The following is a 139,599-nucleotide window of genomic DNA, read 5'->3' as shown; positions in this document are numbered from 1 at the left end:
GCACTCTAATTGTGCAATGCAGAATCTGTGCAAATGCTCCAAAACTTAATTCTACTGTGTCTGTTACCTGCAGTAGGCCACATTTTGCAACATCCCCACTCATTTAAAAAATAACTAAATTTGGAATTTCCTAAAGAATTATAATCTTTAAATCGTTCTCAGAGACTAAATTGTAATCAAGTGTAACTCCCACCTTTTCCAGAGGCGTGGAATAGCGTCTCTGAGCAGGTTGATTAGGAAATTAAGTAAACTTAAAATGACATTGTCATAGGAATGTCAAAGCATTTTGGTGATACATCTATTGTGAATGGTCCGATTGCATACTCAAGTAAATTACAAGGTGCTAAAGGGAGTGATTTTAAGTCAATTATGGAGATCTGATGGTTCAAAATAGAGAGCTTTGCTAACAAAAGGGGGAAGAGTGCAAAATAATTGCAAATACTCCAGGAGGTAACATAAAACTCTTAGTGCTTAGTTACATAACAACTCACAGCCCTAACTGTGCGTTCACAATAATGTGAAATCAGTACAAAGTGACTTCCTACAGCAAAGCCCTACGTGACAGAAAGGAAAAGTACAGCAAGAAGAGATTCTGCTTCTGAGTTACTATGGGGCTTGATAACCCATTTACGTTACACAAGTTTGGCATGAGTAGTATTTTGTTTTAAAATTACTTCCCATTTTATTTGGGGAACTGGGAAATGAGGGAAACTTAATAGAAGGGAAAAACAATACTGAAAATGTTCACATTTGGAGAAATAGCTATTTTAAAGAGGAGTACTAATTTAGAAATCTTAATTTTGCTAAACAGAGTATGTTGCTCTGACTACTCAATACTTCACTGTAAATATTTTATAGTAGATTAACATATATTTAATATTTTGTGTTTTTATGTATCTGATATTTTCTGTTGGTTTCAGTTATGTTTTGAGCCTGGAAGAATAAGAAGACAAATATAACCACTTGTACTTTGTTTGGAGTATATTTAATAAAGTTTTTTATATTTTTGCTACATGTTATAGTTATTTTGTTATAACTTTTTACATCAGAAAAAAAATCTTACGTCTCAGCATCATTTTAGATTGTTATAACCGTTACGTTCAAATATATGTAACTTCCTTTTTAATTTTCAAATGGCTTACTAAAAACTAGTGTTACCAATTATGTTTTATTCATTCAAGGTATATGGGTGTCACAGACCAGGTGAGCATTTACTGCCCGTCTCTAATTGCCCTTGAGATAACTCGTTTACCCATTTCAAAAGGTTAAGTGTCAATAAAATTGCAGTGGATCTCGAGTTGAACATAGGACAGACCAAGTACAAGTTTCCATCCCCTAGTGAGCCAGAGGGGTTTTCTATAATAATCTAATAATTGTGTGGTCCCCATTCCAGATGTGATATTTTAACTGAATTAAAATTTCTTACATGCCATGGTAGGTATTGAACTGAATTCGGGGCCAAATTTTTAAGAGGAGAGAAGAAAGATTTAAAAAGGACATGAGGGGCAAACTTCTTAACACAGTGTGGTTCATGTGTGGAATGAACTGCCAGAAAAGGAGGTAGATGCAGCTACAGTTACAATATTTAAAAAACAAGGTCATGTTCAGAAAAGGTTTGGAGGGATATGGGCCGAGCACAAACAGATGGGACTAGTTTAATTTAGGAACACCTTTGGCGTGGACTAATTGGACCAAAGAGTCTGTTTCTATGCTGTATGTCTCTATGATAGGCTAAATTGGAGGAATGCCTTCAGAGACATGTAGCTATTAAACTACTAGTTGAGGGTACTGTGCACAGTGTTCAAATTCAGCAAAATCTGGACAATATCCCGCTTTGGGCTGAAAATTGGTAAATAACATTCATGCCACACAAATGCCAGGCAAAGAATATCTAAACAACACCCCGTGACATTCAATGGCATAACCGTTGCTCAGCCTCCACTATCAACATCCTGGGGGTTACCATTGGTTGGAGACTAAGCTGGACCAGCATATAAATGCTATGGCTGCAAGAGCAGATCAGGAATCCTACAGTCAGTAATTTACTTCCTGACTGCCCAAAGCATGTCCACCAGCTGCAAGGCACAAGCCTGGAGTATAATGAAACATTCTTCCCACCTGGATGAGTGCACCCCCAACAACACTCAAGGAGCTTGACACCATTTAGGGTGAAGCAGATTGATTCATGTCCACAAACATTCCCTCCCTCCACCACCAATGCTCAATAGCAGCAGTGTGCACCACCTAAAGATGCACTGCAGAAATTCACCAAGGCATCTTCCAAAATTATAACCACCTCCATCCAGAGGACAAGGCAGCAGATGCATGGGAACATCCCTACCTGCAAGTTTCCTTCCAAATGACTCACCATCCTGACTTGGAAATATATCATCTTACTTCACTTGGGAAATCTCCCTCAGTTCAAGAAGGAAGCTCACCACCACCTTCTTAAGGGCAACTAGGAATGGGCAGTAAATGCTGGCCAGCCTGTGAATCTATCTTTCTAACTCTGTATCTACCTGCCTCCAGCCCTTCTTCTCTATAACTTGTTTCTAGTTCCAAGCTGCCCAACTACCCAATGATCAATCATATAGTTGTTCTCAAGTAAAAGATCGCTGTCAATGATAACTGTCACAGGCCAATCAGCTTCTTGTAACCAATAAAAGTTATACCAGTACACACTCTTGACTCCAGATCATTTGCAACCTGAACCTCAATATTGTTTATTCAAACAATTGTTTAAAGTGCCTGCCATGTAAAGAAGGTTATTTGCTTTCAAAACTGCAGCTACTCTTTCAAACATTTGTTTCTAAAGTAATTCTTTTAAATTTCAACCCCGATTTTTAAAATCACACAAATACAAAGGCAAATCCTTACAGCGTGGATCGAAGATTGCCTACGTAATACATAACAGAGAATAGGCATTAGTGAGCCATTTTCTGGATGGCAAGATATGTCCACATAGTCATTTGGGCTCCGCTGACGCCTCAGTTAAATATATAAAGGTACAGACCTGTATATATGAATATTACTCTGTCTCTGTATACCAAAAAATGGAATGTTTACGGATGTATGGCATGACCAATTGTACAGATCATCAAAATATTTTATGAATAAAGTATATTTTTGAAATAAAAGAAAGGAAATGTCAAGTAGTGTAGCATAAAAATTGGGGCCGGGCTCAACTTTTACAATGAATGAATGTAAGTGATTTGAATGAAAGGATTGAAGGTATGATTGCTACTTTTCCTGATGACACAAAAATTAATGGGAATGTAAGTTATGAAGATAACATAAGGAGGCTACAGAGGGATATAGATAGGTTAGAGGGCAAACTGAGTAGAGAGTGGAAAAATGTTAAATTGTCCATTTTGTCAAGAAGATCAAAAAAAGAAGCATATTAGCTGAATGGCGAGAGTTTGCAGAGGTGAGATGTAAAGGGATTTGGATGTCTTAGTGCGTAAAGGTGTTATGCAGGTACAGCTGATAGAAGGTTATTATCTATTGAGAGTGCAATTGAATACAAAAGCATATTTTTGTACAGGACAATTGTGCGACTACATCTGGAATGCTGTGTACAGTTTGGTTTCCCTTTAAAGAAGGTCAAAAATGGGTTAGAACCAGTTCAGAGAATGTTTTACTGGGTAAACCTGGATGGGTTGTCTTAGGGAATATAAGACAGGCCATTCTTATATCAGTTCCATTGAAACATATAACATTCTGCAAGATCTTTACAGGGCACTTGGGGAAAAGATGTTTCCTTTTGTGGGAGAACCTAGAATTACAAATCACTGTGTACAAATAAAGGGTCACCCAATTAAGGCAGAGGTGAGGAAATCTTTTTGTCACAAAGGGCAGTGAGTCCTTGGAAGGCTCTTCCTTAAAAGGAGGTGACAGCAGGGTCTTTCCAGGGACTGCTTTTACTGAACAAGACAGATGGAATTGTAACAGTAAATTGAGAAAACTATGTCTCTCTCTTTATTTACTTCTTAAAGCCATCAAAGGAAAAGCAATATTCATATCTGTGTTGGATTCCAAGGCATTCCTATCTAACCACTGTCTCAAGTCAAAACCTAAAATCGCAAGAACACGACAGGGAGTTGAAACTGCATTTTTAAATTTTCCTTTTTCACTAAAGCCGGAGAGATGATGCTGAAAGATTCTTCTGAAAAGGATATGAGAGAAAACAAGAAATGGATTGTATATTGCAGTCCCAGCTGCAAAATTAACATTATACAAAGACTGATGGCAGGAATGGCTTTTGTTCAATAGACCTATGAGCCAAAAAAAGTTTCCAATTACTTCTACTCCTGTGATCACAGTCTCGATTGCACCCAACTTCTGCTAACTGTCATCATGTCATCTCCTTCCTGAATGCAAGGCCTCCAATTTTCTCTGCCTAATAATTTTATTTCCTACATTTATCACCCTTTTCCATCTTGATCTTATACCATGGGGACTAACCATGATTAGACACAGAAATTCATTATATCAATAATGATTTAGCAGGAAGGCCCAGATGATCTTTCATTTTCTGACTTAAATTCTGCAAAGATGTATTATGATAGATAATCATTAAAATGTTTCATGAAAATATTTTATTCTTTTCATAGAACACTATAAATTGCATTAATACTAATCCAAATTAATTAAGTGTTTTATTAACAGAATGCTGATTATTATGAGTGAAAGGTTCTGATCCCCTGAAATGGTTCATCAATGTATTGATTCTTGTTTTTAAATCCTTCTGTGGTCCTGGCCCCTCTCTATCCTTGTGATATCCTCCGGCTCAACAACCTATAATTATCATCTCTCCACCACTGGTGGTAGTACTTTAGTTGCTCATGTTCCAAACTCTGGAACTCCTTCCCAGTGGTCTGTCTCGCTTTCCTACTTACAGATTATATCTTTAACTGAGCTTTTAGTCAATGACCTAAAAGTTCCTTATGAAGTCAGTGTTACAGTTGATTTTATAGAGCTCCTGTGAAGTGCTCTTCTGACATTTCAACATGTTAAAAGTTACTATGTAAATATAAATTGATCTTGACTTTCACCTGAATTTTTAGATTATATTTTGAAATTTGTTGTGTGTTAGAAATTTTTCAACAAAACAGAGTTCAATAGAGTTATGTGAAACAACCATTGGGAATTCATTCAAATTGAAATGCATCCCCTAAGCTTTACTAACCTCCACCAACTTTTAAAACAGCTTCTACACGTGACCTTTTCAGATCCATCACAACAGCAAGTTGTTTATACCACCTACAGTCAAAATCAAGTAATAAAACAAGAGAAGGTACAAGCTATAGCTCAACACTGGTTCCTTACAGTACACAACAATGGCATTTTTAAAAATCTGTCAGATCATATTTTTGAACATTATGACTCACAAACATATTTGGAACCATTGTACCATTTTTCTTCAGTATCTCGTGTGGTTTTGCCAGAAATTTCAACAAATAATTCCCTGAAACATTTTGACAGGATCACAGAGAAAGATTTTGTGTACAAACTCTGCAAGAAGGTTCTCCTGCTTGTTCTCAAAAGCACAGTCTCAAAGAACCTCTTACCAATTTAGCTCAAAATAGTCAATATAGAAACTAGCTGATTAGGAAGAGCTTTGTGGGTTTTCTATAGAAGCTTAGAAATTTACAGCATGGAAGGAGGCTGTTCAGCCAATCATGTCTCCATGTCTAAGACACTGACACCCAGCCTAACTTCACACAGTTTATGGCCAACAGCCTTGAAACTTACAGCAATTGAAGTGCACATCCAAGTAGTTTTTAAATATTATGAGTGTTTCCATTTTTATCATATTGTCAGGCTGTGAGGCCCTGATCCTCAACACTGTCCAAATGAAAATATTTTCTGTCAAATCCTCTCTAAGTACCCTACCTCTGACCTTAAACCTCAGTTCTGAACTCCAGAACCAAGCAGAAATGGACTTTTTTTTCATCATTCCATCTGGATTCCTCATACTTTCATACACTTCAGTTAGGTCTCCCCTCAGACTCCTCTGTTTGAAAGGTGACAACTCTGGTCTATTCAATCTTTCCTTATAACTTTCACAGAATCATAGAATTTTGAATGCATCTTCCAAACCCGTGACCACTACCATTTAGAAGAATAAGGGCAGCAAATGCGTGGGAACACCACTGCCTGCAAGTTCCTCTCTAAGCCACAAGCCTCCTAACTTGGTCACAGATCCTGTACCAAAAAGACTGCAGCAGTTCAAGAAGGTGGCTGACTACCACCTTTTCAAGGGTAGATAGGAATGGGCAATAAAATTTGAATTTGCCAGTGACACCCAAATCCCATGAAACTTCTCCACACTGGGCAACATTCCGAAAATCTCCTCTGTAAACTCTACATTGCATTGACACCTTTTAATGGTATGTTTTCAAAGTTTTGAATTAATTTTAAATAAAATTACCCCACTCTAACTAGCAAACAATTTTGTTTATTTCCAAAATAAGATTAACACTTTGTTTAAAATGCTTATTAATTAAAACATATGTATTTCCAATAGGATTAATCAATGATCATTCTTAAATATATCAAAAAATATTTTTTGAAGGAAAATTTAAATAAAAACTTTTGGAAATTGCCCAGTTATGTTGGTCAATAGTAGGTTTTGCAAGTGCAAATGTAATTACTCAATGAAATGACTTAGTTGGAAACCTGTGAAACTCAGGTAAAAATCTTTATTGCGATCATTTAGGGTCAGAGATGTACAGCATGGAAATACCCTTCAGTCCACTTGTTCATGCGGATCAGATATCCCAACCCAATCTAGTCCCACCTGCCAGCACCCGGCCCATATCCCTCCAAACCCTTCCTATTCATATACACATCCAGATGTCTTTTAAATGTCATAATTGTACTAGCCTCCACCACTTCCTCTGGCAGCTCATTCCATATAAGTAACACCTTCTGCATGAAAAACTTGCCCCTTAGATCTCTTTTATATCTTTCCCCTCTCACCCTAAACCTCCAGTTCTGGACTCCCCCACTCAGGGAAAAGACCTTGTTTATTTACCCTATCCATGCCCCTCACAATTTTATAAACCTTTATAAGGTCACCCTTCAGCCTCTGACGCTCCAGGGAAAACAGCCCCAGCCTGTTCAGTTAAAAATCACACAACACCAGGTTATAGTTCAACAGCTTTAATTGGAAGCATTAGCTTTCAGAGCGTTGCTCTTTCATCAGGCGGTTGTCACTCTGAAAGCTAGCGCTTCCAATTAAAACTTGTTAAACTATAACCTGGTGTTGTGTGATTTTTAACTATGTACACCCCAGTCCAACACCAGCATCTCCAAATCATGACTACCCAGTTAACCTTTCCCGATAACTCAAATCCTCCAACCTTGGCAACATCTTTGTAAATCCTTTCTGGACCTTTCAAGTTTCTTCGATAAAGTTATTAAGCTGAAATTGTTGTTATGCATTTGCTTAATTGAATCCAGACAAAACTAAAATCCATTCAATTCTGGGAAATAAGTTGCCTCATGTAGTATTGGGATGATATGTGTAGCAGGGTGTCAGCTGTGGCTCAGTTGGTGGTACTCCTATAGGTGACATTGCCCACTGTGCGGTTTGAGTGCATTGGCATAACGCAAGGTTGATACACGAGCAGAGTGGGAAGCACTGCACTGTTGGAGATATGGCCTTTTACATGAAATAATGAACTGAATCCACATCTGCCTGCTCAGGTAGATGTAAAAGATCTAATCAGACTGTTTCAAAGAGGCCAGGGGAGGCCTGGCCAAAATTATCCCTCAACCAACAATGCAAAAATAGATTATTTATTAACAATGTAAATTAAAGAAACAATATAGAAGCTTTGCACAGTTTTCCCCATCTGCAGAATATCAGCCACTTCTTTGGAGTGTGGCCCACATGGTACCTCTCTATGCTATGCATCCTGGGTGGATGCTCTTCTAACTTCACACAGCTGCTATAATGCTGCAATGACACATCTTGTCTGATGTACCTAACCTTGATGAAAAGTTGAAGAAATGTGGAGGCTTTTAGACATGGGTTTGAGGCTGCAGTATTAATATGTATGTTCGGATGAGTGGGAGTATCTTAATGCCAATCATGACTCATACACACCAGGGAGTTGTGCTGGAGTTATGATATATTAAACTGGTATAATGACAGAAAGAAGAAATGTCAAGATATATGTGTTGCCATTAAGTGAGTTCATTCCAACTATTACAACACTGCAATTAGGTTGTCAGGTTCAGGCTGCTACAATTGATATTCCCAGTGACCGTCTCCTTTCCCTTCGAAGGTTAATCATTGAGAGTCTCTTTGCTCTGTCCATGAAACCGTGGTGACTGCTTTCCTACTCCCCTGGGAGAAAGTGAGGACTGCAGGTGCTGGAGATCAGTTAAAAAGTGTAGTGCTGGAAAAGCACAGCTAGTCAGGCAGCATCCGAGGAGCAGGAGAGTTGACGTTTCGAGCATAAGCTCTTCATCAGCACCACACTTTTTGACTTCCTACTCCCCTACTCCATTAATGCCTCCAGTACCATATTTACCACTATGGAAGTCTCTGATGGCCCTGATGTTCACTTTTAATAATCTACATTGCAGGAATATTTTAGTGCAGCTTTACTTTAAGCCTTTAGAAGATTGGGCTGCCTGCACTACATCACTGTGAGAATACAAGTCTAGTTGGGAATGTCAGCTGTGAAGATGACACAAACAGGCTGCAAAGAGATACTGACAGGTTGAGTGAGCGAGCGAAATAGTGCCAGAAAGAGTATAATGTGGTGCAGCGTGATATTACTCATTTTGGTCAGAAGACAGAAAAGCAGACTATCTTTTAAAAAATGTGAATCTTATAAATGTTGATGTTCAGAGAGATTTGAATGTACTATGCAAGGAACACAAAGTTAGTATTCAAACCAGAAAACAATTAGGGAGATAAATGGAATTTTAGATGTTCTTGCAAAGTGGTTGAAGTGTAGGAACTAAAAAAAAAGCTACCAATGTAGAAGACTTTGGTTAGACCACACCTTGCATACCTTGTTCAGCTTTGGTCTGTATATTTAAGGAAGGGTATTCTGACATTGAAGATGGTACAACAAAGGTTCTTTGGATTGATCCCAGAGACGAGAGGTTGAGTAAATAGTGCATTCATTCTCTAGAGTTTAAAAGAATGAGAAGTGATCTAATTGTACTCACATGATTGTGAAGGAACTAGAGAGTTTAAATGCAGAGAGGTAATTTCCACTGGCATGGAAACCTAGGACTTGGGAGGCCAGTCTCGGATGAGGATGATCTTTTAACACTGAAATAAGGAGACAGTTATAGATGTTCCATGTTGAACGTATTTAAGGTGATGCTAGACTATGGTCTCTAATGAAATTGAGGGATATGAGAGATACTTGGGAAAATGAAGGTCAGCCACAACCATAATGAATTGTGCAGTTTCAGTTGATGGAATGGTCTACTCCTGCTTCTGTTTCTGATGTTTTTATCACACTTATTCCCTTGACCCAATCACATCCCCTTCCTCTCCCCCATAACATGCAGAGGCACTGGGCAGCTTGGAGGTGCAGACAATAGCATGAGACTAATTGTATTTTCACCTTTGTAGTAATGCCCTTTTAAAAGTTTGACACGCAAATGAGCCAAATACTCACGTATTATCACATGATCACAGGCCACAGTTTCTGCAGTGAAGCACTCATGGCACAGGTGGTGTTTAGAGATTAGTGTCAGGCATATTGCATAAATATAGGCCCTTTGGTTCACCATATCTATGTTGACTAACAAACACCCACACTATACCAATTCCACCACCTCGCACTTATTGGGATTAAGTTTCAGCTACCATTGCTCGGCCCAATTTACCAACTGATCAGTGCCAGATTTTAGCCTGAGACCATTCTCCTCAGGGAGGAGGAGAAAGTGAGGACTGCAGATGCTGGAGATCAGAGTCAAAAACTGTGGTGCTGGAAAAGCACCATTCTCCTCAGTATCAACACCACTACCAATTTTTGTGTGATTTTCAAACTTACCAATTATATCTTCTACATTAATATCCAAACCATTAACGTAAATAGCAAACAGCAAGGGTCTATACAACACTATAGGCATAGGCTTCCAATTACAAAGCGACCCTTTACCATTACTCTTTGCCTCATATTTGCAAGCCAATTATGGATCTAGTTTGCCACTTGCTTTGAATCGCATGGGCTCTTATCTTTTGGACTAGCTTTCCATGTGGGAATTTCTGAAGATCATGTAAACCCAATCACTGTTCTAATCAATATATTTAGTAACCTTTTCAAAAAAACTCAACTAAGTTAGTCAATTTCACCTTCTAACAAATCTGTGCCAACAATCCTTGACCAATCCCTGCCTTTTCAACTATTGATTAATCCTATCCATCAGAATTGTTTACCTCTAATTTCCCTACCATTGACATCAGACTAACTAGTCTCTAATTACCTGGCCCAGGACAGCTGTCCTTCTTGAAGAAAGGAATCATATTAGCTATCCTGCAGTCATCTGGAACCTGAGTCCTATTACAAATCGAGATCTTCCTAACATTTTCCCAGATGTCCTCCCACAACTCTGAGGAGATTTCCACTCCTAATTCTTGAGTCTAGGTTTTGTATAGCCACTACATGTCCTTCGACACGTTACTACCTAGTAAGTGATAGAGAGTGCTAACCGAGGGGGCACCCACTGACCGGAGCACTCTCCTCTCCATGTCCAATTTGTAAGGATTGACCATCAATGTGGTCTTTTTTTGTGCAAAGTCCCTAACTTGGAAGTATCCAAAGAGATCCTTCCCAGGTAGCTTGAACTTCTGACTCAGCTGTTCAAAGGATATCATGACCTCCCCGTGGAATAAGTCTCCCAAACAGGAGGTTCCTCTGGACTCCTAAAGCTTAAAGCCAGAGTCCATCAAACCCAGCTAGAATCTCAACATTCCCACTATTGGAGTGAAAGGGGAAGTTTTTGTAAATTGCCCTCACCCTGCCGCATCATTCTCCATGCTTTTACTGTGTTTAGGACAATCGGATTTTTACAATGATCCATAACAGTTCTCATCTTGTCCATAAACAATAAGTTAATGAGGGAGCATTTTGCCTGAGAGGCCTCAATGTCCAATCAAATTGATCGTGAATCATGACAGGCCCATTCAGCCACATAGGATACCAAGGAACGCATTGGTACTTCCTAAAGTCCGGAAAGTCTTGACCTTCCCCTTTCTTGGGAAAGATGCAATTTATCCAACTTAATAAGCGACCATCTATGATGCGAAATAAAATATCCAAGCCAGCTATTAAGCCCGTGCAGTGCTTGCCTTAGCAGCATCAAAGGGAGCATTCTCATGGGATATAATAGGCAATGAAGAACATTCATCTTAACCAAAGATATTCTACCCAACCAAGATATCGGAAGACCTTCCCAGCGCCAAAGGTCCTGCTTAATTTTCTGTAACAACTGCACGTAATTGGCTTTATATAACTGATCAAAAACCGGGGTAATAAAAATGCGTAAGTATAGAAAACCTCCCTGTGACCACTGAAAGTGGAAACGGGTTCCACCCCCAAAGTTGGACATACAGGCATGGCCTCTGATTTCATGAAATTAATTTTGTACCCTGAGAACAAACCAAATAGATTAACCACTTGTATTAAGCTGGGCACAGATGTCATTAGATAGGTTAAAAAGAGAAGGACATCATCCACATAAAGAGTAATTTTATGGCTGCCTGATCCTGCCTCCGGGGCAATTACATTGGGATCCGTCCGAATAGTTTTTGCCAGCAGCTTGATCACCAATGTAAATAATAGTGGCAAGAGAGGGCACCCTTGGAGGCAGCCTCTGCTAACACTAAAACTATCTGATCTTATACCATTAGTAAGCACCGCTGCTTTTGGGTCACTATATAGCACAGCCACCCATTTGGTAAAAATCTCCCCAAGAGCAAACCGTTCCATATCATAAAAGAAGTACGGCAACTCTACCCAATCAAACGCTTTCTCTGCATCTAGGGAGATTACCAAGCCCGGTTTGGCTCTTTGCTGTCATATTTGAATCATATTTAATACTTTTCTAATATTATTGGAAGACCTACGACCCTTAATAAAACCCATCTGGTCCTCCTTTACAATAAAGAGCAATACCCTCTCCAGACTTAGTGACAGCATTTTCAACAGGATTTGAAAATCCACATTCAGTAACGATATAGGCCTGTATGAAGTGCAATCTTCTGGGGCTTTCCCTTTCTTAACGATGAGACAGGTATTTGCTTCTCTCAAAGAGGATGGGAAAGCTACCCTGACTAAATGCATAATTGTACATATCCAAGAGTGGCCCAGCCAGTTTGTCTATAAACTCCTTACAGAACTCATTTTGAAATCCATCTGGCCCCAGCTCTTTACCACTCTGCAGCACCTCCGCCTCCTGTACTTCCTGAATTGTCAAGGGGGCACTCAAAGGTTATACCCGAAAGGTCCAAAGTCTTAAAAAAGGACTCCATCTTCCCCATTCTATCCTGACAGCCCTCCGACTGATACAACTCAAAATAGAACTTTCTAAATGCTGCATTAATCTTTTTGGCATCACAAGGCAAAGTACCAGCACTCTATCTAGTGGATGTAATAGACTGGGGAATATTCTCCTTTCTGGCCAAGTACACTTAATACCTACCCAGCTTATAACCGTACTCTGTTTTGCAAAAGAGATCTCCCTCTATGCTGTTAGGGTAAGTGCAGCATTCAAAGTAGTCCTGATGACTGTAATCCTCTGTAATTTAGTTATGGACGGCCTATCAAAGTATGCTAACTTAGTTGCCTTCAGGCGAGCCTTGAGCAGATGTTGCTGTTCTCCTCTCTGTCATTTCTGGGCAGCAGAGTAAGAAATAATCAGACCCCGCACATGGGCCTTGACAGTCTCCCACATCACTAATGGGTTGGTGACCATACCTGAGTTGATATCCCAAAAATTCTTAAGCTCCTGCGAAAAATATTCTACAAACTTATTATCTTTCAGGAGGAAAGGGTCCCTACACCAGTGCCGAGAATCCACCTCACCACCTCCAGCCGTGACCTCCATATACACTGCCGCATGATCAGAAACAGCTATATTCCCTATTTTGCAGGACAGTACCGAGTTCAAAAAGGTCGATGGGACAAAAAAAATGTCAATTCTGGTATGGCACTTACGTGTGTTACAACAAAAGGTAAAATCCCTAACTTCAGAGTGAAGACATCTCCATACATCCACCAACCCCACCTCCCTGTTCAAGTCCACCAACTGCATAGATTGCAGAGACATACCTGCAAGACCCCTAGGCATCCTGTCCACCTTGAGATTAATAATGCAGTTGAAATCTCCCCCTATAGTTGTGTGATGTTCCCCTAGGGCCTGGAGAGCGCATCCATTATGAATTTAAAGGGATGTGTGGAGAGAGAGGGTAGTATACATTCAGAATCTCATACTCCTCCCCATGTATTAAAGCTTTAAGTATTATAAACTGCCTAGACTCATCCTTTATTTGGCCTAGCATTTGAAACGGGAAGTTCTTCCGGATGAGAATAGTCACTCCTCTACTTTTCGAGTTGAAAGATGAGAAAAACACCTGGCCGAATCCTCTCTGTTGCAACTTCAAATGCTCCTTATCAGTTAAGTGTGTTTCTTGTAATAAGGCTACATTGATCTTCTCTTTTCTGAGGCTTCACAGTATCTTGTTTTTTTTTAATTGGTGAGTGACTCTCCTTAACATTCCAGGTGCATCATTTAAACGAGTGGTTAGCCATGATCATCTAAGACAGTCCGAGACTCCCCTGGAAGGAAGACTCCGACTTAAAGCGCGATAAGTAAAAAGCATAAACAGTTCACATAGATTTAGAAATGCAACTTTTAGAACTACTAAATCAAAACTACTAACAACTACTTCTAAAACATAACAACATAAAACATAACTGAAAAGAGACTTTTCCCCTTGTCCACAGGGGGTGGTCATACCACCCGTTAATCCCGCCATGACTCCTAGCTGGAGCCATGCCCCTGCCTCAGACACTACAAAGTAAGAAAAACAAATACCAATATCTTATGACAAGGAAGTTAAAAGTGGGTACCCAACCTGTCCCTTCCATACTGTAACCCTAGGCACTCGTGGCAAAACAACAACATAAGAAATATAGAAAATTGTTATCCCGACATATATTGAAAGGGATACCAAGATCACCCTCCAACAACCAGGTAAACCATGCAAATGACAGACAAAGTCAAAAAGGAGAAGGTTGGGCCAGGGGGAGAAGGGACAGAATAAAATAATTGTCCATATAATTCAGGTCAATCAGTCTATTTTAAAGCATCCAAGACGTCCTTTGCCTTTTCCAACGAACCAAAGTTAACCACAGACTCTCCGTGGCTGAAACGCAGTATTGTCGGGTATCTCATGGAATACTGAATGTTCAGGTTTCTCAGCTGCTTCGTTACCTCATCAAAGGCCTTCCTCATGCGAGTCATGACTGAGAAGTCCTGAAAAAGCATTATTCTTGATCCTTTGTATATCAGAGCCTGTGGATCCTTCCCCAGTGCTTTAGAGGTTTCCAGCATAATTTGTTTGTCTCTATAATGCTGGAGTTGCACTAGGACCGAGTGGGGGCGTTGGTCCGATCTGGGCCTGCACACTGTGACCCGGTGGGCCCGCTCGACCTGCACCCGGCCTACCTCAGCCTCCTCGAAAAAGTGGGAGCCATTGCTCCAGAAAGCTGACAAGCTGGCCTTCTTCCTTCCGTTCGGGAAGCTCCAGCAACCAGATATTCTTCTGGCCATGGGTGCATCGTTGCTGAGGGGGTGTCCCTGCCTGTTGTGAGGTCCATGGTCCTTTTCCTTTAGTCATGTTAAAATGCACCAAGCTGCTCAAATCTGGTGCAAAGTAACTCTAGTAGCCAGGAAAAACTATTTTCACAGTTTAAAAGGTGAAGAGAGGGTAGATGCCCAACTTTGTCTGGGTTCTAGTGCAGAGCTCAGCAAAAGCAGACCTACTGGGTTGCCACCATTTTGAATCCCCCTGCTCATTTACTTTTAAAAGACTCTACTTCCCAACACCTGCAAGTAGCTGTTCCCAGTCTATGATTGCCAAATTCTGTCTAAAAGTATTGAAATTGGCCTTCCTCCAATTAAGTTCTTTCCATAATGGCTCTTAAATTTACAGAATTATGGTCACTATCTCCAAAATGCTCTTCCACTGAAACTTTGACCACTTGACCAGCTTCATCCCTTAGGATTAGGGTTAGTACTCTTCCATCTCTGGTAGGACTACCTTCATACTGGCACAAAAACTCTCCAGGGTGCACTTTAAAAATTCTACACCATCCGATTCTTTTCACACTAAGGCAACCCCACTTAATGTTAACAAAGTTGAAGTCCCCTGTATCAATAACCCTGTTTCTCTTGCACCTATCTGTGATTTGCTTATATGTTTGCTTCTCTATCTTCTTCTGACTGTTGGGAGGCCTGTAGCGTGATTCAATAATTTAATCCCTCCCTTTTTTTCTGAGTTCTACCCAGATGGCCTCATTTGAAGACCTTCTATATATTCCGCCCTCATTACTGCAGTGATGGTTTCCTTGGCACCTTCCCACCTGAAACTTCCATAGCCTGGAATATTGTGCTGTCAGTCCTGTCCTTCCTTCAACCTTGTCTCAAGGATTACAACAATATCATATTCCCATGTGCTGATCAATGCTCAAGTTCATCTGCCTTATCAATCAAGTTCTATATATTAAAATAGATACAATTAGCTTTCCAGATCTCCCATGTGCCTTATCCCGCCCACGTTTTCTCCATCTATTGGACTATCCTGGCATTCCTTCTAAATCTGACTGGGCCTTGGTCCTGACTTTACATTTGTTCTGTTTTCCATCCCACCGGCAAATCCATTTAAAACCTCCACAACAGCATGAGCAAACCTCCCCACAACGGTATTGGGCACGTTTTGATTCAACTTCAACCTATCCAGCTTGTACAGATCCCACCTACCCAGAAACGGTCCGAATGATTAAAAAATCTAAAGCCCTCTTTCCTACAATATCTCTTTTGCCATTTGTTCATCTGGCCTATTGTTTTATTCCTATACTCAGTAGCATGTGGCACTGTAAGTAGTGTGGAGATTACAACCTTAGCAGTTTTCCTCTTATTAGTGCTTAGCTCTCTTAATTTTTGATGCACGACCTCATTTATTTTTTAAATCCATGTCATTGGTACTGACATGCATATGTTAGCTGGCTCTCCACCTTTCCCCTTCAGAATGCCCTGCAGCAGCTCTGTGACGTCCCTGACCCTGCCACTCATAAGACTTGTTTGCTGCCACAGAACCGCCTGTCAGATCCCCTCAAAATTGAATCCCTTATCATTAAATTTCTCCCAATCTTTTTCCACCCCTGCTGCGCAGCAGCGCCAATAGCGGTGCCATAAACTTGGCTGATGCTGCTTTTCTCTGAGAGGCCATGCTCCCCAACAGTATCCAAGACAGTGTATCTGTTTGAGGGGGAGATGGCCACAGGTGTCTCCTGGACTACCTGCCCATGCCTGCTAGGGCGCCTTGTGGCTACCCAATGCTTTTCTGCCTGTGCAGCCATTACTTGTGGTATGTTCAGCTGGCTAAATATAATATCCAAGCCATCCTTAGCATCATGGATGCTCCATAGTGAGTCCAACTGTAGCTCCATGTGGCTAATCAGGACCTCCTTCTGAACACACTTCCTGTGTATGTCGTCACCAGTGGGAGTGTCCCTGATTTCCCACATAGTGCAGGAGGAACATTCCACAGGGTCGAATTCTTCTGCCACTTTCTTTTCAACCACAGACAGTAAACTAGGAACAAATTACTCAACCTTATCAAATAGTCAGCAATGCAGATTTCTCTCTCTCTCTCCATCTGTATTCCTAACAAAGACTAACCACAAAAATAAGGACTTTCCACTTTGTCTCTGTCCCGTAATACTGTACCTGTATTAATTAGGTTACCTGTAAATACAACCATCAAATACCTTCAATTAAATGGAATCTACAAACCTAATTTGTGCTACATTTAGATATCACGAGAGTGTTATTACTGCACTCACTTTGGATTCAGATGAATTGAGTACACCACAAGTTGTGTCGTTTCCCCCTCAATTTGCACAGACTCGTGCAGGCTGTGGAATATGATGCCATATACAATAAACCGGTTTCTAGATCACCGCTTTTAGAGGGTCAGCATTCAATTTTTTTTTGACTTCCCCATTCCTGGCCTTGTTTTTTCTAACTCCCCAAAATATGTTCATGGTGATCCTGCCTCTGCTTCAGTCAACTATATCTGCACAATTTTAGTCTCTCCTTCCATTCCCAACTTGTCTTCTATGTGTCCCTTTTTTCTAAAAGTAGTAACACATTTAACACATGCCCTCCATTGCTCAAATGTAACCACAAACTTATGTTTCTAGTTCATTTCTTAAAACAGCATATATAATTCCCTCAGTTCCGTTTCAAACATGACTACACACTTCCCCCATCTCCAAATGCAACTATGCATTTTATAAATTTAACAGAAAGGCAAATTGCACATCTTTTTAGAACACAAATATAGTTACATAATTTTGGATTTTACGTGACTCTAATTTATTGCTGATGCATAGATCCCTGGAAATTATTGCTGGGATGAGGGGAAAAATTATATGGATGAAGAAGTCTAGGTTCCGTACCAGAAGCAGAGACTGTTGATTTAGCATTGTATTGGCTTTGAACACTTATGAAATTTGTCACTTGTGTTGCATCGGGCATCAGCCTTCTGGTACATTCTGGTGAATCACATACCATGGGTGCTTTTCTACTATGCAAGATCAATTCAAGCACTCTCAGTTATTAGCATAGATCTCACATTGCCAACTGTAAACCAAAGGTAATCTAGGATTCTGCGTGCTGGTGGATGGCAAACATGCTTTGTAAAATACAGTCTCCCTCCATAATATTCTTGATTTTTATTTTTGTTATCATTCTTTTTTTCACTTGCCCTGATTATTTAATATATAGTTGAAGCAGTTGGGCTGGGCATACATCTTTCAGCTAACTGCAGCTGCCTTACATTGCCATGAGAAGGATGCTCGTCCCAATGCTGTTTCCACATATTGGTCTTGTGTATCTGGTAGTACTCTTAATGCAAATCCACCAGATTTCCAAACACCAGTTGACAGGAAAAGCAGCTGTATTTTATTTTGCTGTGTGTTTTAGTTGTGACCAATGAACTTGGCATGTTTACATCAGTCTTGCCAATTTAAAAACAGCTTCCGTATGGATTGAAAATGACAACTTATCAGTTATTACATGGCATGCATGGCATTGAGACAGGTCATTCAGCCCAATTGGTCTGATTTGAGATTTATGCAGCTCATGAACCTCTTCAGAACCCTCTTAATCTAGCCCTATTGGCATACTTTTCTATACAATCACCCTTCAAATGCGACTCTAGTCACCCATTACATGCAACCATCATTTTCACCTTAAACTCTCCTTGTGGGAGTGAGCTCCCAGCCTTTGGTAAAGAAAACAAAGTACAAAAATACATGTACTTGCACTGGAGTCAAACCAATCGTCTGTGAGAAGGTACACATCAATGGTTTCAATATTCTGGTAGGTTTTGCATTCAACCAGAAATAGTGAATGTTGTGCAAGAACAGAATCATTGTAAGACATGTATCAACAAGTTTTACTCTTGCCAAGAACTGCAATAGAGTTTTGTGATAATCTCAGTTTGCATAATGAGCTTCCCTGTTTTGATCGATACCAAGATCACACTATAACAGAAGAGAATCATCCATTGTAGTAATATGAAATTTGAATACCTTTCCAAATAAGACTGTCTAATGAATAATTAATCTTTCAACTTGGGTGCCTAAGGCATTAAAACATGTAAAATAAATGTGTTAATTCCATATGCCAATGTTTGGGATCATAAAACATACAAGTATCTAACTAAATCTGCCTGGGGATCTAAACTTGTCACAATTCTCATTGCATTTTATGGTGTTTTACTAAAATCAAACAAAACATGAATATAATTAATCATCAAAAACAAAGGAAGTCCTGCTTAATCGATTAATAGTACATGGCTGCTAGGGGGCAATTGTAAAATATTAAAATAATATTATCTTGACACACTTTAGTCAAGAACTTGATGCTTTTGATAATTTGATTGATATTATATCATAGCTTGTTTAATATTTTGCAAATGAAATCAACGAGATTTTACAGTAATATAAAACTATTAAGACTCAGGAATACATAAAAAATGCGTAAGTTCCTGGAATTATAAGCCTACCTAGTGAATTTCAAACAAAGATCAATTTTTGGGTCAAATTCTGAACAGTGCAATGTTAAAGAAGGAGAGAGAGAGGTGGGAATTGAAACCTTTTTATAGTCCCCTGTCCTTCAGTTAAGTAGAGGTGATTTTCTTTTTTCTTTCAAAACAGGCTGGGTCAAGTTCTGCCAAACTCTTTGTTTGTGAAGTTAAGTGACCTGCAGTAAACTATTTTTAGGGTTAAATCAAAAGATTATTTCTGCATTCAAACATGAGAATGGGGATTGCAACACATGCCATACACACACAGAGAAGCATACAGAAAAGAGAAGGAAAATACTTTACAACAAAAAATAAAGGAATCAAAGAAATGCAAATTAATTCATGTGATGTATAAAGACCACGAATTTGATCCAGTGACAGTTCTTTCCTGTAAGTACTCAGCTTCAGGTGGGTTCAGTTAGCCAAGACAGAGGTTGCAGAATTACTTTTAAATTTGATGAAGATGCAGGAATAACCTCCGACCAGGCCGAAGGAAAGTCACAATTAATCTCCTTGTGGGATCAGTTGAGTCTGGTAACAGGCGATTGCTAGTACTCATCACCAGAGCCCTTTTTGTGGAGTAGTGTTGAGGCCCTTCTATGGTGCAGTAATAATGTCCTTATTCCTGGACTTGGAAGCCTAGGTTCAAGTCTCACTTGCTTCAAATGTAATAACATTTCTGAACAGGTTGATTAGAAAAAAATAGGTTAAATAAAAAAAATTAAAAACACAACCAGGAATGAATCTATAGAATTGTCTGTTCTGGGCTGGACTAGTCTACATATACCATGTGTCATAGCTCTACTTAGGTGTTCAACAAGAAACGATGTTCCTTTCCAGTCGAGCATCTGAATCATTAGGTTGGCGATGAGAGTGAAGAAAGGTTTTGGACTGCCTTGCCTTTCCATACATCCAGTAAGACCATGATGGGGAAACATCGAAAATGCCACTGTTTGGGAAATTGATGCCTTATGATGTGGCATGGAGGATTGACCACAGTATGCCAAAAGAATTAGATACTTTTTCAAGCAAAAGGGATAGAAGAGAACCACTGACAAAGACTCATTCTAATGAGCCTTTGTGGAGCCCTGACTTACAGCATCATAAAGAGTTTAGCCTAACTGGCAGCCTCAGAGTCAAAACTTTTTGATGAACTGATAGCTATAGTAGCAGACCGCTATGACCCTGAACCATCTGTTATATTGCAGTGTTACGGGTTTAACACAGCAAGTAGACTTCCTGGAGAACCAGTTACTGAATTTTTGATGAGACTGAGGAAATTGGCAGAACACTGAATACAAATCAGCACTTTAGGAAATGTCAAGGGATCTATCTCTTAGTTCATGAAATTAATTATGTTGTGACACAAACCAGACCTGGACCCCAAGAAAGCCATAGAACTGGCCTTTCCTTGCGAATTGCCCATAGTGTTCAGGAATGTGTCAGTTAGGTGCATCAGCAAGGGTAAATGTAGCGTAATAGGGGAATGGGTCTGGGAGGGATACATCTTCGGACGGTCTGTGTGGACTTGTTGGGCCTAATGGCCTGTTTCCACACTATAAGTATTCTATTTTGTAAAATTCTATGAAAACATGAAAAAGGGGCTTGGGAGCTTCAGGGGTCCATAGACAGTACTGTACACAAACTTGGGCATTCCATTTACCACAGAGCCAAGTTTCCAGTGAATAATACTCACAGATCTCATTTGTTAACTAGGAAGGCCATTTGGAGTTGGAGGCCACAAGGTTCCAGAACTGGTCAGGATGTTTCTCTACAGTACAGTGAAGAGCTAGCACATCCATACTGCACTTGTGGTTGTAGAGTTCATCCCAGACAAGACTATCCAAACAGGCAAAATGCATACCGTGCAGGCTGAAGGGCAAAGCCACCTCAAGACTGGGCTTTGCAAATAAATCATCCCGAGAATGAGGAATTAATACAGCTAGGTTGCATCACTGCCCCAAAGTAGCCCAATTAAGATAAAACCCCAGATAAATGGCCATCCCTTGGCATGGAGGAATCTGCAGTGGAAAAGCTCCACCAATATGCCTAAACTTGGCATTTCACCACAGTAACTGATCACAACCCTTTCCTGGATCTCTTCAAGGAAGACAAGGCAATGCCTCCAATTGTATCAACTTCGATTCAATGCTGGGGACTGCTAATGAGGTGCCTGTGAATATACCTTGAAACATCATCCAGAGAGACATATAGCCAATGCAGATACCTTGAGGCACCTGCCGCTACTCACCAGCCCATTGTTACTCCCAAAGATGGATGAAGTCATCATGATTTTGGACTTCTACCAGTATCTGCCAAGCAATTCTGGGCTTGGACTCAAAAGGAACCTACATCAGTGAGGCTGTCATATCATTCAAAATGGTGGATCGCAAGGATGTGCTGTGAAAGAGTTGAAACCCTAACTCTCAAAAATATATGGAGTTGAGACCAAAAGCTGGGTGGTGGCGATGTATCCAGGCCAGAAACAAATACTCCAAGGATTGCACAATGGCCACCCAGGAACATTTAAAATTAAGATTAAAATGAGCTATGTTCAATAGCCTGGGATAAATACAGGCATTGAAAACCTGTTCAAGCAGTAGAAAATTTGCCAGGAAATTTTGAAGACTCCATCAGCAGCCTCACTGCATCCAGGGTAATGGCCAGGGAACCCTAGGTGGAAGGACATGCAGATTTTGCATTGCAATTTATGGGCTCTACATTCTTAATCTTTATCAACACCCATTCAAAATGGATCGATATGCACTGAATGGCCTCTACTACCTCTTACAACACCTTGGAAAAACTCTGCCAATCTTTTAGAACACATTGTATACCCAAGATCCTAGTAATACAATGGGTAGTTTCAGATCTTTACGAAGACAAATGGGGAAAGGCACATTTGCACAGTACCCTATCACCCAACCTCAAACAGTCTGGCTGAGTGGGCCATCCAGGATTCAAAAATAGGATGAGAAAGCAAACTACAGCTTCTTTGGAAACAAAGCTTGCACATTTCCTCTTCAATTATAGGACAACACTATATATAACAATGGGAGTAGGCCCGGCAGAACTATTGATGGCCTGGAGGAAGAACGCCTCATCTTTCGCCTCGGAACATTCAACCCCAGAGCATCAATGTGGACTTCAACAGTTTCCTCATTTCCCCTTCCCCCACCTCACCCAAGTTCCAAACTTCCAGCTCAGCACTGTCCCCATGATTTGTCCGGACTTGTCCTACCTGCCTACCACTCCACCCTCTCCTCCCTGACCTATCACCTTCATCCCCTCCCCCACTCACCTATTGTACTCTATGCTACTTTCTCCCCATCCCCACCCTCCCCTAGCTTATCTCTCCACGCTTCAGGCTCATTGCCTTTATTCCTGATGAAGGGCTTTTGCCCGAAACGTTGATTTCGCTGCACTTTGGATGCTGCCTGAACTGCTGTGCTCTTCCAGCACAACCAATCCAGAATCTGGTTTCCAGCATCTGCAGTCATTGTTTTTACCTTATTGATGGCCTTCAGCCTAGGCTTAGCCTGACTTTCCAAAACTTGGGGACAAGATTGAATTAAAATTAGAAGCCTAAAAGTAAAAGGGCCATGATTGGCATAGGCCAGAGAGAGATGCTAAACTGAGAGATACAGTCCAAGTAAGTAATAGCTTCAGTGTCAGTTCTCCATGGATTCTCTGAGTTATCCTTAAATTAATGGTACCAGTATCATATGTGGTTAAGGGCTTCCTGGGCAAAGGCAAGGGTGGAGGGGCTTACCTCCTGATCAACACCTCCTGGTGCTCAGACATGACGACCCTGATGAGTTACTGCTCCCTGGATCTAGAATATCTGACGGTGAAGTGTCATCCCTACTACCTGCAGGGGGAATTTACTTCTGCTATCCTGACAGCAGTTTATATCCCATCCCATGCACAAGTGAAGAGAATAACTAATGAAATATACAGTGATACAAGTAACCTTGAAATGGAATACTCTGCAGGCTTGTTCATCGTAAGTGACTTCAACATGTCAATCTCAAAACTGTGTTATAAAATAATGCCAATATGTTTCCCCTCCCACCAGAAGGCATAATTATTCTGGACCATTTCTACACAACCATCAAAGAGGCCTACCATTCCATTCTCCACCTACATTTTGATAAATTGGACCACAAGGCCATGCTCCTTCTCCCAGCTTACTAGTAGAAACCTGAAGTATGAGAATTCTGTACAGAAAGTCGTAAAATGCTAATCTGTGCTCTCAGACAAACTCCTATTTCACTGCTTGCAGTCAGCAGACTGGTCCATATTCAAGAACACAGTGACCAACCTTAATGAGTATTTCACTACCATCACAGACATCATTATCTCAGGTACAGACAGCAAAGATCAAGTAAGTCGCTATAAGAGTATAGAGAAGGAAATCAAGAGGGCAAAAAGGGGACATGAGTTAGTTTTGGCAAATGGGTGAGGAGAATCCAAAGTAATTCTACAAATACATGAAGGACAAAAAGGTAACTAGGGAGAGAATGGAGCCGCTTAAAGATCAACAAGGCCATCTATGTGTGGAACCGCAGAAGATGGGGGAGATACTGAATGAGTATTTTGCATCAGTATTCATTTTGGAGAAGGATATGGAAGAACGAGAATGTGGAGAAATAAATGGCAACAATTTGAAAAATGTCCATATTACAGAGGAGGATGTGCTGAACATCTTAAAACACATAAAGGTGGATAAATCCCCGAGACGCCATGATCAGGTGTGTTCTAGAACTCTGTGGGAAGCTAGGGAAGTGATTGCTGGATTTCTTTATGAGATATTTCTATCATCGATAGACACAGGTAAAGTGCTGGAAGACTTCAGGTTGGCTAACGTGATGCCACTATTTAAGAAAGGTGGTAAGGAAATGCCAGGGAACTAGAGACTAGTGAGCCTGACATCAGTGGTGAGCAAGTTGTTGGAGGAAATCCTGAAGGACAGGATTTACATGTATTCAAAAAGGCAAGGACTGATTAGGGAGAATCAACATGGCTTTGTATGTCACTAACTTGATTGAGTTTTTTGAAGTAAATAAAAGGATTGATGAGGGCAGAGCAGTGGACATGTTCTATATGGACTTCAGTAAGGCATTTGACAAGGTTGCTTATGGTCGACTGGTTAGCAAGGTTAGACCACACAGAATAGAGGGAGAATTAAGTATTTGGATACAGAAGTGTCTTGAAGGCAGATGCTTGTGACCACTGGTGTGCTACAAAGATTGGTGCTGGGTCCACTGCTGTTCATCATTTATACAAATGATCTGGATGTGAACATGGGAGGTGATTAGATTAGATTACTTACAGTGTGGAAACAGGCCCTTCGGGCCAACAAGTCCACACCGACCCGCCACCCACCCATACCCCTACATTTACCCCTTACCAAACACTACGGGCAATTTAGCATGGCCAATTCACCTGACCCTTTGGACTGTGGGAGGAAACCGGAGCACCCGGAGGAAACCCACGCAGATACGGGGAGAACGTGCAAACTCCACACAGTCAGTCGCCTGAGTCGGGAATTGAACCCGGGTCTCAGGCGCTGTGAGACAGCAGTGCTAACCACTGTGCCACCGTGCCGCCCACTAACTTGATTGAGTTTTTTTGAAGAAGTAACTAAGAAGATTGATACAAGGTATGACTCGTAAGTTTGCAGATGATGCCAAAGTTGGAGGCGGAGTGGCAGTGAAGAAGGTTATCTTAGACTACATTGGGATCTTGATCAGATGGGCCAATGGGCCAAGGAGTGGCAGATGGAGTTTAATTTAGATAAATGTGAGGTGCTGCATTTTGGAAAGACAAATCAGGGCAGGGCTTATACACTTAATGGTAAGGTCCTGGGGAGTTTTGCTGAACAAAGAGACCTTGGATGCAGGATCATAGTTCCTTGAAAGTGGCATCACAAGTAGATAGGATAGTGAGGAAGGCGTTTGGTATGCTTGCCTTTATTGGTTCGTGCATTGAGTATAGGAGGTGGGAAGTCACATTGCAGCTGTACAGGACATTAGTTCAGCCACAATTGAAATACTGTGAGCAGTTCTGGTGTCCCTTCAAGGATGTTGTGAAACTTAAAAGGACTCAAAAAGATTTACAAGGATGTTGCCAGGATTGGAGGGTTTGAGCTATAGGGACTGCCTGAATAGGCTAGTGATATTTTCCCTGGAGCATCGGAGCCTGAGGGGCGATCTTATATAAGTTTATAACATCTAAGAGGGGTATGGATAGGGTAAAAAGATAAGGTATTTTACCCCGAGGTGGGGAAATCCAAAACTAGAGGGCATTGGTTTAAGGTGAGAGGCGAATGATTTAAAAGGAAGCAAAGGGGCAACTTTTTCATACAAAAAGTGGTGAACGTATGGAATGAGCTGCCAGAAGAAGTGGTGGAGGCTTGTACAATTACAATATTTAAAAGGCATCTGGATTGGTATATTAGAAAAGATTTAGAGGGATATAGGCCAAATGTTAGCAAATGGGACAAGATACTTAGGACATTTGGTCAGCATGGACAATATGGACTAAAGGATCTATTTCTGTGCTGTATATCTCTGTATTAGCAAATATACAGAGTGCTCTGTGCCACATAAATTAATCTGAATGTCCCCCAATTGGAAACCATGGAGGGAGTGGAAGATCCACTCCCTACTGAAGTCTAGGTCTGAAGCGTTCAGGTCAGGCGACCTTGACCTATACTGGAATTTTAGGTATGATCTTCACAAAGCCGTCAGGGATGCCAAGAGACAATACCAGACAAGAGTCCTAGATTAATAACATGAACACTGTTCATAACTGTGGCAAGTCTTATACCGCCCAAATGTAATAGTTGGGTGGGCTTCTGTAATTGTTTTGACGGTTTGGTCATGAGCAACGTATGAAGTTGAGGATTATCAAATCAACCATGATCCTGCTGAACGGCCGAGCAGACTCGATGGCCAAATGGTCTAGTCTGCTCCTCTTCTAAGGTTCAAATGAATTCTGATAAAAGGTCAACGACCTAAAATGTTAGCTCTGTTTTTTACCTCTGGATAACTGCTGTGGGGGTATTACTAGCAGAGAGACAGTATTTTGACAACCACCTGATGAAGGAGCAGCGCTCCGGTAGCTACTGCTTCCAACTCAACCTGTTGGACTATAACCTGGTGTTGCGTGACTTTTAACTTTGTACACCCCAGTCCAACACCAGCATCTCCAAATCAGATTTTGAAATTGGCTTTGAAAACACAAGGGTGCCCTTTGGCAGCACGCAGGGACAAATAACATGAATAATAATATCTGAATAATAAGGTGTGAAGCAGCACACTAGCCGGAGTTCCCTCAGTGTCAGTTTCCCGGCCGAGGGATACTTCATGTACCTGGTCTGCAACAATGAGCCACCAACTGATGCTGAGCCCTGGTACCGGAGGTGACGTCACAAAGGGGCAGGCGGGACCCTCGCGGTGATTGACAGCCGGATCGGTTTCCAAGGAAGTGGCGTCAGGCGGCGGAGGAGAGGGAGCGGACGGTCGGGAGCCGCTGCTTCAATCTCGCTAGTCGCCGGGAGAGGAACTGGGGGAAGGGCCGAACTACCGGTCAGCCGCAGGTTTGTGTTTCGATAGTGGACCGTTCGAACGCGGGAAGCAGCCAGCCAGCGAAATAAGGGAAGAGAGGGGGAGAAGAGCCCTCCCCAGAGGCTGGAGGTCCTGACTGCCGGAAATTATCCGCTGTGCCCTGTCGGTCTGTCCCTCTTCCTCAACCTGACAGGCTGAAGACCGCAAGAGCAATCAAGGGAGGCTCTCTCAGCCGCCCATCCCACTCCCCTAGGACTTGTTTTGTTGGATTTTGTCTAACTGACAGTTACCCCGACGAAATGCATTTTTACTAATCACATTGACAACCCTGATTTGTCACCCTGCTTCAGGATTATTGACTGTGCTTAAAACAAATCTGTTCATCTTTAATGTGTCACGATTTAATGGAGGGAGGGGAGCAGACGTGACCCGTTTCAAAATCAGTTTTCTTTTTGCCTAAAACAAAAATCAAAAGCTCAGAACGGCAGTTAGGTTTCATGGCTGCTTAAACCGATGAAGACTTGGCCGTAGCTGAGATGTGGGGTGGCAGTGTGCGTGTGTCACTGTCAGTCAGATCCCGTAAATGAGCTGTGTCTTATCTCCTTCGACAGGGCATTAAAGAAGATGGCATTCAGCAAAGGATATCGTATCTATCACAAACTGGATCCACCACCCAGTCCTTACAGTGTGATAGTAGAAACCCGAAACCGGGAGGATTGTCTGCTGTTTGAGTCTAGGGCTGTGGCTGTTCTCTGTGAGTAATAGATGCGGCTTTCTTCAAGTTCAAGTGATGTCAAATTTCAGTGGAATGATTGTCACCCAGGAACTAGGTTTCACCAATATCTTGATTACTGGTCACGTCCTAGTAACTGCTATTGTGATTAACAACAATTAAGTCGTCGTCTAGAATTTCGTGAGCCTGACTTTATAATTAAAGAAGCCTTTGTCCTTCTCAGACATCAGTAGGTGGATTAGTAATTGTTCAATTCCTTCAGATCATGCAGTTTGTCTGTCTTATGTATACTTTCTCGCTGTTGATTAAATACATTGTTGAAACTCTTAAAATAAATTATACTTCAGGCATAACTATTTTAATGCAAATCAGTCCTCATGAAGGAATAATCTTGTCTGTAGTAAGAACTTGAAAAGCACAGAAGTTTTTCACCTTGTCATCTTTGGAGGATTAGTGTGGATTTGATGGGCCAAATGGCCTGCATCCACACTATAGGGATTCTAGATTCTAATAGTGTAAACGACTTGTTTCACAGAACAAATATCTGACTGTCTCTGTCTGTCTGTCTGTCATTTCACTCTTGATTTGGATGGAGGTGCAGAGAAATGGATGACTGATGATGGCAATGGAATGGATTCAGGTGAAATTTAAACCATCTGATCCCACAGTCAGCATATCTTGAACAGCACTGCAGCAGCAAAGAGCAATTAATTCATCCCTCCTTCAACCTGGATGTGACAGGAATAGAAATGAGATTTGTACTTGGGTAGTCTGAGGTGTAAGAATGATGTTTTATTTGTGCAACATGGTCCTCCAGTCAATGTGTCTGTTCATATTGTAACTTGAGGTAAAGCAAGGTTAGGAATATCTTAAGAACAGAGCTTCTGAGAATAGCGTAGTCATTGCTAAATGAAGCTTTTGTCCAAAGATTGCACTGTTGTCAGCATTATGTAGAGTATTTCTTCTTACACGCAAAATTTAAACTTTTTTAAAAGTTTAAAGTGATTTGTTTTGGTACAAATAATGAGGAAATGCAATTTCCTAAATATTAAAAGGTACAGGTTTAAAAGGGTTTTAGGAATTATAGACCGCAGTCTATAGATGGTCATGATTTGGAGATGTCGGTGTTGGACTGGAGTGGACAGAGTTTAAAAATCTCAACACCAGGTTATAGTCCAACAGGTTTATTTGGAAGCACTAGCTTTCGGAGTGCTGCTCCTTCATCAGGAACTGGTGCTTCCAAATAAACCTGTTGGACTAAACCTGGTGTTGTGATTTTTAACTCAGTGTATAGGTACTCATATCCATTAAATGTGCAGGATAAGTTAAGAAGTCATTTTAAAAAGGCACACAGGGTCCTCAGCTTTTTATCAGGTGCCTGGAGCACTGAAGAAAGGTAGTGATGCTAATCGTTTTTGTGAAATACTGAGTTGGCAGTAGCTGAAGTATTAATGCTCACCTGAGGCACCAAAATTTTTAAGAAGGATATTAAAGGTGTGTGGACGAAGTTTACTAAAATGGTACTAAATGAAAATCTTCAGTTGAATAGTGATACTGGAGAAATGGCCACTTTCCTGATATTAGATGCAGTTAAGCAGAGATTTGATCGAAGTGCAAGATATCTTGATAAACTAAGTAAAGAGAAATAGTTGTTTGTGACAGAAGGGTCAATAATCAAAAAACAGTTATAAAGAGATAGGTTACATGCAGTGATCACTATTTGAAAATATATTGGAAATAATTAATAACTTTCACATTGGAATTAGATAAGTTTTTGGGAAGGAAACATTTACTGGACAATGAGGGACATAGTAGTTTTTGTAAAAAAAAAACAAACTCAGTAATTCTTTCAAGGGCTGTCCTACACATGGTGGGCCAAATACCTTGCATTAGTATCATTGAATATTTTTGAAGTATATGTTGGCTTGAATTGAAACTGTGGGGAACCAGATGGTGTTCTCCAGAATGATTGTCCTCTTTCTCAGGTTACTGCTGATGCTCACTGTGTAGAAATTGCCATTATTTCTACCGGAAGCGAAATGCAGCTTTGTCTGGGCATAGTCAATCTGGGAGCTTGTATGGTTAGATTAGATTACTTAGTGTGGAAACAGGCCCTTCGGCCCAACAAGTCCACACCGACCCGCCGAAGCGCAACCCACCCATACCCCACATTTACCCCTTACCTAACACTACGGGCAATTTAGCATAGCCAAATCACCTGACCCGCACATCTTTGGACTGTGGGAGGAAACCGGAGCACCCGGAGGAAACCCACGCAGACACGGGGAGAACGTGCAAACTCCACACAGTCAGTCGCCTGAGTCGGGAATTGAACCCAGGTCTCAGGCGCTGTGAGACAGCAGTGCTAACCACTGTGCCACCGTGCCGCCCAAAATTTTGAATTTTGAATTCCTGCTGTTGATATTCACACTAATTTGCAAATGTTTTTGACTTGGAAACATTTTTACTCTGCAACATGTTCTTGCTATCCTCCTCCATTTGAGTCATGAAAGTGGTGGTTTGGCCATTCTTACCTGTTCGGCTTTTTTGAGGTCTTACTCCCCTCCAGAGTCAGGTGTTTCAATCGCTTTTCTACAGAAGATTTGTTGTAATGCAGCTGGGTTACTAGAGTGAGGAGAACAAATGCCAAATTCATTTTATACTTCATACCTCATACCTCTTTACTGGACTATGAGAATTTGGAAAGATTTATCATTTCTGGAGCTAGTTAGTAACAAAAAGAGACATTTCTGATAGCGTTGAATGTTTTAGGGAGGCCTTTGTTTGCCTTATCAAGGATTGAATGTACATAATGCTGACACTGGTACAAAGTTAACTTATTACTGTTGTTTTTGTACAGACCTGCTATGCGCTGAAGTTTAACATACAAAAACCTCAATGATTTTAAAATCTATACAATATTTGAAAAGAATGTAGACACGAATATAGTTGGCTGAACCATTTATGCATATAAAAGCTGTATTTTTCACCTCTAGCAAATTCACTGTTCTGCTTTTAATTTAGTTATGTCATTTGCCAAAGTAAATGCTGTGACCTTGTATTTACATTGACTTTCAAGATCACTTTAAAAAAATGATGTAGCCATTCATAGTGGGCCTGGGCTTTTATTTAACAGCAATGTACTAACATGGACAATTTTACTCTGGCAAAGTTAGATCTCATGGAATACAGGGAGAACTAGTCATTTGGATACAGAACTGGTTCAAAGGTAAAAGACAGAGGGTGATGGTGGAGGGTTGTTTTTCAGACTGGAGACCTGTGATCAGTGGAGTGCTACAAGGATCGGTGCTGGGCCTTTTTACATAAATGACTTGGATGCAAGCATAAGAGGTACAGTTAGTAAGTTTGCAGAAAATTGGAGGTGTAGTGGACAGCGAAGAGGGTTACCTCAGATTACAACAGGATCTTGACCAGATGGGCCAATGGGCAAGTGGCAGGTGGAGTTTAATTCAGATAAATGCGAGGTGCTGCATTTTGGGAAAGCAAATCTTAGCAGGACCTATACACTTAATGGTAAGGTCCTAGGAAGTGTTGCTGAACGAAGAGACCTTGGAGTGCAGGTTCATAGCTCCTTGAAAGTGGAATCGCAGGTAGATGGGATATTGAAGAAGGCGTTTGGTATGCTTTCCTTTATTGGTCAGAATATTGAGTACAGGAGTTGGGAGGTCATGTTGCAGCTGGACAGGACACTGGTTAGGCCACTGTTGGAATATTGCATGCAATTCTGGTCTCCTTCCTATCGAAAAGATGTTGTGAAACTTGACAGGGTTCAGAAAAGATTAACAAGGATGTTGCCGGGGTTGGAGGATCTGAGCTATAGGGAGAGGCTGAACAGGCTGGGCTGTTATCCCTGGAGCGTCAGAGGCTGAGGGGTGACCTTATAGAGGTTTACAAAATTTTGCCCGAAATGTCGATTTACCTGCTCCTTGGATGCTGCCTGGCCTGCTGTGCTTTTCCAGCACCACTCTGATCTGAACTCTGGTTTCCAGCATCTGCAGTCCTCTCTTTTTTGCCCTATGGGTTTGATAAGTTGAGGCGCATCTCCTAGATGGCATACATTGCTGTTATGTGTGTCATTGTTTGATGGACTAAATGTAGAAAATGGTTGATGGAGTGCTGATCGAGCAGACTGCTTTGACCTGGATACTGTCTAACATGAGTGCAATTAGGGTTGCAGTCTTTGGCCTGATTTGAGTATTCTGTCACCCGAATGATTTGAGTCTTGCTAATAGTAGGTAGGGTAGTAGTAGACTGGAAGCAGTGCCTAGCAGGGAAGACAGTAGAACAAAAATGGCAAGAGTTTGTGGGTATAATTGAGGACACTGTACAGAGGTTCATCCCCAAGAAAAGAGAGATTATCCGGGGAGGGATTAGACAGCCATGGCTGACAAAGGAAGTCAGGAGATGTATTAAAGAAAAAGAGAGATCCTATAAAGTGGCCAAGAGCAATGGGAAATCAGAAGATTGGGAAGGCTACAAAAACAAACAGAGGATAACAGAGAAAGAAATAAGGAAGGAGAGGATCAAATATGAAGGTAGGCTAGCCAGTAATATTATAAATGATAGTAAAAGTTTCTTTCAATACGTAAGAAACAAATGACAGGCAAAAGTAGACATTGGGCCACTTCAAACTGATGCTGGAAGCCTAGTGATGGGAGATAAGGAAATAGCAGGAGAACTTAATAAGTCTTTTGTGTCAATCTTCACAGTGGAAGACATGAGTAATATCCCAACAATTAAAGGGAGTCAGGGGGCTGAGTTGAGTATGGTTGCCATTACAAAAGAGAAAGTGCTAGAAAAGCTAAGAGGCCTTAAAATTGATAAATCTCCTGGCCCCAATGGGATACATCCTAGAGTTCTGAGAGAGGTACCTGAGGAAATAGCAAAGGCGTTGGTTGAGATCTTTCAAAAGTCACTGAAGTGAGGGAAAGTCCTGGATGATTGGAAGATCGCTGTTGTAACCCCCTTGTTCAAGAAAGGATGAAAACAAAAGATGGAAAATTATAGGCCAATTAGCCTAACCTCAGTTGTTGGTAAAATTCTAGAATCCATCATTAAGGATGAGGTTTCTAAATTCTTGGAAGGATGCTGAGCAAGGTGAGGGCCCATGGTGTTCGAGGTGAGCTACTGGTATGGATTGAGGATTGGCTGTCTGACAGAAGGCAGAGAGTTGGGATAAAAGGTTTTTTTTGGAATGGCAGCTGGTGACAAACGGTGTCCCGCAGGGTTCAGTGTTGGGGCCGCATCATTTCACATTATATATTTAATGATCTGGATGAAGGGACTGGGGGCATTCTAGCGAAGTTTGCCGATGATACGAAGTTAGGTGGACAGGCAGGTAGTACTGAAGAAGTGGGAAGGCTGCTGAAGGATCTCGACAGTTTGGGAGAGTGGTCCAGGAAATGGCTGATGGAATTCAACGTGAGCAAATGCAAGGTCTTGCACTTTGGAAAAAAGAATACAAGCAGAGACTACTTTCTAAACGGTGAGAAAATTCGTAAAGCCAAAGTACAAAGGGATCTTGGAGTGCTAGTTGAGGATTCTCTAAAGGTAAACATGCAGGTTGAGTCCGTGATTAAGAAAGCGAATGCAATGTTGTCATTTATCTCAAGAGGGTTGGAATATAAAAGCACCGTTGTGCTACTGAGACTTTATAAAGCTCTGGTTAGGCTCCAATTTGAGTACTGTGTCCAGTTTTGGTCCCCACACCTCAGGAAGGACATACTAGCACTGGAGCGTGTCCAGCAGAGATTCACACGGATGATCCCCGGAATGGTAGGTCTAACATACGAGGAACGGCTGAGGATCCTGGGATTGTATTCATTGGAGTTTAGAAGATTATGGTGGATTTAATAGAAACTTACAAGATAATACATGGCTTGGAAAGGGTAGACGCTAGGAAATTGATTTTGTTAGGCGAGGAGACTAGGACCCGTGGACACAGCCTTAGAATTAGAGGGGGTCAATCCAGAACAGAAATGCGGAGACATTTCTTCAGCCAGAGAGTGGTGGGCCTGTGGAATTCATTGCCGCAGAGTGCAATGGAGGCCGGGACGCTAAATGTTATCAAGGCAGAGATTGATAAATTCTTGATGTCACAAGGAATTAAGGGCTACGGGGAGAATGCTGGTAAGTGGAGTTGAAATGCCCATCAGCCATGATTGAATGGTGGAGTGAACTCGATGGGCTGAATGGCCTTACTTCCACTCCTATGTCTTATGGTCTTATATATTATACAATTTTCTTCCCAGATACAAAACAGATTTGTCATGTTTACTTAAATATGGCAGTATTATCATTGAAAACCCCACCTCTCTTCTCTCCTACCCCAATATATTAATATTCTGAGGGATACCATTGATGAAGGATTAAACTACTTTGGCACATAAATAGACTACAAAAGCAGGTCAGAGGCTTGGAGTTCTGTGGAAAGTTACTCTCAACTTCAGTCCTTAAATCTTGCTTAACATCTACAGGGCACATCATGAGCGAGACAGTATTCTTCACTTGCCTGGAAAAATATAGTTCCAACACCACTTGAAGCTTGATACCATCCGCTGCAATGTTGTTTGGTTGACACCTTATCCAGCACTTTTAACATTCCCTGAACGTACTGCTGATGCACAGTAGCAGCAGTATGTACAATGTACCAAGATGCGCTACAGCAACTGAGGTTCTTTTAAAAGTTTGACTTGGCAATATTTTGTTGTTGGGTTGAACACCTGGAATTACTTTCCTAAAGGATTGTGGGTGTGTCCACACTAAATGTGCTGCAGCAGTTCAGGTAGTCTACTTCCCACCACCTTCTCAAAGGTAATTAAGGATGAACAGCAAATTCCGGTCTGATAAATGCTAGTACTGCCCATACCTTATGAAAGAATAAAAATAACTCCAATATAATAATACCTTAAAGTTTCCACAATTAATGTCAAAACTATGACATTCAACACGTCACTCTGTTTGTCATTTACCTTGCATTTATCTCTCTTGAAATGACTTTCTAATGCATGCGCTTTGTCTCAAATATACCTGCTATTTGGTGGATTTTTGGCGTTGCTGTCAGAAATTTAAATATGATCAGGCATTCTGGGCTAGTTCAATTTGTGGAACTGAAATAATTGCAACTTGACTGTCTCCACTCTGATTGACAGAGTGCATTGTTATGATTGAAGCAGCAGCATCAAATGCAAAAGCGCAAGCTGCTGTTGCAATCCCAGAATCTGTGTCACGTGCTGCTCTGGGTCTCCTGATCATAGGATCTCAACTTCCTGCTCTTTTCCCCCTATGATTGGAGCTGAGTTTGAGCAGTTATCCTGGTTGCTGATGCTGCTACAGAAAACTTTTTTGACTGCAATATACCAATAGTTTTCTAGTTGAACTAATGGACAACATATCTGAGCTGAGGTTATAGAGCTGTGATGTCATACCCCCACCTGCCTATGACTGAGACTTGGCTGAAAGATGGCAGGATTGGCAGTTCTGTATTTAGTGGTTTTGTATTCTGGTGTGGATGAGAGAGAGAGAGAGATAGAAGAGGAGATGGGTGTCACAATATTGATCAAGGAATCCATTATATCAATGAGGAGGGCAGTTATTTTGAAAAGATCATAAAATGAGACCAAATGGGTAGAAGTAAAACACACACCAAGGCCAAACTTGCTGTAGACCTCCAAACCATCAATGTGAGCAAGACAGGTGGCCAAATTCTCTTAAATTTTGGGCAAGTTAAGGATAATAAGGCAATAAGGATTCTGGCTACCCAAATATTAACTGGGATCATTCTACTATGCAAGATGGAGATTCAACAATTCTTAAATTGCATCCAGGAGAACTTTTCTCACCAGTACAGAGGAACTTCAATTATCTGAATGCCTCAGACAGGGAGTATTTTGTACAGATGATCGACTGTTTGGATAATCGAATGATGGATAACAGTTTAGCCAAGCATCAAACCTTGCGATCTTGTTCAGATAAACAGAAATTCAGATAATTGAATGCTGGATAATTGAGGTTCCTCTGTACATAACCCAGCCATCAATAGGGCAGCTCAAAACCCAGTATTTAAAAATGAGCCCAGTCTGATGGCGTGTTTTGGAATTAGGGAGCATTTTGCTAATAGTAATCATTACCAGGGGTGACACAATGGCTCAGCAGTTAGCATAACTGCCTCACCACTCCAAATACCTGGGTTTGATTCCAGCCATGGGCGATGGTCTATGTGGAGTTTGCACATTCTTCCTGTGTCTGCATGGGTTTCCTCCCACAGTCCAAAGATGTGTAGGTTAGGTGAATTGGCAGTGCTAAATTGCCCACAGTGTTCTGGGATGTGTAGGTTGGGTGCATTAGTCAGGGGTAAATGCAGAGTGATAGGTTAGGGGAATAGGTCCCAGTGGGTTACTCTTCAGACGGTTGGTATGGACTTGTTGGGCCAAATGGCCTGTTTCTACACTAGGGATTCTATGATTCTACCCTAAACTTCTGGCAGCAGCTATAAAGAGAAATCAGTTAACATTTCGGATCTGGTGACCCTTCCTCAGAACTAATGGTAGCTAGGAAAATGTTATGTCCTACGACCAAGCCCCACACCAGGCCTTGTTATCACATAGTCTGCCATTACACACTACCTTTTGTTAGCCACTAATGGTCTCCATTAACAGCTATTTACTCTCCTAGCCAGATCATTATCCAATCCTTTGTCTTTCCTATTGTTCTTCTCCCTGGGCTCTATCCCCACCTATCATTTGCTCCTTACCCCCACCTCCACTATAAACTATAAACTGACATTTTCCTATTTACCTGAAACATTAACCCTGATTTCTCTTAGCATGTCTGGCAGCATCTGTGCTTTATGAGCAACTGCTGTTTTTCTGATTTACAGCATCTTCAGTTTTTTTTTGGTTTTTACTATGTTAAACCTGAGTCTTGGAAAAAGGATAATGATTGACCACGGGTAAAGGTTCTAAGCTGTGGAAAGACTAACTTTATGAAGACAAATTTGATTAGCTAAACTGGGAGCAGCTGCTTGGAGATAAACTGTCAGAGCTGAGTGAGGTATTCAACGAGGAAATGGAGGGAGTACAGGGAAAATTTCTTGTAAAGACAAAGGATAGATCATGCCTGGAGAGACCTGGATGTCCAAGGACATAACGGTTAGGATTGCAAAATAATTTCAGACAGGGTTCAATCTGGCAAGGTCCCTGCAGCAGTAGAAAATGAGTAAAGAGGGAGAGGAGAAATCTTAAAAAGGAAATTTTAGAGAGAGAGAGAGAGTGAAGGGAGTGCATGAGAAAGCATTAGTGGGTAGGATAGAGGAGCTCCAAAGGTCTTTAAATATATAAAAAGCAAGAAAACAATTAGAGAAGGGGTGCCCATTAAGAACTATTGAGGTAATGAGTGTGTGGACCCAGAGGTGTGGAAACAGTTCTCCGTTATTACTTTGCAATGGTCTTTACAATAGGAAAGGATGTGGGCATCGAGGTAAAGAAATGTAACGTGTTGAGAGAGGGGAGGTATGACAGCTTTAAAAGTGAATAAATTTGCAGTCCAAGATAAAATGTATCCCAGCTGTTGAAAGAGGAAAGGGAGAAGATTTTGGATGCACTGGCAGTAATGTTTAGCATCTCACTTGTGTCAGAAGTGTTCTAATGTCCTTATAAAAGGAAGGAAGTGATAGACCAGACCTGTAAGTTTTTAATTTTTATGGTGGAGAAGTCATTTTAAATTTTGTGGGACAGAGTTTGTCTGCTCTTGAAGAAATGCTGATTAATGAGGGATAAATCAAAGATCAGTACAGCACTCAACAGGCCATTTGACCCACCAAGATTGCACTGACATATGAAGCCTTTCTAATCTAAAAATCTTTTGCCTCAACACTGTTCATATTCCTCTATTCACTGCCTAATCATAAGTCTGTCAAGATGGCTCTTAAATTTTGCTGTTGCATCCACCTCCACTGCCTTCTCTTGCAGAGCATTCTAAGTAGTTAACACCCTGTGTTTTTAAAACAAAAACTTTGCCTCTCATCTCTCTCAAACCTTTCCCCTCTCTCCTTAACCTACGTCCCCAAGTATTTGACATTTCTAATCCTGGGGGAAAGAGGCACTTACTATCCATTCTATCCATGCTTCTCATAATTTTGTAGACTTCTATCAGGTTGCCCCATATCCTTCAACGTTCAAGTGAAAACAAACCAAGTTTGTCTAGTCTCTCCTCATAACTAATACCATTCAAACCAGGCAACATGCTGATAAAATCAGGGATAATAAACAAGGATTTTTTAAGGGGAGGTAATGTTCAATTAAATTTGTTCAGTCTCTTTTGAGGATTCATCCAGGCATGTTGAAGGCAGTGCATTTGATGTGATCTACGTGGACTGTAGCAAAACATTTAATAATGTCCCTCAAGGCAGATTGGTCAAGAGAGTCCATGGGATCCAAAGTAAAGTGAACATTGGATCCTAAACTTTGTGATGGGCAGTAAGCAGAGGTTGATGGTAGAAGCTTGTTTCCAATGGTGTTCCACAGGGGTCAATGCTAGGGCCCTTGCTGTTTGTGGTGCAAGTCAAACCTAGACAGTATGATCAAGAAATTTGTGGATGAAATAAAATTGCTTTGGTAAATAGTGAACAGAATATCAATGGTCTGAACAGCAGGGCAGAGCAGTAGCAAATGGAATTTTAACCCTGGAAAAGTCCGAAGTAATCCACTTTTTTTTGGGGGGGGAGGGGGCGGCACGGTGAGGAGGGACAGGTGTTCATAGAGCAAGAGGTTGCACTGTTAACAGTAGGACTCTGGAAAGTACTAAAGATCAGAGGGATATATCCACAGATCCCTGAAGCTAAGGAGATAAAGTGGTTAAGAAGGGATGTTGGGATATTTTGGTTCAGTAGCTAAGACACAGTACAAGATGTTTCTTGGCTGAAGATGGTGAACATCTAAACTTCACTGCCTGAAAAGGTGCTCAAGCCTGATACTCTTGTATCATTTAAACAGTATTTGGATATTATACTAACATCATCATATTCCAGATTTTGGCCCAAAGCCATGGAGACTATGAGATCAGGTCTTTGGCTGGCCTAGGCGTGATTAACCCAATTACCTCAAATGCTGTAAATGTGTATGCAAATCTTTTAAATTTAGATTTTAATTCCTCTTATTCCTTAGTTGTATGTCTTTGAATCGGTGAAGTTGAAGGTTCAAGATAGCAAAGATACTTTGAAGACAATTGGTATTCACATTGTATTGATTGATCACTTAATATTCAAGAGTCTTTGTATCATTGAGGACAGTTCTGCCCTTTGTAAATTTATCGGAATTCATTCTTAACACTGATATCAGACTATGGGTAATTTTGCTGCCTATATAATTTTAAGTGGGAGGAAATGTCACTAACAGTTGAAGTTTGTTGTGGTTACTTGCAAACTACACTGAAGTTGAGATCTGACCATACAATATTGGCTGATATAAGATTGTAGTACTGAGGAAATGTTAGCCTAAGGGGCCAGCTACTAATTGAAACATCTAATTGTCCTATTTGAAAAAGAACATAGAGTTCTCCTTGTGTGCAGGCCATGTTATCCCCTTTAATGTAAAAAGTAACTGGTAGTTCATCTCAATGCATTTTTTAAAAAAAATGTTATTTATATATGATTCCAATTGAATTTACAAGAAATTAATTTTTCCAAGTATCAGATAACACCCCCCCCCCCCCCCCCCCCCCCCCCCCCCCCCCCCAAGTAGTACTCAAAACAAAATGCATCTCAGGAAAGCTAATCAAAAGTTATTCCTTATCAGTTGAAGTGATGAGAATTCGGTGAGAAACAGAGTCAGTTGTGGATAACTTTTTTTTATTAGTTCATGGGATGTGTATGGCATGGCTAGCTGCAAATGTGTTGCTGGTCAAAGCACAGCAGGCCAGGCAGCATCTCAGCATGGCTAGCCCAGCATTTAAGCTCCCCTGGAGGGGTAATTGAGTCAGCCACATTGTTTAGGTCTGGAGTTACATGTAGGCCAAGTCAGGTAAGGGCAATTGTGAGTGAACGAAATGGGTTTTTGCTATTTGACAAACTGTCTATTCCACATTTTATTGAATTCTAAATCAAGCATTTCACATGATGGAGTTTGGACCACTGTCACGAGAACATTGGTCAGGGCTCCTGATGAAGGGCTTATGCTCGAAACGTCGAATTCTCTATTCCTGAGATGCTGCCTAACCTGCTGTGCTTTGACCAGCAACACATTTGCAGCTGTGATCTCCAGCATCTGCAGACCTCATTTTTTACTCAGGGCTCAAGTTTGCCAATCTAGTACAATTGCCACTACGCCACCACCTCGCCATAATGTCAACATTGGAACCCAACCTTCCAGTAAGTGGGAGTCACAAATGAACCTGATATTATTGATACAACAAGGTGCTTAATAATTGAAATAATTATGGTTATGATGTATTAGCATGTTGGTAATTGGAGCGATTTGATTGGTGAAGCAATTGGCCTCTATTTCCTAAAACACTGGAACAGTGTAGAAAAAGTAATTTGATCCTCAACATTCATGTAATTGAATGGTGATTTAAGAAATGAGATGCTGGTTGTAGATACAATTTTGCCAGTAGTCCAATTCCTATTGTATCTTCATTCCTAGTGTAGCAATAGGACTCATACTGTATTAAAATTCTGACTGTAATAGGAACTTCATAATTAGTGTAATAGGACTCTACTGTAATCCTTTATTGGTCTAATAGGATTAGGGTTACACATTTTTTTTCCCCACCACAGCAGCAATCTAACCTGCGCAGTCCATTAGGTCACATTCATCATCATCAAAAAAATGAGGATTTAAAGGAGCTTTGCAGCTGTCAGAAACCAATTTGAGGGGATCCACAGTAGCCATTGCTGTCTTAATGCTCTGAATACTAAAATCTCAGTCATAAAGTCATACAGCATGGAAACAGAACCTTCAGCCCAATCAGTCCATGCTGACCATGTTGCAAAACTAAACGCGTCCTGTCTGCCTGTGCTTGGCAATCCTTTGCTATTCATGAACTTATCTTTATGACTGTACAAAACAAAATGTAAAACTAATGGAATATTCAGCTTTATAGCTAGAGGGTTTTTTTTGTTATGGCTGCACAAAATTGTGGTTAGATCACATCTGAGTACTATGTGTATTCCTGTGTTCTGTAGCTTGGAGGGACACATTGACCCTGGAAAGAGTGCAACACAAATACTAGAATTTCACCAAACTCCAAAGGCTGTTTTTTTTTTGAGAAGTGGTTATACAAATTAGGCTTGTATTTCTGTATTATAGAAGATTAAAAGATGACTTGATTAGCTTTTAGGATTTTGCAAGGAATTAGTATAGATGGTGAGAAAAGTTCTTTCACTGATGGGAGAACCTAAAATAAGGAGGCATAAACTGAAAATGAGAACTAGCCTATTCGGAGGGACATTAGGAAATACCTATTCCTCACCCTTGCTCCATTTGAGTATATTTCTCTGTCTGTCTGTCGTAATTTGTGTTTAGTTCTCTCCCTGGGATGTTTATTTTGCTTAGGGTCTGGGCCCCATCAGGGTTGTAGGAGCTGGGTATTGTACATCTGCCTCTCCTGTTGCAGCTTTTTTTCCTCATTTTGTGACCCCACTGTGGGGTTGCAGCTCATAATTTGGGAAATGAAAGCAGAAACTGCTGGAGAAAGTCAACAGGTCCGATGGGCAGATCAGTGGTATATAGAATTTATAGATTCATATAGCATGGAAACAGGCCCTTTGGTCCAACTCGTCCAGGTTTCCTGACGGAAGAGCTTCCGTATGCCTGACTTTGATCTATATCCCTCCTAAACCTTCCCTTTTCATGTACCTGTCTAAATGTTTTTTAAATGTTGCAATTATACCCACCTCTAGCAGCTCTTTTTATATGTGTGCCACCTTCTGTACGAAAACGTTGTCTCTTAGCTCCCTTCTAAGTCTTTCCCCCCTCACCTTAAGTCTTTGCCCTCTTGTTTTGGATTCCCCCGCCCTTGGGAAAAGAACTTGACTATTCTCCTTATCCATGCTTCTCATGATTGTTATAAACTTCTACAAGGTCATCCCCTAGCCTTTTACACTCCAGGGGGAAATAAATACCAGCCTATCTCCCTCTTCTTATAACTCAAATCCTCCAGTTTCTAACATCCTTGTAAATCTTTAAATGTGTGCTGATGCACATTTGGAAGAAGAAACAAGGCAAGGGAGTACTCCATGAATATGAGGATGCGAGGAATTTCAGAGGAACATAAGAATCCCAAGATGCTTGTCCACAAATCCTTGAGGGTGGGAGGGCTCAGATTAATAGGGTAATTAAGGCATATGGGACACTTGCCTTTATTAGTCATTGCAAAGATAAGAACAAGGAGGTTAAATTAGAGCTATAAAAGACTTTGTTTAGGCTGCAGCTAGAGTACAATGTGCAGTTCTGGTCTCTGCACTGTAGAAAAGACGTGATTGTACTGGAGAAGGTGCAGAGGTAGTTGACCAGATCGTTGCGTGGGATGGCGCACTTCAGCTGTGAAAAGACATGAGGGACACTTTTTTTAAACACAATGGTTCGTGTGGAATGAATTTCCAGAGGAAGTGGATGGTTATGGATACAATTAGAACGTTTAAAAGGTAGTTAGAGAAGTATGAGTAAGAAATGTTTGGAAGGATATGGGTTGAGTGCAGGCAGGTGGGACTAGTTTAGTTTGGGATTATGGTCAGCTTGGACTGGTTGGACTAAAGGGCCTGTTTCCATGCTGTATGACAATGACTATGATTCTGAAAGGCTGGATGTTTTCTTTGGAGTACAGGAGGTTGAAAGGGGGACTTGAATGACTTGAATAAGATTGAAGGGCATTGACAGGTGGAATAGAAAGTAGCTATTCTCCTTAGTTGAATGCTCAATAACCGGGGATATGGAATTTTTGTGGTACAGTGATCGTGCCTCTACCTCCAATCTAGGAAATCTGCTACTAGATGAGGTTGATTAGAAAATATCTAACATGGTGGCATAATTTTAAGGTGAAAGACAGGAAACATGGAGGGGATTCAAGGAAAAGGTTTTTCTCCCAAAGGATGGTGGTGATCTGGAATACACAATTAGTGGTGCTGGAAAAGCACAGCAGGTCAGGCAGCATCTGAGGAGCAAGAAAATCAACGCTTCGGGCAAAAGCCTTTCCTGATGAAGGGCTTTTGCCCGAAGCGTCGAATTTCCTGCTCCTCGGATGCTGCCTGACCTGCTGTGCTTTTCCAGCACCACTCTAATCTTTGACTCTAATCTCTAGCATCTGCAATACCCACTTTTGCCATCGGGAATACACTCCCCAGCAAGGTCATAGAAGTGGGTATGGGCCTAGTGCTGGAACATGAGTACTGTGGCTTTACCGGCAAAGCCTTGTAAAGACACAGTGGGCTGACCAGCCTCATCTATACTGTATGATCCTTTGTGGATGGTTAGACTTGGCCTCATCGCAGACATTCTAGTTAATGAAGTGAGTGATGTAATATTAGATATAATCATGATATGCGGAAAAGTATTGGAGGGACTGTCCCCCTTACAGGTGGATAGATCATCAGGGCTGGATTGCTTCCCAGGCTGTTAATGCAGTCGAGGAGGAAATAACTTCTCCTATACCTAATGAGGATCAATTTCCAATCCTCATTAGATATAGGTGCACTACCAAAGTATTGAAGATCTCAAAATGTTGACCGTTATTTAAAAAGGATGAGAGGTTATAGAATAAATAATTATTGGGCTGTTGGTCTGGGCAAATAATTAGAATGAATTCTAAGACAGGATAAGCTGTCACTTAGGTGTGGATTAATCGGTTAGTCAATGTGGTTTTGTCAATGTGTCTTACCAAGTTTAAAGAAGAAAAAACCCCAGCTTGTCCAGCTTCTCCCTATAACACATCTTCATAAATTTCTGCTGCACTCTTCCCAGTTTAATAACATCCTTTCCATAATAAGGTGACCAAAACTGAATGCCATAGTCCAAGTGTGACCTCACCAACGTCCTGTACAACTGCACCATAACTTTGCAACTTCTGTTTTCGATTCCCTGACTGAAGGTCATTATGTCAAAAATGTCCTTCACTGCCCTATCTACCTGTGACTCCACTGTCAAAGAATTGTGCATCTGAAATCCAAGGTCTGTCTGTTCCACTATGCTCCTTAAGACCCTACCATGAAACCTGTACTTTGATTTTCCAAAATGGAAGACCTCACCGGGTCAGTTTCATTTTTCTGTTGGGCTGTCTCTTTTTTTTAGAGAAAAACAAACTTTTCTTATGGATTCCAAAGCATAAGGTTGGTATTCTTTTAAACCTAAAATAAAACAAAGACCTTCAGATGCTGGAAATCTGAAATGTAAATGAATTGCTGGAGAAACCTAGGCCAGGCAGCAACTTTGGAGAGAAAGCAGAGTTAATGTTTTCAGAGTTTTCTCTCTGCAGATGCTGCCAGACTTGCTAAGTTTCTCCAACAGCTTCTGTTTGCGTTTCACTCTTTAAACTTATTTGTTTGATCAAACTTTTGTTTTTCCTGATCTTTTGGTGACCTGTTTTGTTTTATAATACATCTGTGAAACAAATTGATGTTTCATTGCATTCTAGGTTTTAGAGATTCGCGTAATTAATTTCTGTTCTGCTTAATTGCTGGGTTTATGTGTAATTTGATTTCTTTGCTCATTCTACGCATTTATTGAAAAGTGCCACCTTCATCAGAAACTGTTTTGTCAATCTATAAACATGACCATGACTTTCCAGTTGCTGGGCAATTTCATTCAGCACCATACTCTCATACCTTTATGCTGCAGCTGTTCCAGTCCAGTATATACAAGCTCAAGGAACACCTTTTTTTCCAGTTAGGCATTTTACAATTCCCCCCTCTCCTTCCCACTCCCCTGAGCAGATTTTCATTCTTGGCCGCCTCCACCTACACAAGGCCACCTGCAAACTGGAGGAACACCTCATCTTCCACCTCTGGAATCTACAACATGGCATGAACATTGAATTTGCCAGTTTCCAAATCGCCACTCCTACCACCCCATCCCAGATCCATCCTCTTGACCTGACCTACCTGTCCTTCCCACAAACCTAACACTCACCACCTACCTTCGCTCACCAATTGCCTATCTTTCCCATAGCCCCGCCCTCACCCTGCCTTCCCCCATTTATCTCTCAACCCCCTTCCCCACCCCAGTCCTGAAACATCAATTCTTTTGCTCCTCTGATCCTACTTTTCCAGTGCCACACTTCATCAAATTTACAGCATGCTGGACTTTACATTCACTGAACAACTTCAGACAACGAATCACTTTTTGTATGTATTTTTTGCCAGTGTCAGACTGTTTTGTTTTCATAAACCTGCTTAATAAAGGCAGACCTATCTCTTATTCTGCCATTAACACTTACTCTGGACCAATGCTTTGTTTCTTTGCTACAACCATTACCATTCTTTCTCTCTTGTTCAATAACCATAATTTCATTTAATCTCTTCTTCCTTCCAAACTAATCCTGACGTTGGTTTTTGGTGAAACAGAAAGTGGTGGAGAAACTCCGCAGATTTGGCAGCATTTATGGAGAGCGAACCATGGTTTGAGTCAGTTATGGTTTTTTTGGTATCACATTTTGTGCTACCTGACTAAACCCACACCCCTCTGCTGTTCAGAAGATTGATACATTAACTCTGCGTTCTCTCCATAGATGCTGCTGGACCTGCTGAGTTTCTTCAGCAATCTGAAGAATTATCTAACTGGGCTCAAAAGATTAACTGCCTCCAAAGATGCTTTCAGGAGAATGGAGTTATTTAAATGGTAGAGCACTTCATGATCCGAATGGTCTAATTTTGCTTCTACATGCTGTGGTCTTGTGGACTTGCATTCTTCTACCCTTGCCGTTTCTACTTCAGTTTCTAGTATCTGCAGTAATTTGTTCTTGTATTTTTGTTAAAACAGAAGGTTGACACTTCTCAGTCAGTTATGATTGTTCGAAAGCTGAAAGACTTTGGACTTGTAGTATCTTTTCAAGGGACTGGTGACCATTTGATCTACATTTGACCATTTGAATTTGTTTTGATGCAATAGACCCTTGGCTGACTGTATCACTTTGTCCTGAAAACATAGCACCAAAGGATTGCATCAAATGGATTGGGTGGCTGACCAAGGAAGAAGAAAATTTCACTTAGCAAGTAGTAAATCACTTAAATATTAAAACTGAAAGTGAATTCAAATTCTAATTGAATAAATCTCATACAGAATGGTATAAAGTCAGTGAGTAGTTTGCGGGCATTGTAAGTGTAATACATTCAGGAAGGGCAGGTGTTTTTTGTTTTTGGATCAATGATGGGCTCTCAAAGCTGTCTGCCATAAAGGAGTTTCCTGGCCTCCTGCCTGAGCCTGTGAAAAATTAATTGATGGAATTGCTGACGCATTAAGGCATTAACAGTCCTCTGTCATGCGACTGCAGGTATGTTAGAAGACAAACAACAAGATCCATCTTGTTTTTTTGTCACTGCAGCAATTTCTATATGGGGAAAGATGATTTAAGAATACATTTTCAGGCATTCCTTTCATCCAGTATGGCCTATGAACAAAAAGCAAGGTGGTATATAATAGGGAACAGGAGTACATCATTCAGCCTCTTGAGCTGTTGATTTTCTCACTTGTACTGAAGTACAGTGAAAAGCATTGTTTACAGGTAGATCAGGATAAGCAAGGATGTACAGATCAAAAAGACTTGGGCAGAGGCATACAGATTACGTTACACAGGGTGTGTGCTAGGTGAGATCAGCTTTAGCAAGATCAGCGTTACTTGAGACTTACAAGTCTATTCATCAGTCTTAAAAACAGCCAGGAAGAAGCTGTTCCTGAACCTTCTGGTGTGTGTTCAGGCTTCTGTATCTTCTGCCTGCTGGAAGAGGTTATAGGCAATCATTACTGGAGTGTGGTGGGTCTTTGATGTTGGCTGCCTGTCCATGGCATTAAGCTATGTAAATGGAGTTGGTGGATGGAAGATTTACTTCCCCGATGGTCTGTGCTGTCCACAACATCTGTAGTTTAAGGTCCTGGACAGAACAGTTGCCATACCAGGCCATTATGGTATGCTTTCAGTGGTCCATCTGTAAAAGTTGGTGGGGATCTTGATGAGCCACCTGAGGAAGAAGGGGCATTGTTGTGCCTTTTTGACTGTCGCATTTGCGTGGAAAGTCCAGCACAGGTTGTCAGTTATCGTCACTCCGAGGAACCTGACGCTATCCACCCCCGCAACCTCAGCTCCATTGATGGAGATGGGGCCGTGTTCTCCTTCTTTCTTTCTTTCGTTCTGAAGTCAACGATCAGTTTTTTAGTTTTGTTGACATTCAGAAAGAGGTTGTTTTCATTGCACCATGTGCCAAGCCCTCTATTTCTCTTGTGTTTTGACTTGTTATTGTTAGATATGTCTCCCACTACAGTGGTGTCATCCGGGAACTTGTCGATGTTGCCAAATTCCAAATGAATGCCAGAGTTGTATGTGTAAAGGGAGAACAATAGGGGGCTGAGGACACATCCTTGGGGTCTCCAGTGTTGAGTGTTATTGTGAACAAGGTGCAGTTGTATATCTTCACTGATTAGTATCAGAAATCTGAGGATCCTGTTGCTGAGGGCAGAGCAAAGACCAAGGTCACGGAGTTTTGAGGTTAGTCTGGAGGGAATAATAATGGTGGTGTTTCACCATACAGTGAGATCACAGCCGATTTGTGGTCTAACTCCAGATACCTGCCTATGGTCCGTATACCCTACAACCTTTACTAAACAAAAATTAATCCGAGATTTAAAATAAACAACTGATCCAGCATCATTTAATGGTGAGACAATGGCCTAGTGGTATTATCATTAGACTATTAATTCAGATGCTCTGGTAATGTTCTGGGGATCTGGATTCAAATCCCACCTGGCATGTGGTGGAACTTGAATTCGATAAAAATCTGGAATTAAGAAACTATTGATGACCATGACTGTTGTTGATTGTCAGGAAAACCCATTTGATTCACTGTGTTCTCTAGGTAAGGAAACTGCCATCCTTGCCTGGTCTGGCCTACATATGATTCCAGACCTACAGCAATATGAATCTCAACTGCCCTGTAGGCAATTGGGCATGGACAATAATTGCTGGCATTCTGTGAATGAATTAAAAAGAAAAAAATCCACTCCTGTTTGTAGAAGAGAGTTCCAAGCATCTGCCACCTTTCATGTGAAGAAGTGTTTCCCAGCGTCTCCCCTGAGCAATCTGACCCTAATTCTCAGCCTATGCCCCGTGAGTTCTAGAATTCCTAATTGGTGAAATAGATTATCTTTCATTATCCTGTCTTTTCCTGTTAATATCTTTACTTCAATCAGTTTACCCCTTAACCTTCTAAATTTTAGAGAAAATGTGCCTAATTTTCATAATGTCTTATCAAACTGAACTGCAGTAGAGGTATCATTGTTATAAATCATTGCACTCCTAAGTGTGGTGCTCAGATCTGCTCCATATATTCTAAGTGGGTTCAAACCAGGGTTTTGTACTAGTTGTAGTATAAATTCTGCATCCTTGTATTCCACTCCTATGGATATAAAGGCCTTTAGCTTTCTGCATTATTTTCTATTGTGACATTTTAAAAACATTTCTGTGCACCTAATCCTGAGTTTCGTTGGACACCCACTGAATTTAACTTAATGCCATCTAGAAAGTGCCTTACTGATCCTTCTTTGGTCCAAAATGCCCCTCTTGCCTATATTGAAGCAAAAACAAAGTGCTGGAAAGGTTCAGCAGGTGTGGTAACATCTGTGAAGAGAAATCAGTTAACATTTCAGGTCAAATGACCCTTCCTCAGAACTGATTTTTATTGCCTATATTGGACTTCATTTGCCCATTTAGTCTGTATCTTTGTAATTTTCTGCTCTCATTTACACTGTCTACAATGCAACCCAACTTTGTGTTATCAAATTTTGATATAGTTTCCTATGCTATCACCCACGTCATTAATACATAACATAAATAAATCAGTGAGTTCCTAACTGGTCCTTGTGAAACATCACTGGTCACATCTTGCCGATTTGAGCACCTACCCATTATCTCTACTTTGTTATCTGCGACTCAACCAATTTCCCAGCCATGTCAGTAATTTGCACTCATTTCTGTGGGCTTCTTAGATTAGATGATTAAATTAGATTAGATTCCCTACAGTGTGGAAACAGGCCCTTCGGCCCAACAAGCCCATACCGACCCTCCGAAGAGTAACCCACCCAGACCCAGTTCCTTCTGACTAATGCACCTAACACTGAGCAATTTAGCATGGCCAGTTCACCTAACTTGCACATCTTTGGACTGTGGGAGGAAACCCACGCAGACATGGGGAGAATATGCAAACTCAACACAGTTGTTCGAGGATGGAATCGAGCCTGGGACCCTGGTGCTGTGAGGTAGCAGTGCTAACCACTGAGCCACCATGCCTTCCTACCTTGATTCAGAGGCTCCGATGAGGAATTTTTTTGGGTGCCTTCTGGAAGTTCACACAAACAACATTCACAGATATCCCCTTGTCTGTTACCTTATGTCTCTTTAAAAACAAAATTCAACGAGATTTGTCAGATATGACTTACCTGTCATGAATCTATGCTGGCTTTCTCTAATTAATGGCAAATTTTAAAGGTTTTTGGTTACTCCATCTTTGATTACAGAATCCAATATTTACCATGTCACAGATGTTAGGCTAACTGGTCTGTAATTCCTTGATTTCCCCTTACCCCTTTTTTAAAAAAAACTGAGTGATGTGCAATTTTCCAATCCAGAGACTGTTTCCTGTCCCTAGAAAACTCTGAAAGATTATATAGTTATGGTATCTACAATGTGCTCCTCTATATTCTTTAACACCCGGATGGAAACTGCCACATCCCAGAGATTTGCACTCTTTACTGCCATTGATTTCCTCAGAACTGATGTTTTATTTTAATTTCTTTTAGTCCCTGACTTTGATCCACTGTTAGTTTCTTCAGGATTTTCAGCATGCTGCCCTCCTTTCCTCATGAAAACACTGAGGCAAAGTAATTATTAAACATGTTTGCCATTTCTCCATGCTACTGATAATATCCCACATTTCTTCTGAGTACCTGCTTTTCCTTTGTGATGGTGAAATTTCATCTCGTTGATTTTGTTGTCCCTAGCAAGTTTCCTTTCAGAATCCCTTTTAGCAACTCTTTAAGCATCTTTGGAGCTCTTTCCTGGTCTTTGAACCTTTTGATACTTTTGAGAGGAGGAGGTGGGGGGGCTAAATTAGTGGGATCCAAAATCTCCCTTTACTAACGTCAGGTTGAGTTACTGAGATAAAGCAGTGAGTCGTAGGCCAGCAGTGGAGCGGTCAACACAGTCAGCAGGAACTATTAATCATTCATTTGTATTCTATGAAGGTATCATTTGAAAGCGTCTGATTTAAGTTAAATGCCTCAGATCAGATGCCTGATGTTAATTGATGTGCTTATAATGCTGAATTTGCTGACCAACAAAAAAAGTAGTTTGAGTTCAGTTCAGAATCGTGGGGGTTAGTTCTGAAGCGCAATTTCATGTTAGCAGAGGGTCTGTTCATTTGTGAAGCATTAAAGTTGCAGTCCAAGTTGTGAGGGTTTGTCTAGAAGATTTCAAGCACTCAGAACTGAAAGGAGTCTCTCAGTCACCAAAACTGGAGAGAAAAAGTTAAGTCAGAAATTGAAGAGTTAGGATGGGAGTGATACTGCATTAGGATTGAGAATCTGTAAAGAATATTGTGGGGAACATGAATGAATCTCTTTTGCTTATTGAAAAAAATCTTTCTAACCCTGTGTCCTGTTGCTCCTTTTTATGGAATTAAATTGCATTATTCTGCCTTGCTTACTGTTGTCGGGATCTTTTAAATTATAGATTATTATTTTCTGTTATTCCTGAAATACATGTGAAATAACCATACATTTTTGCATATGCTGGAGAGTGCCTAACCATTCATTCTTAATCTTTTCAAACTGAACCAGTTCTGAAAAAATGTTTAGAATTGAAAAGTTAATTCTTGTTTCCCTTTCCACAGATGCTCTTAGACCTACTGAGTTTCTCCGTACTTTGTTTTATTTCAGATCTCTAGCATTTTGCTTTTATGCAATTGTTACATGTTCATCCACCAATAAGTAATTATTTACACACCACATTTGATAAACCGAGATACTGGAATGTATGCAGTTTGAACAGTCTGAAAATAAAATGCTTGTTAGTTTTTATTTGATACAATGTTGAGTAATGCAGATGCTTAGAATGATACTTCTTCATGAAAATTTATAAGTAACTTGCAGGTTCCAGCAAGATTTGCAGCCGACTAAAGACTTTTGACATGGAATAACTAGTGTAGTGTAAGAAATATGTCGGTCAACTTGCATTCGTTAAGGTCCCGCATACAATAATTAAACAAATGATTGAATAATCTGTTTTGTTCAAATTTATTTTGGGTGTGAACATAATGGAAATGAGATGCTATCACTGAGCTAAGGCTGATTCCAGAAATTCAAGGAAGGAACCTTCAGGAATAAGATTCCCTCCCAAAACTTGGATGTTGCCTTTGCTTGATGGTCTTTTTGTTGTGATAGATGAGAAGTTGTGCATATTAAAATTTAACTTAGTGGCATTTCTTACCCAATATTAAGACTTTTATTTTGTTTCATACAGCATCAGCAGAGAAAGAAGCCATCAAAAGCATGTACACAAAGCTACTAGATGCATATGGTCTTCTTGGAGTTTTGAGGTTGAACCTTGGTAAGTGAAGGAATGTTGATTAAATGTACAAATATAATTATGAATAATTTCAATATCAGTAATTTTTAGTAGATATAAAAACCATGTTCCACAGAGACCATTCCATCTGTGACTCCTTTGTCAGATCCACACTCCCCACCAACCCCATTTCTGCACCAGACACCTTCCCCTACCACAGGATGTGCAAAACCTGCAACCATACCTCCCCCCTCACCTCCATCCAAGGCCCCAAAGGATCATTCCAAATCTGGCTGAGATTTACTTATATATCCTCGAACATAGTTTACATTGCTGTCCGTGGTCTCCTCTATGTTGGACAGACTGAGTGCAAACTTGTGGAATGGTTCAGGGGACGTCTCTGGTCTATATGCACCAACCAACTCCACTTTCCAGTGGCCATCCATTTCAGCTCCCCTGATGACACATCCAGTCTGGGTCTCCTTCACGGCAAACTGGATGAAGAATACCTCATCTTCCACTGCAGGAGCCTACAGCCACACAGCCTCATCATTGAACACTGGTTTCCAAATCTTCACTAGCAATCCCCCACCTGCCCCAAGCAAAACCCTGTCTTGACTTGATTTACCTGTCCATCTTCCTTCCCACCTATCCGGTCCACACTTCCCACTGACCTATCACAATCACCTCCTACCTTTTGCCCACCTATCGTCTCCCACCTACCTTTGCCCTAGCCCCATTCCCTTCCCAGGATTATACCTGAAATGTTGACTCTTGTTCCTCAGGCGCTGCCTGACCTGCTGTGCCTTTTCCAGTGACACACTTTATTGACTTTGACTCTGACTCAGGCCTTCAGCTAAATTCCCTATTGATATAATGCTCTTGCAAATGTTTGAATTTAAATTGAATGATTCAAAGCACATTTTTTTTTTGGAAAAGACTATCCTTAAAACTTTTCATTTCCTTTTTCGTTATTTTTCTCCTCTGCTGAAGGGATTAACCTCTTGCTGTGAGGCAGTATGCTTCCATTGGCACCAAGCCAAGTATCTTGTTAAAGTGGCTGCTATTTGCACAGAACTTGGATACTGGCAGAATACGTGGCATTGTTGCAAGAATCATTCCATCCTCACTGAATTTTTCCTTGTATATTTATAACATGGGGGCACAAAAGAGAAATCAGGAACATGTGTTACTTTTCCTTTTTATTATTATGTGGCCTATCCATAATTGCCCTTAAAGAGCTTCTGCCTTGAACTGCTGCAGTGCAACTGATATAAGTGATTTGCTAGGCCCCTTGAAAGGACAATTTATAGTTAGCCATATTTCTGTGCATCTGGAGTGTGATGTAGGCCATGCATCTAAAAATACAAATTAGGAGTAGAAGCAAGCCATTCAGTCTTAAGCCTGCTCTGTCATTCAGTACATTTGTGCCTGAACTGTTAGTGATTTGAACTCCATGTACTATCTGCCCTCGAATAAAGGTAGATTCTTGTTAGGTAAGGAAATCAATCTCTCTCTGTCTTAAATGTATTAAATAATCCTCCCGTTGAGGCAGTGTTCTGAATTCTCTCAACCCTGAGAAATAACTTTTCCTAATCTCTGTTCTAAAGGGCAGCTCCTGTGATAGGGTTAGGGAAGTTACACATGGAACCACCTTTCCAAGTCTACCTTGTTATGACCATTAAAGATCTTGTAAGTGTCAATTAACTCACTCCTTTTTCTTAATTTCCGTGGAAAGAAGCCCAGACCATGCAAGGCTGGGAGGTTTCCTTGTCTAAAGAGTACTTGTGTACCAGATGGAGTGTTATAGTAACTGATAACTTCATTACACTATTATAGAAACTTGACTTCAATTCCATATTTCATTAATTGAATTTGAATTCCCTCAGCTGACATGGTTGTCTGCTGACGTTCCCCTGGGCTTCTCTGCAATTTGTCTAGTGACAATACCACTATGCTGCAATCTCACTCTTTAATGTAGAGGAGCCACAGTTAACAACAGCATCTCAAACAAAGACAAATCAAGCCATCACCCATGATATTCAATCACATTCCTATCGATGAATTCCCCCTATCAACGTTCCGCTGGGTACCATTGAGCAGAATCTGAACTGGACCAGTCACACAGTGGCTACAAGAGCGAGTCAGAGGCTAGGAATCCTGCTGTGAGTAACTTGATGCCTGATTCCCCAAAGCCTGTGCACCATTGTCAGATCAAATCTAAGGGCTGTGATGGAATTCTCTCTCTACTTGCTGAATGAGAGCAGCATCAATATTGAAGAAACTTGACGCTATTCAGGATAAAAGAGTCTGTTTAATTGGCACTATGCCCTCAAACATTTTTCTCCATCACCACTGATACACTTTGCTACAATGCATCATCTAGAGGACGCACTGCATAAATTCACCAAGGCTGCTTAGACAGCACCCTCTAAACCCACAACCATTGCCATCTGGAAGGACAAAGCCAGTTGATGCACCACTATTTGTGGTGTTCTCTCCAAGTCATCATGACTTTGAACTGTGTTGGTGCACTTTCACTATTGTTGAGTCAAGGTGCTGAAACTTCCTTCCTAACAGCACTGTAACTGCCCCAAATAGACTGCAGTGGTCAAGAAGACAGCTCACTACCACCTTTTCAAGGGCTAGTAAGGATGAGTAATAAATGGATGAAGGGCTTATGCCCGAAATGTCGAATTTCCTATTCCTTGGATGCTGCCTAACCTGCTGTGCTTTAACCAGCAACACTTTTCCAGCCAGTGAAACCCACATCCTCCAAATGATTTTTTTAAAACATGGACTTAATAGTATCTCAGCCTCCAGTTATGACTTTTATTCCATTTAACGTAATGTCATACCTAAATAAAATAGTTAATGTTGAATTTCAGTCCCCTTTTTTCTAATTATTTCATCTCAACTGCTGCAGTAATATTTTCAGAATAGACTTAAAATAGTACTCTTTCAACAACAGACAAGCAAACCTTCAAAATAAATTTTAACCTAATTAATGTGCACCTAAGACAGTGTTCCTAACAGTTGAACGAAGTTTGGAATCACATATTACAACTGAAATACAAATGTCTAATTGCACCACTTTACAACCTCAACAAAACTTTTAGTGCAGTTTTTTTTTTGCAGGTGACAACATGTTGCATTACCTTGTGCTGGTGACTGGCTGTATGTCAGTGGGAAAGATACAAGATTCTGAAGTCTTCAGAGTCACCTCTACTGAATTTATTTCTCTTCAAAATGAGCCTTCAGATGAGGAACGTATCTCTGAAGTAAGGAAGGTGTTGAATTCTGGAAGCTTCTATTTTGCTTGGTCTTCCAGTGGTGTCAGTCTAGACTTGAGCCTGAATGCCCATCGTAGACTGCAAGAGCATACAACAGATAACCGTTTTTTTTGGTGAGTTGAAGGTTGCTTTAATGCTTGCGTTGGAAACAATGCATCATTAGAGATTGGTTATAATATTTTTGATGCAATGTTCTTTTATTTTAAAATGTAGGAATCATAAGATACATTGTTTACTAAATTCGCATTGGAGTCCTAGAGATGTACAGCATGGAAACAGACCCTTCTCTCTAACCCGTCCATGCCGACCAGATATCTCAACCCAATCTAGTCCCACCTGCCAGCACCCGGCCCATATCCCTCCAAACCCTTTCTCTTCATATACCCATCCAAATACCTCTTAAATGTTGCAATTGTGCCAGCCTCCACCACATCCTCTGGCAGCTCATTCCATACACGTACCATGAATAACTTGGACAAATTCAGGTCCCAGCTTTTTTGAAGCCTAAACTTTTAAAGACTTGTATATCCAGGGCATGCAAGTCAAATTTTTTAGTGGTGTGAATCTTAAGTCTGCCAAATGACCAGAAGGCTGTATAAATTACTTTGCCATAAGTAAAATGCAGTTATGTTTTAAAATAGCTTCTTAGACTTTAGTTATCTGAAGTTTTGATTTAGAAATGTGAATGCTGACCAAAGTTTCCTACTCTTACATTATACAGGAACCAGTCATTACACTTGCACCTGAAGCATTATGATGTGAATTGTGATGAATGGGCGTTGAGACTCATGTGTGGTGGAGTGGAGATCAGGACTATCTATGCTGCTCACAAACAAGCAAAAGCTTGCTTGATTTCACGGCTCAGCTGTGAAAGAGCAGGGACCAGGTTCAATGTGCGAGGAACAAATGATGATGGACAAGTAGCTAATTTTGTTGAAACCGAGCAGGTACAATATTTTTGAGTCAGTCTATTGTTTAAACCATTCTCATTTGATTCATATTACTAGTAATTGGTTAATGAGAGTTACACAGCAACAAAGAAATTAAAGTTTTAACCCAAATGTTTTGTTTTGATTTTGGAGAGCTAATCCTCAAAACAACCTGCGTAAGAACCCTATAACGAATGAATTCAGTAACTGACAGGCCCTTTTGTATACCTTGAAGATCAAATCAGCCACCCACTCATACTAACAAAGGCTCCAACAGGAATCCATCCTCATGCTACCCTTCTTCAACATAAAAACTAGTGACCTTCCTCTCTGAGTTGCAGCTCTGTGCTTGCTGATGACTTAGCTGTGACATTCCAGGCTAAAGACATTAAGGGCATTGAGAGAAAACTCACTGAGAATCTGTGTTCTGGATACCTACTTCAGAAAGTAGACTAAGCATTGTCGAGACTTGTTTCAGCATTCCATCTGAACAGTTTGAAGGTCAGTGAAAAACGTCTTGTTCAGTTTTGTAACTGACCACTTGTGCAAGACCTAAAGTCAGCATATTTTGACACAAATTTTGATCATGTATTTACTTGTTGGCAATACCTCCAGGACACTGAAGCCAAGATGAAGATGCACATTAATTTTATGTACACTGGTAGGTAACATTTTGGAACAGTAGAGCCAACACACTACTTCAGTAGCGCTGGGTCTACCAAAAGCACAGTAGCAGTATTTAACCTAGCCCAGGAACTACCACAAAAACGTGGTAGATGTTCACTTCAGGAAGGTGAAGTGGATTATTTCAGGGATGTTGAGACCAGTGTGGCTGTATTAGCTTCCTGTGCTAACGCATTCAACTTCCTGATGTCTATTCCTCTTCCTATTGGTGCAGTATCTTAAAAGCATGCCAAACACTGATTTGAAATCTTGCAATTTCCTACTGGAATCACTTCACACCCTGTAGTATAATAGTGAGGACTGCAGATGCTGGAAAGTCAGTCAAAAGATGTGCTGGAATAGCAAAGTGGGTCAGGCAGCATCCGAGGAGCAGGAGAGTTGATGTTTTTGGCATAAGCCCTTCAGGAATTCTCAGACTAATGACAGCCTATCTGTTGATAGTGATTGGGATCTGATCTGATTGGGAGCAGATATAATAAACCACAAGTTGGTAACTGACTCAAGTGGTGAAGTTGCAGATTTCGATTTTCCACAGAAAATCTGAACTACCTGCAACAACTTGAGGATGTACCAAGGAAGATGTGGCCTGTCAGTTCACAAGTGAAATATAAAGAACAATTAAATTGGACCATCATCTAAAAGGTGACCGTCTGCCCTGAGAGATCCATTCTTGATGGCATTGCAACCGTTCACTGTGTGTCAGCTGAAGCAATTGAGTGAATTATTGAACTCCAGTATAATTAGGGATAAAGAAACCAAAATCTGTTTTGGGAAAATGGTTGGATATCTAAAGCTGGGATCTGAAGAAATAAATGGTACTGATGTATTGTTTATCATCACCACTGGATGTCTGTGTTTTACAGACAATGAAGTACTTTGACAATACTTCAGAATGTTTCAGTGTAGGAACTTAAAAGGCAGAAATAAAATTAAAAATTACTATGTCCCTCCTATGATTTTAGTGCTGTTTGTGTTGTGACCATTTACCTACTTTAATATTATGAGCTATTTTCTTCCTAATGCTAATACTATATGAATGAAACTAATGAGCTTGTTAACACCCCCTGCCCCACTACCATCATCAGTATTCATCCCTTCTCCCTTTTCCTTGCATGGCAAAAATGCTAAATCTATTTTCAATGAAATCATTACAAGTAGTAATATTATAGGAGGAATATGATTGTACTGGAGAGGGGGCAGAGGAGATTTGTCAGAATGTTACCTAGGGTAGTGTTTAGTTCTGAAGAGATTGGATAGACCGAGGTTGTTTTCCTGAGAGTAGAGGAGACTGAGCAGGGACATAATTAACATTGGAGTGCAGACGGTAAGAAACTTTTCTTCGTAATAGAGGGATCAATGACCGGGGTATATGTTTAAGCTAGGGATCAGAAAGTTTAGTGGAGATGTGAAAAATACTTTTTTTCACCCAGAAGCTGGTGAGAATCTGAAACTTACTGCGTATAGGATAAATGAAGTAGAAACCTTCATTGTATTTAAGAAATATTAATATATGCACTTGTATGCAAGGCTATGGACCAAGTGCTGGAAAATCGGCTTAGAATTGTTAGGTGCTTGTTTTTAATGTAACCTTGATGAGCCAAACAGTTGTTCTGTGTTGTCGACCTTGATGACTGACCCTATTCCCTTCTGCAATCACGTACATTGTCATAACGGTAAAAATACAATTTCCTTGTTTGGTATGCAATTTACAGCACAAACAGGCTGTTGTGACCAAATGATTTATGTCATGTCCCACGCAAGCATATTTTATTTGCAGTCCAGTGCAAATAAAATATGGCGTTTGGCGTTAGTGTGGTCATGAAAGACATAGTGTAAATGCAAGTCTCTTTCTTTATTCAACCTTTCACTGTGTTGATTCTTTGGAGGAAATTGAGCAGAGTGGGCTCTAGGGTTTTGGAGAATGAGAATATCGAAATGAATAATAAAGTTCTGAGGGGGATGAAGATGAAAAATATTTGAAGGTTGTGTATCTTTGACAATCTTCTGAGAAGATATCAACATCAGCTGCTGAATGTACATTAAATCGGAGGCTGATAGCATTGAAAAATAAAGGAAGTTGGTGATATGGGAAATAGGCAGACAAATTAAATTATCTGTAAGTTATGATGTGTCATGAACTGAAGGAGCAGGTGTGAAATGCCAGGCAGCCCACTCCTATTTCTCATGTCTTACTGTTCTAATCAGCATAACATTCTGTCATGATTTGGAGATGCCGGTGTTGGACTGGGGTGTTAAAAGTTTAAAAATCACACAACACCAGATTATAGTCCAACTGGTTTAATTGGAAGCACTATAACCTGGTGTTGTGTGATTTTAAATTTTCTTCTGTTTTGTTTAGATTCCCCTTTAAAATGTTTTAATGCTGTTACGCTCAAAGGTTCCTTATGGTAACAATTACCATATTTTGAGCATGCTGTATATTGATATTGAGGATTCCAATGTCTTCAGGAAGAAAAATGTGTCTTCTGGCATTAGCAGGATGGACTAATGAGGATATTATTATGGATTTTTCCCTATTTAGTTCACATTCCGTTTCCAAATTTTTCACTCTTCGTGGCAATGCAGAGAATAACATACCCCTGATATCAAGATAGAAGTGGATATGTCTATCTAATGGCATCAAGAACCTGTTTAATTAAATTTGTTTCTGCATTTATTTTCTTTATTGTGCTTGAGGATAAGACTAAAAGCATTTGAACAATAGTCTGGAATTGTATTTAAATTATTATTCATCTTGGTTAGTAACAGAGTACTTATTTTCCCACAGGTAATATTCCTAGATGATTGTGTGTCCTCCTTTATCCAGATTCGAGGTTCTGTCCCATTGTTCTGGGAACAACCAGGTCTTCAGGTCAGTCTTTTAAAATTATGCAATTTCTTGTTTTATTTACAGTGTATAATTTTATCAATTCAGATCTTGCATTAAGCTATTGAGTCATTTTTTTCAACTCTAAGATTTTAATTTTCAATATCTGTTTTGATTTCGATGATAAGTGATGTATTTCATATGAAAAAAGACATGGGATTGAACCTCTGAAACTTTGGCACTGATTGCTGGAGTGAATAATGATAAACAATTTCATTATGGGAAGCACATTCAGCAGTTCAATATTACTGCTTATGTTAAGGTATGGTTTGCCCTGAAGAAACCCTTAGCAAACCAGAGACATTTCTAACTGCCCCATCTGTATGTAAGTCGGCAATACCCTAGAAGGGGTTAACAGAGATGCTTTTTAAGAAAACAATGAAGACTAAGTTTTGAAGTATTCATTTGTAAACAATTGCTGTCATACTTGATGAAAGACTGTTAAAACTTAGCACATTTTGAGGTTAGAGTACTGAGAAAACTTGGACAGTTGATAACTGGTTTTCAAAGCAAGGGAACTAGTGATTTTGTGGTCAGCCTTCCCTATATTCAGGAATAAGAGAGAGAGAGCCAAGCAGGCTAAGATAAAAGGTAGGGAGGAGGGACTAGGGGGAGGGGCGATGGAGGTGGGATAGGTGGAAGGAGGTCAAGGTGAGGGTGATAGGCCGGAGTGGGGTGGGGGCGGAGAGGTCAGGAAGAGGATTGCAGGTTAGGAGGGCGGTGCTGAGTTGAGGGAACCGACTGAGACAAGGTGGAGGGAGGGGAAATGAGGAAACTGGAGAAATCTGAATTCATACCTTGTGGTTGGAGGGTTCCCAGGCGGAAGATGAGGCGCTCCTCCTCCAGCCGTCGTGGTCGGTTCCCTCAACTCAGCACCGCCCTCCTAACCTGCAATCCTCTTCCTGACCTCTCCGCCCCCACCCCACTCCGGCCTATCACCCTCACCTTGACCTCCTTCCAACTATCCCACCTCCATCGCCCCTCCCCCTAGTCCCTCCTCCCTACCTTTTATCTTAGCCTGCTTGGCTCTCTCTCTCTTATTCCTGATGAAGGGCTTATGCTCGAAACGTCGAATTGTCTATTCCTGAGATGCTGCCTGGCCTGCTGTGCTTTGACCAGCAACACATTTGCAGCTGTGATCTCCAGCATCTGCAGACCTCATTTTTTACTTCCCTATATTCAGTCAATAATCTGTTGAAGAAAGTGCTTAACTACTTAGTTGAAGTTGAGTCCAGAAATACATGTATTTATTTCTCTTTTTGAGTTTTCTTCAATTTTTCCATGTGATTTAGTTGTTATCTTTGCATTATTTCAATTTAATAATTGTTCAAATTCTTTTGTGTAACTTGTGTACAGGTTGGGTCCCATCGTGTGCGAATGTCCAGAGGCTTTGAAGCCAATGCACCTGCTTTTGATAGGTATGGAATTTGCTTTCAGCAGCGATTGCTATCATGATTGAGTTGCAGTAACTTTGTCTTTGTGCAAAGAGTTCCTGATGTTCAAGGTTTATGTTGAAAACTAATCTTACTGGTCTCCATTTCCTGAATATAATTTGTTTTGAATTTTTACAGACATTTTAGAACACTGAAAAAGCTATACGGAAAGCAAACTATGATCAATTTGCTAGGAGTAAAAGAAGGAGAGCACATGCTCAGTAAAGCATTTCAAGTAAGTGATTGTACTTGACTGTTCCTTTATATTTGTTCCTGGGATATGAAAGTCACTAATAAGGCGAGACTTTGTTGTCCGTCCCTCAGTGCCCTTGAAGGTAGTGATTCACAGGGAGGGAGTAACAGACCTGAGTTTGGTGACTGGTGAGTAAGGTTAGTCTGTAGTCTCACTTAGTGCCAGGGTGTTTTGTATATGAGGGAATTTATTAGATATGTCCAGTGTGTTTTTTTTTCTTTTGAAACAATATATAAATAGTCCAACTATGGAAGGGGCCATTCCATTCCAGATTGGGGAATGAACCCGTCCAGTTGATAAAAGTTTTGATGGGAGAGCATTTCAGGAACAGTGATCAAGTTTTAAATTACTTATGAATAAGGCTAAAAATAGTCCTTGGGTGAAAAACTGGGGGAAGGTTAACTATCAGAATATTAAGCAGGACCTGGGGAATATAGATTGGGGGAGGTTGTTTAAAGGTAAATCCACATCTACCATATGGGAATCTTTTGAAGACCCCTTTGATTTAGAGTGCAGGACCAGCATGTGAATGATAAGGATAATGGTAAGATACAATGATAAGGACATTGGATGAGAAATTAAGAACTTTGTCCAAAAGAAAAAGAAGGTATGCAGAAGATCTAGGAAACTGAAGACAGAACCCTCAAACAATACGAAGACAGCAGGGAATAACTCAAACACAGTTAGGAGGGTTAAAAGGTATAAATAAAATGTCTTTAGCAAACAGGATTAAGGAAAGTCCCAAAGCATTTTGTCTGTTGAGGAGCAAGAAGTTAGATGGGAAAGAGTAGGTGCACTTTCAGACAAAGGGAATTTCTTCCTGGAGCTGGAAGAACTAGGTGAGATCCTTAATGAATACTTTGCATCGGTATTCATAAAGGGGAGGTTGGTGAGTCTATTGAGGGATATGTTGATATTCTAGGACATGTCAATATAAGAAAAGATGGTGTTGGGTCTTTGAAAAGCATTAAGTTAGGCAAGTCAGGACGTGATTGAATACTTACCACTTGCCTGGATGAGTGTAGTCCCAAAACACTCAAGAAGATTAACAACATCCAGAATAAAGCAGCCCACTTGATTTGGCACAGCATCCATTCCCTCCATCACCCATGCTCAGTAGCAGTGGTGTGTACTACCTACAAGATGCACTGTAGAAATTCACCAACGAACTTCAGACAGCACCTTCCAAACCTATGACCATTCCATCTAGAAGAACAAGAGCAGCAGAACACCACCATCAAATACTCAACACGCCCAGAGATTCTCGCCACCCTACCATACATCAAATAATGACGACCAGACTACTCCACATCATAGTAACCCACAAACCTAACACCACACTGAAATAGCTCCTGAGGAATTTAAAGAACCCTGTACCAACAACCGGTGGAACAACTGCAAAATATCCTGCAAGGACTGCAACAAAGATTACATTGAACAAACAGCCACCTGGATGCATAAGCACCAACTATCCACCAAAGGACATTGCCAACTATCACTAGTATTCATGCACACAGATGCATCTGTTTGTTGTGGTAGGTGATATGACTTCTGGTTCTGTTTCTGAGGGGTTGGTAAATTGGGTCCAAATCTATATGTTTGTTAATGAAGTTCCAGTTTGAATGCTAGGCCCCTTGGAATTCCTGTGCGTATCTTTGTCGAGCCTGTCCCAGGACAGATGTATTGTCCCAGTCAAACTTCATTAACAAACATATAGATTTGGACCCCATTTACCAACCCCTCAAAACAGAGACCGATAAATAGCAAGCAGGACAGAGTGTCAACATGTCACCGGATGCTGACTGATGATATTATCTAGTATGGTGACAAAATGTCTGAGAACAAATCTACCAGTTAAGCAAGCAAGCTTACAACCTGAGCTACAAATCTCCTCCAAAATTGCAACCACCACCTTAGAGTTCCCCTCCAAGCCACTCACCATCCTGACTTGGAAATGTATCATTGTTCCTTGAGTGTCTTTGGGTCAAAACCCTGGAATTTCCTCCTTTTTAATGGCATTGTGGGTCAACCCACAGCAAATGGACTGCAGCGGTTCAAGAAGGCTGTTCACCCTCACCTTCTCAAGCGCAAATAGAGGCAGGCAATAAATGCTAATCAGCCAGCAAAGGAGTTTAAAAAAACAAAAAAGTCCCCAGGACCTGATTGGGATCTATTCCAGAATGCTGAGGCAGGCAGATTAGGAAATTGCTGATGTTTTCTATGAAATCTTTATATCCCCTCCGCAGGAGAGGTCCCAAAAGACTGGAGAATAGCCAATGTTGTTCCTTTGCTTAAGGGCAGCAGGGATAATCTGGGAAATTACAGCTGGTGAACTTTAAGTCAAAGTTAGAGAAATTATTGGAGAAGATTCATAGCACTAGGAGTCACTCACATTTTGAAAAATGGGGACTTATTCCTGATATGTAGCATGTCTTTGTGCAAGGAAGATCACGTCTCTCAAACTTGAATGAATTTTTTGAGGAAGTCCAAGGATTGAGGTCAGAATGGTAGATATTGTCTGTGATCTTTAGGAAGACTTTAGACAAGGTCCCTCGTGACAGGCTAATGCAATAGATAAAGTCAAATGGGATTCGTGGTGAGCTGGTAAGATGGATACAGAACTGACTCTGTCAAAGAGACAGCAGTGGTGGAAGTGTTTTTTTTCTAACTGGAGATCTGTGATCATTGTTTTGCAAGGTCAGTGCTGGGACCCCAATTGTTTGTTTTATATATAAATGATTTGGAAGAGAATGTTGGTGACCTGATTAATAAGTTTGCAGATGACCCAAAGATTGCGGCTGTGGATTGTGAGGATTGCCAGAGGATACAGCAGGATATAGGTAGGCTGGAGACTTGGACTGAGAAATGCAGATGGAGTTTTTTTTTAAGATTCCCTACAGTGCGGAAACAGGCCCTTTGGCCCAGTTAGTCCACACTGACCTTCCGAAGAGTAACCCACCCAGACCCATTCCCCCTAGCTAATGTACCTAACTCTACGGGCAATTTAGCATAACCAGTTCACTTAACCTGCACATCTTTGGGCCATGGGAGGAAACCGGAGCACCCGGAGGAAACCCACGCAGACATGGGGGAATATGCAACACTGTGTGGAAAAGTATCCTCAATGACAGAACTTCGACTCCACAAGCACTGTGTGGTGGTCACTCCACTTAATACTGTCATGGACAAATATGTCTGTAACAGATTGAGTGAGTGCAAGTTTCAGTGGGTTTTTTGCCTCTGTTCATTCTCTCACCACCTGTTGCAAGCCAATTTGGCGGATGCATCCTTCAAGTCTGGGTTGTAGTGGTATTACTAAGCCACTGTTGACAATGGACACTGGAATCTTATACTGAGCATACATTTTGTACCAATGCTATCTTCCGTGCTTCTTCCTTGGGTGTTTAGCATGAGCGCTAATTCATCTACTGAGATTCTTTGCAGATTATAATAGGTAGGCGCTTTCCTTGTGTACCTGAGGTAGGACCTGGAAGCAATGGTAAGTACTCAGAGGGCTACACCCTTATGACTGCATATCCTGTGTAAATGCATCTAGTCAGTTTGTATTTTCACTGGTGTAGGACATAACCAGGTTAGTGTGGTTGACTTCTAGATTTAAAAATGTCTGGCTGAAAAAGCTGATTTTTTTTTCAACTTGGGGTTTAAACCAGTTTAGATGAAAATGCAGAATAGGTGGTAACAAATTTGTTTTTTTTCCACACTTCTCAATTTTACATTGACGTCAATGGAGAATGAAATTGGGTGATGTGCTAAACTAAACTGGTTGCTGGTATGCTGTTTTTCGGTTTGGTACTGCTACCCAAGTAAGTTTATAGACTCGAATCAGGAAGTTGGATGAGGATACAATGGTGGTCAGTCACGGTTCCTATACAATGCCTACTGTCAGGGCTCAGATAGGGGAGATGGGCATTTGGTAATGGTATTGAAATGAGTGCTTTGAGGCAGAAAGAGGCAGGAAGACTGAAAAAGAAGAAAATCTTCTCTGTTTTGGCTGGTTCTTGATAAAAATAAATTCCAAGGATAAGCATATTTGGCTAAACACCTTGAATTCTTTCGTGATTGATTTTTCAGTGTTAACCAAACTCAACCACAAAAATAGAATGCATGATGCCAACTTAGCCTGAGATTTATTTCTTTATGCTAGAGTCACTTGAAGGCCAGCGAACATGCTGCAGACGTTCCTATGGTGAATTTTGACTACCACCAGCAGGTGAAAGGTGGGAAGACAGACAGGCTTGTAACTGTGCTGAAACCCAAGGTGGAAAAGTTTCTGGATGAGTGTGGCTTCTTTAGCTGTGACTCCAGTGGAGTTCAGAGGTAAGCTACTCTTTTGCTATTTCTATTCAATTTGGGTAAAGTCTGAGTGAGAAAATAATACAGCAATCTTATTTGAGCATGAATATTTTTTCCATAGGTGCCAGACTGGTACCATCAGAACCAACTGTCTTGATTGCCTTGACAGAACGAATAGTGTGCAAGCCTTCTTTGGGTTGGAGGTATGGTTTGAGTTGAAATTATTTGTTCCGATATAAAATATCAAAAAAGCTGGAGTTGCCCTGGGCATGAAAGCTCTTTTTCAAACTAGTGTTGACACAACAGAAACAGTTTACAGTTGTTACACAGCACATATACATGTCAGTGTTTTGATGGTCTTGGGTTCTTTCACTGCTACATAAAGCATGCTGTTATTTACTAGTCACTGATGGTATGGACATGTACATAAAATGTCATTATTAATCCTTACACAGATTATATATAATTTGAAACTTGTTGCAGGTGTCAGTCTGCAGATGCAAATCTCTTAACAATTATAGTTTGTAAAAATTTAATTCTGCAGTAGGTTAGTTTTATAAGTCTGTCATAAAATGTATTTATTTTAATATGCTGCAAATATGAGTGAGGAGCAAAATCATTTTTATATTCTTGAACTGATTTTTACATACAATCCCAACCAACTTGTACCTTTTATATTGGCTGCTTAGAATAATGAATCATTCTTATGTTCAGTGCTTAATTATAGAGTAGTAATTTGTAGTTCAACCTTTAACTGAATTTTGGTTACTTCCTCCACTTCTTTCCCACCCATACAGATGCTTTACAAGCAACTCGATGTTCTGGGACTAGCTGAGAAGCAACAAATGGTCACAAGATTCCAAGAGGTCTTCCGTTCCATGTGGTCAATGTGTGGTGATTCAATCAGTAAAATCTACGCTGGAACTGGAGCACTGGAAGGAAAAGCTAAGGTACAGCACAGTTACATTGTGAGGGAGTTTAATAAAATAAAGAATTGCTTGTACAACCAAGATTGCAGGTATGACAGGAGGAATACTGTCCGTCATGATGAAATATTGTAGTTTAAGGAATAATGTATATTGATTTTACAAAGAGCCAGTGCAGAAATCTGAAATATGATTTGCATTGATGTTAACATTCTCTACTCAATATATATTCTGTTCCAAAAATGGGGTTGAGGGAATTTGCGAAGCATTTCTTTTTCATCCAGTGAAAGATGGGAATTTGGAACTCTTGGCTGAGGGGTTGAGGCAGAAACCCTCGGACATTTACATATTTCTTGGAAATGCAGTGAAATCTGTAATCTTCCTGGTTATGTATCAATGCTTGGCTCAGGCATAATGGCTAATTTGCCTGCCTGTGTGCTGTAAATTTTTATATACTGTCTTTTTCTAATATTGAAAATTATTGCGCAATATTATACATTTAAAAGATTTCCCTTAAAACAGAATCTTGAGTTTTGTCTGAAATAGATGCTGGGAGAATGTCCTGATGAGTCTAGAACTAGGGAGCACAGTTTCAGGATGATATGGACATTATGGACTGAGTTAAGAAATTTTATTTACTCAGGTGTTACTTTTTGAAATTAACTATCTCGAGGACATTGAATGCTTTGTTAATTGTTTTCAATGTTGAAATTGATAATCTATGGCATTCAAAGAATATGGGCATTTGGTGGGAAAATGGAATTAAGGTTTCATCAGATATGATCTTAAAACCTGCTTGGCAATTTAGTTAGGGACTATTTGGCCTACCCCTTTTGCTATTTCTTGTATTCTTTTGTCTTCATTTAGATGCAAGATACTATCCTCGTCCTTGACCGTTTTTAACTGCACTGAGTAACAAAAGCGATAACTATGTAGGTTATTCAGTAATATTGATCTACTTTTCTTTCCCTGCTTTCTCTGGGTGTTTTCCTAATGGTGAGTTACATATGTTAATAGCCTAATAGAAAATTGATCTATGTTAACATGCACTTATATAATGAATTTTTACATCTAAGTGCTTCATGCTCTGAAGTACAGACAATGTTTTGATAACATCAATGCTGGGTATATTAGTGAAGCTGTGAAGTTAATTAATTTTAATTGTTCACAGTAATGTAATTGCCTTTCTTCTATAGGGTGGAAAGTTGAAGGATGGAGCACGCTCAGTTACCAGAACCATTCAGAATAATTTCTTTGACAGCTCCAAGCAAGAGGCTATTGACATCTTGCTACTTGGTAATACTTTGAACAGTGACTTGGCAGATAAAGCCCGAGCTCTCTTAACAACCAGCACGTTGCATGGTAAGAATATGTTTGGTTCTATAAAAGGGTAGAGTGAATCTCGAATCACTTCAATTAGTTTGCCTTGCATGACAGTTAACTTGTAACCTTATGAGTAATGAAAGGTGCTGTCAATCTTGAAAGTTGGTTTAAACCTTCAAAGCAGATTTTAAGTTGTCATTTGTTAGGAAAATTATGGAAAATTTATAATTAACGTTTAAGAAATATAAGAAGTGAAATTTAACATGCACATTGTGATGATGTACGCCAAATACTTGTTTCTGAAAAGAAATTGTGATTGCAAATATGTTTGTTTGGCTGAGATTCTAGAAGCATAGATCATGTGGATCTTTAGAAGTGAGTTGGCAATTAAATACATCTTTAACTGTCAGACAGTACGACTATATGGAAAAGATCATCCTGTTGTTCTGGTGGGAAGCTCTTTATTGATCAAAGGCATAGCTATCTGATGAAAGCAAATTCCTGGGTTTGTCTTCATTTTAAATGTTATTATCAATATAACATTGGATTGCAAGATATCCGTAGAAGAGAAGTTATGCTGTTCCTGGTTATTTCATAAGCTGTTGTTTTATTACTTTTGTGCATATTTCAAATTATGAGAATAATCCTCCAGTTAAACCTTTAAGATCTTACACAAAAGGACTTAAAGGGCTTATGAGGAGGGGTTGGCCTTGTGATGTTATCGATAGACTATTAATCCAGATACCCAGGTAATGTTCTAGGGATTCTGTTTTGAATCCCACCATGGCAGATGAAGTTTGAATTTTTTAAAAAAGTCTGGAATTAAGAATCTGACCATGAAACCTTTGTCGATTGTCAGGAAAAACCCATTTGGTTCACTAATGTCCTTTTTAGGGACGGAACTGCTGGCTTTACTTGGTCTGGTTTACATGTGACTCCAGATCCACAGCAATGTGGTTGACTCATAACTGACCTCTAGACAATTAAAGTTGGGCAATAAATGCCTATCTAGTCAGTGATGCCCACATCTTGTGAACGAATTTTGAAAAAGGTGACTTCTGCTCAAAGTATTTTTTTTTCCATTTTCAAATTGCAATTGCCAAGTCCCTGATCTAAGTTTGAACTAGCATAGCAAGGCACGCCTCTTTTTTCATTTTAGGATTTTAAGTGGTTGCTCTTTTAAGCATGAGTAAGAAAATAGAGCTTAACTCTGGACTCCATGAAGTCACAGGGCATCAGGTCAAACATTGGCAAAGGAACATGGTGATTAATACCTATCACCAGCTCTCCTCAGATGATGAATGTGTACTGCTCCATGTTGAACACTAGGAGTAAACACTGAGTGGCAAGGGCATATCTTGGGTGGGGATTTCACCTTGTATATTGAGAATATTCTCCACCTTATGTAGATTACCACTGAGTTAATGGGGCAGACTTTGAACAACTCCAAAGCTGGGCATCTATGAGGTGCCAAGGGCTGTCAGCAGAATTATGTTTTGATAACAATCTGTGAACTGCTAGCCTGTCATATCAGGCATTTTACCATGCCCACTCAGCCAGGATGTCAACCCTGGTTAAATGTGGAGAGCAGGAAGGCTCGCAAGAGCAGTAGCAGGGATAACAAAAAATAAAGTGTCAAACAGCAGGGAAAACAACAAGCAACCAGCAATAGACAGGGCCAGGCCGTCCGACATCCAACTGATCAGACCTAAGCTCTGTCGTCTTTCCACCTCTCATTGTGAATGGCAGTGAACGGTTAAACAAACTAATATGGGATGGAGACTGCAAAGCATCCCCATTCTCAATTATGATATGAAAGTGCTGGTGTTGGACTGAGGTGGACAAAATCAGAAGTCACACAACACCAGGTTATAGTCCAGCAGGTTTATTTGAAAATACAAGCTTTCGGAGTGCTGCTGTTGTCAGGTAGTTAGTGGGGCAGAATACATACGGCAGAGAAATTATGAGAAAAAGATCAAAGTGTCAAGCAACTGATGTGACGTATTAGACAAACTTAGATGGCTGTTAAGTCTGTAATCCCCTAGGATGAGGATGCAGGTCTTGATTGATTGGTATGTAAATCCCAAAATGTACTGCCCCAAGACAACATGAGATTTTATCAGTATATAATTAAAAAAAGTGACATCTCAGCTCAGACTATGCATTAAAGGTGTGATGTTAGAGTCTATCTTGTCTCAACCTAGATTCAGACTGTTACTTCCAAAGTAGGAATTTTAAAATGTCACATGGACCTACTGCCTATGATTGTGCTTTTTGAGCAAAATAGAATGTATCTGCAAATACAAATCCTGCCCCATTAGATAACTGATTAAGGAGCAGCCCTCCAAAAGCTTGTATTTTCAAATAAACCTGCTGGACTGTAACTTGATGTTGAGACTTCTGACATTTTCAACTATGGGAGAGCCCAACTTATATATGTAAAACATGAGGCTAAAGCATTTCTATCCATTTTAAGCCAGATATGCTAAGTGGATGATCCATTAACCATTTCCTGAGGTTCTTGGTATCATGGATGCCAGTGTACAACCAATTCAGTTCACTGCAAGTGATGTCCAGTGTCTTAAGTGGATAATGCAAAGGCTATGCGCTCTGATTTCATTCTGGTAGTACTTTGAAGACGTGCCTCCAAATTGGCTGTGCACCTAACCAAGTTGTTCAGTACAACTGCAACACTGGTTTCTCCCTGACTGAAAATTGCACAGGTGTGTCCTATACACAAAGTGCCAAATTGGTTTTTGTCTCATTAGCCTACACTGCATTGTCAGCAGGGATAGTCAACAGTGCTATCAGGCAGAACTTGCAAAGAAATAACCTGCTCACTGCTTAGTTTTGGGTTTGGGCTCTGCTAGGGCCATCTGGCTCCATATCTCACCACAATCTTGATTTAGACAAGGCCAAAAGAACTGAATTCCAGAAGTGAGGTGACTGTGACTGCCTTTGAAATTTGACAGATTATGGCATCAGTGCATCCCAGCAAATCTGGAATCACTGGAAAATCATGGAAAACTTTCCACTAGTTGCAATCATTACAATGGGAAATGATTGTGGCTGTTGGAGGTCAATCATTTCAGGCCACTCAGAGTTTCTTGGAAAATGTCCTTGTAGCCATCTGTAACCGCTTCATTGAACTTCCATTATAATTACTTCTCAATGTTCAGCTCCATTTGCCAAAAACCTCAGATACTGAACGAGGTAGTATCCATATGGAGCAAGACCTGGGCACACCCAAGCTTGGCCTGGCATGTGGCAAGAAATATTTGTCAAATGTGCTCTTACTGTGGGGTAGGCTTCTTTCAGGTCTGTTGGCTTGCCACTGAATCAGTTATATTTTTGTAATTCACCAAGAATTTTATTCCATTTGAGTTGTTTTGAGTTTTGATAATTTTGGAACACCAAACCTTTGTAACATAGTTTGAATTTGCTATCACTTTCAAGTAGTGCAGAATTAACAAGAGAATGTCAAGAGCTATTTTACTTACTCCACAAATTGTCATTAATAAACATTCTCATGAATTTGCAAAAAGAACTCTCTCTCTTCATTACAGTTTGAGCAGGCGCTTGTTTTTCCTAAGACATTTTTAACCTTGAGTCATGACATTAAAGATAACTGTTTTGGCATATACTTAAAGCCAGATGAAGATTTCTGATCCCTGGATTCCCATTGTCACTTTTGACATACTTTTATAGTATACTCATTGAGATGTGGAAATGTTCCAAATTGAGCCGAAAAAAAGCAAACCAGTGCAAATTATACTGTAGGTATGATTTTTCCTAAAATGGAGTTTAATTACACATCAGGATATCTGTTCAGAAAATTTGAGGCCTTTGTGAAATTACTGAATTTTGTTTTGAGAGACTGAGTCTGTTTATTGGAGCAGGCAAGGTTGAGATCTGTTGGGTGTTCAAAATTGAAAATTTGAGCAAAACTGAGAAATATTTGAGTCCAGGCATGAAGTATTAGGTTTTGTACACGTTGATGATTAGGATATGGTCTACTTCATGTAGCGATAGAGTGTAACTTTTAAGACATCATGTATAACTATTTGAAAAAGGAAAACTTAGTGAGGAAGCCAAGACAGGTTATGATGACATTGCTGACATTCATTCTTTGAAAGACCAAATAGTTTCCTTGTCCTAACATTTAGTACATGCAAAAGTGAGAATACTTCCATTTATATAACACGTTTTCACATCTTCAGGATGTCCCAGTGTGCTTCATTTGAAAAGTACGTACTTGGCTTTTCAGTCACTTCAGTAGTGTAGGAAGTATAGCAAGCAATTCACAAATGGTGAGGTTCAACAAACAGTTGTTTGATGTTGATCAGATTATCTGTTCTTATGTTCGTTGAAGGGTAAATATTAGCCACGATACCAGATAACACTCCTCTTCCTTGAATAGTGCTATGAGGTGTTTTACTTCTGCCAGATGTGACAGAAGAGGCCTTGATTTAAAGCCTCTTAAGGGAAGTCTTCTGCTCTTGTAGAAACATCATAAACTAGGAGCAGGCTGTTTTGCCCTTTTGAGTCTGCTCTGTCATTCTTGTATGATCATTGTTGATCCTCTATCTCAATGCCCTATTCTCACATTGAGTACAATGCTCCTCAGCGTTCTACACTGAGCTCAGCATTTTATTTAGGTCTCAGAAATGGGATTTGAGCTCATGATTTTCTGACTCCGATGAATGTGTTGCCCACTAAATCATAACTGGCTATGGGTTAAGTCCCTTTCAGGGAATATTTTAAAAAACCTTGCAGTGAGTGACTGGGGATTTGCGTTGTGTGCAATTTCCAAGAGGAAACAATCCAACTGTCTCTTCCAAGGATTGAATATGTATTTGTATTTTTTTAAAAAAAAAGTCAGATTTCGGAAATTCAAAGTACAATTGTAGAACTGGATTTCCATGAACTCTGTTTTAACCTCCTCCATTTTGATTTGGCAAATTGTTGCTGAATCTTTAAATTCTTCCACAATGAAAACCTGATGTTGGAAATTAGCTACATTGTATTCCTTTATTAAAAGGAGGACTGCCAAGAACTGCCATTTAATAACAAAGAAGGTTAAAAATTTTGAGTTACTTTTTATGATTTGGTACCAGATTGGCTAACTTGACAGCTGTATGATTTGAGTCAAGGTTGTTGGCTCAAGCCCCACTGTGTGCACAATCCAAGTTGGCTAACCTTTTGTATGGTTTTGAGAGTCAGAGCTGTTGATCCAGGGCACCGCCAGACTGTCCCCAATAGATTTAAAAGTCAACACAATACGATTTATTCACTTCTTATTTGTTGAGACTTGAGTGCAATTTGGTTAACATTTTCTGAGGTAGCAACAGCGACTGCATTTCACAAAAAAGTAATCATTTCCTGTTTTTTAAAAAAAAATTGGGATGCCTAAAGACAGATGAGACAATATATAGACTATATACATGTGTATGTTGTCGTGCAGTAAGGACAGAAGTGTGAAATTGCTGATACTTTATACTGCAAATAGAATTATTAATTCTGGGGTGTGAATTTATTTTACCTGTGCTGGTAACAGATTTTCATTTGTCTGGACTTTAGTTTTAATTTGGATGATTCATTGTCCACTGTTTGTTTTGAAGGAACAGTTCAGATTGCAACAAAAAAAACATGTTGACATTTTACAACAAAAACATGTTCAACTTATTCAATGTTTTTCTAAAAAAAAAGTTATTTTGACGTGATTATGAAGCAGTAGCAAATATCTAACTGTTAAATCATCCTGTTCAGGGCCACACATATTTGGAAATTTCAAAAAGCACAAATTGTAACAAGAAAATTTTGTTTGGTTTGCATCAGAGTTGTGAAGGAGAAGTCAGCAAGTACTTCAATTCTTAATTGCTATATGGGAATTCCTGCTGAATCTTTGATCAAGACGTGTGGAATTTATGTGCTCAGCTGTGACTACTTTCCCCCTTCAATTAATCTGCTCCAACTCACATAGAAATCAATCTGATCTAGGCACTTCCATGGTGCTGTTAGCGAGGGATTTGATCCAGACTAAATGAAAGCATGGTGATCAAAGTCACGAATGAACCAAAGTCACGAAGATAACCAAAGCGGACCAGCAAAGAATGAAACCTGAAAGCAACAACACCCCCAGATTCTATGGGCTACCCAAGGTACACAAACCAGACATCCCACTCAGACCCATAGTATCACTACCAGGGACACCAGCATACAAACTGGCCAAAGAACTACAACAAAAACTGAAACACCTAGTCAGCGGATCCAAACACTCCATACAATCAACACAGGAATTCTTGGACGTCATCAGGAATACACACATAGACAAAGAAGAAACCATGGTATCATTCGACGTGACAGCACTGTTCACTTCAATTGACAAAACCCTAGCCAGAGAAACAATAGCCAACCTACTGGACATACATAACAGAACACAGGAGGCCGAACCTATCAACAAGGACGGCATACTTAAACTACTGGACCTGTGTCTCACCACACACTTTACATTCAACAATCAGATATACGAACAAATCAACGGAACACCCATGGGATCACCAATCTCGGGACTCATAGCAGAGGCAGTTATGCAAAGGTTAGAACATACAGCCATACCACAAATCCAACCCAAACTCTGGATCAGATATGTGGATGACACCTTTGTAATCATCAAAAACACAGATACAGAAAAAACACCGAATCATCAACGCCACACTCACAGGAATCCGATTCACACGAGAAGAGGAAAAGGATAGCCAACTCCCATTCCTAGACGTGTTAGTAGAGAGAACACCCAACGGAGAATTCACCACAAGGGTACACAGGAAACCAACACACACAAACGAAGCTGCATCAGGACACTATTCAAAAGGGCCACAACACACTGCAGTACACCAGAACTGCGAAAAGAGGAAGAGGAACATCTATACAAGGTATTCGCCAAAAACGGATACCCACGCAACTTTATCACCAGATGCCTAAGAGATAGACCGAGGAACGAGGACATGCCACAACCAAAAGGACTAGCCACTCTACCATGCGTCAGGAGCGTCTCAGAACTGACAGCCAGACTACTGCGACCCTTAGGACTCATAACAGCACACAAGCCAACATCCACGCTCAGACAACAACTCACTAGAACAAAGGACCCAATACCCAGCATGAGCCAAACTAACGTAGTTTACAAAATACCATGCAAGGACTGCACAAAACACTATATAGGACAAACAGGAAGACAGCTAACAATCCGCATCCATGAACATCAGCTAGCCACAAAATGACACGACCAGCTATCTCTAGTAGCCATACACTCAGACAACCAGCAACATGAATTTGACTGGGAAAACACCACTATCATAGGACGAGCCAGACAGAGAACAGCCAGAGAATTCCTAGAAGCATGGCATTCATCCCCAAACTCCATCAACAGACACATTGACCTGGACACCATATACAAACCACTACAGCTGAAACTGACACCTGGAAACGGCAAGAACATCCATCAACAGACACATCGACCTGGACCCCACATACAAATCACTGCAGCTGAAACTGACACCCGGAAGCGGCAAGAACAAACCAATATAAATACCAGAAGAAACATCAAAGCAGCGCTTCACACGAGGCTCCAACAGCACTGATGATGTTCCCTAGCCAGGGAACGAAACGTTTGCAGCAAAAACTTCCAGCTCGGCGATCAGAACCACAACAACGGATACCCGAGCTACAAATGTGGGCGGCACGGTGGCACAGTGGTCAGCACTGCTGCCTCACAGCGCCTGAGACCCGGGTTCAATTCCCGACTCAGGCGACAGACTGTGTGGAGTTTGCACGTTCTCCCCGTGTCTGCGTGGGTTTCCTCCGGGTGCTCCGGTTTCCTCCCACATTCCAAAGATGTGCGCGTCAGGTGAATTGGCCATGCTGAATTGCCCCTAGTGTTAGGTGAGGGGTAGGTGTAGGGGTGTGGGTGGGTTGCGCTTCGGCGGGTCGGTGTGGACTTGTTGGGCCGAAGGGCCTGTTTCCACACTGTAAGTAATCTAATCTAGTAATCTAAAATCTTCAATCAGATTTTAATCACGAATGAACATTTGAATTAGGAGAAAAGTTACCCATTTGGCCCCTCAAATTTGCTCAGCTATTTAATAAATTGATGGTTGAATTGATGTTTCACATTTCACCTCGCCCCAAAATTTTGCTTCCCAATAATCTGGACCCTTCACTTGACCTGCAATGTTAACTCTGCTTTCTCTCCACATATGTTGCCAGACCTGCTGAATTTTGGCAGCAATTTGTTTTAATATTCATTTGCAGTCTCCTTTGTCCTTTACACAATTTCCTTTTCTATCCATCTTTTGTGTCAACAAATTTAACAACTGTCTTTTCATCCAGTCTCTGTGGCACACCATTGACTACATATTGGCAACCCAGCATATTGGCATATGTAATTATGATTGCAGAAGTAACACTGCTTTACCTATATCCCACACACAGTTCCATAATTTCCATCTCCAAGGTAGTTTTTGACTCAAAAGGTAACTAGTAGGTTTTGTGTACTAATGCATCTGCTGCTGTTGTCCTAGGTAGTGAAGGCCATGGGTTTGATAAGGCAACATCTGAGGAGCAGAAAAATCGACGTTTCGGGCAAAAGCCCTTCATCAGGAATAGAGGCAGGAAGCCTCCAGAGTGAAGAGATCTCTCCACCCTGGAGGCTTCCTGCCTCTGTTCCTGAAGGGCTTTTGCCCGAAACGTCGATTTTTCTGCTCTTCGGATGCTGCCTGACCTGTGCTTTTCCAGCACCACTCTGATCTGAACTCTGGTTTCCAGCATCTGCAGTCCTCTCTTTTTTGCCCTATGGGTTTGATAAGTTGAGGCGCATCTCCTAGATGGCATACATTGCTGTTATGTGTGTCATTGTTCGATGGGCTAAATGTGGAAAATGGTTGATGGAGTGCTGATCGAGCAGACTGCTTTGCCCTGGATACTGTCTAACTTGAGTGTAATTAGGGTTGCAGTCTTTGGCCTGATTTGAGTATTCTGTCACCCGAATGATTTGAGTCTTGCTAATAGTAGGTAGGGTAGTAGTAGACTGGAAGCGGAGCCTAGCGGGGAAGACAGTAGAATAAAAATGGCAAGAGTTTGTGGGTATAATTGAGGACACTGTACAGAGTTTCATCCCCAAGAAAAGAGAGATTATCCAGGGAGGGATTAGACAGCCATGGCTGACAAAGGAAGTCAGGAGATGTATTAAAGAAAAAGAGAGATCCTATAAAGTGGCCAAGAGCAATGGGAAATCAGAAGATTGGGAAGGCTACAAAAACAAACAGATAACAGAGAAAGAAAAAAGGAAGGAGAGGTGGGCGGCACGGTGGCACAGTGGTTAGCACTGCTGCCTTACAGCGCCAGAGACCCGGGTTCAATTCCCGACTCAGGCGACTGACTGTGTGGAGTTTGCACATTCTCCCCGTGTCTGCGTGGGTTTCCTCCGGGTGCTCCGGTTTCCTCCCACAGTCCAAAGATGTGCAGGTCAGGTGAATTGGCCATGCTAAATTGCCTGTAGTGTTAGATAAGGGGTAAATGTAGGGGTATGGGTGGGTTGCGCTTCGGCGGGTCGGTGTGGACTTGTTGGGCCGAAGGGCCTGTTTCCACACTGTAAGTAATCTAATCTAATCCAATCTAATCTAATCTAAAATATGAAGATAGGCTAGCCAGTAATATTAGAAATTATAGTAAAAGTTTCTTTCAATGACAGACAAAAGTAGACATTGGGCCACTTCAAACTGATGCTGGAAGCCTAGTGATGGGAGATAAGGAAATAGCTGGAGAACTTAATAAGTACTTTGTGTCAGTCTTCACAGTGGAAGACATGAGTAGTATCCCAACAATTAAAGGGAGTCAGGGGGCTGAGTTGAGTATGGTTGCCATTACAAAAGAGAAAGTGCTAGAAAAGCTAAAAGGTCTTAAAATTGATAAGTCTGCTGGCCACGATGGGCTACATCCTAGAGTTCTGAGGGAGGTGGCTGAGGAAATAGCGGAGGCGTTGGTTGAGATCTTTCAAAAGTCACTGGAGTCAGGGAAAGTCCCGGATGATTGGAAGATCGCTGTTGTAGCCCCTTTGTTCAAGAAAGGATGAAAACAAAAGATGGAAAATTATAGGCCAATTAGCCTAACCTCGGTTGTTGGTAAAATTCTAGAATCCATCATTAAGGATGAGGTTTCTAAATTCTTGGAAGAGCAGGGTCTGATTAGAACAAGTCAGCGTGGATTTAGTAAGGGGAGGTCGTGCCTGACAAACCTGTTGGAATTCTTTTGAAGAGGTGACAAGTAGGTTAGACCAGGGAAACCGTGGATGTGGTCTATCTGGACTTCCAAAAGGCCTTTGATAAGGTGCCACACGGGAGACTGCTGAGTAAGGTGAGGGCCCATGGTGTTTGAGGTGAGCTACTGGTATGGATTGAGAATTGGCTGTCTGACAGAAGGCAGAGAGTTGGGATAAAAGGTTCATTTTCGGAATGGCAGCCGGTGACAAGCGGTATCCCGCAGGGTTCAGTGTTGGGGCCGCAGCTGTTCACGTTATATATTAATGATCTGGATGAAGGGACTGGGGGCATTCTAGTGAAGTTTGCCGATGATACGAAGTTAGGTGGACAGGCAGGTAGTACTGAGGAAGTGGGGAGGCTGCAGAAGGATCGAGACAGTTTGGGAGAGTGGTCCAGGAAATGGCTGATGGAATTCCATGTGAGCAAATGCGAGGTCTTGCACTTTGGTAAAAAGAATACAAGCATGGACTACTTTCTAAATGGTGAGAAAATTCGTAAAACCAAAATACAAAGGGATCTGGGAGTTCTAGTCGAGGATTCTCTAAAGGTAAACATGCAGGTTGAGTCTGTGATTAAGAAAGCAAATGCAATGTTGTCATTTATCTCAAGAGGGTTGGAATATAAAAGCACCGTTGTGCTGCTGAGACTTCATAAAGCTCTGGTTAGGCCCCGTTTGGAGTACTGTGTCCAGTTTTGGTCCCCACACCTCAGGAAGGATATACTGGCACTGGCGCGTGTCCAGCGGAGATTCACACAGATGATCCCTGGAATGGTAACTCTAACATATGAGGAATGGCTGAGGATCCTGGGATTGTGTTCATTGGAGTTTAGAAGATTAAGGGGAGATCTAATAGAAACTTACAAGATAATACATGGCTTGGAAAGTGTAGACGCTAGGAAATTGTTTTTGTTAGGTGAGGAGACTAGGACCCGTGGACACAGCCTTAGAATTAGAGGGGGTAAATTCAGAACAGAAATGCGGTGACATTTCTTCAGCCAGAGAGTGGTGGGTCTGTGGAATTCATTGCCGCGGAGTGCAGTGGAGGCCGGGACGCTAAATGTCTTCAAGGCAGAGATTGATAAATTCTTGATGTCACAAGAAATTAAGGGCTACAGGGAGAATGCAGGTAAGTGGAGTTGAAATGCCCATCAGCCATGATTGAATGGCGGAGTGGACTCGATGGGCCAAATGTCCTTAATTCCACTCCTATGTCTTATGGTCTTATGGTTTTGGTTGTCAGGATGAGAGTTACTTCCCAAGAATTCCAATGTCAGACTTTCTCTTGTAGCTACCAGATTTCGATGTTTGGCTCCATTATGTTTTTGCTCAGTAGTAACCCTCTGATATTAATATAGTAGTTTCATCTTTAGCAATGCTGTTGAATGTCAACGTGCGAAAGTGGTTAGATGTTGAAGAATAATGGTTAGTTGGGTGAGTTAGTGGAGGTTACCCAGAATTTAGTGGACTACTTAGAAAAATGCTGAAGTCTTCAGGAATCTAGGGAGCAGAGAACGCTGGTGAGCAGTATGAGAAGGAAAACCCCACTGACCTTTTGGAACTTATAAGAATTTTGACTATAAAGGGATTTAATTGATCCTCCAGCCTTTGGTCAGACCATTTCATCACTTCAGTTTGTGCCAGATGAATATTTGGGCTTGTAGTACATAGGTACTGGAGTTTTATGAAAAGGATTTAGCAAATAAATTGCATTCATTTTTTATTGTGCAACTCAAAAATTTAAAATTATTTTAACTTTCATTTCTAGCTCTACCTGAAATCTATATGTTAGGCTGAACTGTTTTTTGAATAATCTTAAGTTGTATTCCTGTTGTCTTGGTCTTATACTTTTATTTGAATCAGAATATATCTCGGTGCAAATTATTTGTGAAAATTCTGCAAGGTATTCACTGAATATATAGATGCTCAATGTCTGCCTAATTCCGAGCAACCATAATAGCCAAGGAATATAATTGATATTCAAAAACTAGCCAAAATTTCCTAATATTAGGACTGTGCAAATAAATCCATTTCTGATGTGTGAAGACTGAAGAATTTTCTCTGAATACAGTTACAGTTAACTCAGTTTACACTAACATTATAAAATAAATTCCTGCAGATTAGTGAGATGGAAATAAGTTGCACCATGTTATCAAATGGCATTTTTCTGTATAATTTTTTTTGTGTTGCATGATGAGATTTCTTTTTACTTATGAAAGACCTTCCTATGCTTAATTGTGTTTAATGCCTTTTCTTCTTCTCCTCTTGCTGTGGTTGCAGTTCCAGAATTGACACTTCAATCAGGTACAGTGCTTTGCCTAAAACCTTCTGAAATAACAGCAAATCTGTCACGCTTTTTGTCTTTTATCGATTGCTTAGCAGTTATCAAATCATTAATTAAGAACTTATAGATCTGTATAGGTGAGTCATTAGTTTTAAATATAACATGTTTGTTTTTCAAAATGATTAGAAAAAATTGTTAACTTTGGTCATTACCTAATGATATAGCATAGCAGTAGACATTGTATTGAGTTGAAATAATTGTTCTCATTTAGACTAAACTTAAGTCATTTAAATGTGAATGGATTGCATTTACCATATAATATAGGTGTCCGGGTACTGCTGAAAATTGGTATCCAGTAAGCTTATACCTCCAGATACAAACCTCAACAGTTCCTTTAGAAATGAGCATCTTCACCACCACATTTCTATATTTATTGTCCATAAATTCCTGCAATAATTTATTACAGTATTTCTCCTGAGACAGGTTCATGTCCATCCTTCAAAAGTAACTTCCATGTAGATGTATATTAGTGTAGAATCGTGTTTTTTTTTTCCCCATCCCCACCCTGTAAATCTTGTGCTATGATCTGACTCAATAGATAATTATGCAAACTGCAAAAGTTATCCCTACCAGCAAAAATCATAGGGATGATCTATCTATTGCTGTTGTATGGGATGAAACTGTAGGAATTCTTGATCTTGCAATTCAGAAGTATTTATGGGGCATGAGGGAGGAAAGGGCTACTGTGTGAACTGGGAAAGAGATGTGAAAAGAGGGAGGAGAAAGTGACAATGCATATAGAGCAAAGAGCAGGCGAAGAATGCCAGTGAGAACCGGAAGGATGACGTGGTGACTCACTGGTTAGCATGCTACCTCTTAGCACAAGGGCATCCAGGTTTGATTCCATCCTTGGAAAACTCATGCTTGCATGCGTTTCCTCCCACAGTCCAAAGATGTGAAGGCTGGGTGAATGTGGGGACAATGTAGAGCTATAGGGATCGGGTGGAGGGTTGGGGTGGGTCTGGGGGGATGATCTTAAGAGCGTCAGTTTGGACTCGATGGGTCGACTGGCCTGCTTCCACAGTGGAGATTCTAAGTAAAGATTTGCTGCCATGAAGTGGTACTAAGAGGTGCAGAAAATTGGCAGCATACGTTTAGGGAAAGGGTGTAAAAGAATACAACTGTGAACTGACAGATAAAACGAACAGGCTTTGTGAACTGTGGTTGGATGTAGGAATTCTAAATGTAATCATTGAAGGCACCAGTACTGTTCAAATATCTTACAATTTATCTGAAGTAAGAGTGGATGCTTATTAATTCTTCTTCAGATGACAGGAGTGTGACTTTAAAGGGGACAGTGAACTAGAACTTGAGGTTACAATTTGTAATGTTTCTGGTATGGAATTTAACTGCAGATCAGGGCCCAGGCATAGTATGAGACTGTAACTGCTAAGCCTCACCTAGGCCCTGAACACTCCCTTGGGGTTTGAGGTAGCAGGGACTGCTGGAGGAAAGGATTAGGAGAGTACTATGGTTAGTGGCAATGCTGGGCAAGTCTCTGAACTCAAAGGTTTCATGTACATTGGACTGCAGACGGACATCATCTTTCACATAGGTGTACAGGTTAGGTGGATTGCCCATGCTAAATTGCCCCTAGTGTCCAGAGATTGTCAGCTAGGTGGGTTAGTCATGGGAAATGCAGAGTTACAGAGATCGGTTAGGGGATGGGTCTGGGTGGGATGCTCTTCAGCGGGTTGATGTGGACTCAATGGGCCAAATGGCTTGCTTCCACAATAGGATTTTATGATTCTTTGATTGGTTAACAGTAAAAATGGGGCACGTTAGGTTCTTTTGGAAGTCAGATCTTCAGATCTAATGGAGAACCATACTGCCTTTCTCCCAGTGTCCACCAATTTGATTAAATTCCACCCAAGTAAAGGCATACTAAGTGGCTACCTCCTGTTCCATTTTTGAAATCCCATTGGCTGCTTTTAGAGGTTATTTTATTTTGGCCTGAGTTTTGCAGTTATCAGGATTTTGAAACTATCAGTATTCACTTTCATTATTCCTTTGAAACTGCAGTATCTGATTCCCAGACATATAGTTATGAGAATTAGAGTCAGAGAGAAGTAAAGCATGGAAACAGACCCTTTGGTCTAACTCATTCCTGCTGGCCAGATATCCTAACCTAATCTAGTCCTATTTGCCAGCACTTGGCCCATATCCCTTTAAACCCTTCCTATTTATATATTCATCCAGATGCCTTTTAAATGCTGCAATTGTACCAGCCTCCTCTACTTCCTTTAGCAGCTCATTCAATACATGCACCATCCTCTGTGTGAAAAAGTTGCCCTATCGGTCCCTTTTATATCTTCCCCCTCTCCCTAAACCTATGCTATTTATCTTGTCTATTTATCCTATCCATGGCCCTCATGATTTTGTAAACCTCTATAAGGTTACCCCTCAGCCTCTGATTCTCCAGGGAAAACAGCCCCAGCCTATTCAGCCTCTCCCTTCAGCTCAAATCCTCCAACCCTGGCAACATCCTTGTAAATCTTTTCTGAACCCTGTCAAGTTTCACAACATCCTTCTGATAGGATGGCAACCAGAATTGCACACAATATTCCAAAAGTGGCCTCACCCACATCCTGTGCAGCCGCAACATGACCTCCCAACTCTGATACTCAGTGCTCTGACCAACAAGTGAAAACATACCAAATGCCTTCTTTAATTCTAAACGTTGCTGTTGGGGAGGCCATATTCCTCCACAGAACCACTAATTTGCTGTGCACAAATCAACCTCTGAACAACTTCTGTGCCCCTGATAAACGTATTTTAAAAGTCTGGAGTGTTATTACCTCCATTCTATGATTTTTTAAAAATATCCATACGTATTTTAAGTAATTCAATTTTTTTTTTGGTATTGCAGTTGCATCTCATGTGCCTGTCCCCATCTTTATTTCGCTATTTATACTCAATGACTAAGAAGTGAAGAGTAATCCATGATTTGTACTTTGTCTGAAAATTCTTCTGTTGCCTACTTGGCCTCCTTGGTGGTGTTGTGCCAGAGATATCTCACAGCTGGAGCCAAATTAAATTGGCATCATAATACAGGACATTGATACCGCTGAGCCGAGTAGATCTTTGTTCAATGTCGTGTTGATCTCTATCCCTTTGCCATTAGCTACAAACCTGAGCTATATTCTCAACTTTCACCCTCATTCTGTTACCAGAGAATATCTTCCTTATTCTTAAAAAGTAAGTTTAGATATGTTCTGCATTACATGGCCAGAAGCTAGACTATATACACTAAAACTTGTGCTTGAAGGCAAACTGTACATTATTATTTTACAGCTTCGCCTCGAGTCTTACATGGGATGTGTGAAAACTACCATAAATATACAAAACCAAAACGTATCCGAGTCTGTGTTGGAACCTGGAATGTAAATGGCGGAAAGCAATTTCGTAGCATTGCTTTCAAGAATCAAACTCTTAATGACTGGCTGTTGGATGCATCAAAAAAGGCAAACATTCAAGAGTTTCAAGGTAAAATCTTGTCTTGCATGGCTTGGAATTTGTGGTAGTCTGGATAATGAAGCAATTTGATGATCTTCATTACTGGATGATAGCATGTTCTGGTGTCCTTACGCAGTTAAATGCCGAAAACTGCAGTCGGTGATGTCTGGTTATTCATCAGTGGTCCTGTTAGTCTTTCTGGATGGAAGAATTTAGAAATTGATTCATTGTGAACATCAACTATTCTCACCAGAATAAGCCATGATGAAAGCAAGCTGTTAATATTTAAATCTTGAATCTATGCAGAGATGTTCTATATAACAGAAATTCAATTACAGTATTTTAAATTGACTATTCAACTTTAGCTTAGTTTTTTTTCCCCCTCCAGCTTTTGGTTACTTATTGATTTTAAACACAGAGGCTTAACTAATCAATCATAATAAGCATAGATCAGCCAACAGAGACATGTAATGGAACACAAAATAATTACTGTTGGAATATTGCATGGAATTTTGGCCTCCTTCCTATCTGAAAGATGTTGTGAAACGCGAAAGGGTTCAGAAAAGATTTACAAGGATGTTGACAGGGTTGGAGGAGTTGAGCTATAGGGAGAGGCTGAACAGGCTGGGGCTGTTTTCCTTGGAGCGTCGGAGGCTGAGGGGTGACCTTTATACAGGTTTACAAAATCATGAGGGGCATGGATAGGATAAATAGTCTTTTCCCTTGGGTGGGGGAGTCCATAACTAGAGGGCATAGGTTTAGGGTGAGAGGGGAAAGATATAAAAGAGACCAAAGGGGCAACCTTTTCACACGGAGGGTGGTACGTGTATGGAATGAGCTGCCAGAGGAAGTGGTGGAGGCTGGTACAATTGCAACATTTAAAAGGCACCTGGATGGGTATATGAATAGGAAGGGTTTGGAGGGATCTGGGCCGGGTGCTGGCAGGTGGGACTAGATTGGGTTGGGATATCTGGTCGGCATGGACGGGTTAGACCGATGGGGCTGTTTCCATGCTGTACATGTCTATGACTCTAACTATTGAGCACTGCACAAGTTTTGTTCATGCAGGAGTAACCTGAATTTGTAAAGGTGTATCGATACAAATGTACTGCTTTGTAAAATTCCTTCATAGCCTCCTGTCCTATCTTTGTAATGTCCTTCATCTGCATAATGTTCTGAGCTAGCTGTGATCCTCTAATTCTGATTATCTGACCATCTCAGACTTGACATGTTCCAAAAAAATGATACTGCATCCTTTACTTTCTGGTCCAAAAGTCTGGAATTTCCACCCTAATCCCGTTGTCTTTCAATCTTGTTTTCATACTTTGAGACAATTAAAACCTACTTCTGAACAAACTTTTGGTAATCTGCCCTAATAACTCTTTTGTGGCTTAGTATTATATTTTCGTAGAATAGCTCGGAATGGAAGTAGGCCACTCAATCCCTCATACCCCTTCCAATATTCAATAAGATATTTGCAAATCTGTTTGCTTCACATTCCTTCTTACCCTCATTACCTTTTAGTCCTTTACTTGTCAATGGTTTCTCTACCTCTTACCTTTTAACAAAAACTTACTTTTGCCACTTTTGAGGAAGAGTATTCTAAAGACTCTGTGAGAAAAATGTTTATCCTCCTCCCTTTCTTAAATGGGGAAACCTTTATTTCTACATAGTGACTGCGAATTCTTTTCTTCCACAAAGGGGATATCCATCCTGCTAAGACCTTTCTAGATCTTGTATGATTCAGTTAAGTTGCCTCTTACTTTTTTAAACTACCAGTTGATAGAAGTCTAGGCTGTTTAATCTTTAAGGTAACCACTTCCAGGAATTAGTCTAGTAAACTTTCTCTGACCTGGCTCCAATGCATTTACATCCATCCTTAAATAAGGAAGCTAATATTGTACTATTGGGCGGGGTATCAGCAGTGTCTTGTATAAAGAAATGTTCAAAGTTTGTGAGAAGATTTGTAGCTCGGGTGCTCGTTGTTGTGGTTCTGTTCGCCGAGCTGGGAGTTTTTGTTGCAAATGTTTCGTCCCCTTTCTAGGTGACATCTTCAGTGCTTGGGAGCCTCCTGTGAAGCGCTTCTGTGCTGATTCCTCCGGCATTTATACTGGTTTGAATCTGCTGCTCCCAGTTGTCAGTTGCTGTCCGCTGCAGTGGCCGGTATATAGGGTCTAGGTCGATGTGTCTGTTGATAGAATTTGTGGATGAGTGCCATGCTTCTATCAACAGACACATCGACCTAGACCCTATATACTGGCCACTGCAGCGGACAGCAACTGACAACCAGAAGCGGCAGATTCAAACCAGTATAAATGCCGGAGGAATCAGCACAGAAGCGCTTCACAGGAGGCTCCCAAGCACTAAAGATGTCACCTAGAAAGGGGACAAAATGTTTGCAACAAAAACTCTCAGCTCGGCGAACAGAACCACAACATAAAGAAATGTAGCCACCCTACTTTTGTATTCAATTCCCTTCATGACAAATAATAGCATGCACTTAGCTTTTCTAATTACTTGTTGTACCTGCTAACTAAATTTTTGTGATTCATGCATGAAGATATCTAGGTGTCTCTGCATTTCCAGAGCCCTGCAATTTCTCACTATTTAAAACATCATTGTTTATTCTTTCTGCCAATGCAGTTGATTCTGATGTAATGTGTAGTTCAGTTCCAATGCGAATCCCCGTTTTAAGAAAATCACGTAATAGCAATGCCATTTCAAGTAATGGGGTTGGAATTGTGTTATAACCAATACAAGCTAAGAAAGTTCGCATTCTACAAATAACTGTCTAAATTCTTCAATCTCGTTAACGTCAGTTCGTTGAAGACGTGTTCTAGCAGAACCGGCTGTATGGACACTTTCTTATTTTCCCACATCATGCTCCGTTTGACAGATCTTTGCCCATTCACTTAACTGATAATATCTTTTTGCAGTCTCCATATATCCTTTTCACAACTTCCTTTCCTAACTGTCTTTGTTATCAGCACATTTGGCAACCATACCTTCCATTCCTTTGTCCAATTTACTTAGATAAATTGTAAACAATTGTGATTCCAGTACCAATTGCTGTATATGGCATTGGTTACATCTTACGGATTTGAAAATGACCTATTTATGCCTTCTCTCTGCTTCGTAATAGCCAACCAATCTTCTGCCCGTAATGAACTTTAATTTTCCACAATAATCTTTGTTTCCTTTTGGAAATTTAAGTCCAGTACATCCACTGATTCCTTTTTAGCATGTGTTACCTTCACAAAGAACTCCATTAGACTGATCAATCGTGATTCCCTTTCACAAAACCATGTCCTCTGCCTGATTACCCAAAATTATCCAAGTGCCCTGCTATAATGTCTATAATAACAGCTTCTAATCTTCGTTTTAATGTGTGTTAATCTAAATGGCCTGTAGTTGCTGCTTTCTATCTCCCTTTTTGAATAAAGGAATTACATTCACTAATTTCCAATCCAGTGGTACCACCTTCAAATCAAGAGTTTTAGGAACAAAGAAACCAATATGCTGATGGTGTCTGTCCAGCCATTTCTTTTTTTAAGACAAAAGACAAAGTTAATCAGATCTGGGAACTTGTCAGCCTGCGATCACTCAGTACCATTTCTGTGGTGACTTGTAATTTTCTCGTGTTCCTCCCTCCCTCCCATTTTGCTTAAATCCTATTTCTGAAATGCAACTTCTATCCTGTATAATGAAAAATGATGTATGTTACAACACAAGAAGGTAATTTGGCTCTTCAAATCCATGCAGGATCTCTGAGTTATTTACCTGCTCTCACTTGCATGCCTTTTCCCTGTAGCCCTACAGGATTTTTTTTCTCTTCAGCTTTTATCCAGTTCCCTTTTAAAAACCATAATTTAATATGCCTCACCTACTTCCTCAGACAATTGCTTTCAGGATTCTAATTATTCATTGTAAGTGTGCTACTTTCATTCTTCTGCCACTGACCCTAGATCTATCTTCCATACTTTCAAAGTCACCAGCAAGTACAGTTCCTTTGCAGCTGACTACAAAATTTGAGCCAGTATTTATTTTATTAGCTTCATCTGTGCAAAGCATGATAAATTGTCTAATGTTCATGTCATGTATTGTTGCTATTATGGCAAAAGTATTGAGAAGCCCATTAGTGTTTTTTTTTTACTCGCCATAGTATCGTGATCATCCCCTCATCCTTTTTGGAGCAATAGGGATAAGCAAACAAATGCACCTTTGCCAGCATTGTCCACATCTCAAGGGACGTTCATTTTTAAATCTCTCTATAACCCTATGCCTCCTCATCTCTTTAGCCTCCTCTAGCACCAGGCCCCGAAGCCCAAACTCTCTTGTTGACTCAGCCTATTTTGCAGTCATTCCCAGATCCTGCTCACTCTCTCGGCGGAGCAGGTAACGGCTGTCTGGTGGTGTTTTTTTTAAGTCGCGGGTATAGTCCAGTTTTTGTTTTTTAACGGCTAAAATTTAAAGTTGTTTTTAAGCGCCTAGCGGACCCGGAAGCTGGTGTCGCACTAGGTTACCTGGGAAGGTTTTTTTTCTTATAAAAGCGCGCAGGCGAGGAACCCGAGGCACTACAGGGGTAGAGCCTCCCACCCGCCCTCCTCCTCTAACCTAATAATAAGACCCGTTGTGGTAAGCAGGTAAGTGCTGCATTTTGCTTGTTTGATTCTTTAGATCTAGTTTTTTTAAAAGTTTACCTTTTAGAGGGATGGCAGCGAAGGCAGTGCAATGTTCCTCTTGCAACATGTATGAGGTGAGGGAAGCCATTAGCGTCCCTGCTGATTACACTTGCAAGAAGTGCACCCATCTCCAGCTCCTCCAAGACCGTGTTAGGGAACTGGAGCTGGAGTTGGATGAACTGCGGATCATTCGGGAGGCAGAGGTGGTCATAGATCAGAGCTTTAGGGAAGTAGTTACTCCGAAAGTTACAGAGAGATGGGTGACAGTGAGGGGGAGTGGGAGGAAGCAGCCAGTGCAGGGACCCCCTGCGGTCATTCCCCTCAAGAACAAGTATACCGTTTTGGATACTTGTGGGGGGGATGACTTACCAGGGGTAAGCAACGAGGTTCAGGCCTTTGGCACGGAGCCTGTCCCTGTTGCTCAGAAGGGAAGAGTGGAGAAAGGTAGAGCGATAGTTCTTGGGGACTCAATAGTGAGGGGCACAGGTAGGCGGTTTTGCGGGGGCGACAGAGACTCACGATTGGTATGTTGCCTCCCAGGTGCAAGGGTACGTGATGTATCTGATCGTGTTTTCCGGGTCCTTAAGGGGGAGGTGGAGCAGCCCCAGGTCGTGGTCCACGTTAGCACCAACGACAGAGGTAGGAAGAGGGGTGAGGATGTTAGGCAGACTTTCAGGGAGCTAGGTTGGAAGCTCAGAGCTAGAACGAACAGAGTTGTTGTCTCTGGTTTGTTACCCGTGCCACGTGATAGAGAGTCGAGGAATAGGGAGAGAGAACAGTTAAATGCGTGGCTACAGGGATGGTGCAGGAGGGAGGGATTCCGGTTTCTGGACAACTGGGGTTCTTTCTGGGGAAGGTGGGACCTCTATAAACAGGATGGTCTACACCTGAACCTGAGGGGCACCAGTATCCTTGGAGGGAGGTTTGCTAGTGCTCTTTGGGAGGGTTTAAACTAAGTCTGCAGGGGCATGGGAACCTGGACTGTTGCTTTAGGGTTCAGGACCTTGAGTGTAGGGAGATTAGGAACAAGGCATCGATCTCGAAGGAGGGTGCCTGTAAACAGGAAGGTGGCTTGAAGTGTGTATACTTCAATGCCAGAAGTATAAGAAATAAGGTAGGTGAACTTGCAGCGTGGGTTGTACCTGGGACTTCGATGTTGTGGCCATTACAGAGACGTGGGTAGAACAGGGACAGGAATGGCTGTTGCAGGTTCCAGGGTTTAAATGTTTTAGCAGGGTCAGAGATGGGGGTAAAAGAGGGGGAGGTGTGGCATTGCTTGTCAAGGATAGTATTACAGCGGTGGAAAGGACGATGGAGGAAGACTTGCCATCTGAGATAGTTTGGGCTGAGGTTAGAAATAAGAAAGGTGAGGTCACCCTGTTAGGAGTTTTCTACAGGCCTCCTAATAGTCCGAGAGAAGTAGAGGAAAGTATTGCGAGGATGATTCAGGAGAAGAGTGAAAGTAACAGGGTGGTTGTTATGGGGGACTTTAACTTCCCAGATATTGACTGGGAAAGCTATAGCTCGAGTTCATTAGATGGGTCGGTGTTTGTCCAATGTGTGCAGGAGGGTTTCCTGACACAATATGTAGACAGGCCAACAAGAGGTGAGGCTATACTGGATTTGGTTCTAGGTAATGAACCAGGCCAGGTGTTAGACTTGGAGGTAGGTGAGCACTTCGGGGACAGTGACCACAACTCGGTGACTTTTACTCTAGTGATGGAGAGGGATGTGTGCACTGCAGGGCAAGAGTTATAGCTGGGGGCATGGAAATTATGATGCAGTGAGGCATGACTTAGGATACGTGGATTGGAAAAATAGGCTTCAAGGGAAGAACACAAATGATATGTGGAGATTGTTCAAGGAACAGCTATTGGGTGTCCTTGATAAGTATTTACCAGTCAGGCAGGGAGTAAAGGGTCTTGCGAGGGAGCCGTGGGTTTAATAAGGAATTGGAATCCCTTGTGAAAGGGAAGAGGGCAGCCTATGTAAAGATGAGGCGTGAAGGTTCAGTTGGGGCGATTGAGAGTTATAAGGTAGCCAGGAAGGATCTAAAGAGAGAGCTAAGAGCAGCGAGAAGGGGACATGAAAAGTCCTTAGTTGGTAGGATTAGGGAAAACCCCAAGGCTTTCTATAGGTATGTCAGGAATAAAAGGATGACTAGGGTAGGTATCGGTCCAGTCAAGGATAGTAGTGGGAAGTTGTGCGTGGAGGCGGAGGAGATTGGAGAGACACTAAATCAATACTTTTCGTCAGTATTCACTCAGGAACAGGACACTGTTGCTGATGTGAATATTGAATCACAAGTGATTAGAATGGATGACCTTGAGGTATGTAGGGAAGAGATCTGGGGAATACTGGAAAGGATGAAAATAGATAAGTCCCCTGGGCCTGATGGCATTTATCCTAGGATCCTCTGGGAAGCTAGGGAGGAGATAGCGGAGCCATTGGCCTTGATTTTTATGTCGTCATTGTCTACGGGAATAGTGACAGAAGACTGGAGGATAGCGAATGTGGTCCCCTTGTTCAAGAAGGGGAGTAGGGATAGCCCGAGTAACTATAGGCCAGTGAGTCTCACTTCTGTTGTGGGCAAAGTCTTAGAGAGAATTGTAAGGGATAGGATTTATGAACATCGGGATAGGAATAATGTGATCAAGGATAGTAGGCATGGTTTTGTGAAGGGCAGGTTGTGCCTCACAAACCTTATTGAGTTCTTTGAGAAGGTGACCAAGGAAGTGGACGAAGGTAAAGCAGTAGATGTGGTGTATATGGATTTTAGTAAGGCGTTCAATAAGGTACCCCACGGTAGGCTAATGCAAAAACTACGGAGGTATGGCATTGAGGGTGCATTAGAGGTTTGGATTAGGAATCGGCTGGCTGGAAGGAGACAGAGGGTAGTAGTTGATGGTATAGGTTCATCTTGGAGTGCAGTTACTAGCGGTGTTTCACAAGGATCTGTTTTGGGACCATTGCTGTTGGTCATTTTTATAAGTGACCTAGAGGAGGGGCTTGAAAGCTGGGTGAGCAAGTTTGCGGATGACACAAAAGTCGGTGGAGTTGTGGACAGCGAAGAAGGATGTGGCAGGTTACAGTGGGATATAGATAAGTTGCAGAGCTGGGCAGAAAGGTGGCAAATGGAGTTCAATGTAGCTAAGTGTGAAGTCATTCACTTTGGTAGGAGTAACAAGAAGATGGATTACTGGGCTAATGGTAGGCTACTTGGTAGTGTGGATGAGCAGGGGGATCTTGGTGTCCATGTACACAGATCTCTGAAAGTTGCCACCCAGATAAATAGTGCTGTGAAGAAGGCATATAGCGTACTGGGCTTTATTGGTAGAGGAATTGAGTTCCGGAGTCCTGAGGTCATGTTGCAGTTGTATAAGACTCTGGTGCGGCCTCATCTGGAGTATTGTGTGCAGTTTTGGTCGCCATACTATAGGAAGGACGTGGAGGCATTGGAATGAGTGCAGAGGAGGTTTACCAGGATGTTGCCTGGCATGGTAGGAAGATCGTATGAGGAAAGGCTGAGGCACTTGGCGCTGTTCTCATTGGAGAAAAGAAGGTTTAGGGGAGATTTGATAGAGGTGTACAAGATGATTAGGGGTTTAGATAGGGTTGACAGTGAGAACCTTTTTCCGCTAATGGAGTCAGCTGGTACTAGGGCACACAGCTTTAAATTAAGGGGTGGTAGGTATAGGACAGATGTTAGGGTAGATTCTTTACTCAGCGGGTTGTGAGTTCATGGAATGCCCTGCCAGTAGCAGTGGTGGACTCTCCCTCTTTATGGTCATTTAAGCGGGCATTGGATAAGCATATGGAGGTTATTGGGCTAGTGTAGGTTAGGTAGGCTTTGGTCAGCGCAACATCGAGGGCCGAAGGGCCTGTACTGCGCTGTATTTTTTTTCTATGTTCTATGGTGGCTGTGCTGTTAGCTACCAGGTCCCCATTTTGGAACTCCCCTTGAATTTCTCCACCTCTTCTAAGGCTCCTTAAAACCTGCCTCTTTCCCAAGGCCATTGTTCACCTTTCCTAATCAAATCTCTAGATTTAGCATATTTTTTTCCAATACCTATGTTATATATTGAGACATTTTATTTGTTGAAAGCTCTCTGTAGCTAAATTACTGCAGTATCCTCCTCTATGCTGTACTATTTTGGTTTCTGAGACCAAGTCATGCAGTTTGTTCTTTCCTCTAGTTTGGTTTCGTATCCTCATTGTGTATTTTTATTTGTCTCCTAATGCGAGCCCCTTTTATTTTTGTTTTTCCAAAAGTCTTTTTCACATTTTTTTTTGCTTTGAACATTTTTGGCGCTCTTTTCGTGTTCTGATACCTTGTTTATTTAACTTTTGTTGCCTTTTGAGTTTCCTAGATTAGAGTCATAGTCATAGAGATCTGCAACATAGAGTCTGCACCGATCAAAAATAAGCTCCAAATTATTCTGATTAAATTTCCCAGCACTCAGCCAATAGCCTTGTTTACCTTGGCATCTCAAATATACATTTAAATACTCTTTAAATGTTAGGAGGGCTTCTGCCTTTATCGCCATTAAGGCAGTGAGTTCCAGATCCTGCCACCCTTTGAGTTGGGGAAAGAAATTTCCCTCTAAACCTCCTGACCCTTACCTTAAATTTGTGTTCCCAGTCATTAATCCCTCCACCAAGGTGAAAGGTTACTCTCTGTATCCACTACTTATGCCCCTCATAATTTTATATATCTCAGTCTCCTCTGCTCCAAGAAAAGCAGTCCCAATGTATTCAACCTCTTTTCATAACTAAAACTGGACAGCAAGGTCACAATTTTTTTCTCGTGAAACTTTAATCCATTCACCCAGAACCTAAGTTTTCTACTCTGGATTTATGATGATTTACTATGTGCAATCTTTAAAATAGGTACTTCCTTAACTTCCTCAACAACTTAATTGTCTGCTGTCTTCATCTGAAATTGAAACTACATAAACTAATGGTTTCCTAAGCTTATGTCTTGATTTATAGCTGCTGTTTTATAAAACCTATCTGCCAAGTGTCAATTACCAAACCCGTGGAGGTTTTCACTAGCCTGGATTATTTGTATGTGCCACTTCCCTCTTTCCTGAGTATTAACCAATTTTCTGTCTTATTTCTTATTCCAGACAAGAGTGGCAAATCTGTGGACATTTTTGCTATTGGATTTGAGGAAATGGTTGAGCTCAATGCAGGAAATATTGTAAGTGCAAGGTACGTAGTAATGTATGTTTCTATTATTGGTAATTCTAATGAAGAAATAAAGTGAATGACAATCTATGCATTACCATTTAGGATCAATTTTGTATATTGTGGTTGCAAACATAAGCCAAGTGATTGTACTTTGAAATTTGGGTTTCTTTAAATATGAAGTGTACTTCATGGGAGAAGAATGATTTATTGTGTTAATTTACATTTAATGGTGTTAACAATAGTATTAACATATGGGTTTCCTTTTTGACCCTCATCATAACGCAATAATCTGAGCTGAAGTCTTTATTATATTCCAATATTGATTCTTTTGCATAACTGCTGGTTTATTTCACTTCAAATATGTCAATTTAAATCTAAGGAGGTGTTCAGGTCTAATCTTATTGATCAAGGAAATAAATTCTGCAATCTTAAAAAAAAATTGAAATATGTTGTTATTCTGCATTGAATTTACTTTGCTAGTGTGAAACACTTAGCTGGAGCTTAAATTCCCTGCCAGTGGGTTTGAAGGCAAGCAAAGTGGGCACCACATCTACTGCCTCCCCACTTGACCATGCCTCCCCTACATTTATACACAGGAAGGTGAAGTTGTCGGGCAGCCAATCCACCCTTCGATCAATTAAGCCATGTGTACATAAGGCCAATATCATATATTGAGTTTTAAATAGAGCGTTAGGGCCACAGTCCATGGTGAATAATTATTTGCAAAAGCAGATACTGCAAATGCTAGAGATCTGAAACAAGGCTGAAAACACTAGGTTAGTCAGGCTTGCATGTAGATTGGAAAATCTAAATTTTTGTTTCAGATCCATGGCCTTCATCAGATTTGCATGTAATTGAAATTGGAACTCTGTTAAATATCATTTATCATAGGTTTTATCTTTACTCCTATTTTCAAACATTTCTCTAATGTTCTTGCTTTTCAATGTGGCTCATCAGATATTACCTAGTAATGTCTAAAACATTCCATTTCTTAGACTGGAGCAAAATGAGATCTCGCATTTTGCAGCAACTGTAATTTGTTCCCCAATCTAACAGATATAAGCATTATACATGTACTAGTATACTCTGATTCTTATTATGTATAACTGTTTGATAGCACTACTAATCAGAAGCTGTGGGCAGCTGAGATACAGAAGAGTATCTCCAGGGATTGCAAGTATGTTCTTTTAGCTTCTGAGCAGCTCGTGGGTGTCTGCTTGTTCGTTTTTATCCGACCACAGCACGCACCATACATCAGGTTAGTCTGTTTTGTAATATTTGATAAGTCAAAATTTGTTTTTAGCTGTATTTCCACTACAAGAGAAAAAAAACAACATTGCAATATTATTTTAACAATTCAGTAACTTGTGCAAATGTATTGTTTGAATCAAAACGTTTCACTCTGAGGCATTCAACCATCCTTTCAGGATGACAGTGATTCAATTGTACATAAGCTAGAGAGATACTGCCCTGTGGGCAATTAAGTTTTATAATCTTGTTTTTAAAAAAAAAATCATTGAGTTGAACTGCTATTTACATTTGGCAAAACAACTGGTACATATCTATCACTTTAATGCTGCTCTTTGAACCTTCTAACTCTGGGTATTTTCAATAGTTGCTATTTTTAATTGGCATCGGAGTTTGGGTTTTGTCCAAATACTATGTGGTACCTACTTTTCCTCTCTAGTTTTAATTAAAAGTAAATTTGTTCTACAAAAGAATGGCAATTCAGTTGGCTAGACATTAATTGAGATGTTTTTTATCTGTGAACTTGTTTTCAAATTCAGCTCATATCTTAATGGGAGTCATAATCTAGTTCTATAATTTGGCTTGAAAGCGATAGTTATTTAGTGAGGTTGCTGTGCTAAATGGAAAATTGTACATGAGCAGTGATCCATGATTGAGGCTGAGAAAACAAATGGAACTTTATCCTCTAGTAAACTTCTGTCCCTTGAGGTAATCCCTGTTTATTAACTTAATTTTCATTTGAAAAACATCTTATTCTTTAGTAATGATGTTTATCCCTTTAAGCACAAAATTGACTAAAAATAGTAATGAAGGATATATATTTTGCTATTAACAGCAAGCTGTTGAGTAAGTTTGCTTTAAAGATAATTATTGACTTATTAAAACACTTTGTTAAATGTTCTCTTTTGCTAATTACACATATGGAATTTGATTTCAGAGATGTAGCAGTTGACACTGTTAAAACTGGAATGGGAGGAGCCACTGGTAACAAAGGGGCAGTTGCTGTTCGTATGGTGTTCCATAGTACCAGCCTCTGCTTTGTTTGTGCACATTTTGCTGCTGGCCAATCGCAAGTCAAAGAAAGGAATGAAGATTACATTGAAATAGCTCGCAAACTGAGTTTTCCAATGGTATGATCAACATCAATGGATGAATATTTTAATTCTCATTTTGTGTTGAAATACAAGAATTGAGGAGGCCTTAATAGTCCCTAAGTAACTTTTATTTTGTTGGCACAAAGCACAAGTATTTATGTTTAAAGATAAAGATATGGATTAGTAGCATGTTTGTGGAATAAATTTAATTTTAAAATAAACTTGCAATGATAACTCCTTTCAGAGCCTCAGCATGTCTTAAAGCTCTAACCATTGAAGTGCTTTTGACCTCTTGTAGGAAACATTTTTTTTCTGTTTCGTTCATGGGATATAGGTGTTGCTGGCTTTCCCAGCATTGTTGACAATTTGAGAACAGCAAGCTCTCAAACAGCAATATAATTTTAACCAGAATTTTATTTTATGTTGAATGAGATTTCACATTATAGGAAGGATGTGGAAGCTTTGGAAAGGGTTCAGTGGAGATTTACTAGGATGTTGCCTGATTTGAAGGGAAGGTCTTATGAGGCAAGACTGAGGGACTTGAGGCTATTTTTCTTCAAAAGAAGAAGGTTGAGAAGTGACTTGATTGAGACATAAGATAATCAGAGGGTGAGATAGGGTGGACAGTGGGAGCCTTTTTTCTCAGATGGTGATGACTAGCACAAAGGGACGTAGCTTTAAATTGAGCGGTGATAGATATAGATAGATGTCAGTGGTAGTTTCTTTCCTCAGAGTAGTAAGGGCATGGAATGCACTGCCTGCAACAGTAGTAGACTCGCGAGTTTTAAGGGCAATTAAATGGTCATTGGATAAACATATGGGTGAAAATGGAATAATGTAGGATAGATTGGTTTCACAGGTTAGCGCAACATTGAGGGCTGAAGGGCCTGTACTGTGGTGTAATGTTCTATTAATGGAATTCCAGCATTCATTCTTTTTCAAGAGAGCTGGACTGAGGAGATTCAAGTAACTTATCTATGAATGGGATTGGCTTCACTTTATCTTTTTTGAGGGAAAGTTTATCACTTATTGCCTAATGAAGTTATGCACTGTGCATTAAAATGCTTATATCAAATCTTGTTTCTAAATTATTGGAAGTGCACTCTTCTCTGACTCATAGTGTTCTGGGTTCAAGTGTCATTTTAACACTTTACAGAAATCAAGCCTGCAATTGCTGCACTGTTGATAAGTATCGTATTTTGGTTGAGACATAAACTGGCCCCATCGGTCTACTCTGAAGAATGTAAAAGAACACAAGGCGCTATTTTGAAGAAAAACAAAAGAAGATTGATCCCTGGTATTCTGGCCAAAGTTTATTACTCAGTGAATATTATAAAGTCAAATTATCCAGTCATTATGCTGCTGTTTGAGAGTTTCCAATGCACAAATTAAGTGCCATGTTTGCTAAATTACAACCATGACTGCATTTCAAAAATAAGCACAGTAAAATACTTTGAAACATCTGGTGACATAATCTGTACAAATGTAATTTTTTGAAGATATATTTCATTACTTTGTGATCTTTATTTTACTCGATTACATTGCCACATTTCAGCCAAAATGACTCCTATAAAACAAGTTTAAAATTAATTGCAAAAATATTATAATGTGTACTACATTATTGTGGCAAAATCATGGTGTCCCTCCTTCTGGGTCAGAAAGACCAGGTTCAAAGCCCAACAGCCCCAGGTGTTTCTCATAACATACTTGAATAAGTTGATTAAATATATCAGCAATAATGTGTTGATGTAATCTTTTAAACTGAAACATGTGCCAAAGTTTTCCAGTTGTGAAATCACATGAAGGCAAGTTAATTAAATAGAATGGGAGTGGCCCAGAGCTCCACTGCCATCCTCCCTCTGTCTGAATTAAATTCTGTACATAAAGGTGCAAGCTCGATGAAAGTGGGCAGTCAGAGGTCACTTAAGGACCTATTCCCACCTGAGCTAAATTATCTCCTCAAAGCAGAACGAGAGTTTGCCCATCTGACTGGAAACCAGTGCAAGTTGGCCGCAGTTGTGGAGGGTGACCTTTTGATCTGCACTGATTTGTGGAGGGTGCATATTGGTCAGTGACAGTCATCATCTGCCTCCCTTGCATTCTCCCAAACCCATAAACACACTCCTCACAAAGCACCTCGCTGAGATTTTGCCCTTGAGATGGTTAGTGTCCTCCCGGTAGTGGCTACAGGTTTCAGTGGAATTGCTGAATATGAAAACTGTTGACCCTAGCAGGTGGGACTCACTTGATCTGGGTCCTAATTCCAATTGAAAATCTATTGTGGACTAATTAGGTGCCTGATTGCTAGAGGTTTTGAGCTTTTGGAGCCTAACCACACAAGGCCTTCTTTACACAAATTTTGCTTTTGAACTTAGTCCAAAGATTCTAGTCAATGTTTTAGGTTGTGACACAAATTCGTCGACAGAGGTTTGCTGTATCAACTATTAAGCCAACCAGTGTCCCAATTGTCAGTTAGATGCAGAATTACGTGGCATCTCCTTCATAGTTTGTTCACATTAAAATTAAAAGCTGGAAAATTACAGGGGGTCATCTATCTAAAGTACATTCCTGCTCTCAATAGCTCGGAGTGATGATTGCTGACTATGTCGAATCAGTGTGTTACATTGTACCTCAAGATCAGGAGTCCAATGGGGAGATTTAACAAAACCTGCCTTGTAGTAAAGACAAAAAATTGGTTAAAGATTATAGCCAGTGAAACAAACAAATGGACTTAAAGCAAAAGCTTAAATAATTAAAGAAAACCAGGGCAGGTTTTTCCAACAATGCCAAAGTGGGAGAACTATAAACTATTAAAAACACAGATTATTTTGACGGAAAATAACTTTTTAACTTAACAATTTAATTCTGAGCTATGTGTTTCTGCTTTTACTAGGGGAGGTTACTATTTTCTCATGACTATATATTTTGGTGTGGAGATTTTAATTATCGCATTGATCTGCCAAATGAAGAAGTAAAAGAGCTGATCAGACAACAGAACTGGGACTCTCTCCTTTCAGGAGATCAACTTATTAATCAGAAAAATGCTGGACATGTAAGATAAAAGTTTATTTTTAAAGTGTTAAGTTTAATGTTTATCAATATTATAATTGAAAAGTACGTTTGTAGAAGACTCTTAAATAACATTATTTTTGTCAAATAAATTTTTTTTAACGATTGGACAGAAGGGAGGCAGAGAATATAGCACGTCTTACTCCATCTTATAATTGAACTTTAATTACCAAGAAATAGATCTAATGTAGTATTTGAATTCTCTAAATTGAAGAACGTGTTCAGACAATGCATTTATGCCCTTTTTACAACCTGCTAGTGTTGTGTTGTGAATGGTTTCAAAACTGTTGAGCACAAAGTATAAAACTAAATTGATAAATATTACAAGATGACACATTCCTTATGAAACAAATTTTTTAAATCGCTACAGAAATGGTTACCTTGACATCTGGAGCTGAAGAATGTTCATAACAGCAAAACTGGACTATTCAGCACGTCTGGCAGCATTTCTTTCCATTCCTGATGAAAGGTCTTTGACCTGAGATGTCAGCACATCTGCCAGACCTGTGAAATCTTTCCAGTTCTGATTAAAAGGACATCAACCTGAAAAGTTAACTCTTGTTTCTCTCCATAGATGCTGTCTAACCTGCTGAGTTTTTCTACTATTCTCTCTTATTTAGATTTCCAACATTTGCAATATTTTACTATTGTACATGCAAGATGATCTCAAAAGGTTATGTTAGGAGGCCAATTTTACTTACTTATTGCCACTTACTTAAAATCCACTGAACGTTGTACTCTTGCTTCATACTTAAATGACAAGCAAGTCAGTTGAACTTCCTAGAAAATGTAACTTTCGCACAGTACAAGAAAATGTTAATTTAATGTTCGGTATTTCATACCAGAAGTACCAAATATATCTTTCCCAAACCCACCTGCACACAATTCGCAGTTGTGCAATTTGCAGTGTAATTCACATCTGTAAGGTCATGAGACCATATCTGTCCAGCGAGGAACAGTTGTTCCAGTTTTCAATCTAATAATTCCATCAATTGGTTAAATCATTTTCTGCTTGCTTTTGCAGATTTTCCGAGAATTCTTAGAAGGTAGAATAAATTTTGCACCAACATACAAATATGACCTGTTCTCAGATGATTATGACACAAGTGAGAAATGTCGAACACCAGCCTGGACGGATCGAATTCTTTGGAAAAGAAGAAAATGGCCTGTTGACAAATCAGGTGTGATAAATTAATTTACTGATGTGCATTGTTACTTTACTTGTCTACTTATACCTCACGCTTACCTATTTTTCTTGTGCTGTCTTGGACCGCTGCATTGTACAAATAACTCCATGCTATTCTTGTTCTCCCTGATTCCCATCCACCTGTACCCATCACCCTCTTTTATTTTTGCAGGGTGCAAAATGTCAGATAACTTGCAACTCCAGTCTGCTGACCCATGCTTCCTATAAGTGTAGATGTTTTGTAATGTGCATTTAACCCTAAACATTTTCAGCTTCCTGCATGTGACTGGTTGTTTTGTAACTTAGAACTCCAGCTGTGTTTAAAGGATGTATACTGTATGCAGAGTACAAAAATACCTGCCATTCCTGATTTATCTTTTAATCAGCTAAAACAGGAAGTCAGCTGCTGCTCCAATATTCTAATTTTGTGCATGACCTGTCTTCATTTTTGAGTCCGGAGATGCAACAGGATTTTGAATAGAAGGTTCTGAGTACAACCACTGCTGGGACGTTTGCTTCAACTTGAACTACCAACTCATCGTGAAAATAACACATTGCACAATAAAGTTTAGATGTCAAGTTCTCAATGCACATCTATCATGCAAATTTACAAAACTATCCACTGGCTTCCACTGTCCTTAGATTTTTATTTATTTTGTGGCAGCAGGTGATTGAGGAAAGAAATTCATGCTGTATCCATTACTTTCTGTCTTTTGCAGCTGAAGACCTGGATTTGTTGAATTCCAGTATTAAGGATGAACATAAGCTAACTAATTCTTGGAGTCCTGGAACACTCACATATTATGGACGAGCAGAACTGAAAACATCTGATCATAGGTCCAGTAAACATATTTGTTATTGAAGCAATGTGAAATCTAGGGTTATAGAAGCCAAATATCTGAAATAATATTCAAAGTAAAATTACTAACACTTTACTTTTGAGTTTATCAGTTGGTTTCATAGGTTGGTCACCTATATATGTGAATGCACTGAATGACTTCATGTTGAAACAGAAGTTAAAAACTGGCCATTTAGTCCATTGAATTCACTCATGATGGCATTCCAAATGATCATGGCTGATTCTTTAGCTCTTGGCCATACTTTCACCATATCCCTTGACACTTTAGTTGCTGAAAAGCTATTTCTTCAATGTTTCTAGTTCTCACTGAATATAATGTAGAATTCAGCCATTGAGGACCGAGAGGTTGATTAAATGGGGAGAAAAAAAATGGAGTATGTGTGTAAAATTGCAAGGAACACACAAGAAGTGGAACACAGATTCTTCCCTATATATAAATAGAGAAAAAGAAAATGAAAACAAATTTGGGCGATTACAGTCTCAAAGGGGGAGAACTGAAAATGGCAAACAAGGAAATTCCAGAGTAATTAAACTGCTACTTTCATTCTGCCTTCACAAAAGGTGGCATAAATAATTCTACAAAAATGCTTGGGTCAATTGGCAGGTGGAAATTGAAAGAAATTAGTTTTTTAAAAAAAGTGCAGGAGAAATTAATGGGACTGAAAGCTTAGTAGTCCTCAAAGCCCAAGAATCTATTTGCCAGAGTGTGCAGTACTCTGTAGTTTGGCCTCCTTATCCATGAAAATATACATTAGAAGGAGATGGCCATGGGAAAAAGTGGATGCATTGGTCACAATCTTCCAAAATTATATAGATTCCAGAACAGGCCTGGCAAATAGAGGATAGCAAATGTAATGCCTTCATTTAAAAAGCAGTGAGAAAACCTGAAAATGCAGCTGGTTAGCTTAGTTGAGTTGTAGAGAAGATGTGGGAGTCACTTAGTAAGGATGTGATAATTGTACATTTGGAAGATATCAATTAGATTACGTAAAGTCAACATAGTTTAATGAAAGAAAAATCATGTTTAACAAACCCAATAGAATTTTTTTGAGAATGTAATAGTAGAATTGGGGGTGGAGGAGAACTAGTGGATGCAATGTGTTTGCATTTCAAAGTTTTTGATAATGTTCCACATAAAAGGTCAGCAGGCAAAATCAGAGTACATAAAATTAGTGGTACTACACAAGTATAGATTGAGAATTTATTAGCAGACAAAGTAAAGAAGGAATAAGTACACTAAATATCATCTGATGTACATCCCTGCTTTTATATTCCAGTCCCCTCAAGATGAATGATGTGTTTGCCTTCCTAACTGCCTACTGAACCTGAACGTTTACCTTAAGAGTTTATCTCAGGCGGCACAGTGGCTCAGTGTTTAACACTGCTGCCTCAAATGCCAGGGATCCAGGTTCAATTCCATCTTTGGGCAATTGTCTGTGTGGGGTTTGCACATTCTCCCGTGTCTGCGTGGGTTTCCTCTGGGTGCACCGGTTTCCTCCCACAATCCAAAGATGTGCAGGTCAGGTGAATTGGCCATGCTAAATTGCCCATAGTGTTGGGTGCATTAGTCAGAGGGAAATAGGTCTGGGTGGGTTACTCTTCGGAGGGTTGGTGTGGACGTTTTGGGCTGAAGGGCCTGTTTCCACACTGTAGGGAACCTAATCTAATCTAATACATAGACTTGGACTCCCAAGTCCTTTTGCAGTTCAGATTTCTGAATTTTCTTCCCATTTAGAAAATAGTCCATGCCTGTTTTCTTCCGACCTAAGTGCACGACCTCTTGCTTTCCCATGTTATATTTCATCTACCACTTCTTTGGCTACTCTCCTAACCCTGTCTAAGTCTTTCTGTAGCCTCCCCGTCTCCTCAATACTACCTGTTCCGCCACTACCCTTGTATCATCTGTAAACAGCCAGAATGCCATTGTTCCTGCATCCAGATCATTAATATAGAAAGTGAAAAGTCATGGTCCCAACACCGACCCTTGTGGAACATCACTTATCACTGGCTTCCATCCTGAGAAAAACTCCTTTATCCCCACTCTCTGCCTATGTTGCAGTTTGCCTTTCCAGAAATAGATTTGTTTTCCTAAATGTATTGCTTCCTTGCTAATACAACGTTCCACTGACTCCAGTCACCAGCCAGTTCCTTGCCAATATTTATCTTTAGATTCAGTGATCTTCAGTGTCTGCTTAACTTTTAAAAGACTTGTCCAATCCAAGTTATGTACTTGGGGAATAGCTACACAAAAAAAAATTGCATGCAACACAACTCAGCATAGTGTGCCTGTGTGGATTGGGGGATGGATCAAGAGAATTGACATTTGCATTAATTGAATATATTAATTGCAGTTGCACGAACTGCTATTTACTGCAATCAGTCGCACAATGCTGTCTTTCTTTGATTATAAATTTATAAAGTTTTGTACACAAATTACAGTTCAGTTTTTGTTTTATTAGGCCTGTGGTTGCTACAATAGACATAGACATATTTGAGGTGGATCCTGAAGCTCGACAAAGAGTGTACAAGGAAGTTATTGCTCTCCAGGGGCCACCTGATGGAACAGTGGTCACTTCCCTGACCAGCTCCTCCCCAAACCAGGATCATTTTGATGATAACTTAATTGATCAACTGCTTCAGAAATTTGCTGCATATGGTGATGTTATTTTGATCAGGTAACAATGAATATTTTTGTCTATATCTTTGGCTTTTTGTTTCAATAACAAAAATAGAGTAATTATGCTGCATCATGAAATATTATCCAGTTTGCACGTTTCTCCTTGTGAAGCAACCATTTATGTTCTTGATTAGTATTTAACAGTTATAGTTTATGCTATTGGAAGGATACCAATTCACATAAGAAGAACATTGTGATATAATACACATGGCTATATCAAAGTATTGGCTGTTGCCACCCAAGACCAATGTAATGGATAAGTTCTTTCCTCTGCCAATTATCTAATCCCTCTTCTAAGTATACTGTTTCCTTGCTAGTTCAATGTTCCGCTGACACCAGTCACCATCCAGTCTCTTGTCAACGTGACTATGATAATTACTCGCTAAAAATGTGCAAACGTTGGGCTGGATTTTACCAGCCCTTTGGGAACAAGCTGGAATGTGGGAAGGATGATGATATGGCAAACTGAGTGGTGTGCCTGTTGTCTTTTTGCCACTATACCTTTATTTTCGCGACAGGGCAGATGGTGTATGGTCCTTCAACCCAGAATTCAATTGAGCCACTTAAATTTGTGTTTTTTATACCTCTCCTACCATTTGTTTGGCAATAGGTGTTGGCTTTTCCAGGCACGGTTTAGCTCACTGAGGGACCTCTGCCTGCACCACGGCACCAATTGTCAGCAGTGCCCTGCCTCATTACTTGCTGGGATCTGTCTCATTGGTCCCAAGATCTCTCAAACTCATCTGGTTGAGAGCAAATGTTCATTGATGTGCTCTCCTCCAAGGTGAATTTCTGATGGTGCTACTGAACTGCTGGCCTTTTGATTGTTTGCCAGCTCTTACAGGTAGTCAACCATCCATAAGATTAATTAATTAATCAGCTGCCATTGGCAAAATGTAGTCTTGGATCCTGCTGATTGTTGAAGCTGGTTCACTGCACAACTTTGCCACCAGCACTCTATTTAGCCCATAAATTTCTGAAAGGAGTTGCTGGAAAGTAATCTACAATGGATGAGGGAATCTTTATGAAACTAAAGAAAGCTTAAGAGCTAGTGCAGCAGTTGGACACAAGTGGGCATAAGCTGTCAGGAGAATTGTAGGAATGATTTTATGCATAGACAATGGTTAGAAACGTGGAATTTTCAAGGTCCAGGGAAGAAGCTAAAGTGTTGGCGTAGACCCGGTAGTTTAAGTAAAAGGAATTTGCCAACATGTGCTTCAAGTTGAATGGTTTATTTCTGAACTGTATCAGTCTCAGGTTATGTAAGTGGTCATAAGAAGTTTTCCTTTCAAATCTGAAGCAAGATACTTTCTTTGGAAAAATACAGATATATTATGATTTCCAGATGTAATATTTTCTGGTAATCTGTTAACTTCTCTATTTCAGAAATTATGGTCTAATCTTGCAATGGGTCAAACAATTTTAAGATATAAGTCAGCATCGTACAGAACATTTGGCACAGAGCTGCTTTAAAAAGATATAAGTAGTGCACACAAATAAAATGTCAATGATTTCAAGACTAGATTTATATTTTGGGCTATAATGTTTCTACTGAAATGTCAGTGTTATGGTTCCAAACCAAGCTCTTGATCTCTTATTAAACCTGAATTCTCTTTATCTCCTGATTTCCTGCAGAGTGCATTAATTGTTGTACCTTTTGCACTGGTATTTGGTATGTAACATCATAAAACTCTGCTGTCCTTTGTTTCAGGTTTGTAGAAGATAAAATGTGGGTCACATTCTTGGAAGGTAGTTCTGCTTTATCAGTGCAAAGGTTAAACGGCACTGAAGTAAGTAAAAGTCCTGATCAGTATTGTAAATAGCATTTGTTGAATATTGCTTATTTGAAGTGCTGGAAATATATTTATCAGGCAAAGTACATGCTTCTGTCGACTAGCTGCCCAATCCCTCTAAACAATCTAATCTTGACCATAAGGCATAGGAGCAGAATTAGACCATTTGGCCCATTGAGACTGCTCTGCCATTCAATCGTGGCTGATAAGTGTCTCAACACCCTTCTCCCCATAACCTTTGGTCCCCTTATCAATCAAGAACTTAGCTATCTCTGTATAAAATGCCCTCAATAACTTGACCTCCACAGTCTTCTGTGCAATGATTCACCACCCTCTGGCTGAAGAAATTCCTCTTCAGTTAAGTTCTAAAGGGTTGTCCCTTCATTGTGAGGCTGTGTCCCTGGGTCCTAGTATTTCCTATTAGTGGAAACATATTCTCTATATCTACTCTATCCGGACCCCTAAGTATTCCAAAAGTTTCAATGAGATCCCTATTCAATCTTCTAAACTCCATTGAATACAGGCCCAAAGTCCTCAACCACTCTTTACCCATGGGATCATTCTTAAAGCACCCATGAACCCTCTCAAAGGCTTCTTGATATGGGGCCCAAAATTACTCTCCATATTCCAAATACAGTCTGACCAGAGCTCTTGTATTCTGACCCTTTTGAAATGAATGCTTTGTTGCATTTGTTTTCCAAACTGTCACTGAATCTGCATGTTAACCTGAACTAGGACTCTCTGTGCTTCAGATTTCTGGAACCTTACCACATTTAGAAAATAGTCTATGCCTCTGGTACAGCAAAGAACTATACAGCTTAGGAACAAACCTTTAGCCCACAATGCCTGTGCTGACTGAGAGTTAATATGCTAATCGTCTTCTACCAAAGTGCATAACCTCATATTTTCTCACTTTTGTATTCCATCTGCCACATCTTTGCCCACTTGCCTAACCTGTTCAAGTCTTTCTGCAACCTCTTTTGCTTTCTCAACACTATCTGTCCCTTCAACTATTTTTGTCATCTGAAAACTTAGCAACAATGACCTCAGTACCTTTTCCAGATTGTTAATGCATAACATGAATAGTTGTGATGCCAACATTGTCCCCGTGAAGCCTTACATCTCACTGCTGTCGAGGAAAAGACCCTTTTATTTCTGCACTCTGCCAGTCAGCCAATCTTCTATCCATACTAATACTTTGTCCTTAACTCCTTGGTCTGTTATCTATCTTCGCCTTCTGTATAGCATCTTGTTACGCCCACTGGTTACTGGCTCTCCTTTGCCTAATTTGGTCAAGATCTCCTCAAAGACTTCTAACTGATGTGATGCATGACCCCCCCCCCCCCAACTCCCGCCTTGATGAAACCATACTGACTCATGTCTATATTACCACTGGAAGTGAATTGTAGAACTTAGGACCCAGCAAGATGAATGATTCCCACCAACAGTAAATTAATCATGGTTAGGGATTGCAAGAAGTCAAAGCTTGAGGAATGTCGAGATTTCAGAGGAATACAGAGCTAGAAGCATTACCGAGATAGAAAAGTTGAATATTTGGAGTTTTGAAATCAAAATATTGACCGATGAAAGGATCTAACACAGGTCAGCGAGAATGGGGTGATTGGTAAATAGGGTCAAGTGTGTGGTGCTGGAAAAGTACCTGAGTCATTCCTGATGAAGGGCTTATGCCTGAAATGTCAATTCTCCTGCTCCTCAGATGCTGCCTGACTGGCTGTGCTTTTCCAACACCACACTCTCGATTCTGATCTCCGCATCTGCAGTCCTCACTTTCTCCTGATTGGTAAATAGGACTTGGATTGCAGTAAAAACCCAACTAGGTCATCAATGTGCCTTTAGGAAAAGAAACCTGTTCTTCCTACTCAGTTTGGTCCAAACTTGACACTATTCCCACACCAAGTTTGATCTTTAACAACTCTTGGCAAAACACGAGACAGGGTCTTTATAGGGATCTAAGTGATTTGGGCTGTGCAGGATTTATGGCAGAATCATAAAAGTTCAGCAAAGCCTACCTCAACATCAGGAACAGCTCACTGCATTTTTTATGCATTTGCTGAGCAGGGAGGCAAGTTTCTTGTTAAGCTGTAGTGAGTTGCCGTGTTAAAGGTGCTAATGGCTTGTCAAATGCTTTAATAATACTCATCTCATTAAGATTTAGTTTCCCGGACCATCAAACACGTTGAATAAATTAGACATTAAGAATTTTTGATATGGAAGTCACGGTGAATATGTGGCAACTCCAGCTCAGTACTGGCTGCATGGAGCTCAATATCAAACACGTTTCAGGGTTGCCCGATTGTAATCTTATCACCCACTCACTTGTCGCCTACCTGCATGCTTGCAGCATCCACACCTTGGTTTTCTTTGGCATGCCATGCCTGTTAGCACATTAGTACTTCACATGGTGTGTGGAGTCAGTGCCATTTTGGTGAAAGTGCAAGATCTAAGTCATCTAGATGCTAGGATATTGCAGGGACAAAAACATAATGCTTATATTTGCAGACTCCGGCGATATTTCATTTGTCATAATTTATTGACCCATCTGCAATTAACCCGAAGTAATTTGGGAGTCAAAAGTAGTTTGCGCTTCGCCACGTGCAAATCTAATACTCTGAAGTTACCTGCCATGACTTGAAAGGAGGAGAATACTAACTATAAAACTGTCCCACCACTTGTGGAACTTATGAGAGTACTGTGGGAAAAGGAATATATAGTTCATCATGAGTATGAAGATGGACTTTTCTGTTCTTCAGTGACAAGTTTCATGGTTGATGAGAGTCTGGGATAGGAAATGATTCAGAGCACACCAAGTGTTCCCTTTCTGGTGTCATTTGGTCAGTCAGCTGGCGCAATACTTTTACCAAGTTGGTGTACATGCTCTGACCAGGACTGTGATGGAGCAGATGATAGGGTTGACAGTGCAATTCTACTTCTCAAATCAGACTTAGGTGGTGCATCTTGAATAATCAAGATGGTGTGCTGTACCATTCTTTTGTGCTGTGCACTGCACATCTGCAGTGGGCAACAATGCAATGTGTTGTACATGGAGGAGTCAGGAGCAGCCTTCTCAGGAGCAGGACGAGGACATTGAGCTGGAGAAAGCTTCTTATGGATGATGAAGCTCTGTTGCTTGGGTGCTACAAGACAGACAGGACATGTTGGACACTATGTTCCAGTAGATGCAAACTGGGCACAGAAGATGGCTCGATGGATCGAATGACTTACTCCTGTTACTATTCCTTATGGTCTTAAGACCATCTAGGAATTATAGGCAGTAGTTATACATCATATCAGCATTTGGTTTGCACTGTGAACACATTGCAGCCTCTACTCATTCCTTCCATGTTCATTTTTACTGGCTGTTAATGGGAGGTCATGTTTGGGTTCGTCTGATTGGTATATGATGTTCCTGTACAGGACACTGATAAGATTTGGGTGTTCATTGGGCTTTGAGAGTAGAGTAGCTCTGACTTCGAGATGGTGTTTAGATGGAATGTAACTAAGGACAGGTAAATTGTGCTATGGTGAGAGAATGGGTTCGTGTGCGTGAGTAAAGTGTCAGCCATAGTGGCTGCATTTTGTGAGCAGTGTGTTTTTGTGACTGTTATACAATTATGTCGCTGATGAGGAATGATGCCAGTTTACTAATGTTTGTTCTGATGTAACATGGCTTTTGAAAGATGGTACAGGTACAAGTACAAGAGTCTTTTGGCAGATATCCACTGAGTGGTGCATTGTTCTGGGGGCAACACATGCTTAAATGGGACTAGAAATTGAACATGCTGGATGCCATGGGTGGGGTAGGTAGTTAAGATATGCTGGATAAGAGACAGTGAGAAGGTGAGAAAGTTCACAGTGAATATCCCTCCAAAAATTGACACAACATGCACTTATCTGAAAAAGCACAAGATTCAGCCCAGTCACTCCTTACTAGTCTGCTTACCAAGACTTTCACTGGATCTGTTAGTCATGCGATCACTTTTTTCTATTTTGTTACATGCTGCATTTGTTGTTTTGCATGTCTGTAGCCCCAGTTGCAACTTTATCTCATGCATGATAAGCATGCTGAGAGCTGTATTTACATTCTTTACTGAACTAGTTTTACAATGTGGTACAGGCAGTGTGGTCCTAGAGGTCTCAGTCTGTGGTGGTTTCTGTAAGCTTTCCGGTCCAGACCTTACTGCTACATCAACATTCTTGAAGGTCTTTAGAGTGTTCGCCTTGGCTGAATGACTCCTGTCCTTAGGTTGGAAAGTCTTTGCTTCAAATCCCATTGGGGGAGCGCAGGTGTCATTGGTAAGACAGCTAGGACTCTCAGTTATCTTTTTATTCATAAAATATTTGCAGGATTGTGGTGACTGTTGAAACATTTTGCTGTATTTTACTGTATGATTTGCTGTAAAATGCAAGTGACAGTAAGTAAATCATTCATCATTCATTCAAGTTGGCACTAATGAGTATGAACATTTTATGGAAACTGATAGAAAAAATAAGAGAAATCTGAATCTACTTGCACTTTGATGCAAATATTTTATGGAATTTGACTACTCTGCCATTTCTGCATATTATCTGTAAAATTCTAGACTTCAGTTTGAAGTTTCAAATGTCCTCTTGCACTTGAATGTTTTGCTGTCTTTTGTCTGACGTAATTAACCTGCTCTATTTTATTTCAGAGCATTACAGCTCATGTTAACCAGTTAAAAAGTGTTACAGTCAGCCGAGACATTTATTTAGACTTTAAAATTTTAAAAATTCAATATTAGTGATGAAGTTTAAACATTTGGTCCATTTCCAGACTGCAAGGCCTTCTCTTTTTGAACACGCTGTCAGGTACAATGATTGGAGCCCACTGATTACCTGTGCAGGTTTTGGGGGAGCCTCTTAGTGCTTCTAAATAAGTTTCTTTCTAAAGCTTTGTTGATGGAGGATTGGCAAGCAAATAAATGAATTTGTGCAGTAACTGGAAAGCAGTGGGAGAAATAACAAAGTTCAATGGGAGAGATGTAGCCATGGAGAGAAGGCAACAGAGGAATGCAGAACTTGGTGTAGGTAGAGAGAAGCAGAAATAAAAATATGGAATCATTTATCAAGTGAAAGTAGAAAGCAACAAGGAAAGAGGACTAGAGACTTGGGGAAAAGCCCCTATAAGCAGATTTCTATACAAGTACAATACTTTCATGTAGTCTCAGAAGAATAGTGAATTCAATTATCAACTGAATATTGCCTGAGTACCAACAGATTAAAGTGACTTAGTTGATGATCCTTTGCAGAATTGCTGAAACATCTCCTGATTGAATGATTTTGTGTGGGGGGGATAATAAATGTCATTGCAGGTTTTGGGCAGGACACTCCACATTTGCCTGAAGAATCCAGATTGGACCAGTAAATTAGAGGAAGAGATGAGTCTGGAAAGAAGTGGTCTTGGTTTACCAGTCTCGACTAGCTCCATGCTGCTTGGAGAGGATACAGAAGTTACTGCTGACTATGATATGGAAGGTATGTTATTGAGCATAGGGTTGGTTTGCATATAATGCACGATTTGCAATTTTAATATACAATAGCTTATAGCAAAATGATATGAAAATCCATCCATAAGCAAAGATCTGTCAAATGATTGAATTGGGCACAAAAATAAATTGCTGACAGTATTTGCAGCTAATTCTTCTAATGTCATTTATAAGTGAAACTGTTTGAAAATGAAGGAGCAAATTACTGCAGATGCTGGACTCTACTGAAAATAACGATTGCAGATCGCAGTAGATCAGGCAGTATCCATCAGAAGAAAGTAGGCTGATGAAAAATCATCTGGACTCCAATGTTGGCTTGCTTTCTCTTCATGGATGCTGCTTGCCGGTTGTGATCTCCAGAATTTTGTTTTCAAATGATATTTGATGAATAAATGTAGTTTGGCTATTCCATGCAACTTAGAAATAGAGGTCTACAATTACTTAACATTCAGCGAAATATTCACTATGCAATTTTGTCAAGTAATTCTGCCTTGAATGATAAACTCATTAGACAAAGTAAAGGTAAAGATTGGTATAAACTTAAAGCATTCGTCACGAATTTGTGTTTCTCATCATGTATCTCATACTGTTTTTATACAGGGGATGTGGATGATTATAGTGCTGACGTAGATGAAATTCCTCAGCATTTGCAGCCTATCTCTGGTTCAGGTTCAGGTACCTCTCCTGCTTCAACTCCGAGGACAAGTCCATGTCCATCTCCCACAATACCAGAGATGCCTCTACCAACACTGCCGAGTAGACCAAGTAGAGCAGCCTCCAGAACTGTTGCAGTTCAACAAGAGCAGCCTCAACAAGGTAATGGTTTTCAATGAATATAAATAGTAAATTCAGAAATATAGAACATTCACTGAATCCAGGCAAGTCCACCTCTGACAAATCATGCTGCAATCTCTGCATTTCTAAAGTGACTAAACTTTTAAGACTGCCTTTGTATATCTAATAATTTCATGGCTGTTTGAATTGGTATGAATTGTATTTTAAACGCAAATACCTTTTATAGGTCACTCACTAGAAAGAGTGATAAATTAAGTACAAAGAAAATGAATTGGGAAAAAAGGTGTCTTTGTCCAATAGCTTGTTTAAAATAATGAAGTGTAATGAGGAAAAATTGGTCAGTTTGGATGACTTCAACAGATGTAAAAATCATATTTTTAATGGTGTATTCAACTTGCTAAATTTTAGGCATCACAAGCCCTAGTGTTTTATTGCTAGACTGAATTCAGAGAAGAAAGTAATGTTTGAGAAACCTGGATTTGAATTCTGCCATGGCAGGTGGTGGAATTTGAACTTAATTTTAAAAATCAACGATGACCATGAAACTGTCGACTGTCAGAGAAAACCCATCTGATTCATTGTTTTGCTTTAGGGAAGAAAATCTGTCCTTGAACAGTCTGGCCTATGTGTGACTCCAGACCCACAACAATGTGATGCACTGTTCATTGCCTGCTAGAAAATTAGGGACAGACAATAAATGTGACCTAGCCAGTGATACTCAACTTGTGAATGAATTAAAATACAAACCAAAAAATGTCAATATGAGAAAGTTGTCATATTTAATTGTTGTCTGCTGTGATTGGCTTAATTATTTATAGTGTGCTATTTGACCCATTGCTCTACCTGTTAAGTCATTCTTTTCTACAAGTTTGGTCATGTTATCTTAATTTCTTTTTGAAAACAGACACTTCAGAGTTCCAGCAAGTATCAGCGCACAAGGAAGGTAGTCAAACCCTAGAACCAAAGCGGCCACCTCCTCCACGTCCTGCAGTCCCTCCTTCAAGACCTGCTCCTCCACAAAGGCCACCACCTCCGTCAGGTAGATGACAGCTTCGCCCCTTAGTCTTTGAAAGTTTCAACAAAGTAAAATTGATGTAAGGCGACTTGGTGGAATATTTGAATTGACTATTGTAGGAAAGAAAATTACTAATCCAACAAAGTGTTATGGGCATGTAACTAGTCGTGGATTTTGTATGCAAGGTTCTCTGTAGCACATGGGTCTTTAAACGATACTGGTGTAATGATCTTTGAATGAAATGCATTCCACAGTTAGCTTTATAGGTTCTAAATTGTCAAAACTGCATTGGAGTATTTATTATTTTGCATCACCTGTTCTGTGTGTAATAAGTATTGAAAAGTAATCAATAATCTCCAAACTTTCCCTTTGCATGGAAATGAGAAGTAAAAGGCAATAACAAAAAATGCTTTTTATTTGGAAAAAATGAAGATTAAATATTATTTTTAGATTCTCCACACAGCTTTGCCTTACATTCTGGATAAGTACTGATCTTAAAGGCTTCTTTTGGAAGGAATTTTTAAAAACTATTCACTGGTTGGAAATTGATTTGAGTTAACTCTTTTTCGGAATTAGAGTAGCCCTCCTGTGCCAAATAGCCAAATTTTGCTTCGGCATCCTTAACGTATCATAATTTTCTACTTTTATGGTTGAGAAACATAGTTCAAAAATTGAATAAGTTCAGATAATTTTAATTTACTATTATGCGTAATGAAAATTCAGATTTATGTAGGACGTTTCACGTCTCCAGGCTTTAAAATCATAATGATGCAAACTAAATAGTTTGAACAGGTTATAATTGTTTTAATGCAGGCAGTAGAATTCATGTTATTTAATTAGTTGGATATGATCTTTTACTTGTACCTGAAAGATCAAACAGAGTCAACGTGAGATCTCATCTGAAAAATAGTACCGCCAACAGTGCAACACTTCAGTATTCTGCTGGGATGTCGGCCTGGCTTATGTGTGAATGCCTCTGAAGTACAGCTTGATGTACAATCTTCTTACTCTGAGGCATGAGTGCTATTACACAATTAAAGTGCTTGAATCTTAAGATATATTTCCAATTATTTGTGGGGATGGGGCATGGTGGTGAACAACAATCCTATTGCAGATATAAATGGGAGCAGCTGCTTTTGCACATGGAAGTAAAACCAAAGTAATGGGGAAATATAATAATACATTTTATTTGTAAAGCCTGCACCTTCTAACATCAAAGTTTTAAAATCAATCACGTACTACTTCAGGTAAGTAGTCAACTCCTGATTGTCCGATTCAAGTGACAACAGGAATCTGAGCTGTGGACTTGTATTTACTATGACACAAAAGATCAGTTCTTGATTTTAAAAAAAATTAGATTCAAGCAAATGTAACGCTCAGTTAATGTGCTAAAATACAGAAGCATTTGCTGCTGTTGTGACAACTGCAACAAAGGAGATAACCAGTACACATCTGCTAAGCAAAAAATCTTTCTACATGTTAGGAATATAGAAGGATCAGACAACAGAGATCACAGTAACTAAAAACATGAGCAATCCAGTAATATTTTGTCTTTCGAAAACCCAAAGATGATCCTTCTATTTACTCAGGGCTGACTTACTTTCAGGTGATATAATGTGCCATGCAACTTTGAAAACAAATTGATAAGAATTATCTTTTTAATTTTTATTAACAAAATATTGTTTCCAACGTCGGCATGTGTCTGACTTAGTAGTGAAATTAAAATGATCCTGTGCAATGGTTTACCTCTTGTTGTTGAAATTATTTCCTTATTGAGTGTTGCAGGCATTCTGTGACTCAGAATGGGTGGGGGTGCAATGCAAGCCTATCTTGCCATTGAGATTTGTTGATGGGATGCTGCCTTCTTCCATTTGAGGAGAAAATGTCAGTCACTTGTTTTAAAAGTAGAATGAGGAATAAGAGTTCATTTAGATCACCCATTCCCTCTGCAATTTATATGTACTATACATAGTCTAAAATGTGTGCAGTTTGGTAATGGTTGAAAACAGGATCACTGACAAAAAGTCAAAAGGTAATATCATCATTTGCATACAAATACAACATAGTGTTGTTTTCCTGGAACTTCTAGATGTTATGATACTACAGTAAATATTGCTGTAAATTATATTCTTGACAGATTAATACATAATCAATGTGGATCAATGATTAAAGTATGGTCCCTTATCCTATTATTCACCTCGTTGACATGCTACATTAATTTGAGTAATTTTCTGTGAAAATCTTTGAAGACTACTCTAACAGAGCACCAAACATTATCTATATGGCACCTGTAATGTAAATTTCTTGAGGCATTCCCCAGTTGCATTATAAGGCAATAAATCATTTATTGAGTGGTATGAGATGTTGACATAGATGACCAAAAGAGATAAAACAGGGGGAGCTTATTTCAGAGCTTTCAGACTTTGGTAGTTATAAAGCACAGCTGTCTGCCAATAGTGGAGAGATTTAAATCTGATTTTGAAGAGCCAGAGTTGAAGTTTACAGCTGTCTGGAAGAATCATGACCTGGAGGATATTATACGTAGGGACACAAGGTCATAAAGGGATTTGATAACTGGATGAGAATTTAAAAAAAACTGCAGATGCTGCAAATGATCTCAAACTGTCCTCCATGACCTGACATTCAACCTTAATGACGTCCTCCTTACTCCTCTATGCTCCTCTACAGATGCCATGCTGGTGGTCAATGCCAATAACCATCTCTCCCATAGCTTTCCTTGGCTTTCAGTGCTGTTCCACATTTCTCCCCAAATATACCCAGAGGTTCTCCTCTCTCCATCCTTGTTCCGAATATCACAAATGCTTCTACTCTAGCCACCCCCTAATCTGATCCTTGACTGTCCAATTACTTTTGTCAGTGATCCTCCTGCTATGCATACAGACTCATTTTGTATTCTCAATGGTCAACAGACGGACGACACCCCTCACTCCAAGCCACTGACCGACTTCAAGAAACAGTCCATAGATACGAGTGACCAGAAACAAAGTCAGAAATTGCTGGAAAAGCTGAGCAGGTCTGGCAGCATCTGTGCAGAGAGAAGGAGTTACTATTGGATCAGATGATGACTTCAGGAGTGGAAGAAGAGTCATTGGATTCAATATTAACTCTGCTGTTTTCACAGATGCTGCCAGATCTGATAAGCTTCTTTAGCACTTGTCTGGAAATCTGTAATAGAACATTCACACTATCTTCCAGTTTGAACAATTTAAGGGTACAAATTTAAGGGGTAAAAAGGTGGGAGTCAGCTCAGTGTTGGAATACTCAAGGCTCTGTGTGACAAAGATGGAGTGTTTAAGCAGCAGATCACTAATCTTAGTTTTGACACAGTGAATGTAAAAAGAACCAAGATGTCTTGACCAGCTAAGGTGGATGCTACAAATATTTAAATGACTTATCAAAATTTTGCACCTGTCAGAATTTCGGGGGAAGAAAGCTATCTTTATAGATTTAAAGTAAATAATTTTATCTAGTTTGTTACTTCACCTTCAGAATTCATGTGGTCAATAAGTTGATGCTTTTCAGATATAGTATTTAATTACGTGGTCTTTAGACAAGAGTGTGACCCTCAGTATTTAAAACTGTCTATTAACACTAAGCTTGTGCATGCTTCACCATGGCTAATGTTCTTCTCTTCACTATCATCCTCTTGCTTCACTAAGGAGCTAGAAGTCCTGCACCAGCTAGAAAGGAGTTCAGAGGTAAAAAAGAATAAATGATTTCCTAGCGATGATGGATTTCACTAAATGCTGGCTTATGATTAGAATGTTTATGCCTTTAAGTTATTCCGCATGCTATACATGGAATTGGAACTGTTTCTTCTGTCCTTTTTAATAAAGTAGGTCGCTTTATTTAAATGTCTTAGAATTGTTACTTCATTTTGGATCTTGTCTCCGAAGATTCCAAATCATTTTCAACTATAGCGTACAGCTCTTATGACGGTATGCCTCGATTTGTTTTCCCTCTGACCACATTTTAAGGCGTGAACATTTTCAATAAGAACTGCTTGAATGGGAGTACAGTTGTAAAGCGGCTATAACTTGGTTAGAACTCCATGGTGGCTATTGCTGCCTCAGAGCCCATTTCGCAAAGGACTAACTAATGCGTTTGTGTTAACAGGAAGACATTATGTGGGTGTGACTTTCCCTTTTCTTTTAATTTGTGTGGGAAAGATTGACACGTTACTTTCAGCATATGATTAGATGTACTCACCAATGGTCCCCTTCCTGTCAGAAAGATGTTGTGAAACTTGAAAGGGTTCAGAAAAGATTTACAAGGATGTTGCCAAGGTTGGAGGATTTGAGCTATAGGGAGAGGTTGAATAGGCTGGGGCTGTTTTCCCTAGAGCTTTGGAGGCTGAGGGGTGATCTTTATATAGGTTTATTCAATCATGAGGGGCATGGATAGGATAAATAGACAAAGTCTCTTTCCTCAGGTGGGGGAGTCCAGAACGAGAGGGCATATGTTTAGGGTAAGAAGGGAAAGATATAAAAGGGACCTAAGGGGCAACTTTTTCACACAGAGGGTGGTACGTGTATGCAATGAGCTGCCAGAGGAAGTGGTGGAGGGTAGTACAATTGCAATATTTAAAGGGCATTTGGATGGGCATATGCATAGGAAGGGTTTGGAGGGATATGGGCCGGGTGCTGGCAGGTGGGACTAAATTGGGTTGGGATGTCTGGTCAAAATGGACAAGTTGGACCGAAGGGTCCGTTTCTGTGCTGTATATCTCTGACTCTGAGTTGGCAGACACTGACTTTTCAGCTTTGCAAGCAATTTGCAGTACAGCCAATAACTGCATTTTACTGTTCTGACATTTTATACGTGCTCTTCTCCTTTAATATCCACTGTTTAATCATCATGTTGCTACACCAGAAATAAGAGCAGTTTTGTGTAGGAATAATTTGATCACAACCATCTTCCCTTTTCCTTTGTATTGATAGAAAATGGTATTTTTAACTTTGACTTTTAGCACATCCTTGGACTTTGCATGTATTAAAATGGCATTACCTACTAAAGAGTAAAAAGTGAGGTCTGCAGATGCTGGAGATCAGAGCTGAAAATGTGTTGCTGGTTAAAGCACAGCAGGTTAGGCAGCATCCAAGGAACAGGAAATTTGACGTTTCGGGCCAGAGCCCTTCATCAGGATGATAGAATCAGGGTGAGAGAGATTTGTCAAGGAGGAAATTTGCAATTTCAGTTTCCAGTTGAAATGCTTCCCTGATTTATTTCGATCAGAACATTTTGGTTTGTTTCTGATCAACACTAAAGTGGGAACAAGATAATTTGCCGTTCTTTTAATCATATCATTTTTAATTGTTGTATTGGAATGCCTTATCAAATATGAAATCTGATAGTTCTTAAACTTCAGAAACTATTCCACTTCAATTTTGTTGCTCCCAGTTACAAAAATTCCACCTTCATTTTGTTTGGTAGTCTTTTTTTTAAAAGAGATTGCAGCCTACATAATGAGGCAGTATTTGAACACACCATCCCAATTAAATCAATAAGACTATACTTTTGAAGTATTAATAGTGTAATACACAAAATATTGTTCCCCACTCTGGTCAGTTTGGCTTGACTGGTACTCCCATTAATTCTCTGGTGACTCAACATTGAGTATTCCTCAGTGTGATGTACGCTGTCTTCATCCTTGGCAAGTACCTTTTTTCAATGTGCTGCTGCTTATGCAAAAGTAAATTAAATAATTATTTAATAGTTCAGAACTTGAGTATTGCTGAAAAAAGGCATGTTTTGTTGAAGCCTTTAATCTTGCAAAAATCAAGAATTTGCAAGATATAAATTCAAGGGTAAACCAGCACGACGTTGAGTGAGAGGACAGTGCTCGTTATTTGGTAACTGGGCTGTAATTGGTAGAGGTTTTGCTATGGAGAAAGAACTCACTAATGCTGATTGACAGTTAACAACCAGACTCTTAAACTAAGTAGGTTGATTCTGATCAGTGTATTTGCCTTGAGAAAAGCAGATGACTATCACCTACTTTGTTGAATGGCCAGATGTGGCCTGCAAAGAAAAACAGACCTGTGTATTACAATATGCAGCTTCCTGTACATGCAAGTATGTCGTACTAAGCACAACTGATTATGCTAAATTGGTTGTCAGTGTAAATTTTTGCACATACAGCATATCCAGCAAATGTTGTCTAATTGCAGAGTCAAGTTTAATGTTAGACATTGTTGCAGGTTTTAGAAACATAAGCTAATTTAGTATGGTGAGTACATTGCTTGTTGTGGAACATGCTTTTGATATGGTCCACTCGTCGTTGGGACATCTGGCCTGCATATTTGGCATCGAACCTGCACTGAAATTCTATATTGCATTACTTTTGTGGAGTAGGCAGCGTGTCTTTTTGGTTTGACAACACTATCCTGTTAGTAGCAAACACCACTCATGCTGCTGCAGATATTTTGTAATTAACCTGTTCAGAGATGTTACTACACACCTCTTGAAGCCAGGCAGGCCTCTGTCACTCAGAGGTAGGGATGATACCACTGAATCCCAAGAGCGCAATGTTGCAATAGTAGCAGAGTGAAGCAGCTTCATGTGTCGCTGAACCTTTTGAGATAAGTTAGGATAAGGTTTTCTCCTTGAACTTGTATTCTTACAAAATAGCTCCAAATGACTTTTTTCAGTAATGCAAAAAGTAAATATGTAAACTTGATGCTATGTAAGTGATCTAATTGTTCACCTCTATTTTGACTTGATTTACTTCTTTTTTTCTGCCCTTGGTATGTCTATTATGGTATCTCTGTAGACACATTTTCATTTTTTTTCCCCTCATAAGGTCCAGGGGCACCTGTCAGTCCAGGGTTAGCTAGAAAAGAAATGGAAGGTAATTTTGTTTATGATACAACATAAGTTTATTATGTTAGAATTAAATGAAAGAATTACGTTTGTTAGAAGTATCTATTAGAAATAATTTTTTTGCATGCATAGAGCTTGATATTGACTTAGTTTGCACGTGGGACTTTGTGGCTTGTGTTAGCTAAGTTTCACACTCATTTGAATGGAATCTTTACAGTCTTTTCATGAAAGTAGAACATATTACTTCAGATAGAAACTATATATTCACGTTTCTGGAAGGTTGTTTGAAATGTAATTGTCAAAGATTGTATTACGCTGTAGCGCCATAGATGTATAACTCTGATTTCATTCTCTCATTTTCTATGTTTCCCATGCCTTCCCTTTCTTTCTCATTGATTCACAGCCTCCAGCCTCAATCTCTTCCTCAGATTCCGTTTCTTTCTTCTGCAGCTATTTAATCTGAGTAAAGCCAATAGATAATGCTGTGGCTGAGATATTGAGCTGTGAATCACTGATCGCATAGCAATTGACTAAGATTGCAGGAAGTAGTATTCTCATTTGACTACAATATTGAGAAAAAAAATTCAAAAATGGTGGAGTGAAATATTCAATTGTTCAATTGAGAAGTGCAATAATTTTATACCTTAGGTAAGCTTCATTACACTTACAATTTAACATTGTGTCTAGCAAAACCTGACAATTGAATTGGATAGGCAGATGTCAAAGGTGCCATCAGTTCAAAGCTGATTTAAAAAGCATTTGATGTTACCCCATATTTACTTTTTCTCTATAGGCCGTGTCCAGCCTTCTCCACAAGCAACCGTTAATTCAGCTAGTACTGGAACCGGTGCTGCATCTAGACCGGTACGTTCATTAGAATTTGGCTGAGAAAACATATAAATACTGTTGTGCTTTCATCTTAACCAGAGGGGAGAAATTCATTGATATTTTTGCAATTGTAATATAGTGCAAATAATTTAAAGCTCTTAGTTACATATCAATTTTCCTTTATTAGAGCATACCACCACGTGCTGGGGTTATCAGTGCGCCAGCAAATGTACCTATCAAGCAGTCAGAAGCTCAGAGCAAAACTCCAGAACAGTTAAAAGGTCAGTATTATCGATTTATGTTAAAGGAAAATCGTTTCTCAAGTGTTTTTAATGGCTGTGTTTCCAGTTGCTTCATCACTTCTTCTACTCTTAAGTTATGAAATAGTAATAATTTACATTCATCTAGTGCCTTTAAAATGGCTGAAGATACTTTTCTGAGATGTCAGTTGGTGGGATGGAGAGGGAGAGGTGGAGAACAATTATGGTTTGGTGCCAAGAATTATGAGGGGTTGGAGGAAATGACCAAAATGGTAGTCAAAAAGATGGATTTTGCAAAAGAGGGAAGTACAGTGTAGGAATTTAATGATATTCAAAAGATATGGCCAAAGACCCAACCAGTGGTGAAAGCAGAGAGAGGAAAGAATAGACAAATGGCTGTAGTCTGACAGTAAAGGATTTTGGGGGGATTATAAGGCTGAGGAGGTTATGAAGAGAGGGTTAGAATGAGTGACAGTTAAGCACAACACAATGGTACAGCATGCAAGCAAACTGTTGGATCAATTGGAGTTTATTGAAAATTGGTTACTATTAAGAATTTTTTAAAATTGAGTTTTGAGGGAATGAAAAGATTCCAGTGATGGAGGAATTGAGGAAAGTGTGGAGGTGAATAGTGCATTAGTAATCGGCAACATATGAAGTTGGTAGCTCAGTTGACATTCAGGTATGATGTTGGCGATTTGTGTAGTCTTTTGCAGCCCAGCCAAGCAGTTAGAGAAGGATCAATTATAGCACAGGAATTGAGTGCTAACTGTACAATTTCTTGTCTGTGCTCCTTTGCTGGACATAATGGTTGTTTCTGTTAAATTATTGAGTAGCTGTTACATACATACAAATGCATGAACAAGAAATAAGTGTAAGTAATTAGGTCCTTTGGCCTTCTCTATCATTCAATAAGATAATGATTGATCTAATTTTAACCTTAACTCTACACTCCAACATATCTCATGATCTTTCATTCCCTTGGTAACAAATCTATTTACCTTTGCCTTAAAAAATGCTTTGGAACTTGCCACCTTCCTAACCACACTGTTCCTATATGGCTGCAATATTGACTCCTACTCAACAATGCAGATAATTGTTCATTAAGTCTTGTACATACAAAGCAAGGCAAATCTAACCCAGCCTGTAACTACTCAATCAGTCTATTCTCAATCAGCGGGGAAGTGATAGAAGGAGTCATTAACAGTGCTATCAAGTAGCACATAGGAGAAAGTGAGGACTGCAGATGTTGGAGATCAGAGTCAAGAGTGTGGTGCTGGAAAAGCACAGCAGGTCAAGCAGCATCTGAGGAGCAGAATTGACGTTTTGAGCATAAGATCTTCATCAGGAATGAGGCTTATGGACCAAGGGGATTGAGAGATAAATGAGAGGGGATGGGGCTGCGGGAAATGTAGCTTAGTATTTCGTGATTATACAAACTAAAGTTAGAACTCCATGAGGAATAAATTCCAATTTAGTTTTTCTTAAGTATTTTTTGCTGAATATTCTGAGAGGTTACTATAATCTTGTGACTCTCTCTCTTTAATTGTATCAGCTAATACAGGTACACAATCCTTATCCAAAATCCTTGGAGCCAGTTGTTTTTCGGATTTCAGAATAAATAACATTTTCACGGTGAAATAAAAATTTACCAAACAGCAGATGCACGTGTGAATAGTACGAGCACTGAGACACATTTGACACCTACCAGTGCTGGTCCACGCCGCCACGACACCATCTGAATGACTGGGTTTGAGTGGGTGTGGACTTGGGTCACCTGTTTGCACACCAAAATGACGCTCCATGCTCCATTAAAACATTTTGGAGTTCGGATGAAGGATTGAAGCAGCTCCTCTCCCCCAACTAAATGGTGCCAGGCTGCATTTAAAAACATGAAAATTATGTTAAAAGTCGCATACCAGGTTGTAGTCCAACAGGTTTATTTGGATTCTGTTTCACTGTTACCTGATGAAGGAGTAGCGCTCCGAAAGCTAGTGCTTCCAAATAAACCTGTTGGACTATAACCTGGTGTTGTGTGATTTTTAACTTTGTACATCCCAGTTGAACACTGGCACATCCAAATCATGAAAATTATGAAACGACTTCCAAAGTTGGAACATCCAGGAAATGTAACAAGCTCTCTCTTGAAGTTTTGAATCAATGTGACCTAATCATTTTGTCTTTCAGGATCAATGCTCTTGCCAGAACCACTCAAGCCAAAACTTGCTACTCCACTTCCACTGCAACCTCCCCCACTTAGTTCGCAGAAACTACAGGAGCCTCTTAAACCCGTTGGTTTGAAACCTATTTCTCAGACTCCACCTCCTTCTCTTAGCTTAGATCATCTAGCACCTCAGGCTCCACCTCGCAGCAAATCTGCCCAGAACCTGCCAATAGAACCTGCCACTGCAGAGCAGGTAAGTTATGGTGGTAGCTATTAAATAACAGAGCTTTTGTGTATTTGTAAAGAGTGTATAAATGAAAAAAAAACGGTTTTGCTTAGAACATTCATGCATGCACTTTGCCATTTTGTAAAATGTCTCTGATACCATATGATTACCACATGAACTGAAAAGCCAATGAACTAATTTGTTTCCTATTTCCTTTGAATCAACTTAGCAAACAGAACCTGTATCTTACCCAGTATGCCAGTTTTCAAGATGAAGGAAAGGCTATGATGTCTTTCCTTCAAGTCTCCCCTGTATCCATGTTACTGGACCCATGTGTGGTCCCAGGAGTAGCATGAGTGGAAAGTGTGCTTGATGCCACTGGTGTGAGAGAGACATCCATTTTAGTATCTGGGCCTAGCCTGCCAATTACACTTGGCATGGTTCAAATTGAAAAATAAGGATTAGATTGATTTGAGGAGGATATTGGCCCATTCACTGGACACCTGAAACTTTCAGCTCTAACTAAAACAGTATTGGTAGGTTGGGATGATCCACCTTGGACAGGGGAGGTCCCAGATTTGGTGGAAATTGGAAGAGCACTCTGGTTCCTCTATTTCCCAAAGAAATCTTCACAACATTCAAGGTAATCTTCTTTTGGACATCTTTGGCTGGCCCAGCTCTATGCAACCTACTGTCTTCATAATTAAAATCACTTTGGCTCCAATTATTCAAATAAGGGACCAAAAATATTAACATTAGGCTCATGCATACATGGTTGACTCTTCAAAATATCAGGGAGTTGAATTGGTTGTGTGCCGAGAACAATGAGAATAGATCGATTAAATATTTACTGCTGTTTCACTTATGCTTGCTCCATTGTTGTACGTAGTGATTAAAATCAGGCTATTCTGCCAGCAGACTACTAGGGCCATCAAAATTATCTCTTTAGGACTTGCCTATAATTCTGCTACAAAAGCAAATTACTACAAAAGTTGGGCCTAGCAACACACACAGGAGTTTATACGCCTCCTTCAGGTTCTGAACTCCTTCATCAGCAATGTTTTTTATTATTCTGTTGCCTTTGTTTTTATCTGTTTTTCATCCATGTTTCAGCATTTTCAAGATGACTTCAGTGAACTGGTTCTCAAGTTAACATAAATTGATTATAACTTGCAGTTGGAGGATTCATTATGTGGTTTAAAATATGCTAGCCTTCCAAGTGGAGCAACTGAATTCAAATATAAAAAAACAAACAAAAATTAAAAACTTGAAAATATTCAGCAGGTCAGATCAGCACTGCAAGTAGTTAGAAATTTATTTAGATTTCAGAAAGGTTCAAATATGAAGGGCAGTAAAAGAATAAAAGTCTGCACGTTGGTTCAAATTACAGTTGTTGGTGTAGGGCTAGAGTGGCACTAAGGTAGGAGACAACTAAAGAAATGAAGGTACATCTAGATTAAATGCAATAGACTGAACAGCTGGTGACCAAAAGCAAAAATGAGCAACAAGAAACTGAAACCAAAGCATGCAAATAATATGGAAACAAAATGGAGGCAGCAGCTGAGCAATGTGGATTAGTTTTGATCTAAAACTTGATCCTTGCTTTCTTCCTGAATTGGTTAATCTGGAATGAAACAACAACAATGGTAGTACACGTTAGCCCAATATGCCAGTGTTCCACACAGATCACCTATACCTTCCTTAATATCACCCTGTCAGTGTTTCCTTCTCCTTTCACTTCATTAACTTTCCCTTAAATACCTTTCTATTTATGTTAACCATTCCATATGGTGGCTAATTACACTCACTGGATAAAGACATTTCTCTAAGCTACTTATTGAATTTAGTAAATAACCTATATTGATGATCCCTAAATTTGAACTACCTCTCCCCAGTTGTATCCCTTTAATAATGTATGGCTTTGTTGGCTTGTGTTGCTACTTGTAACAATTTCTGCATCTGTGTAAGTACCATCTGTAGTGTCTGTGTCTTTATCCCATTGAAATGCACTTCTAAATTCTTGGTGGCCTGCTTATTTCTCCTATCAAGAGTCTTTTTACTGGTTATAAATTGCATCTTTTCAACATTTTGTATTTAATGTGCACCACAGTGACATGAATAAGGATCCATTCTGGCTTATGTTCTAAAGATTCAGCATTTGGAAAAATTAAACCAAACAAAACATTAGTGTTAGTGAACTTGCTGTCCAATAGTTAAACTTCTACTTATTGCTTTTCTCTTTTCTGATATTTACTATCTCTTTCTCACAAGCAGGAGCAACCATCAGGGTGAAAGGTATTGAATTAATTTACAATTTTCTATGTAATTCCAATAACTCATTTTATTCCACTACGTTGATGTATACACTTAAAGTCTTGTACATCAGTGATTTTGACAGTCTTGTAAAATACACTTTTCCTCATTTTGCAACGTAACTACCATGTCTTTTATTTTACTCATTGTATAGCATCTAAATATAAAAATCATTTTTTTTTGAGTTTACAGTTGGATATGGAAATGATTTTATAGACACTTTCCAGGAGCAAGAAAAGTGGTGTATTGCTACTCATGTTTGAGATTTGTTAACGTTGAAGCTTAGTTGAAAAAAATTCAATGATTAACAATTCCCACATAGCTTTTTAGATGTGTTAACAATAAATCAATTATTCTTTTTCCTTAAATGATATCAGATCATGCCCCTGAACTCCTAAGTTTTTTCTATGTCTGCAACTTCAAGTATTGAAGCTGCATTGCTTGCCAAATAATATGAAGTTCAAAAATAATCTTAAGATTGTAGTACAATTTAATTCATTCATTATCTTTGGATCCATCCTGAAAGGTAGTATCCTTGTATGTGTGCTATGCTAACCAGCATATAGTGTTCTGGCCCTCTAAACAACAATGTTCTAAATTGTCTATGTCTGTGGCTCCACTTGATTGCTTCCCAACTGTATCAGTTTTGTCTAGAAATCATTTTTACTAGTAACTTGATAAGTATAGAATTGGGATACTAATTCAGTAATTTTATTCAATACTAATCAAGAAGGACAAATCTGATATCTTAAGCAGTACTTTTTACTCAAAATCAATATAACTGAGTATCTCCTATACAACACCTTTTCAATCACTACTGGAACAGTCACTATGTTACATTCCATATTTTTCTTTCTGCATAATTGTATGCTTTACTCCGAATGTTAATGTTTAGGCAAAATCTTTCTGTGCTTTGAAAGTTTTCCTTTTTTCCCTCCCACTTCTTGGTTAAAGGTTTTGGTCTTCTCTTAAGCTGACAGGATGTAAGTTTGCTGTGTATGTGAAAGATTTCCAGATTGAAAATACATGATTCAGTTTATTCTGCAGTATGTACTGCATATTATGGTGGTTAATTTCAGAATTGTTAGTTGGTATCATTTAGAGAGAGGGAAAGAGAATAGTAAACTAAAGAGAAAGGGTAGCATGATCAAATGAGAGTGCAGTTGACCAATAATATACTGGAACATAATACAAATCACCATAGGGATGAGCCAAACAAATTGTAGACTTACACTTGTTTGTCTAATTTGATGACAGCTTTGATTTGTATGGTGCCTTTACATAGTAAAATATCCTAATATTTGTTGTGGTTCTGTTCGCCGAGCTGGGAGTTTTTGTTGCAAACGTTTCGGCCCCTTTCTAGGTGGCATCCTCAGTGCTTGGGAGCCTCCTGTGAAGCGCTTCTGTGCTGATTCCTCCGGCATTTATACTGGTTTGAATCTGCCGCTTCCGGTTGTCAGTTGCTGTCCGCTGCAGTGGCCGGTATATAGGGTCTAGGTCGATGTGTCTGTTGATAGAATTTGTGGATGTGACAACCAGAAGCGGCAGATTCAAACCACTATAAATGCCGGAGGAATCAGCACAGAAGCGCTTCACAGGAGGCTCCCAAGCACTGAGGATGTCACCTAGAAAGGGGACGAAACGTTTGCAACAAAAACTCCCAACTCGGCGAACAGAACCACAACAACGAGCACCTGAGCTACAAATCTTCTCACAAACTTTATCCCAATATTTTTCACAGGGATGTTTTCAAACGATATTTGAGCTGATCCACATGAGACATCAGGGCAGATGGTCAAAGGTTTGGTTAAAGTAATAGATTCTAAGAAGCATCTTAAACAAAACAGTAGACAGTTAAAAAAAAAGGAATTTAAATGTTTAAGATCTTGTCAGCTGAATTCATAGCTGACAATGGTGGTTCAATTGAGGTGGAGTCCTTGGGGGAAATCTAGATGTAATGATGCAAGACTAAAAAGGGAATCAATTGCAGGCAGATATCTGACTGTGACTACATACATGGGAAGGAATCCAGTTCAGGCAATCCCACCCATTGGAACCTTGATAACCCAGCAGACAGGTTGTGATATAGGTGAATAGTTTACCACAGCCATGTAAGATGTCATTTTACCATTTGATGTCAGCACAGGAACAGAAACCTGTTCAGATGGTTGCAAACTTGGAATTTCAGGAAAAATGGGTACGAGCTTGAAAACTTAACAGAACTTGAGAGTGAAAAGGCTTGAGGATATGGCCATAGTTTCCATGGAATGTGGTTCAAGGATTGGAGTGTGGTGATGAAGGTTCTATTGTTTTAAAAAGAACAACCAACAGTTAACATTTTTAGATATTGTAAGATTCTGGGAGGGAAGTCAGGTGGTCAGTAGTTTGTGCAAATAGGGTCAAAGGAACAGGAAGCAGATCATCAGAGATGAGATGAGCTCGAAGAGAGCAGGAGGAGTTAGAGGAAAGATACTTAAGCAAAGGGGAAGTTTTTAATGGAGAACTTTGGTTGGAGACTAGGTTGATGCTGGTTAAGGGCAGGTAATGAAGTGGCATGGGCTTTTACGTGAATTGTCTTAAATTTGGTAATAAAGAAGTCAATTAAACTTTGAACTTCCTTGAGTGAGCATGGAGGGGGCCTAGGAACATTTAAGATGACATCTTTGCAATAGAGATGACAGCTGGATCATGGAATGTGAGAAGTTTTTGTAGGGTGCACAGGATTCAACAGTGCTTTATGTGCTGCATAAACATTTATGGCACAATCCTGCTTAGGCATTCAAGGCTTACCTCTTGAGAAATTCTGTATTTTTAATGGGCACAAAGGAGCTGGTTATGATTCAAAATGTTGCAGTGAATGAAAGGCAAAAGTGCATTGCATAAAATCTATTTCCTTCTGTGTCTGAATATGAAAGGAACTCTTAACCCCACCAATCTGGGGAAGTAAGAAATTAAAAATTGCTTTTGTAGAAGGACCACTTGAAATGGCAATGGTTGAGTGTGTGGCTGTGAATGTAGGTAAGTGAGTTTTTGAGGGTGTAGCAATTAAGGTCTGATATGAAGGTAGAAGAGAGATGCCATAAATTAAAATGACACCAAGAAGGAAAATTGGAAAGCAGTGAAGATAGCTCAGAGAACCTTACTGTAATGCTTTGACTGGGCGGAGAGATATGAGGCATTTAAAAGGAGGAACAAGAAGGGTGAAACAGTTCCAAAATTATTTTTATCTTGGGTAATATTATATTTTTGTTTCTCTTTGCAGCTAAAAGCCAGTATTAATGGAGTTAAAAATGGAGGACCATCTAACATTGACCCTTTTGTTGATCTTTCACTTGACCGGTTTGTTGATCCTTGGACAAAGACTCCGTTATCAAGTGGAAACACTAGGTTGCAACCAGCATATGCTTGTGTATCTCCTACTTTGCGCCAACAACAATCCATTCAACCCATTGTGTCATCACAAGCTAATTGCATGCCATTAGTACCTCCCATCCCTCCCAGAAGTAAATCACAGGAGAGCTTTCAAGTCTCTCCCAGTCATTTGAATTGTCTGGCTGATGGCAATACTTCCAGCACAAACCCTTTCACTCGAAAAACTGGTTATAATCCATTTAGGACTGATGCTCAAAACTCTATACAAAGACCTGCTGCTGCATCACAAACATCTGTGCAAACAAGTAGTAGTTACCCTGTCTTTTCCACCACTAATGCAGGGATTGGCGAAGCTGCCTTTTCGTCAAATCCATTTACTGCCAACAATATCTGTCAGAGTAAACCTGCTACAAGTAGCAAAATGCAAACTAGTGGATGGGTGACCTTTGAAGACGATGATTTTTCTCAAAAAGATAGAACTTTGCCAACTGTTGCAAAAGAAATTGACCGCCAGGATGCTTGGAATAACAGTGTTCGCAACTTGTCATTGCAGAATACACAAAAATTATTTCCAAATTCAGATTTTGGGTTTGGCAATGACTGGAATACAAGTAACAAAGCAACTGGTGCATCAGTACCTGTACCGTTTCGAAGAGCACCACCACCTATACCTTTGAGATCAAATGTCATCATCCCAATCTTGCCACTCAATTCAGAGACACTTGACTCTGTAACAAAGCAGGACTTCACTGAAAGATGAGATGTGGTCCAACAAGGTCGGAAGGCTAACTTTTAAAAAAAAAAATTACTTGTAATTTGACTGCTTTATCGGGGCTTTATATGTGCAATATGTTGTGTATAAAATGCCAAACGTTTGGCATCTGCTATACAAGAAGTTCAACATTCGTGTTTAAAAAAATGGTAATAATTTTGTATGGTCAGCAAATTATTTGATGTATTTTAAAGGGTGTAGATTTGAAATCCACCATTTCCTGAATGTGATATCAACCAATTAATGGTCTTTTGTGAATTGATCTGGTGTAAAATGCAATTAAAATGTCATGCAAGGAAGAACAGTAATGATATGAAATTATGCTGGTTAATGCAGCACTGTTGTTCTCCGAACTGTCCAAGAAATTTAAATTCAATCTGACTTGCTATCAGTTACAATTTAACTAACCAGTGTTAAATGTGGTGATTAGGCTAGTTATTTTAAGAATATTTGCATAATTTTTATCTTTTATGCCAAGTTAGTTCACATTATCCAATTTTGTATTACATCAAAACTTCCAAAATACTTTAATTTATTCACTTAAAATCAAAGATTTGTGTTGGGCTTTTGGTAAAACTTTACAATGGATGCAGCCATCCAACATATGCAGTACTCTTTTATTTTTTTTCCTTATTCCCATTCATGCTACTATTTACCATGACACACTGTGCTCCTTATCAAAGTTGGGGGCAGGCTTTATATTGACACTTGTTACCAATACTGTTCACTAAGAGTAAAGCTGTTTAACTTGTTTACACAATTGTTTGACTCAATCACTAAGTTGTAGCCATTGACTGTTCTAATGATATCAAAGTTTCAAATTGGTGTTGTGGACAAACATCAGACTATTCAATGAATTGAGTTGTATTTGCTGTCAAGCCCAGTGTGTTTGATAACCACTATGGGATGCATCTCCCTTTAGGTAATGCACTGTCTTTTGAGCAATGTGGTCTGAGTTCTATTAATGGGATGGAAATGTGTTCATCCTCACTTTAGGGGATCTTGGGTAAATTTGGGTAATGTCTATCTACTTCCAAGAAGGCACAGTACAACATAATAATACACATTATATTTGCACCTTTGCTGGAGAATGGCTGTTAGAGGAAGTGTGCAAATAACTGTTTGTTTTTACAAGTTGGGTTAAAGCATGTGGTATTTTTTGGGTAGAAAATGGAGGAAGTTCATAAACTGTTTAGGAGGGTGGCTGGACTTGATCTTGACATCTCATCCCTGGAATGACCTTTGTCTTTATGAGCACAAAAACATTTAGTGAATTCTAGTCATAACAAGAATTTAACAGTATTCATCAGCAGGTTTACCTGGTTAATAAAATACTAACTGCTAATCACTCAGTCAGTTGCTATGATTAAATTATGCATCATATTAGTCATTCCTTAATGGTCTACTTGCATTAACTTGGTACATCTTCCAGAATCAAACTTCTTCAGCTGCCTAAAGTTAATTACATGTCTTTCTAAAAGCTTTGATTTTAAAAAAATTAAAGCTAACATGCAATTAATCCACTCTTTTTTTTAACCTGGTCTAGAAGGAGCAGACCACCATATAATAATCTCCCTGGGTCACTAGTTATCTTAAGTCAAACCATTCCTAGCACCAGCATCCTCTTTGAAAAGCACACTTAGTTTTCCCCTCTTTTCCCCATCTTCAGACCCCACCCACCCACCAAATCTACTCTCAACCCAAAGTTATTTATCTGTAATGTATTTCCATTTATAGAACGTATTCATACCCGATCATATGACTAGTTAAATCAGATATTGATTTATAGAAAAATGTATTCTGTAAAAATGTATGCAACTATATAAACCAAGGTTATGACAGCAGATTAGCAACAAGGCTATTGAATAATAGACCAGAATTTTTTTTCAGGAGGAACAGTAAATATTCCAAATTGCTCTTCAAATTTGACATAAGCATGGACATCTCACATTGTTTAAAAGCTTACTACGTTCTCCATTTGTTTGACATAAATGCTAATTTGTAAGGCTATTGCTGCAATTGTGTTAGTGCATTAAACTATATGTCACTGTGCATGATTTTGTTCAGATGCAATACTTACAAAATCTTAAACTGTCATTAAGCGTTTTGATTTTAAAATGTTGATCTGAAAACAGGGAGGTAATTCTTTTGGTCTGTTTCAAAACTGTCCTCCATTATTGTCTTTTATTGAGCTAGCTCAACTGCACTAATACATGAAAGTTAATAGGTTCTTTCATTGATCAGAAAGCGAATAATATGAAATAATGCTGAAACAGTGAAACAAAATCTTGCAGCCTTGCCATAGTTAGTGTATTGGCTAAATTCTCACTACTGACATCTTCAGGGCATTATTATAATGCTTTTGCTGCTGCTCTTTTTGCCTGTGGTGCAGTGGGAAATCACTGTTTAAATATTCCTTTCATGCCACATCAACTAATATACTTCTACATGTAAATGGTGTTCAAGCGTATAACTTTTCATTTTGGTATCCAGTTTTAAGATGTTCAGTGTGAAAACATGATGTCACTGTGTAAATTTCCAATTTGTAACTGTTGAGCTTACTGCTGACATCTGTGGCTTATGAAGGACTGCAGCAAATATGTAATTTTGCAACACCTCAAATTGTATACAAGACCTAACTGCAATTTGTCAATGTGGTAATCTGGCTGTTTATGGTTTTTATAGGTCCTCTGATCTTTAAAATGTTTATTAATGTGTATCTATAATCCTACAGGTTGTTTGTTATATTCAGTGAACAACATGTCTTAATCTTTTCCCGAAGACTGCTGTATTGAGATTAATGTGTGCATAACAAATTTGTACATATCCTGTGATGTCCAAGTTGTATCTTAATTCAATAAACATAGCCGTATCCTATTTTTTTGCAGCTTGGTATTATTATGTTAAGGACAGTGATGTATCTAATCTTAATTTTTCTGTAGATGAGTGAGCTCAAAGAACAAACTCCGCTGACAGGTCTGGAGTTGTTACATGCTGTTGATTAGATACACAGATTCTCAGTTTCACTGAGCTGGGCTTGAATGTGAGATTAGAGAACAGGATGGGAGAGCTTTGCTCAACAATTGGACTGCAGCAGGCAAATTGCAAATATGTGAATGGTTCACAAGACTTCCCATGTTCTCCTCCTTTCTTCCTACGCCACAACCACCATCAAAATCAGAACTATATGAATCATGGGCCACAGTTGTAGCTACAGGCTATCCTGTAGAAATATTTGTAGCATATTTCTTTTAAAAAATCCAATCCAAGGCATCTAGGGTTGAACAGTAAACTGTTCAGAGACTACAAACGTGTTTGTTTTGAAAAGTTTGAGATGGCTAATATTCTATCATAATCAAGGTATCTGTGTGGGACTTCTGACAAAAGGATGTACCCATCAAAACATGGACTTGCACATTAGACTGGACTATGAATATGTAATGACCAACCAGTCCTACAGCAGTTTCCCTTTCTCATTACGTGATTTGTTAAAACTTAGTGTTGGATGTAAAAACCGAAAGCATTGTGGATGCTGAAAATCAGAAACAAAAACAAATTGCTGGAAAAGCTCAGCAGGCATGGCAGCATCTGTGTACAGAAAGCAGAGTTAATGTTCGGGGTAGAGTGACACTTCCTCAGAACATTGGATGTGAAACTTGGTGAACAAAAGCTTGAATATGGTATTTGGTGTTTTTTTTTCCTCTGTGTGTAGAACCACCATTTCAAGTGGGACAACACATCTATCCTGGGACAGGCTAAGCAAAGACATGCCAGAGCATTCCTAGAGGCCTGACACTCCAACCACAATGCCATAAACAAACACACAGATCTGGATACCATCTATCAACCCCTCAGAAAATGAACAGGAAATGACATCACCACAAACCCCCACAAACCCCATCCAGGACAAACTTATAAATGGAAAGCAGGAGACAACAGCTTCGCTTCACTTGGAGATCACCACTGATGATGTTACCTAGCCAGGTAACGAAACATCTGGATATTAAACCTACAGCTCAGCGAGCAAACCTACACCCTAAACTTCAACCTGAGCTACAAACCTTCACAAACCTTGCAATTTATCAAGAGTCCATTCACTTCTCATTGAAGCTGATAATATGCTTTATGTAAAACCTTTCCTTAATTCTTAGATGGTCTTTCAAATCAATGAATATGGAGATATTACATAGGATTGGTGGCAATGGACAAGCTGGTCTTACTCTTTCGTGGGAGGCAGATTTTACATCTATTTCGAGAACTAAAAGTGCGAGATCATAAATACAAGCAAGAATAAGCCACTTGTTCCCCTTGAGCCTGCACCACCATTCAATACGATCATGGCTATTTTAATTGTAGCTTTAACTCCACTTTCTCATCTGCTTATTTCCTCCCCCTAACTTCCAAAACTCTGGGCTCCTATAAATTAAAGCTCTGTGTGATTAACTTGTCTTGAATATGATCAATCATAGGGCACCTACTTTGAGAAGGGAATTTAAGACTAACAGCCCTCAGAAGAAATGGTTCATCTGGAAAATTATCTTGTATGGGAGATAGTTAGTTTGTTTTTAAACTGTGATCCTATTTTGAGAGAGAAATGATGAAACTTCCAGCATCGAGCTGGTTAAACCCCTTCAGAAACTTGTTTGAATAAGATCCGTTCATTTTCTGCTAAACATCAATGAGTCTGGCTCCAACCTTTCCAAACACCATCAGCCTTTTCTGTACTGCTTCCATTGCAAGTATATCCCTTCAGTAAAGAGAACTGTTCTCAACCATTCATTGTTCAAACCCTTGTAGCAAAATGTACTACTTATATTCCATTTGCCTTCTGAATTACTTGCTGTACACATAAGATAACCTTTTGTGAGTTGTCTACAAGGCATTTGCAACATTTTGCTGTCTATCTCAATTAAATAACAATGATTTTGTTCTTCCTGCAATTAAGACAACCTGATATTTTCCCATATTATGTTCACCTGTCAAACTTTTGACCACACATTTAATCCTTTTATCTTTGCACATATTTTATTCTTCTCACAATGTGCTTTCCTACTAAAAATCATTTTTGACTCATCACAATTGGTTCCTTCATCCTACTCATTATCATGGTTATAAATAGGTGATGCCCCAATACTGATCCTTGTGGCACTTCACTAGATTCAGTTCATCTGTGAGAGGATTGGTCAAAGAGTCAGATATTTTCTATCGGTGCTAATGTCATCCTGATACCGTGTCACCAAGTGTAGTAATCTTTTAATGCCATCTTATTAAATGTCTTTTAGAAATCAAATTACACTATTGTCTAATTTCCTTTTATCCATTGTACCTTTTGCATCCTTATATGCTATTAAATTTGTTTCTTACCTTTTTTTTGTAAAGCTAAGGTAACTCAGTCTCATTGTATTATGATTTTTTAAAGTCCTGTTACATCTTCATTAATAATGAACTCTAGCATTTTTAAATGGTAGATGTTAGTTTAATAGTTTAATAGGTTTCCTGTTTCTGTCTCCCTCTTTACTTGAATAGAAGCATTGCAGTTACAGTTTTCTAATTTTTTTTGGGTCCTATTGAGATCCAGGGTTGTTAGGGAAATTGCCATCCAATATTTCAGTTAACATAGTTGATGGTTGTTGGATGCAGACTGTAAGAACCAGAAGACTTGTCAGTCTTCAGTCCCATTAGATTTCCCATAACATTTTCTATTAAAATTGTAATTATTTTAGCAATCACCATGTACACCCAACACTTTCAACTTCTTCACAAGCTACTTAAGGCAATACTGAAAAACTTTACGCAAAGCACTTGAAATGGGATTTTTGATGGTAATGTTAGTAGGCAATTTAAAGCTGTTCCTGATGAAAGCATCAGTGTGCTCTGATAGAAAAGTTGTTGCATACTGATGCCATCAAATCCACTCTACTGACATGACAGCACACAAATGAATGGTGTATTGTAAGAAGTGTTCTTCATAATGAAAAATGTGAAGTAAGAGTACTACAAGCCTATTGTACTGGTTAATTTTGACATTAGAGATTACAAATCACTGTTCAAAATATAGCAGAAAATAGCATGATAGATATTACTAACCAACCTGAGCAGAGATTTTATTTACATACCTCTGGAACAGGTAGAACTTGAAGATTACTACCGCTGTGCTGAGAGCCCTTCTAAGTTCTCCTAATATCCTTGTCAACATTAAGTCATCAATCAATTAATCTATTGTCAGATAAGAATTAAGACTTCTAAATAGTCAAACTAGCACCTACACACATCACATGAAGACTTGGAGGGGTGAATGGTGTGCTCCTGTTTTCATTCCACAAATCATGAACATTAAATGTGTGTAACCTTTTCCAATGTGAATTCTGTCAGTTTTATCTTCATTTTATACAAAATATCATTTTGTTTTCCATGTACAGTTGTTCATTTGTGCAAAAAAAAATCCACAGGCTTGCTGGCAAATGGGACTAGGTAAATTTAGGATCTCTGATCAGCATGGATGAGTTGGACGGAAGGGTCTGTGTGCTGTATAACAATGATTATTTTGTGTTGATTCAGCAAAGCAATTGCTACAAATACAAAATTTACCATTTTTTGATCTTATGTTAGTATTACTATCTTAGTATGCATTCGGGCGGCACGGTGGCACAGTTGCCTCACAGCACCAGAGACCCGGGTTCAATTCCCGACTCAGGCGACTGACTGTGTGGAGTTTGCACGTTCTCCCCGTGTCTGCGTGGGTTTCCTCCGGGTGCTCCGGTTTCCTCCCACAGTCCAAAGATGTGCGGGTCAGGTGAATTGGCCATGCTAAATTGCTCGTAGTGTTAGGTAAGGGGTAAATGTAGGGGTATGGGTGGGTTGCGCTTCGGCGGGTCGGTGTGGACTTGTTGGGCCGAAGGGCCTGTTTCCACACTGTAAGTAATCTAATCTTATGGAAAGTTTAATGCAAGGAAATTGAATACAGAAGTATGGAGGTTATGCTTTAGTTAGAGAATAGCGATGAGATCACATCTGGAGTGCTGTGTACAATATTGGTCTCCATGTTGGAGAAGAATGTAAAAGCAATGGGATCATTTTAGAGAAAATTTACTTGACTCCCATGTGGAATGGGCAAGTTGTTTTATGAGGACAGACTGGACAGTCTAGACTTAATTCTACTTGAATTTTAAAAATAAGAAACCTGATTGAAACATGTAAGATACTGAGTGGCCTTGATGGGGTGGTTTGGAGAGGATGTTTCCCCTTGAGAGAATCTAGGTGTCACTGTTTAAAAATATTCACCATTTCAGACAGATATGATGACTCTGAGCATCATCACTCTTTGAAACACTTTCTCATAAGGTGGTGGAAGCAGAGGCTTTGAATATTTTTAATGCCAAGGTAGGCAGATTCTTGAGCAAGGTGGTGAAAGGTTATTTGCAGTGGATTGTGAAGTAATTAAATTAGTAATGGTCTTATTAAATGGCAGAGCAGATTTGTTGGGCCTATTCCGACTCCTGGTTGACCTGTTCTGAATTTTGCCGAACAGCAAAGTTTTTTTTTAACAGAAAAAAATTAATTCATGGGTTGTGAGCATTGTTGTTGAACTGAATGGCTGACGAGGCACTTTCAGAGGGCAGTTAAAAGTCAACCACAACGCTGTGGATCTGGAGTCACAAGTTGGCCAGGCAAGATAAGAATGGCTGATTAACCTTTCCTTGAGTATTCATGAAACAGATGGCTATTTACAAGTATCAGTATTGGTTTAATCATTGCTATTACTGACACTGGTTTCAAAGTTTTGGTTTATTCTTTTAAATTCTACCTGCTGGTGTGGTGGAATTTGAATTCATGTCCCCAAGAGCATTAGACTGGGCTCTGGATTACTAGTTACCCATGGGTGACTTGGTTGTTAAAGATAAAAGGTTTTTCTGAATTTGTAAACAATAGCGAGAGCAATTATGCTACATATAGAATGCTGGTCTTAAGAATGTGTTATGAATATCAGGTGTTATAAATGGTTTTTCAATAAATAGCCTTTAATTCTAAGATAGAATGGAGTTTAGGATCTAAAAGATGATTAATTGACATTTCTACTGGATACAAGGCCAATGTGATTCACATTGCCATGAAGGTAGCTTTATGAGGGGAAAAAAATCAATAGCAAGTCATTCTAATGAATTTGAGTTTATTGTATTACCCTAGCAATGCGAGTCAGCCTGCAAACAGCAGGACTTTGAGAAAGCTGGTCTTGCACTTGAGAGAGAACTTCTACCTCCAGATCACCCCACACATCTCAGATGGAATCTAGTGCTTGGATTGAAGAGAGAGAGTTTGTAAGGATTTAAGATTTGCCTAGATGGATTAAAGTGGGAGAATCTCCATTGTAACCCTCACAGTAAAAGTTACCTATAGGGCTAGAAGTTACCTGGCTGAGATAGAAGAAATTAGGCTGTTAATATGAGAAAATTGCTTTTTCTGATTTTAGAAGAATTACATATCTATTTAAGAGATGGTGAGAGGTGGATTTTCTGTCATGTTAAATAGGGCCACAACTTTTTGGTAGTTTATTTGGTAGGCCATTTATAATCTTTAAACAATGTCACTTTTTTTGTTACATAAAGGAGAACACTTAAAATAAGACTAGAACACAAGTGGGCCATTTAGCCCATCAAGTCTGATCCACAGTTCAATTAAACCAAGATGATCTGATAGACATAGATAGAAAGTGGGACATAACACCAGTACTTCACTGGAGGCTCACTGAATCTGAACCTGAGCTACAAGTCTTCTCAAAATTCACTAACAGATCTCATAATCCTAAACTCCCCTTTCCTCCCTTTTCCCTGTAACTCCTAATTCCCTTACTGATTAAAAATCAATCTCCGCATTGAATAAACTTTTTACAACCCAATCTTTACACACCTCTGAAATAAAGAATTCCACAGATTCACTATCCTCAGGAAAGGACTTATACAATTAATAGTAGGGCCCTGGGTAGTGGAACAGAGACCTAGGGGTACAGGTACATAATTCTTTGAAATTCCTGTCACAGTTAGACAAGGTCGTTAAGGCGTTTAGCATGCTTGCCTTCATTGCTCAGACCTTTGAATATAGGAGTTGGGACATTTACGCTGAAGTTGTTCAGGACATTGAGTGCTCTTCTGGAGTGTTGGGTCCAGTTCTGATCACGCTGTTAGAGAAAGGATATTATTAAACTGGAGTGGGTTCAAAAGATTGTTGGAAATGGAGTGTTTGGGATGTAAAAATAGACTGGAAAGACTAGGACATTTTTCACTGTAGTACAGGTTGAGAGGTGACCTTATTGAACGTTATAAAATCATGACAGGCACAGATAAGGTGAATGACAATTTTCTTTTCCCTCTGGTGGGGGATTTCAAGACTAGATGACATTTCTAAGGTGAGAAGAGAAAGATTTAAAATGAATAAGAGGGGCAACTATTTTATACAGAGTGCTTAGTCTATGGAATGAACTGCCAGAGGAAATGGTGAATGCAGTTAGAATGTTTAAAAGACATTTGGATAAGTTCATGAATAGGAAAGGTTTGGAGGGATACGAGCCAAACGCAGACAAGTGGGACTAAGTTAGTATGGCAATATGGTCAGTATGAACTTGTTGGGATCAGTGGGTCTGCTTCCATGCTGTATGACTCAGTAAATGCCTCATCTCTATCTTAAATGGGCAACCCCTTATTCTGAGATTATGCCTTCAAGTCTGAGACTCTCCCATGTGGGAAGACAAACAAACTGTTGCCATCTACTCTGGTATGACCCTCTAAGAATCTTCTATATTTCAACAAGATTCCCTCTCATTTGTCTACACACCAAAGAGTACAGACCCAAGCTGCTCTTGTAAGAAAATCTCTCTATACCCAGATCAATAAAGCAAACCTCCACTGGACTGTCTCCAAATACAGTACATTATTTTCTCGGATAAGGGATTGAAACTGTTCACAGTATTCTAGCTTTGATTAAACTAGTGTCTTGTATAGTTTTAGCAAGACTTCCCCATTTTGTAGATCATTACTGTTTCAAATTAATGCCAACATATCATTTGTCGTCTTTATTATGTGATAAA

At 39.9% G+C, this 139,599-nt stretch overlaps 1 protein-coding gene across 4 annotated transcripts; it reads left to right on the top strand.

The window, feature by feature from the left end:
• Positions 1–26,877: 26,877 nt before the first annotated feature.
• Positions 26,878–132,358, top strand: synj1 (synaptojanin 1). Of its 4 annotated transcripts, XM_060833722.1 has the most exons (30): positions 26,878–26,969; positions 27,549–27,691; positions 51,404–51,490; positions 54,587–54,854; positions 55,463–55,688; positions 59,143–59,226; positions 60,598–60,659; positions 60,813–60,909; positions 65,093–65,265; positions 65,363–65,444; positions 66,039–66,191; positions 67,364–67,529; positions 80,088–80,111; positions 83,446–83,637; positions 93,419–93,503; positions 94,600–94,740; positions 95,668–95,860; positions 98,718–98,876; positions 99,918–100,074; positions 100,799–100,916; positions 103,398–103,613; positions 105,327–105,405; positions 110,760–110,922; positions 111,534–111,749; positions 112,633–112,767; positions 119,567–119,614; positions 120,380–120,450; positions 120,602–120,695; positions 122,862–123,091; positions 128,640–132,358. In XM_060833722.1, exons 2-30 carry the CDS (start codon positions 27,562–27,564, stop codon positions 129,507–129,509), a joined length of 4,719 nt encoding a protein of 1,572 aa, XP_060689705.1. In that variant the 5' UTR covers positions 26,878–26,969; positions 27,549–27,561; the 3' UTR covers positions 129,510–132,358. The 4 variants fall into 4 exon arrangements, with proteins under 4 accessions (XP_060689705.1, XP_060689706.1, XP_060689707.1 ...); XM_060833723.1 differs by lacking the exon at positions 80,088–80,111; XM_060833724.1 differs by lacking the exon at positions 119,567–119,614.
• The last annotated feature ends 7,241 nt before the right edge of the window (positions 132,359–139,599 follow it).

This window comes from Hemiscyllium ocellatum, chromosome 12 (genome assembly GCF_020745735.1).
Source record: "Hemiscyllium ocellatum isolate sHemOce1 chromosome 12, sHemOce1.pat.X.cur, whole genome shotgun sequence".
Classification (NCBI taxonomy): Eukaryota; Metazoa; Chordata; class Chondrichthyes; order Orectolobiformes; family Hemiscylliidae; genus Hemiscyllium; species Hemiscyllium ocellatum.
Note: the sequence above shows the minus strand (reverse complement) of the source record. Positions and strands in the feature narration are given on the sequence as shown.

Bases quoted from the DNA above. Each gene is read 5' to 3' on its own strand.
- synj1 (XM_060833722.1), top strand. From the start codon at position 27,562: ATGGCATTCAGCAAAGGATATCGTATCTATCACAAACTGGATCCACCA. The intron at 100,917-103,397 runs GTCCAGTAAACA...TTGTTTTATTAG, and splicing joins CTGAAAACATCTGATCATAG to GCCTGTGGTTGCTACAATAG. The intron at 111,750-112,632 runs GTAATGGTTTTC...TTTTGAAAACAG, and splicing joins ACAAGAGCAGCCTCAACAAG to ACACTTCAGAGTTCCAGCAA.